General features: G+C 34.3%; 10 protein-coding genes and 2 pseudogenes across 13 annotated transcripts; 8 read left to right on the top strand and 4 right to left on the bottom strand.

The window, feature by feature from the left end:
- Positions 1 to 5,424: 5,424 nt before the first annotated feature.
- LOC132628962 (transcription termination factor MTERF5, chloroplastic-like) lies at positions 5,425 to 6,546 on the bottom strand. Its single transcript, XM_060344715.1, has one exon. It carries the CDS (start codon positions 6,544 to 6,546, stop codon positions 5,425 to 5,427), a length of 1,122 nt encoding a protein of 373 aa, XP_060200698.1.
- A 10,095-nt stretch (positions 6,547 to 16,641) lies between these two features.
- On the top strand, positions 16,642 to 20,866 carry LOC132627433 (transcription termination factor MTERF15, mitochondrial-like). 2 transcript variants are annotated; one of them, XM_060342778.1, is made up of 2 exons: positions 16,642 to 17,924; positions 20,249 to 20,866. In XM_060342778.1, the coding sequence occupies exon 1, from the start codon at positions 16,757 to 16,759 to the stop codon at positions 17,900 to 17,902; it is 1,146 nt and encodes a 381-aa protein (XP_060198761.1). In that variant the 5' UTR covers positions 16,642 to 16,756; the 3' UTR covers positions 17,903 to 17,924; positions 20,249 to 20,866. The 2 variants fall into 2 exon arrangements, with proteins under 2 accessions (XP_060198761.1, XP_060198760.1); XM_060342777.1 differs by having other exon boundaries at positions 16,643 to 17,919.
- A 1,910-nt stretch (positions 20,867 to 22,776) lies between these two features.
- LOC132627432 (transcription termination factor MTERF9, chloroplastic-like) lies at positions 22,777 to 24,244 on the top strand. Its single transcript, XM_060342776.1, has one exon. The coding sequence runs from the start codon at positions 22,898 to 22,900 to the stop codon at positions 24,011 to 24,013; it is 1,116 nt and encodes a 371-aa protein (XP_060198759.1). The 5' UTR covers positions 22,777 to 22,897; the 3' UTR covers positions 24,014 to 24,244.
- Positions 24,245 to 31,846: 7,602 nt separating this feature from the next.
- On the top strand, positions 31,847 to 33,282 carry LOC132627431 (transcription termination factor MTERF5, chloroplastic-like). The gene has a single exon (XM_060342775.1). The coding sequence runs from the start codon at positions 32,025 to 32,027 to the stop codon at positions 33,165 to 33,167; it is 1,143 nt and encodes a 380-aa protein (XP_060198758.1). The 5' UTR covers positions 31,847 to 32,024; the 3' UTR covers positions 33,168 to 33,282.
- Positions 33,283 to 38,259: 4,977 nt separating this feature from the next.
- On the top strand, positions 38,260 to 40,911 carry LOC132627430 (uncharacterized). 2 transcript variants are annotated; one of them, XM_060342774.1, is made up of 2 exons: positions 38,260 to 39,727; positions 40,367 to 40,911. In XM_060342774.1, exon 1 carries the CDS (start codon positions 38,639 to 38,641, stop codon positions 39,587 to 39,589), a length of 951 nt encoding a protein of 316 aa, XP_060198757.1. In that variant the 5' UTR covers positions 38,260 to 38,638; the 3' UTR covers positions 39,590 to 39,727; positions 40,367 to 40,911. The 2 variants fall into 2 exon arrangements, with proteins under 2 accessions (XP_060198757.1, XP_060198755.1); XM_060342772.1 differs by having other exon boundaries at positions 40,362 to 40,910.
- Positions 40,912 to 44,851: 3,940 nt separating this feature from the next.
- LOC132627428 (uncharacterized) lies at positions 44,852 to 46,358 on the top strand (annotated as a pseudogene).
- Positions 46,359 to 46,563: 205 nt separating this feature from the next.
- LOC132627429 (uncharacterized) lies at positions 46,564 to 49,461 on the top strand (annotated as a pseudogene).
- A 4,835-nt stretch (positions 49,462 to 54,296) lies between these two features.
- Positions 54,297 to 57,381, top strand: LOC132628961 (transcription termination factor MTERF6, chloroplastic/mitochondrial-like). Its single transcript, XM_060344714.1, has 4 exons — positions 54,297 to 54,429; positions 54,887 to 55,152; positions 56,390 to 56,699; positions 56,783 to 57,381. The coding sequence occupies exons 1-4, from the start codon at positions 54,297 to 54,299 to the stop codon at positions 57,187 to 57,189; spliced, it is 1,116 nt and encodes a 371-aa protein (XP_060200697.1). The 3' UTR covers positions 57,190 to 57,381.
- Positions 57,382 to 64,581: 7,200 nt separating this feature from the next.
- Positions 64,582 to 66,018, bottom strand: LOC132628960 (uncharacterized). Its single transcript, XM_060344713.1, has one exon. It carries the CDS (start codon positions 66,016 to 66,018, stop codon positions 64,582 to 64,584), a length of 1,437 nt encoding a protein of 478 aa, XP_060200696.1.
- A 24-nt stretch (positions 66,019 to 66,042) lies between these two features.
- On the bottom strand, positions 66,043 to 67,488 carry LOC132628959 (uncharacterized). Its single transcript, XM_060344712.1, has 2 exons — positions 67,477 to 67,488; positions 66,043 to 66,984 (listed from the first exon to the last, which is right to left on the bottom strand). Exons 1-2 carry the CDS (start codon positions 67,486 to 67,488, stop codon positions 66,043 to 66,045), a joined length of 954 nt encoding a protein of 317 aa, XP_060200695.1.
- Positions 67,489 to 68,531: 1,043 nt separating this feature from the next.
- On the top strand, positions 68,532 to 73,665 carry LOC132627426 (uncharacterized). 2 transcript variants are annotated; one of them, XM_060342770.1, is made up of 7 exons: positions 68,532 to 68,684; positions 68,850 to 68,953; positions 69,302 to 69,434; positions 69,579 to 69,682; positions 71,990 to 72,161; positions 72,268 to 72,408; positions 72,483 to 73,665. In XM_060342770.1, exons 2-7 carry the CDS (start codon positions 68,910 to 68,912, stop codon positions 73,467 to 73,469), a joined length of 1,581 nt encoding a protein of 526 aa, XP_060198753.1. In that variant the 5' UTR covers positions 68,532 to 68,684; positions 68,850 to 68,909; the 3' UTR covers positions 73,470 to 73,665. The 2 variants fall into 2 exon arrangements, with proteins under 2 accessions (XP_060198753.1, XP_060198754.1); XM_060342771.1 differs by having other exon boundaries at positions 68,548 to 68,684; positions 68,885 to 68,953.
- A 3,939-nt stretch (positions 73,666 to 77,604) lies between these two features.
- On the bottom strand, positions 77,605 to 86,158 carry LOC132627425 (somatic embryogenesis receptor kinase 1). The gene is made up of 11 exons (XM_060342769.1): positions 85,621 to 86,158; positions 85,064 to 85,196; positions 84,862 to 84,933; positions 82,342 to 82,485; positions 81,085 to 81,156; positions 80,286 to 80,357; positions 80,083 to 80,195; positions 79,227 to 79,358; positions 78,781 to 79,122; positions 78,300 to 78,694; positions 77,605 to 78,206 (listed from the first exon to the last, which is right to left on the bottom strand). The coding sequence occupies exons 1-11, from the start codon at positions 85,718 to 85,720 to the stop codon at positions 77,892 to 77,894; spliced, it is 1,890 nt and encodes a 629-aa protein (XP_060198752.1). The 5' UTR covers positions 85,721 to 86,158; the 3' UTR covers positions 77,605 to 77,891.
- Between the last annotated feature and the right edge of the window lie 16,160 nt (positions 86,159 to 102,318).

Raw genomic sequence — 102,318 nt, 5'->3', positions numbered from 1 at the left:
AAGGTAGCTTCCGGAACATCTCTGAGTATATCATCATCAGACCATCCAAAACTTGAACATTCCAAACTTCCTTTTCAGGTTAGACTTTTTGAACGAGGCTACCACATGAAATGCAGAAGAAAACATTTGGGAGTCACGTGGAACATGAAAATCCTTCTCCACCCTATGCAATGAATCTTTGACCCACCCAGACTTGCGTGTAAGACAACCAGGATATCTAACCACAAGTTCTTTTATTCTCACATCAGAAAAACCAGAGTCTCTGAACAACAATAGATTAGTCTCCATAGTATGATAACCACCAAAAGTAAGCAACTAAGGAGCTCTCTTTATCGCCTTAACTACATTATCATCACTACCCAAAATTCGCTGGTTGCCTCAGAATCTGGTGAGCATTTCGTTTAACTAATGCTTATTAACGTTGCAAGAGCAGCTAAAACCTTTTCGCTGGTTGAATAACACCTTGGTTTATGTCCTTGCGCTTAAAAGGAATCTCTCTCTCTCTGTCTTTTACTATTATTTTTATTGTTGAAGAGTTTTAACCATTTCCAAAATTTTAAGTAGGCGTTTGGCCATAAAAATCAAATATTTTTCACTTTATTTGGAATTTTGAAGTTAGAGTTGAAGATTGTGTTCGGTTATAGTTTCTGCGAAGAATATTTGGTTGTTTGAATGTATTAAAAATGAAAAAAAGTGAAAGTTTTTCAAATTCCAAATACAACTTTTGTATTTTGAATTTTCGTGCCCAAACGACGATTTTCAAATAAAGTAAAATAATTTTCAAAAAAAAAGTGAAAAATTCTGATGGCCAAATAGGTCCTAAGTCTTTTCGACAAAAAAAGAATGACAATTTGCAAGTTTGAAACGTAAACTCTTTTACACGTCAACTTTTTAATGTAATATGAATTGTTGGATTATTTAAATATTCTAGAGATATAATTTTACATGTAGATAAACTAATAGTACTACTATAAATCACTTTTGTATAGTTAAAATATTAAAATAATTTAGTAAATTATTTGATGAGAAATAGTAATATTTTTTTAAAAGAATGAATAGTATAAATGTAGCAAGAATGAAAAGAGTTGTCCAGATGTGGATTGAATTTCAAACTTGTAAAATGTAAATAAGAGTTGATTCGTCAATTATAGGAATGTAGGGTGTGTTCGTTATAAAGGAAAGTTTTTTCCATGAAAAATAATTTCTTGCAAAATGTTATCCAAGAAAATAAGTGATTTCTTACCTATTTTCACGAGTATATAAGTAAGCAAATAATATTATCCTAAAAGCGTTTGTATATAATCTAAACACATAGTATGATAGGTGAATGTGGGAGTGGGAGCTAAGGTGTGTGTGGTGGTGGTTGTCAAGGGGGGGGGGGGGGGGGATGAGGGTATGCTAGAGGGTGGGAAGAACACAAACAAATGTGAAATCATTTGTGGAATTTGTTTTCCCTACTACCACACTATGAAAGTCATTTTTCTCGATTTTAAGAAACTTGTTTTCCAAAAAAATTGTAAAACATTTTCTGGAAAATATTTTCCTCCATTCCGAACACACCCCAAATCAACATTACATTTTCTCACGCAAACTAACTTGCCATATCTAGTTCCCATTTTCCAGTTATGTGATTCTTCAATAGCAATGCCAATTATCACTCTTACATGACTTGGTTGAACAAATAAATGCTAATCCAAACAGAAACAAGAGAGATGAAGGTGGGTGATTTGGAGGGTGGGTTGTTCCGCAAAGCATAGGCCTACTTGCAGTGAAGTAACCAAATAAGATTTCCAATTTCAATAACAATTAGAAGAGACAATACACATGTTGGCTTCTGCCTAGGCCTTGTTAGGCAAAGTTCACTGGTACATCTGTTAATGGGAGGTAACGGGTATCCGGTAAAATAAATTGCATTGCATGCAAACTTAACAACCCATGAGTACCATACTGGCCGCACCATCGGGCCATTGGCATCTAAAATAGGAATAATAGTTGTAGCAGCTTAAAGCGCATTTCAGAAGTGGCCTCGCACCTTAATCGATAGGGAGCAGCAAAACAAGTGCACAAACTTCAACTATATAACAAATCAGTTAGGAACTGGGAAAGAACAATGGTGGTTCAAGTTGCTTTCAGTCATCCCATACCAAAATTTCATCTACTAACCATCTCAAAAGAAGTCTCTACGGAAATACAATATATAAGGGACCAAACCAGTCAACACAATCTGAACTAAGACCAACAGGAGGTAAGATAAAACAGTAACTCCCGCCAAGTGGCTACAGTGCATAGTAAAATTCAATTAAAGAGCTATCTTATGATCAAGTGAAGCTGATTAAATATTGTGAAAATAGAAAGGCTTCCCATTGACTTGATTAACGATGTCCAAAGAGTTACTCAAAGTCTTAAAACTATGTATAATATGGTAGGTAATCAATCCCAGAATATCAACAACAACACACCCAATGTATGGGCAAGTGAGATCTGGAGAGGGTAGAATGTACGCAGACCTTACCTCTACCTCGTGGAGATAGAGAGGCTATTTCCGGAAGATCCTTGACTCGAGTAACAAAATCCCAGAATATCCATAAATATAATGAATATAGACGTATGTGAACCTAGACACATATTCACTTGATATTCTAACAAGTATACTGCTCACGAATCCTGGTAAATTTGGTACGACTTTAAGTTATCATGAACTACAAGATATTGGAGAACTTGTAACGCAGTATACTTTTGAAAGAAATTTATAGTGATGGAATTTCATCAATAACCAAGAGAGAAAAGTGTAGCACCAGTAGGAATATTACCGAGACAGCTAATTAAAAAATTCTATTTACAATATGCAAGCTCTGATTAGTACCTTTAAATGTAACAAATGAACATAGATCAACTACTTAAGGGTTCTTCCAGCCTACCTCCTACCATTAGAGCCATTTCATCACAACACCCCCCCCCCCCTCTCCTCCTCTCCCCCCGGTCAGCACCCCCACATACCCAGAAAAAGGAAAAGAGTGTGACAGTTCCAGGAAGAACAAGCTAATTGACTATCATTTGCAGAAACATAATGCAAATGCTAAGCACCAACACTATGATGCAGATTAACTTGCCAAGCAGTCTTTTTTTCCACAATGGTAACATAACTTGCCAAGCATTTGACTATGACTAAAGTTTATTGCCACATAAGAAGTAATTTTAGGTACCCAATACTTACTACAGTACAAGCTATAGCCCACAATGTTATTGGTATAATGTGTTGAAAGCAATATATCCTCACGGTGTAAAAAAGAAATTTCTAGTGTAGATAATTCACTTGCTTTTCTACTTAATGGAAAATATAGAACCTGCTACTTTGTGGTTCATCATTTTCCAGAAAGCAAATAGACATAAAGTGAGACATTTATTAGCTAGCTAGATGTTTATCAAATACTAGAGATACTTCAATCGAATGCTTAGTGCCTTTTTCTGGAAAATTTAGGTCACTAGAAAGCAAATTAAGTTTGAAACTAAAAAAAGCACTCCGATGGCATTATTGCTTTATCAGGACAAGAAACAATTTTTGGCAACACCATACTATATTTTTCGAAATACCAACTGAAAAAAGAAATGCAAAAATATATCGGACTACAAATGATAATTTTAAAAGGTTGCAGCACCCTTAGTGCCAAGAGTAAATTAAAACTGTTAAGGAGCCACAGTTTTCTTATGTGATTCATACAGATCAGGTATCTGATCTTTGTAGGGCAGCACAAAATACTCTATGAAATTTGACTCTATTAAGCACAGAACAGTACAAAGACTTTTTTTTGATGAAGCAGAACAGTACAAAGACTTGCATCCGAGGTACCACCATTTTTTCCAAACTGTAGACCAAAACTGAAGGATGAGAAGCTAAGTGAGCAGGTTGATAACAAAGCTCTTGTTAGTAAATTCGAGGACGAGGAGCATTCTCAATTAATCATTTTCTCTTGAAGACAAGAGGAGGAAAGTATTCTTCAATACTTCTTTCAAATTGACTTACATAAAATGGTTATAAAGCCTATAAAACTTTTCTAGCATGTACCTAGTCTATTACAAGTATCTTAATTTAATCCTAAATTTTTTATCTTCCTTAATTCACGAACAAAATCATCCATGCATCCTCGTTAATTTCCTAATACATGAACTAAGAAAATTCATGTACTTGAGATAGAAGGTAGTTTATTTTCTCAACAGCTCCTTCATGTACAGATTCAATGCTTTCAGCAATACAAAATGGTATCTTCCTGCACTTCTCAAGTATATCGTTATCGGACCATCCAAAACTCTGGAATATTCCAATCTTCCTTTCCAACGTAGACTTCTTTTGAGAGGCTAACGTATGAAATCCATAAGGAAAAATAGGGGATCAAGCAGAACACGAAAATCCTTCACCACCCTCTGACTACAATTGCTAGAAGGTGCAAGTAGCATGCAATGAGGATAAACTTAAAAAAGGTCGCTTAAGATGGTTTGGTTATGACTTGTCGACCTACCGATGCCCCAGTCCGCAGGAGTAAAACTATGGTAAGTGAAGGTGTTAAAAAGAGACTGAATAGACCTAAAATCACATGGAAGTAAGTTATATCGAAAGAACTACAATTTCTTGGAACCAATCCAAACTTAGCTAACGATAAGGCACAATGGAAGAAAAAAACTCATATAAGTGATTTTTAATTATTTACTAGTTGGGAATAGGTTTTAGTCTTGTTACTTCATTGATTTTAACCTATTGCTTGTCTAGGAGTATTTTGACCTTATCATGCCAGTAAATAATAGAGAACTTTGCATATTGTTATTATTATTATTTATGTATATTTAACTTATTTTTCACCTTAATTTTATTTGGCAAGATGATGACATCAGTTGAGCTTAAATGGAGAAACATGGTCAATGAGGATTCATGTAGCCGATCTCAACTTGTTTGGGATTGAGGCATAGTGGTTGTTGTATAGTTTCTCATACACAAGCCCAACAAAACCAGGACAACATTTCACTTACTTTAAAGTCAATATTTTTCCATATAGCATCGTGACTACGGTCAAAAGAGAAGGTAAATTAGTAGCAACCAAAGCACATAAACAAGAAAGAGAACCACCAAAGCAGCATAGTGTATTCGCTCTTTGAGATGTCACTGGCAAATGCTTAAAGGCATCTATAACAGAAAAAGAGAAACAACTGCGTCATTTTTATTTGCGGAAAGCTCTATCTAAACTCAAATGTAGCAGTCTTATTTCTTTTTCTACTTACCACTGCACGAAATAGTGGATAACCAGCAATAGGTGAACTAACAGTAATGTAGATTAATTTGAAAGGTAATCTGATTAAATAATATTCACTTTGCCTTGCTGAAAACTAAGATTACTCTGCACGTCCATCAAAAGAATAAACAAAGTTAAGTAGTATCTATTTTCCTATCCTCTTGATGTACAAATCATACAAGTCAGGCAGTTCAGCTTTGACAGGCAGCACATACTTCTCCAAAAACTTTGACTCAGACCATGTCATAACTGTGTAAAACTCCTGCCTACTCTTTATCAGATATTTTTCATTGACGAGTTTCCATATTTCATACCTGGGTATTAGTCTCTTCTCCAAACTGTATGCTAAAAGTGAAGGGCGAGAAGCGATGTAAATGGACTCGTACCCGAGTTCCTTCATCAAAAATGTCAATGCAGTTCGGATTTTCGCCTCTGATAGGCCTACACAGCAAGGTAGTTTTTGCAACATGGTGAGAGTATCCGAATCAGACCACCCAAAACTCTTGAAGATTCCAAGCTTAGTTTCTACATTCTTTTGATTACAGCAAGTAAGCACAACAACGATGTGGAGAAACCTCGCCGAGTCAGGAGAAACACCGACTTCTTTTTCCACCCTATGCAGCATTTTCTCAAGCTTCTTGGTACTAATTTTAAGAAGGTGTGTATTTCTAATCACAGTATTCTTGATCTTATCATTTGAGCAACCAAACGACCGCAATAAATTCAGATTAGCTTCCATAGTTCCATGATTATTATGACTAATCAACCAAGAGGTTTTCTTTATAACCTTAACCACATTTTCATCACTACCCAATACATTTCTAAGACGATTTAAAAGGGGTTTTATATGAGAATGTAATCCTCTATTAACAAGTGTCCAATCTCTCAAAAGGAGTTTGACTAAATCAGGACCAGATAACCCAAGTTCAGAAAGACATTGTAATTTGGGTTTAAGGGTTCTTTCAACATCATAGAATAGCAAATCTGGAGACTTGGAAACCAAGATTTTGAGGTTGGTATCGTTAAAACCTGTTTGTTTCAAGAAATTGAGGGCTAAATCTGCATTCTTGAAAGAAATGTTGCGGGTTACCTTAGCAGATGAAGAGATTGCTTCTTCTTTGGAGAATCCCAGAGAGTTGATGAAGTACTTCACTAACAGATTTGAAGTACTTACCGCCGTTGCTGAGTAATGAAAGAGAAAGGCATTACCATCAAATTTGAATAATAAAGCAGCTGATAGAATAGCTCGAGCTTTGACAAGCATCATTTCCTTGTATGCCTATTAAGAAATTTTCTTAAGAGGGTTTCGACCAAAATACTCTTAATTACTTTCTGTTTCAAAATAATATTTGTCGTTTTTACTATTGTTTTATTTACTCAAAATAAAATTGTGTAACTTTTTCACATTTTACCCTTATACTCCGTTACTTGCATTGATGGGCTGATTTTGTGAGTTCATAATCAACATTTAAGAAGTTTCATCATTACCTATCTATTGAGGAGAGAAAAAGTGATGAAATATGGTGAGAGGGTAAAATAGTCAAATAGTTACCCTTATAAATGATTTCTTAATGGGCGTGTAATTGAAAAATGAGACAAATATTTTGAGATGGAGGGAGTAGTTTCTAGGTTATGTAAAACTCTTTTTTATTTAAATAAGGGTAAAATTGAAAAAACGTCATTTATGTCTTCTTGATTATGTGAAACATCACTTATTTTAAATCAAAATGAAAAGATAAAAACACCACTTATTGTGAAACGGAAGGAGTAGGGTTTTCTTTTCTTTTTAGATTGACATAATTGGGGATATCAAAATGTATCAAGGACAAATTTGAAAAAAAAAAAAAGGAATTAGATACTTTTGTTTGTGAAATATCAATTATTCTGAACTAATCTTTAAAAGCTAAAACCTCAATTATTTTGGTACGGAGAAAGTATTATACTACTCATCCCTAATGCTAATAAAATCTCTTGACCTCTTACAATTTGAATAGAAGAAAATGATTTTTTTAAATTTCTTATGTGTTTTTTTCGGATCTCTCATGTGTAAAAAAATAAATATCTATTGTAAAAAGGTCATAAAACTTTTAAAAATATATATAAAGGACCAAATAGCTATTTCTCCCCAATGAACGCAATTTTATGCGGAAGTGTTCGAGAAATTAATCAAAAATTCTTACGTATAAGTCAAATGTATGTAATGTACTCCTAATAAAATTATTATAAGAGTTGCATGTTCCATTTTCTCTCTTCTTATACTAGTCTAGTAAAGTCTGTGCTAAGCCTAGGCCCAAAATCAAGGTAATAATGCATTTCATAGGTTTTAACTGAAAAAATAATAATTTGTGTACGTTTTTTAGGCACAATTCTTTTAAGATGATAGCTTCTTAATCATGTATTATTCATTTTCAAGTTTTTAATCTCATAATTAGATAATTTACTGAAAGAATTATAATAGGAAAGCAAATTTGCCAGGGAATAAACAGATATCAAAGAGACAGAGATAACTTGATGTTTAATAATATAATTTAAAGTATGCAAAATGATTTCAAACTGACTATAATCATAAATTGAAAAGGACATTTTAATATTTTATGAATTTGTGAGCATATAGTTTCTAGTTAGAGGTAGAATAGCATATTTTGGTATTTATTGATTAATTACTCATAATTTCATGTGACAATGGTTTATACTAAAACAAATATGGTGATTAAAGTCTAGGTTTAGATGAAATTAAAAAAGAATTGAATTCATTAAAACAAATTTTAAGAATTAATTTAGTTTGTCATTAACTCATTGATGCTTTATTCTTAAAAGAAAATTCTCTTACTCAACCAATTAAGGATTACATGATTTCTGACAATTTGAATTGTTTGTAATAAAAGAAGGATGTCATTATCAATATATTGAGGAGTTGATCACTTAGGCCTCATTTGTTTGCACTTATTAGACGTCTGAATCTGAATGGTTCAGACCTTAAGCCATTAAGTGCATTTGTTTGCATTAAGATCTAAGCACTTATTGGGTATGAATAGGTCTTAATCATTAAGATCTTGAACCAAGTCTTAATATCATTAAGAGGTATTTTTGTATGGAACTTTTTTATCACCAGCTCCAACCCCAACCCCAACTCTCCACCTCCACCCCACCCCTCCCACTTTCTACTCCAACCCCACCCATCCACTTCAACCCCACCCCATTACCCACCCATCCTCCACTCTAACCCCCTACTCCCTACCACTCCCACCCCACCACCAACCCTAATCCCACGCCACACCACCCACCCTCACTCCCCACCACCAACCCATACCCCACACCACTCACCCCCACTCCCCACCACCTCCACCTCCCACCATCAACCCCACCTCCACTCACCACCAACCCCTACCCCATACCACCCACCCCCACTCCCCTCTGCCTCCACCAACCCCACCCTCACTCCCCACCCACCCACCACCAACCCCACCCCCACTACCTCCCACCCCTCATTCTAACCACCCACCACCAACCCCACCCCCACTACCTCCCACCCCTCATTCTAACCACCCACTCACCCCTCCACCCCCACTCACCACCCACCACAACTACAAAACATCTCCATCATTACTAGTGAACATAAATGTTTCATTTTTTTTTTATCAAAAAATATTTTATTTTATTAAATTTGTATTTATTTTCTACTAATTAGTTACTTTTTAATTTGAATTGTATATTTATTATGTTTAAATAAATACATTATGCGCATTCAGATATTGAAAAACAAACAGTCTTAATCATTCAGTGTTCAGACCCAGAGACAACATCTTAATCATTCAGATGTGCATTCAGATTCAGACGTCTTAATGTTAATGAAAACAAATGAGGCCTTAGTAAGCATCTTTTCCTCTTTTCTATCCCACTTAATTAAACAAATTGAATAAAATTTAAAGTTTTTTCTTTTATTTTCCAATTAATCTATTAATTGTTAAGAAGTTTTAAAATTTATTTTCTATTGTATAATTGTATTATATCATTAAATCTAACTTTATATTTTCAGAATAATTTCTTTTCACTAAAAATAAGATCAAGAGAAATTTAGTGGTGATTAAGAATTACTAAAGAAAATTTCATCAACCGAATACTCTTCCAATACCAAATGAGTTCTTTAACGTTATTATCATCACCATTTTAGATTATTTTTGTGCATAGTTATTTTTATCAGATGACATCATCACTTTTCACAACTTTTTAAGAATTTTTAAAGGGCTCAAAATTGATTATATTTACCAAATTGATTATGTCAACCTAAGTAAAAATAAAATAAAGCAGGGGCAAAAATAAGACATAGAAAAAATATATGTTACCAAAAAGGGTTTGAATCTAGATTTATTGGAAATATACTTGGGTACATGAAGTAATAAATAGTAAATTCAAGGGTAATTTGAAAGAGCAAATCATTTTGGTTGGGCCAACCAAATAGTTACAATGTAACTAAGTACTACAAAACTCATTACATTGTCCCTTATATATAGTAATAAAATGAATAACTTTTTGGATTAAATGGAGCTAGATGAGCAATAACACAATATCATTTCGATAAATTGAGAATGCTAAGTTTAAATTGTTTTTGAATAAAAAACATAATACTCCTTTTTAGATAAATTGAAAAGAACATGTGAATCAGATTTTTATAATAAATTTAGGGAAAATTTTAGAGACCTCCCCTCACGTTTTGCTTTGTTTCATTGACCTCCCCTCACGTTTGCAATATTCCGGCTATCTCCCCTGTTTTAGCTTTTTTGTAACAATTATTTTATTCTATTTATTACTAATGAAAAATAATATACATAGACTGATTTGCCCTCCCTAAGATCATGCTCTTTTGATTAATTATTATTTTATCAATATCATCTTTAAAACATGAGCTCCAAATACTCAGCCATCTCTTCAATCCAATTTCATTTATTTTACCGGCAAAACCATGCGTTTATTTATGATTTCACCATTAGCTAAGGCATGAATTATCCTAGCAGGGCGAGTACTGTAATCTTTGAAGATTTATGCTACAGTCCGAGGACTTGAAGAAATTGAAGCCATATCTTCCAAATAAAAGAAATAATTAAAAAAAAAAAGAGATCTTTAACAACGAATAGTAAAATAACTGTGACCTCTCAATTTACATAAAAGGATTGAAATAAAAAAATAAAGGAAACATAAATAAAATTGAATTGAAGAGAGGGCAAATTAGTCCAGGTATATTATTTTTCATTAGTAATAAATAGAATAAAATTGTTGTTACAAAAAAGCTAAAATTGGGGAGGTAGCCGGAATATTGCAAACGTGAGGTGAGGTAGTGAAACGAAGCAAAACGTGAGGGAAGGTCTCTGAAATTTTCCCATAAATTTATCACTATCTGTTGGTAAGCACTTAAAATACAATTAACATAATCTCCACAAACAACCACAATAATGATAATTAACAAATGTAAATTGAAGAAAAATAAACTCCTATAATACATTAATACAACATAATAATAAATTTAGATGGGCACCCTTCGAACTTGTATCATTTTTTCGCTAGTGTGGTTATTTAATGGGAAAATAACCCTCGATGACTATTTAGGAAAAATAATTACTCGAAATAGTCCACGTTTGTAAAATTATTCCAAATGGCCTAATTTGTACCCCTCACTTCAAAAGACTGTTGTATGTTAGTACCTTCACTATAATTGAAAAAATATTGTATATTGTTGTATACAATTGAATTTTATTGGATATAAACACCTCTTATACATTATTACACACTCTATGCATTATTATACACTCTTATACAAGGTTGATATATTATCTACTCCAGATGTATAAAATTATATATTGTTGTATAATATTGTATATTGTGAAAAAATGACTACGTGGGGTGTAATTTAAAAATATGACTATGCAAATATAATTTTGTATGCTAAATTGTAGATTATTGAAATTTCCTCTATTTTAATGGGATTCGACGTTGCATCAGAAACTTTATTGACAGAGATATCTTGTTTGAGTATTCGGGTATACTAAATTTTAGTGATTATTTCCCATGTTTGAATTTATGAAAGACAAATTTATCGTCCTTTATTGTCATTCAAAGGCAATTAGGACTATAATTCTTTGCTTTTCATTATTTTTTTTGCTAAAGAAGAGAATTACTCAGATTTAACACTTGATCAAAGTAAACAATATAATGGCTTAGTCTCGAGAAAAAGAAATTAGGTGTACAGGCTAAGAGCCCGTTTGGATTGGCTTACAGCTTAAAGCTGTTTGCAGCTTATAAGCTGAAAAAAATAAGTTGGGGTAGTCCAACTTATTTTTTTTGGCTTATAAGCTGTTTTCAGCTTATAAGGTGCTTTAGATAAACTAAGTCAAATGGGTCCAATTATTTTTTTGAGCTTATTTTAAGCATAAAATGACTTTAAGCTGGCCAGCCAAACACTCAAAAAAGCTGAAAACAGCTTATAAGCCAACTTATAAGCCAATCCAAACGGGCTCTAAAATGTTTTCTCTCCCATCAATCCATACACTTTGAAGTAGTGGTGATAAAGTTGATGGAGTTTTCCCCCTTCTAATTCTCTAAATGATTTTGCATTCAGGGTGAATTGATTAAATGACCCTCTACACAATATATCAGATCGCCTATATGTTATGTCAGAATCGTCCATGTATACAGAGAGTCATATGAGGCTCATATACCTCTATTCATTTTTGTAAAGATCCCTTTTAACTAATTTATTCGCTTACTATTACTTCACTATGGACATCATATATTTACACGAGAGAGAATTAGAAGGGGAAAAAAAAAAAAAGCGAGAACATGTCAAATTGAGATTTCTTGTTTTGACTGAGATTTCTTGTTTTGACTGAGAATTTTTCCTAGTAAAAGTATTACAAATTAAACAAAGCTTTAATTAGCTTTCCCAAGAACACAGCAAGAAACACCACATAAGCAACTATCATGTGAGAAACACTCTCCAAAAAGAGTGTGTTCATAAGTCTTTGCACAGTTGACCATGCATTCTCCTATTTGGCAATTCTCCATTTTTATTCCCACATAGCATACCATTTCAGTGCATTTCCTTTCCAAATTCCTCCCTTTTCAAAAAAAAAAAAAAAAAAAAAAAAGAAATTGAAATTCAACTAATTGAAAGGAAACAAGAAATAAGAAAAAATGTTGAATCTTGTTCTTTTCTTGCTCCGGATTTGCATCTTTGGCCAAGAGGCAATTAGAACTCGTTGATTCCAACTTTTTTGAAATTGAGGTACAATTGTTTGTAGAAAGTTATGCTTCATAAGAATCATCCCACAACTTCTAAGTAAATAAAGAAAAATTATACTTTATCCAAGCTAAGTAAATAAAGAAAAATTATACTTTATCCAAGCTAAGTAGGAAAATCTCAGAATTATTTTAGATTTGTAATCTAATGATTATAGTTCAAGTTTTCAATTACCTACACTACTTAATAATTAGAGTTAATGATAAAAACACAACTAAACTATCATCTTTTCGCGAGTTTCATACCTCGACTATCCATTATTCCATTTACCTACCTAAATTATCACTCCCTTTATATTAAAACACACCCCGATGCCGAGTTGGGCTCCAGACACCTGCTGTCTATTGATTTCAAATATTTGGCCAACTTAGCATCGAGGTGTTAGTTTAAGACAAAGGGAGTAATAATTTAGGTAGTAAAGAGAACAATAGATAGTTAAGATATGAAATTCGGAAAAAAAAAAAAGTGATAGTTTAGGCATATTTTTTACCATTCACTCCAATTATTAAGAATGCAGTTTGTATCTACTTAAGTGATTTTGGGATCAATGGTACATACCAGAGGATGCAGAACTGCAGAGAAGAAAGCATAGAAGAGCAAGGATGGGAATCAACTTCATTGTTTGTTGAGCTTGGATTGGATAAAATGATAAAGAATTTTGTTAGAATTTGGACGACCCTTATTGGTTTTTATATTGTGCATTTTAGACACTTAGAACCACTTTGAAAATTGCAAAAAGTTAGAGTACTTTCTCCTTCTCATATTATTTGTCCACTTTCTTTTTTACAGGCCTTTTGAAAAATTATAAATAAAAGATTATTGTTACTACATTATCCTTATCTCTCTTCAATAAGTTGCACTCTAATAAATATTGATTAATTTAAAAAATAATTAATGTTAAAGACAAATTAGGAAACATTTAATAAATTATATCTTAATTTTATAAATTGACAAGTATTTTAGGAAGACTATTTTTAATCATGTGGACAAATAATATGGGACAGAGGGAGTACTACAAATTTTGTTAGAAATATTTTTTAAAAAAATGCATTAGGACCATACAATTTAACTTAATTAAATCTGTATGAATATGGAGATACTTACATAATAAAGAAAAGGGAAAAGGGCCAAAAATACCCTTGAAAGGTTGACCTATCCGAAATAGGTCAAAATTACCCTTCGTCGTGTTTTTGGCTTAAAAATATCTTTGCCGTTATGTTTTTTACTCAAAAATGCCATCTAACTAGCCAAATAGCTATAAAAAAATAAAAATACATACCAAATTGTAGCCAAATAAAAGTTAGTACAATCCCTTGCCGAACGGAACCCCCATTTTAAGCCTAAATTCCGCAATAACAACTTAATGATCTGGTCTTAAGTTCCGTAAAAAACTTTGAAGTTAATTAATGCTTCACTAGCTGATTTAGAGGGAAAATGATCCCACGCCACCGTTAGACCACATTAATGTTCATATCCTATTGCGAAATCTCTTTTTTTTTTTTTTTTTTTTTTTTGGTTTTTCCCCCTTTTTTTTTTTTTTTTTTTTTGGTATATGGATACTTTATGCATAATGATATATATGGTTAAAGAATTATGTACCATATATATTCAAATAATATAATATGGCACACCAGTAGTTATTTAATACTTCATAATATACTTGTTCAAATTATTATATACTCCTATTATGTATATATTAGTTAAACAAGTAGTATGCTACTCCCTCCGCTCCAAAATAATTGAGGATTTAGTCTCTAAAGGTTGGTCCAAAATAATTAATTGTAGTCTATCAAGAAGATACTTTATTTTATTTTTCAAATTGACCCTTGACACATTCTTAATTAGATAAACAAATTTAATGCTTGTTATAGTTTCAAAATCCCTCTTAATTAAGGGCATTTTAGTGAATACATCTCTTAATTTTTAGGTGTAAGTGAATTTCTTAATTCATGTGCCAAAATCTGAAACCCCAATTATTTTATACCGGAGAGAATATATATGTATATGTTATTTATACAACATTAGTATACTAATTATGCTATATATGTTATTTATACACTATTTTTCAGTAGAACTTGGAAGCATTTAAATGATTAGAGCAAATGGGATTTGGGTGTTATTTCAACGGGCTAAAATTATCAAGTGATTCGGGTTGGGTCAATGGAGGGAATAGGTAATTTTAAGTGAAATTGGATATTTTAGCTTGATTTGGAGTTTTTCATTCAAATAGGGGTACATGTGTGAAGTTTGAAGACGATAGAAGTATAATTAGTAGAAATGTGAAATGGAGGGTAAAGTTAGCTAATATAATTGGCCTTTTCCCCTATTTTATGACAAAAATAAATATAGTAACCAAACAAGGTACATAAAATAACGCTAGAATATAAATGTCGTAAGCAAATGATATCTGCGTGAATTAGTAACGACATGATTAGGTTATTTAAAGATAAAAATAATAATTCATCTACTGGGACAGCGCACAGACATTCTTATTAAGCTATTTAGTTATTTGGTATAAAAATTCCTATTAGAGATTAACAAAATCGGGGGCTACTCAACGGAATTGGTGCATAAAGCGAATCTTAAGCAAAGGCCTTAAATTTAATAAATAAATTTATTTATGTTTATTTGATTTCTTTTCTTTTTGTTTATGATGGTGTACGAACTATCTTGACCATATTCGACCATCTGCTAGTTCTTATCATTGAAGATATCTAGTAACTTTATTTAGCAAGCTTTCGGCAATATTTTGTGAGAAGCATCACCATTTAGATAATATTTTTATAAGTTCTTTTCATCTAATAGTCTTACTACTAAGTAGATGTTGAAATAATTTCATACATTTGAAATAGTTGACGTCTATTTTGAATTGAAAAAAATTATATGATCCACTCCTTATATAAGAAATAATCAACTATAAAAATATTACCAAAGACTTTGTTTTTAAATATCAATATCGTCATCGAATTATTCTTTATACATATCGCTTGTTTATTATGAAATTTAAGTATTTATCTACATACCATCTATTTCTTTAAATAGTCTCTTATTATATTCCCAAAAACAAGCCTGAATCTAGTATCTTTCTAATAATAACAGTAATTATATACGATATAGTACTAAATAACTATAAAAATTAGGGGCCCTTAATTTGAGGTTGGGGTGGACCGCTTTGATGAGCCGGCCTTGAATAAAATTGAGTAACGATTCATTTATCGGAACAACAAAAACGTCATTAACTAATATATTCATTACATAAAATGCAAGGACTCTTAGTAGTTGAATTGGTTGATTACTTGAACTGAATTTTCACCTTTGAAAGTTCAATTCCCACCCTTGTAATCCTCTCTCCTATTACCCTTCCCCATTTTTTTTTTTTACATAAAACGCATACTCAATTATCACTAATAGAGAATTAATTTTTATTTTTATTAGTACAATCAAACCTCTCTATAACAACATCGTTGGGTCCGATTTTTTTAGCTATTATAGAGAATGACTGTTATACATCTATAACAACATTGACATTTAAATAATATTTCACTATTATAGGCAAAAAAGATGAATATAATCTAATTTTTCATTTTTAATTGTCAAATTCTAAGTTTAATCATACTTTGTATAACGAAATCAAATTTTTTATTAATGAAAATATATATTCATACCACATTCTTTGTCATAAATAGTGTATTAAAGGATTAACTATTTGGTCAAAATATCTACACTTACTATTGGTAATCATATATATTCTATTTTTATGAAAATTAGTTAATTATTATATTACCAAAAAAGAAGAGAGTTGTTATATGAGAGGTAAGTTTTGAAAGAGCTTACTATTATAAAGTTGGTTGTTCTTGTTATGAGTAAAATGCTGTTATAGAGAAGTAAGATATAACATTAAAAATCAATTCCGAAAGAATTTGGCTGTTATAGAGAGATCTGAATGTTGTTAGTACATTATTAATAACCAACATAATAATTATTTTATTTTTAATCTCAGCATAAACAACTCCTTTTTATATTTATAAATCTTGCATATTCACTATTTTAATCAAAAGATCCTTAAATCCTCACAGTAAATTGTGTATTCCAATTAGTGAGGCTAGAAAAGACACAGAAAATAACGTTTATTCTTTAGGCGACTTTGGTCCATTTGTTTTCATCAGATTGATGCAAACTGGAAACAATGGCGGCTCGTTTATTCAAACCGAACAACCATGGCACCTTAGGGCAACTTTTCTTCATCTACAACTCCAAATTCCTTTTTCAATATTCAACTAAAACTACCCCTGACCCGACCCGTTTCTTGGTCAACTATCTGGTCAAGTCTCTTGGATTTTCAAGAAAAGAAGCCATTTCAACAAACACTAAGGTATTTCGTTCAAAATCCACTGGAAATCCTCAAGTTGTGTTAAATTTCTTTGAACAAAATGGTTTAGACAAAACCCATATTGGAAAAATTGTTTCTTTAGTACCCAAGTTGCTTTTATGTGATGTTGACAAAACCTTAAAGCCCAAACTTGACATTCTTAAAGATCTTGGTTTATCTGGAACTGACTTAGTTAAGGTTGTTACAGGAAGTGTTTCTATTTTGGGAAGTCCTGAAATTTCTGATATGAGATTTTCTGTAAGTTATCTTAGAGAAGTATTGGGTAGTGATGAGTATGTAGTGAAAGCTATCAAGAAAAAACCATGTTTGTTGTTTGTTAAATCATGTGAAAGATTGAGGATCAATATGTTGTTTTTTAAGAGTCTTGGGTTTTCAGATGAGAATATCAAGAAGTTTTTAGTTCAGAATCCATATACTCTTTTGGCAAGTCCTGAGAGTGTTGAGGAAAAAGTGGAGAGACTTCGAAGTGAATTTAATATTTCTCGAGGGTCGGGAATGTTTATACATGGTGTTGATGTGTTTATTTCGATGAAAGAATCGACTATAGACACGAAACTTGGTGTCTTTAGGGATTATGGATGGTCTAAATGGGATATAACTAAATTGGTTCAGCTTTTGCCTTATTGTTTAAGGCTATCACAGAAGAGATTGCGAGCTTCGCTAAACTTTTATATGGAGGAACTTGGTTTGGAACCTGCTTACTTGGCTTCTCACCCGACACTGCTTATGTTCAGTATGAAAAAGAGGGTTTTGCCTCGGTTGGAACTCATGAAAAGTTTAGTCGAGAAGAAACTATATGATGAAGATTACAATCTGTATACTGTTCTGTTGCCATCAGAACAAAAGTTTCACCAGGTTTATGTGCTTCCTTATAAGGATAAGGTGCCTGATGTGTGCGAATTGTACAACAAAATTCAACAGCATGGAAAAGCCAAAAAGTAATATGCTGATCGGCAGAGGTTTGGTACTCCATTTCATTTTGCCTATCTAGTCCTTTTACAAGTAATATGCTGATCGTGATTGTTTGGGATGCCTATTTAGTTTTATCAGCCTATAGGCTATATATCTATCAATGTGCCTCAATTCCAATCTAGTTGGGCTTAGCTATATAATATTCATTCCATCTATTCAGGCCCATTTCATTATTCAACCCCTAGGTTACACACAGAGGATAAAATTTCAACAGTCTTGCACTTAACATAGAGCTTGATGGAGAATGTTCAGACGAATTCATTTTGAGTCCTTGTCAACGTAATGCTTCCTGGAAAATAATCGTCTGAAATATTGTTTCTCTCATTTTTCTGTCAGTTTGGCAACGATAAACTCTCCTCGCTGAGTTTAGTAAGATACCATTTATTGTTTTGTTTTCTGCCTTACCCTATCCCTCAAAAAAGGTGAAAAAAAGAAACTTCATTTCTTTGTGCCCTCTAGGTAACAACATAGTAGGCATCTATCAAGCTTTTAGTTGCCTGAAAAGAAAGGGGGGAGAAGAATCAGTTTCGGCTTTATACAGATCAAAGCAATAAGTTTGTGATTTCTCTGCTGTCCAACGAGTCTTTCTTTGATATCTCTTGGGTTTCACATTCAAAAAATTGTCTATAACTAGTTAAACCTGTATGGTGCCACTAATTTAACAAGTTGCATATTTTTGGTTAATAGAGTATGGGTAGAGATATTATTTTCTAACTATGAGCTCAATGTACTGCTAGCTGCAACGTTGCTTCTACTTTGAAAGTTTTCGGTTCAATCATTCCCCCTCCCTCCCCACCCCCACCCCCAATTTATTCATCTGATTTGCTTCTAAATATGAGCTCGATGTCACTTATTAGAAGTCAGAAGCTTGGAATCTTCCATCCGTTGCACAGTGAATTTTTGCTGTGATTGTCACCAGTGACTCAGGGCTGTTTTGTGAATTATCCATGCTTTGTTATGTGACTAATTTCTCTTTCTTCAGTGTATGTTTCTTGTAAGCGCCACTGATTCTAGCATCTCGTATTAACGACTAAGTTCCATCACAAAAAAGAAAATTACTTTGAAACAAAAGAATTTTAATGTTTGATTTACTCTTCCATACAAAGTGTCTTTAAAATTTTGTTAAGTATGAAGACCTTGTGTTGAAAGTTTCTTGTGGCTTTTCATTTGAACATAAACGGACTCTTGGAAATAAAATGTCTTATCACTTTTAGATGCTGGAGATCTTCTCTACTTTCCTAAGGTCCCACACTGAACTAATATTTAAACAAGAATCTAATTACCCTTTCTTTATTTGGGCAAGGAGTCACACAGAAGATGAATATTTTTATCAACTTTCAACACCCCCCCACACACACAACACACAAAACCCAACCTAAGCCCCTCTCTTTTCCTACATTTTTATGGATATTTTGGAGGGAAGGTGACATAGTTTCTTAATTGTATTGTGTTAATATTATACCTTTAATATGCATACAATACTGGACTAACTGTTTTTTTTTCACTCTTCTCTGTTTGGTCTACCGGAAAAAACCTCTCTACCTCCCAAGGTAGGGGTAAGGTCTGCGTACACTCTACCCTTCCCAGACCCACTTTGTGGGATTTCACTGGGTATGTTGTTGTAGTACTCTTCTCTGTTCATTATTTTTATTTTTTTATCAAGTAAATGTATTTCATCATGTTGTAGATAAAACACAGAGATATTGAGACTAACAACTAAATGACAAACATTGTAACCTAGATATATCTAAACCTAACGGGCGATATTAAATCTTATACAATTCAGGATGGAGAATATCAAGATTGGGTTTTCACTTTGCCACCAGAGTATGCCATATCCTTCAAGGATTGGTGGATAAGATGTGCTTTTTTGAAGTATTAGGTGATTTTTCCCTGTTTATCTAACCTCTGGAAGGAGGAGTTGTCCGGTGCATATAATGGTTTGTGGTAAAATATAGCAGGTACCTGTTGAATCAGTCGAGGTGTATTTAAATCACTAATTAGATACGGATAAGTTCAATTCTGACATCACTACTTAAAACACGGGTCTCTTGCTCCTTGCTGACGGAGCGGGTTCAGACACCGCCATTATTAGTAGTATTATTTTTGGGAAAAAGACGCAATCTTGTAATTTCATGGTCTATGTGGAAAATGTTAGTAAAGCTCACTTTAGGAACAACACCATATTGACAAATAGATTTGCTGATTTTGTTTGGATTGTTAGGAAGGGTCTGATTCCAAGAGTGTTTTCTTCGTGAATGGTTCCCCGAGCACTATGCCTATTACTAGTGCTTATTCTTTTGATTTCCTGTGCAGTATTTTGGCTCAATAGCAACTTTCCATATTGTGCTGGATGAGACACGGGAGAATGGCAAGGTGGCAGTGGCCTGGGTCAAAATGGAGGGTGGCACCGGAAACAGCTTTGCAGGATGAATATTTGCCGCGTGTTGGAAGCACTTGATCTGCAATTGGAAGTCCCCAAGCATGCATTCATACAGATTGTAGGTAGACAAACACGCTGCATTCTGTCAAAGAAACTGAAGCAGAGCCAGAGCCAGTGATGCATGATTTTATTCTTTACTTAATCAAGCTTATAAACTTTAGTGTCAATAGCTCTCAAGCTGGCAATTTTGTTTCTGAATCTGGAGCAATATTTAGCCTCGTAGTTAACTACGGGCTTTTGATTTTTTCTCAAATTCCAGTTAGGTAGCAGAAGCCTGCAAAAGAGGGGGGGAGTGTCACGACTTTCAAACGACGATACCAGAGGCATATTGTCACATTGGGCTGTTAGTTTTTTCATTAACATAGGAAAGATAGTTAATCATTTCTTTGCTCAGGATGCCAGTTGAAAATTACTCATGTCATTCGAAACTGAAAGCTTCCTTTTTCCGAGATTTCGTATTCAAAGATCAAGCGCAGCTTGTCCTTTTTTTATGTTGTTTTTCTATCTTCTGATTAAGTAAGTGAATTTTGTGAAGAGAAAATGGTTACGGTGGTTAGCGGTGAAAGTGGATGAAGTAGCTTAGAAACGACATTTTTGCAGGAAATTTTCAATGTATAGCAGCATGTAAATGATATTAAAATTTTGTTATAGGTCTTAATCAGTGAAATATATTAAGATTATCAAGTAGTTGTAGATTTAAAATTAAACACACATATAATTAAAGATTTAAATAATTTTTATTCAAACCTAAAAAATAAACATATTTAATAATTAAGATTCATATCTTCATCAAGTGGAAAAAAAAATAGGCCTAACTATAAGACTTTGAACAAGGTTTGACAACAAGAAAACTACCAACTAGCGTTAAGTGGTGTTTTCTTTGTTGGGCAAACTTAAACAATTATTTTCACTAAGGTTAATTTTTTTATTTAGAAACATTTTAAACTTAGCATCAGCAATAATATGAAATTTGTAGCTCCATTTAAATATAAAATTACTCATTTATAAGAAGAGAGAAAAATGTGCAATTCTTTTATTAATTTCTCGAAACTACACAAATTGTGCCGGAGTGAGTAGTTTATATAGTAGTGGGAATCAAAAGTTTTGTAATCCTCACATTGAGCTTTAATCCAACGAAGCTTTTAAATGTGGCTCTTGTGTCTTTTTCCTTATTGCATATTCTTACTTTTACAATTTTTTTTAAGACATTTCACTTGGGCCTTTGTAATTGGTTACTGTAATAGTAACTTTTTATAAATTTATTTTTGTGTTTTTTTTTTTCTTATTGCATATTCTTACTTTTACAATTATTCTTTTCTTTTTTATAACATTTCACTTGGGCCTTTGTCATTTTTTAATGTTATAGTAACTTTTTATGAATTTATTTTTTTGTCCTTATTAACTTATTTTTACTCCTTTATCTCAAAATAACCCTACTTGTGGGATTTTTGTTGTTGTGTTAGATGATTCTAGAGATGAAAACATGAGTTTTGTTAATACTTGTGAAAATAAAATACATTATTAAAATCTTAAATGAGTTCAAGATAAGCGCAAAATGAGTTTTGAAGCAGGGTGGAGCTAGAGTGTCAACAACTGTTTCGATCGAACCAATAGCTTTGGTCCACAAACTTTGTATTTAAACGATGAGTTATTAATTTAGTACTGAATAACTTAAAAAATAAGAATTCAGAACCCATAAATTTCATTTGTTGGCTCTACATCTGAATTGAAGTAAATAATTTCGTTAACATTGAAAGTTAAAATGGTTAAGAGTAAGTCTGGGCCTCATGAAACTAGTATATATAAAATAAACGGAAAATGTTCAAATATGCCATTGAACTATCGGAAATGACTCACTTATGCCATTCGTCAATAGTTTGGCTCATTTATGCCATCACCTCAATAGTTTGGCTCATTTATGCCATCGCCGTTACCAAAATGGCTCATCCATGCCCTTTTTCATCGGGTTTTAGTTTAATTTAGGATTTAATTTGTGCTAGCTTAATCAAATGATGTGGACCTCTAATTGGAGGCCACATGTCATATCTGGTATTGTAAAATCGGTGTTAATGAAAAATGACATCAATGAGCTATTTTGGTAATGACGATGACATAAATGAGTCAAACTATTGAGGTGATGGCATAAATGAACCAAACTATTGACGAGTGGTATAAATGAGCCATTTCGGATAGTTCGATGACAATATTGAGCCTTTTCCGTTTTAGCTATAAAATTAGGGCACGTGAACACATTATCTTTCTGTAAAATTAAATATTTTTTGTATATATTTTTTAAAATTAGTAAAATACTAAGTAGTATTTATTTTTTCCTTCTTCTTTTATTAGCGATAAATTCATATATTTGAAATGCTAGATTGGTCTGCAAATGCGGACACGTGACACCACTGGATGGGTAAAAAAAAAAAAAAGGGGAATCTAGGAAGTGGGAAATTGGAGTAGAAATGAGAGCATAAACCCTTAATAAGAGCAATAACCCAATTTTGGCTTTCAAATCAACAAGGATGCTAGTCAAAGCTCGAGCTTTATCATCTGCTTTAATATTCAAATTTAATGGTAATGGCTTTCTCTTTCAATACTCAACAACTGCCCCAACAAACCATTTCATAGTGAAGTACCTCATCAACTCTCTTGGATTCTCCAAAGAAGAAGCTATTTCTTCAACTGCTAAGGTAAGTTACCATATAAATACCGACAAGAATCTAGATTTATTCATCAATTTCTTGAAACAAACAGGTTTTAGCAACACCCAAATCAAAATCTTGGTTTCCAAGTCTCCAGATTTGCTATTCTATGATGTTGAGAGAATCCTTAAACCCAAATTACACTGTCTTAAAGAACTTGGGTTATCTGGTTCTGATATTGTCAAAATCATTTTAAGAGACTGGACATTTTTTAGTAGAGGATTAGATACTCATATAAGACCTGTTATAAATTGTCTCAGAATTTTATTGGGTAGTGATGAAAATGTGGTTAAGGTTATAAAGAAAACTTCTTGGTTGATTAGTTACAATGGTGGTACAACTATACAAGATTGTCTGAATTTATTGCAATCAGTTGGCTGCTCAAATGATAAGATCAAAAAATTTGTGCTAACACGGCCCGGAATTCTTAAACTTGGTGCCAAGAAGCTTGAGGAAACGCTGCATAGGGTGGAAAAAGAATTTGGCGTTTCTCCTGACTCGGCGATGTTTCTCCACATTGTTAGTGTGCTTGCTAGCCACAGTAGATCGAATGTGGACAAGAAAGTTGAAATCTTTAAGAGTTTTGGGTGGTCTGATTCGGATATCCTCACCATGTTGCAAAAGCTACCTTACTGTGTAGGCCTATCAGATGCAAAAGTTCGAACTGCATTGACATTTTTGATGAACGAACTCGGGCACGAATCTGCTTACATCGCTTCTCGCCCTTCGCTTTTAATGTGCAGTTTGGAAAAGAGGGTAAGGCCCAGGTATGAAATCTGGAAACTTGTCAATGAAAAGCAACTGACAAAGTGTAAGTGGGGTTTTTACACGGTCGTGTCATGTCCTGAATCAAGGTTTTTGGAGAAGTATGTGCTGCCTTTAAAAGCTGAACTGCCTGACTTGTATGATTTGTACATCAAGAACATTGGAAAATAGATACCATTTAACTTTGTTTATTCTTTTGATGGACACGCACATCTATCTTAGTTTTCAGCAAGGCAAAGTGAATTTTATCTAATCAGATTACCTTTTCTCATTGAGACATCATATCAACATTATTGTTTGCTGATTATCCACTATTTGGTGCAGTCGTAAGTTGAAAGAAAAAGGTTATCTTTTTAAGTTTAGATAGTGCTTTCAGCAAATGCAAATGAGGCAGTTATTTCTCTTTTTCTGTTACGTGCCTTTTAAGATTTTCCAATGACATTGCAAAGAGCGAATTAACTCTGCTGTTTTAGTAGTTCTCTTTCTTGTTTATGTGCTACACTTGCTGCGAGTTTCTTCTGCTCGTTTGACTGTTGCGAGGATGCTATATGGAAAAATATTAACTTTTAGAGCAAGTGGTCGTTTTTTTGGATTTGCTAAGCTTGTGTATGAAGAAACTGTATAGGGTAAATTTCGAAATGGCTGGTTCAAATAGCTCTGACTTTTAAAGTAAGAGATGCATGTTTTTAAGGCAACTGTTAAAGAGGTAGAAGTGTGTGGATTTGTAACTTTACAGATGAAAGGATAAGCATATGATCCTTTGAGGCTGCTTTAAGTGAGGGTCAATGTGTTATTGAAATAAAAAGAGCTTTCTTTGCTTGGCAAATAAGAAAAAATGGAGACCAAAAAAAAAAAAAAAGCGCATAGGGCCTCTGGTTGTGTCTTAACAGGGGATGGAATAAACTTTTAATTATTCTTAGTCAAATCCTTGGCAAATTAATTTGTATCACAGTGATGCTGTTTAGCATATGCATTATATTTCTGCAATGATAGCAAATTTAGCTTGTTCTTCCTTGAATGGGAGGAACAATCTTTGAGAACAATGAGAAGTTGGTCTATGTTTATTTGCTAAATTTAGTGCTATGAACCGAGCTTGTGTACAATAGATAGAGTTTTTTTAATCTTGTCCCTGTTAATATTCCTGGTGCGACACAGTTAATTTCTTCCTTGGTTATTGATGACATTTATCCATTACTATAAAATTCTCTCGAAGTACAAAGTCCGGTGCAAATTCTCCAATAGCTTGCAGTGACATAATAACTTAAACTCATACTAAACTTACCGGGGCTCATGAGCAATACATTTAGTTCTGCTTCAATTGAATTGATCATAATGACTTTTTTTTTTTTTTTTTTTTAAATTTACACCGGTACTGCTAGCTACTTGGCGGAGTTACTGTTTACTCACCTCTTGAGTTGGTCTTAGTTGAGCTTGTGTTAGAGTGGCTTGATCCCTTTTATATTCTGTATTTCTGTGGAAGCTTCATTGGAGCCTTGAATGTTAAAAGATTCTACTGATGACTTCTTTCCAGATGTTAGTTGATGGATTTTGCTATGTGCTGAATGAATGCCATTTCAATCAACCAATGTCGTTTCCTAATTCCTGTAACTAATTTGTTTTCAAAGTTGATGTTTGTCTATTTGTTTTGCTTAAATATCGATGATCAAGCTGCAGAAAAGATGCTTGTCATGTCCTAAGCTTCAAGCTGCTACCCTATTCTTATTATGTCTATTGACTAATTTTAGAGTTGATATTCTCATTTTTTGCCTTAACTTTCATTTCTTTGCCAACCCCGTACCCTGTTTCTCCTAGACGAAAATCTTCCACGTTCATCTCCCTCTTTCCTGTTTGGATTTTGGTGCTTTGTTATCTATACCTCCATGCGTGAGCTTGCTCACATTGTCAGTCCCAAGCCCGGATAAAGGAGCAGAGTAGTGGTGGGCATAAAACTAGTCAATCTTTGATAAATTCTCACAATACAAATCCCCAATTTGTTTTGGACTGAGGTGTCATCGTTATTGTTGCTGTTGTGAAAGATGTGCATTTGTTTTGAGGAAAAGAAAAGCATATTACAGCCATTTGCAGCAGGGGCATCTATTTCAAAGGTTCAAAGTTGAAACAGTATTTAGATATGAATTAGCTTTTCCCATTTCAATTTGAATGCTCTTATATAAACTAAAATATAAAATGTTCGAATCGTTTAGGTTATTAGTTCAATTGACTATGCTATTGTAGAGTCGCATAATTCAAAGTTTATCTCTTGAGGTTAATTTGTGTGAGTAAGTCTTAATTAGATTCCTATAACTGGACCATTATGTCTCTTCAAAGATTCTCATCTGCTTTGGTTGAAGTTGAATAGGAGCTCGTGAATCAATTCTTAATTCGGAACTCAAATATGTCATCGAATTATTGAAAATGACTCATTTATGTCATTCATCAATAGTTTTGGCTCATTTATGCCTTTGAACTATCGAAAATGATTCATTTATGCCACTCATCAATAGTTTTGGCTCATTTATGCCATTTTGTTACCAAAATGACTCACGCATGCCATTTTTCATTAACGCCGGTTTTATAATACTAGATATGACACGTGGCCTCCAATTAGAAGTCTACGTCGTTTAGTTAAACGAGTCCAATTTTAAATGCCAAATTAACAAAAAAATCCAACTCATACGCTCTACCCACCCACAATCATAATCTAGTTGGAGATCACGTGTCATATATGGTATTGTAAAATCGGCGTTAATGAAATATGGCATGGATGAGTCATTTTGGTAACAAGCGATGGCATAAATGAGTCAAACTGTTGATGAGTGACATAAATGAGCCATTTTCGATAGTTTGGTGGCATAAATGAGTCATTTCCGATAGTTCGATGACATATTTGAGTCTTTTCCGTAAATAATTTGCATTTAGATATGGGAAATTCAATTCACATTTGGCCAGATCTCCTAATTCTTCCTATACAATCTGTTCAATTTCCCTTGAAATGTTATTTCTCCAATTCAAAATATTGACACCATTGTAGGTTGAGTAAGTTTTTTTAAGAGTGAAATAGGTTGAACTCTAGTAAACTATAACCATTTTTCGAACTTTATACCTAAATTATTGGGTGATCTTGTTATCCTTGGATTATAACTCCTCTTAGATTTAAACCTACCAGTTGAATATGTGGTAAAATGTTTGGGATAATTCGCTGAAAGACGTGTGGGAGATGAAAAAAGTCGTAAAAATGAGTTCACTTGGCACAATTAATTCATGGTAATTCGGGGGTTTGGTGAACATCCAATAATTTATGTAAGAACCTAGCAAAATGGTGTTTTTTTTTTTTTTTTTTAAACTTACACTTCTTTTGTTTATAGGTGATATTCACATAATATATCATATACCTCTCTGGGAGGTATTTGAATTTTTTTTTTTTTTTTTTTGCGTTCAAATTTATGCTTTTATTACTGATTTTTCATCAATCAAGATACATTCTTTATGAAAATAATTGGCACCCCAATACTAATATATTATTGCTCCACTACTTCTTGCTCCTCTGCTCTATCTCTTGGCTCTTTCTTTCTTGATATCACCAAAAGCCCAAGCAACTAAACTACACAAAATCTTTTTTCTTTGATTCTGTTTGCCTCCTTGCTCCTTTCTTCGCATCCTTCCCTTATGTCTGTCCTTCATCTTCCTCTTGCCTTCTGAATCCTGAAGTTTGCCATTTGAGCCTTATCCATTCTCAATGCTCCTCTTGCTTGTCTTGGAATTTCTTGCATTGAAGAATATAGATCAGCAATCAAACTATACTGTGCATTGCTTCCAAATTTAGCTAAAGAATCAGCTGCTGTGTTTGCTTCCCTAAAACAGTGTTGGATTTTGATGTTTCTCTTATCGATGATCCTCTTCATAGCTAACACTTCTTTTGAAAGTTCCCAAGGGATATTATATGTGCCATCTAGCCACTTCACCACCAGCATTGAATCGACTTCTATGATGCTGTTGTTGATATCATTATGATCAATCCAGCTGATTCCAAAATTTGCAGCCTGGATTTCTGCACTGTTGTTGGAACAAAATTGTACAGATTTAGAGAAAGCCATGATGATATTTCCTCTAGAGTCTCTGGCAATTCCTCCTATTCCTGCTTTGTTGCTATGTGTCATGCTACTTCCATCAGTGTTAATCTTGATGACATTTTCTGTAGGTTTGCTCCAAATAATAGGCATGCTTGTTAAAACAGCTCTATGTGCTTCCATAGTATCACACAATCTGTCCCAACTATGACACAAGTCAACTTTGTACCCTTTCTTTTTAATGATACACATTACATGCTGAGCCACTTCATACTTGATTTTGGCCACAGAGTACTTCTTGTTTCCATATTTCCAAGAACTCCAAGCTTTCCATAATTCCCAACAAATAAAGATAGGAATGCATTGGTATGCCACTCTTAGCATAGAGTTCTTTGTATTGAAATTCCACCATGTTATAAATTTGGCATGGATGCTCTGATTTTGCGTAATGATTCCCAATGAATCACCAAAGAATTTTCAGATTTTTTTTTGCTATTTCCCCTTCAATAAAGACATGGTTGATGGTTTCCTCCTTAGTTTGAGTACAACAGATGCACCTAGGATCAGCATTTCTTGAGAAGTTCTTGATTCTATCATACATAGGCATCTTGTTCTTGATAATTCTCCAACTGATAAATGCCATTTTGAATGGGATTCCCTTATTCCATATGCACTTCCATATAGGAGCTTCAGGTAGTCTCTTCCTTAGAACTTGAAATGCACTGGCACAGGTGAAATTTCCAGAAGAATTAACAGTCCAAATGGCTTGGTCCTTCTTGTTTCTCTGCCCAATTTCTACCCTCTGAATGATGTAGCAAACTTCAGGTGGCAGCAACTTTGATATGTAGTCCATATCCCAATTGTTATCCCAATTGTTTCCTTCTAGACAGTCTGACACCATGAGAGTACCTGGGTTATTTTCAGATTGGTGATGCATAGCTAGAGGACCAATGCCTGTCCAATTATCCCACCAAAAGGATATTTTAGCTTCATTTATCCTCCATAATATATGAGGTTCTATATCAGCTTTGCTTCTTAATAATTCCTTCCAGACAAAAGATTGACAACCTTGAATTTTCCTGGCCACTACATGACTTCTTTGACAATACTTGGCCATCATAAACTGAGACCATAGATTATCTTCAGCTCTTATTCTCCACCATCTTTTGGCAGCAAACACTTTACATATGTCCTCAATGCTTTTGAAACCTGTACCCCCCTCATGTTGAGGGTAGCACATATTTGCCCAAGAACTCCAATGGTACCTCTTTTTGTTATCAGTCTGCCCCCAGAAGAAATCTGCAAAGTATCTTTCCATTTGTTTTATGATGGCCTTAGGAGGGGACATTGCTGCAAGAATATGCAGGGTTTGAGACTGAAGTACATGTTTAATGATGATTGCTCTGCCCCCAGAGGATAGCAAGTTGCCTTGCCATCCTTGAGCTTTGTTCATGACACTCTTTGCAATATCAGCAAAATAAGACAGTCTTTTCCTTCCAGGAAATATTGGACAGCCTAGATACTTCATAGGAAAGAATTGGTGCTTGTAGCCAGTAATTCTACTAATCATCCTTCTCCTATTTTCAGAAGAGTTAGTAGCAGTCAAAAAGAAACTTTTCTCAATGTTGATCTCTTGTCCAGACTCCTTTTCATATTGTTTCAACACCTTGATGATCATTTTAATAGTTCTCTTGTTTCCTGAGGAGAATATAACAATATCATCTGCATAACATAAATGATTGATTAGAGGACCCTTTTGCTGCATAGTGTAACCAATATATCTCTCATTGTTGTGCAGTTGGTTCATAGCCTTAGACAATGTTTCAGCAGCCAAAACAAATAAGCCTGGTGATAGAGGATCACCCTGCTTAAGACCTCTGGTAGAATGAAAGAAGCCATGCCTCATGCCATTGATCATAACTGAGTACCAAACATTAGCTATGAGCCTATGTATGAGATCAATAAATATCTCAGAGAAACCCATTTGCCTGATAACAGCTTTGAGAAATAACCAAGACACCTTGTCATATGCCTTGGCCATGTCCAACTTCATTACCATGTTCCCATATTTGTTGTTCTTTTTGATGTCCTGTACCAACTCTTGTGTGAGTAAAACATTCTCAGTAATCAACCTGCCTTTGATGAAGCCAGTTTGATTTTGAGAGATCATTCTAGGCAAGATGTTAGTAAGTCTGTTGGAGATGATCTTGGAGAGGATCTTGTTTGAGAAGTTGCTCAAACTGATTGGTCTCGTATGAGAGAAGTTGTTTGGATATTCCACCTTTGGAAGCAATATTAAACAAGTGTGAGTATAAAACTTGGTGAGCTTGGCCCCTCTGAAGAAGTCTATAACCATGTTGTATACATCATATTTGATGATCTCCCAAGTAGTTTGGTAGAATTTTCCACAGTACCCATCAGGCCCAGGAGCACTATCAGGGTCTAGGGACATAATAGCCTGATAAGTTTCCTCCATACTAGGGATTTTAGTAAGGATCTCATTATCTTCAGCTGTAACATTCTTCTCAATGTTCTCCACTATTCTGAATTCAGATTGCTGCTCAGGCTGAGAAAACAATTTGCTAAAATGTCTAGTGGCAGTATCAGTAATTTTATCATCCCCTTGAATCCATTGATCCTGCTCATTTTTTATCCTGTACAGTTGTGTTTTTTTCCTTTTTTGTCTAATGACACTGTGAAAGTATCTAGTGTTACTGTCTCCCTCCTCTTGCCATTTGATCCTAGCTTTTTGCCTCAGCATAGAAATCTCCTTATTAACCCAATAAATTTGCTCAGCATACTTAGAATGAAGAAGACTTCTGTTTAGATCAGTGTTGTAAGTAGTATACCGGGCTTCAGCCTTTTCCACTTGTTCTTCCAGCTCTTTCACTTTCTCAAACACATTACCAATGCTGTTTTTTGACCAGTGGCTTAGGCAGTTGCTCAGCCTTTTTAATTTTTGTTGTAGAATCCACATGGGATTACCCCTCACATCAGAATGCCAAGAATTTTTCACCATATCCATGAAATCATCTTGTTCAGTCCAGAAATTTAAGAATTTGAAATATTTAGTCCTTGGAGGTTCCTTACTGCCACATTTCATAAGAAGTACCTTGTGATCTGAACCTGTTCTTGGGAGATGCCTGATATTGACAATAGGGAATTTCTGAGACCAATGATCATTATACATGACTCTATCCAGCCTCATCAGGATCCTTCCTCTCAATCTTCTGGCATTAGTCCAAGTGAATTTATCCCCAGAATATCCAGCATCCATCATGTTGCAATCATCCATACAACCAACAAACTCCAAACTTCTGCTTAGTCTATGTTGTCTTCCCCCTTGCTTCTCCTCGGCTTCTATGATGTTATTGAAATCCCCCATTATAGACCATGCTTTGTTTATATGACTATTCAAGGTCCTCAAGTTTTCCCACAGTCTCTTCCTCTTCCTAGAGGAAGTTTTAGCATAGACTATTGTTACAACAAAACCTTCATTGTGACTACTATGCTGAATTTCCAGAGTGAGCTGTTGATTGTGATCACTGATCACCTTACATTTGAAATCATCATCCCATAAGCACCATATCTTGCCATTCTTGTTTGTGACAGCATTATTAAATCCCAGCTTTCTTTTGTATTTCTGTATTTTGTTCTTGTTGATGACAGCTTTGTGAACAAAAGGTTCTTGAAGTGCCACAAAAGTGGCCTTGTGAATCTGAGTGATTTTTTTGAGTCTATCAAAGGCTCCTCTAGAGCCTATCCCTCTTATATTCCATATGATTGTATTAATCATAGGAACTGTTCAAAGGTCATGATAGTTTATTAAGAGATTTTTAACATATTCACTCTTTTTCAATCAAGAATTTTCTTCTATTTTCAACAGTAAAAAACTATGCTTTATGCCTATCTTTAAAAATTAAATACTATATCAGTATCCAAAATCACATCAAAATTAGATGTATTTTAAATTTCGGCTTGAGTCGAAAACAATTAAAAAAAGTTCAAATTAATAGACAAACCCAGGCATTAATACTATACGGTGAACTTAACACTTCTCTACCAGTGTTTTTCTTACGTACTCTTTGCAAAATCCATAGCAATAGCCAAACAATATGCTAGTCCGATTCAAAGGCAAATTTCACTGTTTTACAGACCTCTTTTCCTTGTATAATTTCAAATCTCAATATCTCTACTCAACAACCACAACCCCCGACCCGACCCGGACCCGGACCCGGGCCCCTTTTATGGTGAAATACTTGGTTGATTCTCTAGGATTCTCCAAAGATGAAGCATTGTTAGCATCTTCCAAGGTAACTTCATGGAAATCAGTAAAGAATCCAGATTTAGTCCTCAATTTCTTGAAACAAACTGGTTTCGACAACACCCAGATTAAAAAACTTGTTTCTGTAGCCCCCAAACTGCTATTCCTTGATGTTTCCAAAACCCTAAAACCCAAATTCCAGTGCCTTATGGATCTCGGGTTATCCGGGTCGGACCTGGTGAATGTAATGGTTAAAGATGCAACAATTGTTGAAAGAGGTTTAGTCACTCATTTGAGACCTACCATTGATTGTCTTAGAAGAACTTTGGGTTGTGATGAAAATGTAGTTAAGGCTGTAAAGAGAGCTTCTTGGTTGCTTTCTTTTGGTGCTCGTCATATTATGGAGACTAATCTATTGTTGTTGAAAAACTCTGGTGTTCCTGATGTAAGAATAAAAAAACTTGTGCTTAGAAATCCCAGATGTATTACACAAAAGAATGATTGGGTTAAGGATTTGTTGCATAGGGTGGAGAAGGATTTTGGAATTCCGCTTGACTCTGCGATGTTTCCTTATGGATTTCATACGTTAGCCTCGCAAAAGAAGTCTAGGTGTGAAAAGAAAATTGGAGTTTTCAAGAGTTATGGATGGTCTGATGATGACGTTCTCACGATGTTCAGGAAGCTACCTTATTGTATTGCTTTCTCGGAGGTTAAAATTAAGAAAATATTGAATCTGTACATGAAGGAGCTTGGTTTAGAACCTGATTACTTGGCTTCTCATCCTTCAATTTTGATCTATAGTTTGGAGAAAAGGGTGTTACCTCGGATGCAAGTATTGAAATTTTTGGATGAAAAGAAGCTTGAGAGGAGAAAGTTGGCTCTTTATAGTGTGGTGAGCTTAGCAGAGTCAAAGTTCATAGAGTATTTTGTGCTGCCCTACAAGGATCAGATTCCTGATTTGTATGAACCACTCAAGAAAATTGTGGCTCCTTAACAGTTTTAGTTTACTTTTGGCACCATGGGTGCTGAAATCTTTCTCAATTTTCAGTTGTAGTATTCTGAAATAAAAATCATTTTTGTCCTGATAAAGCAAAAATATCATTGAAGTACTCTTTTTATTTCAAACTTATTTTTCTTTCTAGTGAACTAATTACCTGTTTTCAGGTGTTGGAAAAAAGTATTTCTCTCTTTATGTCTTATTGCTTTCAGTACACATTTGGATAACTCAATAGCATACCACAGATACCTGACGTCCTATATTCTCTATTAAGTAGAAAAGCAAGTCTACTGGAATTACTATTTTACCATGATTATATATGCAGGTTTTGGACTAGTGCGTAGAGTGGTGAATGATTTTGGCTATTTCTTGATTGTATCTCGGGCATGTTCTTGTATGGAGTTTATGTCTTTGCTTAGTTCAGTCAGCCGCTTTTAGAGAAGAAATTTGCAATTTTCAGGAGTTAACTAGGAAATCTCTCTCCATTTTGATAAATCTAATCTAAAGAGATCTTGATAATACTTCTTATTCTTTTGTGATCTTGATTTTTCATTTTAAGTGGGGCAAACTGGAGCGTCTGTAATGCATTGTCCTGGTTATCTTACCGAAATAAGAGGAAGCTAAACTAGGCTATATCTCCTCTCTTATAATGCTATCTTATTTTTGTTTTTCCTTGGGTTTATCTTGTTATTTACTATACTAAATATGTTATGAATATGTTTTTCTAATTGATTTGATTGCGAAAGAACTATATTGTCTCTAACAAATACAGGTTTTTCAAATGACCAAATTGAGAAGCTCATTCTCAAGGAGGAGGGGTACAATTGTGTAAAATTCAGGGCAGCTCCAAGAAAATGGTTCAGAGAGTGAAAAGGAGTCGATATTTCTTCCCAGTTGGAATAGTGGTCTATGGAATGGAACTGCTGCTTCATTTTTTCCCTTCTGATTTCTGATATGCTGTTCGATGAATTAAAAGTACCATATATACAACGGAAAAGGTCCGAAAATATGCCTGACGTATGGAAAATGACTTACAAATACCCAGAATACCCCTCAAACTAACACCTTAAACTTGACGGGTTATTTTCAATTTAAAAAAGCCACATGACTTATTATAATTGGCCACATATATTATTTAATTTAAGAAGTAAACACCCACTTTTAAACCCAATTGATTTTGTCAGACCTTAACACGATCGATCATGAGATTGTGGCCATTTCCAAAAGTGTAGAGAAACTAACAATTTAGTAAATTCCTAGTGGCACAAGTTTATGCTAAGGTGTCTCCATTTCCAATAAATTGCAATTTCTCCAGCATCTGTAAGGGTCACTGATGCTAGAATTAACAGGGGAAGTAGGCAGAAGGAACTAGCTGGTTAAGTGCCATTCTCAACTAGTTCTTTTTTCCCTGATTCTTAATGAGTTAGGTACAATGTGCTGTGTTGCACTTTATGCTTCAGAACTATTTGAATTTTTTTATACTAGATGCATGGCTCCTGTTAATTGTTGTTCTTAGTGTGTTCTTGTTCAATTTAATGGTCATTGCCCTAATTTGATATTAGTAGTTCGGAAAAGGTCCAAAAATACCCTTAAACTATTGAAAAAGGCTCATAAATACCCTCCTTCCATCTTTTGGTCTAAAAATACCCTTCCATCCACCTTTTAGGTCTAAATATACCCTTAAGGTTTGTTTTTGGCTCGAATATACCCTTTAAACTAACAGAATATGTTTTTTTGTTTTTTTTTATCGGAAAAGGTCCAAAAATACCCTTAATCTATTGAAAAAGGCTCATAAATACCCTCCTTCCACCTTTTGGTCTAAAAAAATATGAACGAAATAAGTTTTTTTTTTGGGTTTTTTTTGCATTTCATGAATAAAAAAACGAAATAGGAAATTATAATTTTTTTTTTGCATTTCGTGTATTAAAAAACAAAATAGGAAATTATATTTTTTTTTTTTGCATTTCGTGTATTAAAAAAAAATAGGATAAAAAAAAAATTCGTTCATATAAAAACGAAATTGGAAAATATATATATATATATATTTTTTTTATTTCGTTGGTATATATATTTTCCAAGTTCGTTTTTATATGAACGAAATTAATTTTTTTTATCCTATTCGTTTTTTAATACACGAAATGAAAAAAAAAATTATAATTTCCTATTTTGTTTTTTAATACACGAAATGTAAAAAAAAAAATTATAATTTCCTATTTCATTTTTTTATTCATGAAATGCAAAAAAAACCCAAAAAAACAAACATATTTCGTTCATATTTTTTTAGACCAAAAGGTGGAAGGAGGGTATTTATGAGCCTTTTTCAATAGATTAAGGGTATTTTTGGACCTTTTCCGAAAAAACAAAAACAAAAAAACATATTCTGTTAGTTTAAAGGGTATATTTGAGCCAAAAACAAGCCTTAAGGGTATTTTTAGACCTAAAAGGTGGATGGAAGGGTATTTTTAGACCAAAAGATGGAAGGAGGGTATTTATGAGCCTTTTTCAATAGTTTAAGGATATTTTTGGACCTTTTCCGTTAGTAGTTTAACGTACATGATGTTCTTGTGCAGATAAATTAATTCGTGTGAGGCATATAATGTAGGTTTAGATTAAAAAAACGGGTGAAGATTAAATGGGCCAGCAGGTGTAGATTTAAAAGGGCGGGTTAACTTTTTCATTTTTTTGCGCGGATTGCCCTTCGTTTGGGGTGGTCTTTAAATTTTGCCTCTCAAATTTGTGGTCTTTAAATTTTGCCCTTCATATTTGTGATCTTTAAATTTTGCCCTTTGCTTGGAAAGATGGGCGAATACATGAAGTTATGGGTTCGAACTCCCGCTCAGACGTAAAATAAAAAAATAATTTCGCAAGGCAAGACTGGGGGAATGTATGCCGGATCCAACATACAATCTTTAAGAAAAAGTTAAAGTTATGCCGGATCCGGCATAACTAAAAGTCTGCCCCTCAAGGCAAAGTCTGCCCCCTCCGGCAGACTTTTAGTTAAACATAACTAAAAGTCTGCCGGAGGGGGCATACAAAATTTAAACTTTGCCTTATAAGACAAACTTTTAATTATGCCATAAGGAAAACTTACGCCTTATGGGACATACTTTTAGTTATGTTTTATGGACACACTTTTAGTTAAGGCATTACTAAAGGTTTACCTTGAAAAGTTAAAAAAAAAATACATATATATGCTTCAAGGCAAAGTTTGCCCATAAGGCATAAGTATGCCCCCATCGGCATAAGTTTGGTAATTCCTTAACAAGTTTATGCCGATGGGGGCATACTTTTAATGGGCAAACTTTTATGCCGGATCCGGCATAAACTTGTGAAGGAATTATCAAAGTTATGCCGGAACCGGCATACTTATGCCAAGTCTGCCCATAAGGCATAAGTATACCGGGTCCGGCATAACTTTGCTAATTCCTTCACAAGTGTATGCCGATGGGGGCATAGCGAAATTTAAACTCTGCCTTGCGATTTTTTTTAAAAATTTTGACTGTGTGGGGGTTCGAACCTGAAACCCATGAGATTTAGCGAAGGGCAAAATTTAAAGATTTCAACTATGAGGGGCAAAATTTAAAGACCACCCCTAAAGAAGGGCGAATTGCCCTAACTTTTTAAACTAAATAATAAATGGGGCCTATCATATTTAGCCACGTGACTTTTTTTTTTTTTCATCAAGTTTAGGATGTTAGTTTAAGGGGTATTCTTGAATCAAAAGAATAGGTTAGGGTATTTTTAGATCAATAGGTGGATGAAGGGTATTTGTGAGCCATTTTTCATACGTTGAGGGTATTTTTGACCCTTTTCCGTATATACAATATGGATATTATCATATGATGATTCCATTTAGCCATGTGTTCTAGTTCTGTACAGTAAAGAGAATGAGAGGTACCTCCTGAGCATCTTTTACTATCATACTATTGCTTTACCTTTCTTAGATCCAACCTAAAAGAACAGTTTCTATAGGGTTCATTTGCCATGCATGACAGAAGAAAGTATAATTTCGTTCTTGTAACATTTTGCGTGAGTCGTTTGCTAATCTAATAATAAAACAGATTTTATTGCAGTTTTATTCTTATGTTCTATTGTTCATCACTGATAAACTTCAATGAAGTAATTTTACCTATAAGTTTCAGCCTTTATCTTATCTTTTATGTGAATTTGGAAGTCACGTAACTTTGGCAGAAATATCAACTAGAGTCATGGCGGGTCGATAACTACTCTTCCATTCTTAACTAGAGGTCTCATATTTGAGCCTTGCACATGAATACCTTTGTTATGGAACACACCCAGGCTCCTTAGCCTAGGATGGCCCGACATAAATTTAAATTTAATTGAGTTTCAATATGAATACACCGGGTGAAAAACAAAAACAATTGACAAAAACCCAAGGGAGATAATTTAACAACCCTGTTGTTCTACAAATTGACGAATTTGAACCTCAGACAGATTGCTTTGGAGACCCACGTTCTACGTGCTTTTTTAGACCCTTGTGGTCTGAATCTTCCGCGAATCCCACACATAGCGGGAGCTTAATGCATCGGACTGCTCTTTTCTTTAGGTTCCAACCTTCGCACTAATAAGTTTAATTTTATGAGTGTAACTTTTATATATAAAGAGTCTAAAAGAATCTTCATATTATCAAGTCAATTAAAAATAAATTGTCCATAAGGTAGGATTAATAATTTGAAAAATAAGATGTTTTACCTGCTACAAAATATTAAAATATAATAAATAAAAAAATTTACATTATCATCAATTATTTATTAAAACACATTTCGACTAGTAGATGACAGTGCGTGGTGTATGCACACTTTTTTTTGGTGTAAAAATGGTGTCAAATGGCACTCCACGAGGATATTAAAGGGATTAATTAGACAATAAAAAAAAATATTAAGAGATAATGACAAACACACATGAAATATAATTTGTTTTTGTGAATTTTCTACTTGAACTATCAGAAATTTGAGTTTGAACTATCATAAATTTGCGTTTCATAGTAAAATTATCACCAATTATTCATCAAAACACAGATCGAAGCTGACTAGAAAAATGATTAAACACAATCGCCAAAAAGAATGCATGACAACCTCACAAAATTTAGTCCGCATGGCAGCTGACTTAATAATTAGGAGGTTTATTTTGATATATAATTGGTGAGTGAATCAGGCAGAACATGCAAATCCCTAATAATTCAGGTAGAAAATTCACAAGTGAATGGATCAATTGAACAACTTTACATATCAAAATGGAATTTCAAACCGCTACAGAAGGGAATGACTTGATCGCAAACTGTAATCTTTGTTTGTTCACTCACCGATTCGAGTTGATTGGGCGGTGATACTTCAGGTTTTTGACCATTATCTCAACTTTTTTGTTTTCGAAATATAGTTGAGTTATACAATACATAGTCAATTTGAGGAAACTGTAAACCCGAATCCCCATCTCTTAAAACCCTTGTAATGCTCATCAGATTCAGAGTCAAAGCTGTTGCTATATGCACTAACACTATATTTCACTGCAATGGCTTTTACACTTTGAGGTCTCAGCATCTCTACTCATCAGCCTCTACCCCAACTCATTTCTTGGTGAAATACCTTGTTGATTCTTTGGGGTTCTCCAAACAAGAAGCAGCTTCTACAGCTTCCAAGGTAACTTCATCTAAAACCTCAAAGAATCCAGATTTGGTCCTTGATTTCTTGAAACAAACAGGTTTAGACAAGGCCCAAATGAAAGAAATAGTTTCTAGAGTGCCCAAATTGCTATTCTATGATGTTTCCAAAACTCTAAAACCCAAATTCCAGTGCCTTGTGGATCTCGGGTTATCCGGGTCGGACCTGGTGAATGTAATTGCTAAAGATACAACAATTGTTGACCGAGGTTTAGATACTCATTTGAGACCTACCATTGATTTGCTTAGGAGAACTTTGTGTAGTGATGAAAATATAGTTAAGGCTATAAAGAGATTTCCTTGGTTGCTTACTTTTGGTGCTCATCATGCTATGGAGACTAATCTATTGTTGTTCAGAGACACTGTTTTTTCTAATGTGAGAATAAAAAAACTTGTGCTTAGATATCCTAGATATCTTACACAAAAGTCTGGGTGGGTTAAGGATCTGTTGCAAAGGGTGGAGAACGATTTTCGAGTTCCACGTGATTCCCCTTGTTTTCTTCAAGGATTTGAAGTGTTATCCTCGCAAAAGAAGTCTACGTTGAAGAGGAAGTTTAGAATTTTCAATAGTTTTGGATGGTCTGATGATGATGTAGTCAAGATGTTCCGGAAGCTACCTTATTGTATTGCCCTCTCAGAAGTTAGAATTCAGAAAGCGCTGAATCTTTTCATGAAGGAGTGTGGTTTTGGAACTGCTTACTTGGTTTCTCATCCTGCAATTTTGGCCTATAGCCTGGATTAGAGGGTGATACCGCGGATGCAAGTCTTGAAAATTTTGGATGAAAAGAAGCTTGAGCGGAGGAAGTTGGCTCTTTATCCTGTTCTGATGTTAACAGAGTCAAAGTTCATAGATTATTTTGTGCTGCCTTACAAGGATCAGGTACCTGATCTTTATGAACCACTCAAGAAAATGGAGGCTCCGACACAATTTTAGTTTACTTTACGAACTATTGGTGCTAAGACTTTTTAAAAAATTTGTTTTCATTTTTGCCGTTTGTATTTTGAAATGTATTGTCAGTGTTGCCAAAATCATTTTTATCATGATAAAGCAAAGATTTCACTGGAGTATTGACATTGATTGTCATTTAAAACTTATTTTGAATTCTAGTGAGTACATGTTTTCCCGAGAAGGGCACCAATCATTCAACCAAGTATCTCTAGTAGCTATATCATAAATGTATGTCTTAGTGTCTTAAATACCTTACTTTATCAACAAAAAAGAATGTCTCACTTTATGTCTTGTTGGCTTTTAGTTCACTTTTGGATTACTCAATAGCATACCTACTTACCTAGTTCCTCAGTTCTGGAAAAAACGAGAAACCACGAAAATGGGAGGTTCTATATTTCCATTATTAAAAAAGCAAGTGAATTAAATATTTTAGGAATTAATACTATTTTACCATATGATGATATATGCCCGGTTTGGGACATAGTGCACATAGCGGTGAATGCATTTGACACAATGACGTTTATGTCTTTTTTTTTTTTTGATCAACGTTTATGTCTGTGCTTAGATCAGTGAGCCACTTTTAGCGAAGAAGTCTGCAATTTTCAGAAGTTAACCATGGGTCGGAACGTACCTTATTGTTCAACTCTCTCAGAGGCTACAATCTAGAGGAAGCTAGATTTTCTTATGAAGGAATTCAGATTAAAACCCGAGAGCTTGGCTTTTGCTTCCGTTATTTCTTATAGCACGGAGAAAGTGGTCCTTCCACGAATTGAAGTCTTGAAGATTTTGGATGAGAAGTTGGGTAATGAGAGAACATTATCTTTATCAAGTCCTCCGGTTAAGTGAATCAAAGTATGTAGAGCAATTTGTACTGCCTTACAGGGGTCAGATTCCCAATTTGTATCTCAAATAAGGAAATAGTGAAAAAAATAAGGAAATAGTGTAAAAAATATACTTCTGAGGAACACTTTTTTGCTATTACGTGCAGATATTTATATCTTAGTCTTTCATATTCACTTTGGTTATTGAATATTTTTGCTGCAATTCATATATATGTAGTCAAGAGATTAATGGAAGCACATCTTCACATGAAAGTAAATCATTTTCTTGAGTTTGACTGATCATTATACATATCATATAATCAAGAAAAAACTTGTGAAATACGAATTATCTGACTCGTTTATGTTGCTTGTAAGTTTCTGAATTTCATCATGGTTGTTCCAGACTTCCTATGGGTAATAATTTACATAGCGCCAGCTGTCATTTTAAGTATCAGCCTGTTGCTATATCACTATAATCACTATACTCTCTCATTTTCTTGAATAACTTGCTGCTATTGCCTTAATCCCTAAGGTCCATGTTTCAGTATCTAGTTCTATCAGACAATCTGGTGCGCTTATTCAAATTCACTTTATAAAGCTCTCCCATTGTGAAACCTGTCAAAGATAGTGGTTTTCCATGATGAAGACCTCAGGATTTTGTACTACTTTCTGGATAACAGTCTGGTGCCTGGACATGAGGTCATTAACATTTTGAATTAAAAAGTTGGCTGCCTAGATTAAGTTGGAGTCTTTGCAACGATATGCACTTTTGGATCCACTGTTATTATGGGAGAAACAGGAATCTTTTGGAGGACATCCCAACACAATCATCATGGATTTTGCAAAAGATTATGAAGGCTGGAAAGTATTTCACTGAGACAATGTCTGTGATTTGTCAAATGAGACACGTCCGTACCAAATAGTTTTACCTCAGGATCAAGGTGAATTTCCAAAAGTTGTGTGGAGAAAATTGGTAGCAACAACCTTGGTTTGCCTAAATGGATTTTTATTTTTAGACTGGTTGCTCATGGGAAGTTATTCAAAGGAGTAGAGTTGTTCACGGTTTTGGTTAAAACCAAACCGAAAATTTAACCAAACCAAATAAAAAAACCGACATTTGGTTTGGTTTGGTTTGATTTGGTTTTAAATTTTAAAAACCGAAAATATTTGATTTGGTTATGGTTCTATTAAAAAATAACCGAATAAATAACCGAACCAAACTGATAAATTACATACATAAATTTTATAATTATTTATATCTATAATATTGGTTTTTCATAAACAATTACAAATATTTTATACCTTTTAGTCATTAATTTGATTTTTTATCTTCTTATTTCACATGATTGTTTAAGGCCCATGTTTTTAAGAATATATTCAAAGCCCATGTCTTTAAATCTTTTAACTCTTTTAAGTGGGGCAATTCGCAGAATTGCCCTTTTTTGGGGTGGTATTTAAATTTTGCCCCTCATATTTGTGGTCTTTAAATTTTGCCCTTCGGTTAAAACCCATAGGTTCCAGGTTCGAACCACCGCTCGTCAAAAATTTTAAAAAAAATTGCAAAGCAGAGTTTAAATTTCGCTATGCCCCCTCCGGCAGACTTTTAGTCATGTTTAACTAAAAGTCTGCCGGAGGGGGCAGACTTTGCCTTGAAGCATATATATGTATTTTTTTTTTTAACTTTTCAAGGTAAACTTTTGGTGATGCCTTAACTAAAAGTGTGCACCATAAAACATAATTAAAAGTATGCCCCATAAGGCGTAAGTTTTCCTTAAGGCATAACTAAAAGTTTGCCTTATAAGGCAAAGTTTAAATTTTGCTATGCCCCCTCCGACAGACTTTTAGTTGTGTTTAACTAAAAGTCTGCCCCCTCCAGCAGACTTTGCCTTGAAGCATATATATATATATATATATATATAGATATATATTACTTTTTAAGGTAAACTTTTAGTTATGCCTTAACTAAAAAGTGTGCCCCAAAGACATAACTAAAAGTATGCCCATATGACGGAACTTTTCCTGAAGGCATAACTTAAACTTTGCCTTATAAGGCAAAGTCTATGCCTTAAGAAAAGTTCTTGCCTTATGGGGTATAATTGTCTTAACTAAAATTTTGCCCCATAAGGCATAACTAAACTATGCCTTAGGAAAAATTCTGCCTTATGGGCCAGACTTTTAGTTATACCGGATCCGACATAGCTTTAGCTTTTCCTTAAAGATTGTATGCTGGATCCGGCATACACCCCCCAGTCCTGCCTTGCGAAATTATTTTTTTATTTTATGCCTGAGCGGGGGTTCGAACCCAGAACTTCATGTATTCGTCCACCTTTCCAAGCAAAGGGCAAAACTTAAAGACCGCAAATATGAGGGGCAAAATTTAAAGACCACAAATTTGAAGGGCAAAATTTAAAGACCACCCCAAAAGAAGGGCAATCCACGCAAAAAAATGTTTTAAGTGTTCAGTGTAAACCTACTAACAAAAGCTCACGTTAGAGTCTAATATCTTTAACTTAAATTTTTAGCCTTTCTTTGTCAGTCATTTGATTTTAGGTTGTTTTTTTATTTTTTTTCGAATTTATATCTTTTTTTTTTTTTTTGTCTGAATGGGTCCTAAACTTCTAATATTTTTCATATGAAAAGGACAGAGGTTGTAGATTTGGAGGTTCCTATAGAAGATACTTCAGTAACATCAGCATTTGCTGCAACTCAAGCACATGGTAATGCCCTAATTCTTCTTCCGTGGGTAATCCTCCTAAAAAGCAGAAAGAACAACTCGTTGTAGTCGAGACCCTAGCCTTGGGGATAATGATAAAAAAACGTCTGAAATTTGAGATCATTACATAAAGTTTTTTTAATAAAATGGTAGAATTGAGGGCAAAATGCAAGTACTGCCCCAAAGTTTGGGATCGTTACACAAAGTTTTTTTATTTCATATATTTTCATTTTAATTTTAGGTAGTCTTTATGCTCAATTAACATGTATGTTTGTAACAACAACTAAAAACTCCTATACTCTACTTTATTTCTAGGTATGTGTATTAAGATGACAAAAATGGTGCAGCCACTACTTAGTTAGTTTTTAACTCTATATATAATAATTTAGCAACTTTGGGTAACTTGAGTACACATTATCACTAATAGTGAAAATATTTCTATGATGTATGTTCCACCTTAAACTATAAATAAAAGTTATCGTTTGAAAAAAAAAAACATGTCTTTTTCAACTTTTTAATTTTTACTGATAAGTCTCATGGCTGCTAGTCATAAATCGAAAAATCGAACCAAACTGAACCAAACCGGCAATAACCAAACCGGTGGTTATTATTTTATTTAGTTTGGTTATGGTTTTAGACATTTAAAAACCGACTAAATTGGTTTGGTTATGGTTTTAATCAATAACCGATCCAAACCGAATCATGAATGCCCCTACACAAGAGATAGGCTTAGTAATTGAGATGTTGCTAAAGGGAAGGATGCTACAGCTGAGGGTTGACAGGATGACTCTTGCTGCTGCTATTTATCACCTATGGAGGGAAAGAAACTTGAGTCTTTCAGAACAAGCAACAGCCAGTGGATTGCGGAGGTCCATTTCAGAGGATGCATGAAGCTGCAAGCAGCTAAATGGCTGAGAAATTTTAATTTGTATCCTACCTAGATGTTTACAGGAGGCTGTTTTGTTGGTTAGTCCATGCTGCCTGTTGGTTTTCTTTTGAACTCATGAGTTGTTGAGGTCTGGCTGAAGTTTTGGGGCATATGTCCATTACTCAGTCACAAAGTTTTGTTACTTTGGTAATTAGATCTTTTATTAACCAAACAAAAAAAGATATGCGCATCTTATGAGTTTAATTTATGATTGTAACATTTATATATTAACATTGTTAAAGAATCTTCATATTATCAAGTCAATTGAAAGATAAATTATCCATAAGGTGGGATTAATAACTTGAAAAATAAGATATATTATCTGCTACAAAATTTTAAAATATATTAATACGGTAAAAAAAAAAAAACACTATCAAATGTACTTAAGTTAAATCCCAATTTGACACTGTTCAACTTACATCTCCCTTCTGTATTCTTCCATATTTCTGGACTGAAGGCCAATTTAATATTCTTCAATTGCAATTTTATGTTTATTCATTGGTGTAAATAAATAAAAAGTTTCATCTTACGTGCAATTAGGAGTACTCATGTCCGTTGGACATATATATATATATAAATTTATTACATGGGATAGTGAAAATTGAAATGAAAAATGGGAAGGTGATTATAAGAGTCTAATAAACTTGACCAACAAAGTGAATGTTAGTGGATCAATCATTTGGGTTGGGCTACATAAGATTCCAGACATATGTAATATTCTTTTCTTTTTTTTCGAAATACAGTTGAGTTATACAATACATAGTCAATTTTCAGCTCAAATTTGAGGAGACTGTAAACCCGAATCCCCATCTCTTAAAACCCTTGTAATGCTCATCAGATTCAGAGTCAAAGCTGTTGCTATATGCACTAACGCTATATTTCACTGCAATGGCTTATACACTTTGAGGTCTCAGTATCTCTACTCATCAACCTCTACCCCGACCCATTTCTTGGTGAGATACCTTGCTGATTCTTTAGGTTTCTCCAAACAAGAAGCAGCTTCTACAGCTTCCAAGGTAACTTCGTGTAAAACCCCAAAGAATCCTGATTTAGTCATCGATTTCTTGAAACAAACTGGTTTGGACAAGACCCAGATGAAAAAAATGGTTTCTGCAGTACCCAAATTGCTATTCTCTGATGTTTCCAAAACCTTAAAACCCAAATTCCAGTGCCTTATGGATCTCGGGCTATCCGGGTCGGACCTGGTGAATGTGGTTGCTAAAGATTCACAAATTATTGAAAGAGGTTTAGATACACATATAAGACCTACCATTGATTTGCTTAGGAGAACTTTGGGTTGTGATGAAAATATAGTTAAGGCTATAAAGAGAGCTCCTTGGTTGCTTACTTTTCGTGCTCATCATATTATGGAGAGTAATGTATTGTTGTTGAGAAACTCTGGTGTTCCTGATGTGAGAATAAGAAAACTTGTGCTCAAAAGTCCTAGATATATTACACAAAAGACTGACTGGGTTAAGGATTTGTTGCATAGGGTGGAGAACGATTTTCGAGTTCCATGTGATTCCCCTATGTTTCCTTCTGGGTTTCGTACATTAGCCTCTCAAAAGAAGTCTATGCTGGAAAGGAAGATTGGAATTTTCAAGAGTTTTGGATGGTCTGATGATGATGTAGTCAAGATGTTCGGAAGCTACCTTATTGTATTGCCCTCTCAGAAGTTAGAATTCAGAAAGCGCTGAATCTTTTCATGAAAGAGTGTGGTTTTGGAACTGCTTACTTAGTTTCTCATCCTGCAATTTTGGGCTATAGTCTGGAAAAGAGGGTGGTACCTCGGATGCAAGTCTTGAAAATTTTGGATGAAAAGAAGCTTGAGCGGAGGAAGTGGGCTCTTTATCCTGTTCTGATGTTAACAGAGTCAAAGTTCATAGATTATTTTGTGCTGCCTTACAAGGATCAGATACCTGATCTTTATGAACCACTCAAGAAAATGGTGGCTCCTTCACAATTTTAGTTTACTTTACGAACTATAGGTGCTAAGACTTTTTAAAAAATTTGTTTTCACTTTTGCCGTTTGTATTTTGAAATGTATTGTCAGTGTTGCCAAAATCATTTTTATCACGATAAAGCAAAGATTTCACTGGAGTATTGACATTGTCCCGTGAGTACATGCTTTCACGGGAAAGGTACCAATCATTCAACCAAGTATCTCTAGTATTTTATAAACATCTAGCTAGATCATAAATGTCTCTTTTAGTGTCTTAAATACCAGACTTTATCAACAAAAAAGTATGTCTCTCTTTATGTCTTGTTGCTTTCAGTTCACATTTGGATTACCCAATAATATACCTTCATACCTAGTTCCTTAGTTCTGAAAAATAAATGAGAAACCACGAAAATGGGAGGTTCCATATTTCCATTATTAGAAAAGCAAGTGAATTAAATATTTTAGGAATTAGTACCATTTTACCATATGATGATATATTCCCGGTTTGGGACATAGTGCACATAGTGGTAAATGCTTTTGACATGTTCTTCTATGAAGGTTATGTCTTTGCTTAGATCAGTAAGCCACTTTTAGAGAAGAAGTCTGCAATTTTCAGAAGTTAACCATGGGTCGAAATGTACCTTATTGTTTAACTCTCTCAGAGGCTACAATTTAGAGGAAGTTAGATTATCTTACGAAGGGATTTGGCTTTTGCTTCCTTTTTATCATATAGCACGGAGAAAAGAGTCCTTCCACGAATTGAAGTCTTGAAAAATTTGTATGAGAAGTTGGGTAATGAGAGAACTTTATCATTATCAAGTCCTCCGGTTAAGTGAATCAAAGTATGTAGAGCAATTTGTGCTGCCTTACAGGGTTCAGATTCCCAATTTGTATCTCAAATAAGGAAATAGTGAAAATATATACTTCTGAGGAACACTTTTTTTCTATTACGTGCAGAAATTTATATCTTAGTCTTTCATATTCACTTTGGTTGTTGAATATTTTTGCTGCAATTCATATATATGTAGTCAAGAGATTAATGGAAGACATTTTCACATGAAAGTAAATCATTTTCTTGAGTTTGACTGATCATTATACATATCATATAATCAAGAAAAAACTTGTGAAATACGAATTATCTGACTCGTTTATGTTGCTTGTAAGTTTCTGAGTTTCTTCATGGCTGTTCCAGACTTCCCATGGCTAATAGTTTACATAGCGCCAGCAGTCATTTTAAGTATCAGCCTGTTGCTATATCACTATAATCACTATACTCACTCATTTTCTTGAATAACTTGCTGTTATTGCCATAATCCGTCCATGTTTCAGTATCTAGTTGCTTATTCAAATTCACTTTATAAAGCTCTCCCATTGTGAAACCTGTCAAAGATAGTAGTTTTCCATGATGAAGAAGACCTCATGATTTTGTACTACATTCTGGATAACAGTCTGGTGCCTGGACATGAAGTCATTAACATTTTGAATTAAAAAGTTGGCTGCCTAGATTAAGTTGGAGTCTTTGCAACGATATGCACTTTTGGATCCACAGTTATTATGGGAGAAACAGGAATCTTTTGGAGGACATCCCAATACAATCATCATGGATTTTGCAAAAGACTATGAAGGCTGGAAAGTATTTCACTGAAGCTGGCTACACAATGTCTGTGATTTATCAAATGAGAAACTTCCCTACCAAACAGTTTTACCTCAGGATCAAGGTGAATTTCCAAAAGTTGTGTGGAGAAAATTGGTAGCAACCACCTTGGTTTGCCTATACACATAGGTAGGATACAAATTAAAATTCCTAACACTTGCATAGTTCACTGCAATGCTCATCAGATTCAGAGGCAAAGCTGTTGCTATGTGCACTAACACTACATTTCACTGCAATGGCTTTTACACTTTGAGGTCTCAGCGTCTCTACTCAACAACCTCTACCCCGACCCATTTCTTGGTGAAATACCTTGTTGATTCTTTAGGTTTCTCCAAACAAGAAGCAGCTTCTACAGCTTCCAAGGTAACTTCATGTAAAACCTTCAAGAATCCCTATTTAGTCCTCCATTTCTTGAAACAAACCGGTTTGAACAACACCCAGATGAAAGAAATTGTTCCTACAGTACCCAAATTGCTATTATCTAATGTTTCCAAAACTCTAAAACCTAAATTCCAGTGCCTTATGAATCTGGGGCTATCCGGGTCGGACCTGGTGGATGTAATTGCTAAAGATACAACAATTGTTGACCGAGGTTTAAAAACTCATTTGAGACCTACCATTGATTTGCTTAGGAGAACTTTGGGTAGTAATGAAAATATAGTTAAGGCTATAAAGAGAGCTCCTTTGTTGCTTTCTTTTGGTGCTTATCATATTATGGAGAGTAATGTATTGTTGTTGAGAAACTCTGGTGTTCCTGATGCGAGAATAAAAAAACTCGTGCTTAAAAATCCTAGATATATTACACAAAAGACTGACTGGGTTAAGGATTTGTTGCATAGGGTGGAGAATGATTTTTGAGTTCCCCATGATTCCCCTATGTTTCCTTCTGGGTTTCGTACATTAACCTCTCAAAAGAAGTCTATGCTGGAAAGGAAGATTGGAATTTTCAAGAGTTTTGGATGGTATGATAATGATATACTCGAGATGTTCCGGAAGCTACCTTCTTGTGTTTCCCTATCAGAAGTTAGAATTCAAAAAGCTCTAAATCTTATCATGAAGGAGCTTGGTTTTGAACCTGCTTACTTGGTTTCTCATCCTGCAGTTTTGGGCTATAGTCTGGAAAAAAGGGTGGTAACTCGGTTGCAAGTCTTGAAAATTTTGGACGAAAAGAAGATTGAGAGGAGAAAGTTGGCTCTTTATAGTGTGTTGAGCATAGCAGAGTCAAAGTTCATAGAGTATTTTGTGCTGCCCTACAAGGATCAGATACCTGATTTGTATGAACCACTCAAAAAAATTGTGGCTCCTTAACAGTTTACCTGATTTGTGTGAACCACTCAAGGAAATTGTGGCTCCTTAACAGTTTTAGTTTACTTTTAGCACTATAGGTGCTAAGATCTTTCTAAATTTTCAGTTGTAGTATTCTGAAATAAAAATCGTTTTTGTCCTGATAAAGCAAAAATATCATTGAAGTACTCTTTTTATTTCAAACTTGTTTTGCTTTGTAGTGACCTAATTACATGTTTCAGGTGTTGGCAAATTTTTGTCTTGTTGCTTTCAGTAAACATTTGGATAACTCAATGGCATACCTCCATTTCTGAAAAACGAGAAACCACTTAGATGGGAAGTCCTATATTCTCTATTAAGTAGAAAAGCATGTGAATTAACTACTACAGGAATTACTATTTTACCATGATTATATATGCAGGGTTTGGACTAGTGCGTAGAGTGGTGAATGATTTTGGCATTTCTTGATTGTCTCTCGGGCATGTTCTTGTATGGAGTTTATGTCTTGGCTTAGATCAGTGAGCCACTTTTAGAGAAGAAGTTTAATATTTTCAGGAGTTAACTAGGAATTCTCTCTCTCTCTCCATTTTGGATAAATCTCATCTAAAGAAATTTGATAATTCTTCCTATTCTTTTGTGATCTTGAATTTTCATTTAACTAACTCAATTCTAGCTAATTGTCGTCTTTTAAGTGCCGGAAACTGGAGTGTCTGTAATGCATTTTCCTGGTTATCTTCTTTAAAATAAGACGAAGCTAAAATTGGCTATCTGCTCTCTTATCATGCTGTCATATTTTTGTGTTTTTCCTTGGGTTTATCTTGTTATTTAACATGTTATAAATATGTAGTTCTGACTGATTTGATTGCAAAGGAACTATATTGTCTCTGCAAAATACGGGTCTTTCAAATGACCAACTTGAGAAGCTCATTCTCAATGAGGAGGGCATAAATGTGTGAACTGCAGGGCAGCTCCAAGAAAATGGTTCAGAGAGTGAAAATGAGTTGATATTTCTCGGAGGTTGGAATAGTGGTTTATGAAATGGAACTGCTACTTCATTTTTTTCCTTTTTGATTATTTGTCTTGAACATATGGTGTTGTTCAAGCTGTTTGATGAATAAAACTACCATATATACAAATATGGATATTGTCATAGTTTGATTCCAGTTAGCATGTGTTAGCTCTGTACAGTAAATTGATTGACAGATACTTCCTGACCATCTTTAACCATCACATTATCTCTTTAGCTTTCTTAGATCGAACCTAAAAGAACAGTTTCTTCTTAGTTCATTTGCTCTCTGACGCATGACAGAAAAAGTATTCTTCTTCTATCTCATCTGGTTTTTATCATGTAACATTTTGCATGAGTTTTTTGCTAATATGATGTAATGAAACAGACTTTATTAGAGTTTTATTCGTAAGTTCTACCTCATCGATAAAACTTCTAAAGAAATTTTACTCTATTTTGCCTATAAGCTTACCTTTATCTTATCTTTGGTGTGAATTTGGAAGTCACATAACTAAGTTTTGAGAAATACCCACCATGATTGAGGCAGAGGTGTAAGTACTTCTTCATCCTGAATCAGAGATCCTGAGTTCAAGTCCAAATAAGCTGGGTGAGAAACCTCAGGTTCAAGTCCAAATAAGCCGGGTGAGAAACAAAAAAGATTGGCAGAAATAGAAACCCAAGGGACATAATTTAATACCCTTATTACAAATTGGCCGGTTAGGATTTGAACCTCAAGACGTATGGTTTTGGAGACTCATGTTTTGTGTACTTTTTAGTACAGAAGGTTCCAACCGCAAGGAATACTATTGCTTGTTGGACAAACAGTCAAACCTCTGTATAATGGAGCGTGTGTCTGAAAATTTCATAGCTGCTATAGTGAGGTGTTGTTATGTATGCATTGTCACGCCCCAAACCATGACCTGGGCATAACACAGCACTCGATGCCTGTCTGCATGTGACCGAGCAAACCAACTGGCTGGCTGGATCAACATGTGGTGTACTGATATCTAAGTATGATAAACACATGCTAATCGAGTGAGAATAACTAACTGAAATATATATCTGTGCGGAAGAAATACTAAAAGTCTGCAATACTGAATAAGTGGTAGCCAAAAGGGCTAACTCAACAATCCAACAAAATACTGAAATATCTGACTAACTAAAATCTATGAAGCCTCTACTTCAAAAGGAAATACTGACTGACTACCGGGACAAGGCCCCCGGCATACCTTAATACTGGAATACTGTCTGCTAACTGACTGAATATAAAGATAAAGGTAGGGCCTCGGAGAATTGAGGCTCACCACTGACTAGCTAAATCTGAAAGCCTCCTAGCGAGTTGCGTCTGCACCCTGTATATCGATATCTACATCATGAGATGTAGGCCCCGAGCAAATGAGACGTCAGTACACTGGAATTGTACTGGTATGTAAAACAACTGAATGAACTAATAAGCTAAACTGAAACTGAAACAGAGAAGTAAAGATATGAATACTCCCTGTCCTGAATAGTGAATAACCTGTTTACTGTCTGTGACCTTAGGTCCAATAATAATAATATGCATGCAAAGGCCTGGTGCCTAAGTATATGTATACATAATCTGTGACTTTGGGTCTATATCTGTGGGCCTGATGCCCTAATACAGGTATTCAATAACAAGCACTGAGACTGAGATATAACTGATTACTGATTTTGAAGATGAAACTGGTAACTGTTCATAATAATTCTAAGTATTCATACTGAGACTCATGAGATACAATTCACAAGTCTATATTGATTACGTACTGAGTTCATGATATTCAAATTAATCACTATGAACGAATTATGAAACTTTAAGCCTAGAAGATAACAGTTCTATAACTATTCAAGAAACTAGGGCTAAACTATATTCTGAGTCAATTTACTGATAAGTATGAAGAATAAGGCGTAGGGAGAATCATGAACATTCCCTAATGTAGATAGTTAGCCTCACATACCTGTAATCGCTCTAATCCAACGAACTAAACTGCTTTTCTGACGTAGAACACTAAAACTCTAGCTTTGAATCACTTGGGAAGGATTTACCTTGGAAATCCTATGTTTTGGTTGAAGAATCATGTTACTAATCATGAATAATTGTTGGAATTACTTAGGAATCATTAGAGTGATCTTACTTTAACGTGGGAGGAAGAGGAGAGGAGGAAAAATGGCTGCTCAGGGCTTTAGAACGAAGTTGTAATGTCTAATAACTGAAATTTCGAGTTAAGTGTTAAATTTATAGCATGGGGCATTTTGGACCCTAGGCTTGCCGAGCGCGGTCTATGGCTTGCCCCTGCCTCGCTTTGGGGCGAGCTCCCTTGTCCATTTTACACTTAGACAATTTTCTTGAATTTTTCCCACTTTTGGACCCCAACCTCGCTGAGCGCGGTTCAAGGTGAGCACTTGCCTCGCTCGAGCTCGCCCTCCCCTGTCAATTTTACACTCAGTTAATAACATTCAGTAAAATGGGCATAACTCCTAGCACAGAGCTCCCTTTGGGCTCCACAATATACCATTGGAAAGCTATTTCAAAGGGCTATAACTTCCATGTTTAAAGTTTTCTTAAATTCTTAACATATTTTCACTAAATCGGGCTGGAAGGAAGACCTAGCGAAAACTTAGTCGATTCTATCGAATATGAGCACCACTCTATTAGCCATTTTGAAATGATCATATCTCCTTGATCCGGACTCCGATTGGCCTGATCCTTATATGCCTGGAAAGGTATTTCTATTTACTACAACTTTTGTTAAGGAACATTTTTCAAATTCCCAACGAATCAAGGTGTTATGGTTACCCGAAGAAGGCCCATCAGCCACTTTTGCAAAACGTTCAAACCTTCAAATTTCCTTTGAAACTCTAACAATACGGGTCTAACCTTTATTTTAAGATCCGGGGTGTTACATGCATACTGACACTTGATGTTTAGATCTCATTTGGCTGTTATAAATAAGAGTACGCAAAAAAAATTTATACTTTTTATGCTATAAACGAAAACAAACTACTCATTAATTTTAAAATCTTAATTGATTTTCATATTTCATTAATTAAAATTTGAAAAGACTAATAAATTGTATTTCTCATAGTAATCTGACCTAGTCTTGCAAACTTTCAAAATCACATATTTCATATCTACCGTTTCTTTTATTTTATAAATTTGATACATATTTCCCTGATTTTGGTAGTTGTAATTAGTCTTTGAAATATTGTAAGACTAAATCAGATTACTATGAGAAATATAATATTTTTCTTTTTAGTTATTCATACTTGAAATTTACTATGTGCATGACATTAATAATGATTGTCATATTTTTATACATATATATTTCTTACAAAATATTTGAGCATGTCTATTATAGAGAATTAATTTTACAAAGAGTGTACTGCTTTAATTAAAGTGATTACTATTATAGATATAATTTTGTTATAGAGAAGTAAAATATGACATAAAAAATCGGCCCTGGAGAAAATTGGACCAATACAGTGAAATGTTGTTATAACGAATGATAATTATAGAAAGCTCTGATTGTTTAATTTTTTTTTTCTTTTTGGAAATGCTATTGAGTTATACAATATAGTCAATTTTCGCGAAAAGGCCTGAAATAGTACATTATCTTTGGGCTTGGACTCAAAATCACCTGTATTCTTTTACTTGGAGCACTAATAGTAGACAATGTTCACTAAAGTGGTACACTTTTAGTCACACTCCAAAATTTTCGTTAAATTATAACAGAGATGAAAATGGAGTCACGGGCTCATCATGTGAGATATTTTCCCAACAAATCCACGCTCATCTCCATAAAACACTGGTCACGAGTCCTAATTTACCAAAGAAAAAAAAAGAGAAAGAAGAGTTCTTGAGAGTAATTGATGATTAAACCTTTGTTGATAAGTTGAATTTGCAATACGGCTAAAAAGGTTTCAATTACTTGAAAGTCCAACACTAAAGAAAGGACTAGTTTTAAAACATAATGTCTGCTAGCTAAGGGAAACAAATATTTAGTTGGACTGGTTATTCTTTACAGTAGAAACAGACATGCGTGAGTATTGACTTGGAATCAACTAATTAGGGTACAAAAGAAGCCTTCTTTCGTGACTACGTCCCAAGAGCTCAACAACATGAAAGACTGAGGAATGAATACTACTAGTCCACTGCATCTGATGGGGAGCATGATTCAGTTAGCTGAAAATCTTGACAAAAATCTCAATCCATTATCTCAGGAAGAGATTTTATTATTGCTAATATTACAAGGAAGAGAATACACAGGTAATGTACGTGTTCTCAAGAAGAATGATTTTCATTCCTTTGCTGTTTAATTAGGTGATGTCTTTGTTAGTTAAAACTTAACGTAATGTTTGGAGTGTGACTAAAAGTGCTCAACTTTAGTATACATCATGTACTATTTTGGGCCCTTTCTCTCAATTTTCTGCTCAAATTTGATGAGACTGTAAACACTAATACCCATTTCTGGAGAGGTCTCCTAAAACCCTTGAAACGTTAATACACATTATTAGCATAAACCCTTGTAATGCTCATCAGGTTCAGAGTCAAAGCTGTTGTTTTATCTCTCTGCAATGGCTTTGGCTTGTACACTTTAAAATCTCAATATCTCTACTCATCAACCTCAACCCATTTCTTGGTGAAATACCTGGTTGATTCTCCGAAAAAGAAGCAACCTCTACTTCTTCTAAGGTAACTTTATGGAAATTCTTAAAGAATCCAGATTTAGTGCTCAATTTCTTGAAACAAACAGGTTTAGACAAGGCCCAGATGAAAGAAATAGTTTCTAGAGTACCCAAATTGCTATTCTATGATGTTTCAAAAACTCTAAAACCCAAATTCCAGTGCCTTATGGATCTTGGGTTATCTGGGTCAGACTTGGTGAATGTAATTGCTAAAGATACAACAATTGTTGACCGAGGTTTAGATACTCATTTGAAACCTACCATTGATTTGCTTAGGAGAACTTTGGGTAGTGATGAAAATATAGTTAAGGCTATAAAGAGAGCTCCTTGATTGCTTACTTTTGGTGCTCATCATACTATGGAGACTAATATATTGTTGTTGAGAGACTATGGTATTTCTGACGTGAGAATAAAAAAAACTTGTGCTTAGACGAATATATCCTCACTTTCTTTTATTTTTGGATTAGTTGCTACATTGCCCTTGACATTCTCATGTGAGATGTGTATGAAAAAAGAAAAAAAAGAAATCTCTTGTTGTTTCTATCTTCAAACCGAAGGAGAGTATCGGCTAGCAGTTAGGTACTGTCGAATTTCAAAGTGATTTTATCAATTTATTTTCCTTCTAACTCTTCTTGGTACGATGAAGTGCCAAAGTTATTAGCACATTTTCCTTTAAATTCTTCATTTTTCTTGTGGACTCCGTACATTACAATGTATGAATTCGAAAAGATATTGAATTTCGACAATACTTGGTTGGTTTTTCTATTAAGAAGGACAATTTAAAAAAGAAAGGAAATTTTTGTGTCCAGTTTCATCAACCACATTTTTCTTCTTTGTTTTCCTGAAATGATATATTTTTTCATCTCAATTTATGTGATACTTTTTTTTTATTATTATTTTAGTTTGTTCCAAAAAAATAACTTATACTAGTACTGTCTCCGACCCAACTTAAGTATCTTACATTTCTTTGTTTCAAAAAGAGTGTCTCTCTCTACACAATTCAAACATTATTAATGACATATTAAAAACCGCAACACACATCTTTAATTTATAATCGTAAGATTGAAAAGTCTCCCCGAAAACTAAAACACTTAAATTGAAACGCAAGGAGTAATAATTTAATTTTAAACTTCTCATTATTTTATTTCTAATGAGATAATTTATAATTATATAAATATCTACTATCATAAAACCTCATTTGCTAGAGTGACTATACAAATAAAAAAACCAAATCTTTTATACTTCAATTTCCATTTGTTCACTACTACATTGTTAACTAATGTTAGCTCGAATAACTGGGATTCATGCCAATGGAGTCAAGAATCCACACCATTTCAGATTTGTTCTTCATTACTCTACCAATGCTTCACCAACAACCAATTTCTTGTTGGACTTTCTTGTTAATTCTCTTATTTTTCAAGAGAAGAAGCAGTCACAACAAGCACCAAGGTAACCCGTTCGAAACCCACAATTTGTGGTTGATTTCTTTAAAAAAAATGGTTTTGATAATACCCAATCCAAGAACATTACTATTCTCCAAGGTAGACAAAACCCTCAAACCTAAACTGGATATTTTTCAAGAAATTGGCCTTTCTGGGACTGACTTATACAAGTTTATGACGGTGAAGCATAATATTTTGAGAAACGGTTTGGATACTTGTATTAGACCTTCACTTGATTATCTTAGAAATTTATTGGGTAGTGATGAAAATGTTGTTAAGGCTTTAAAAAAGAATTCTTGGTTGCTTAGATGTAATGCTCCCAAGACAATTGCAACTAATGTGTTGTTGCTTCAAGATACTGGGCTTTCAGATGAGAAAATTAGGAAGTTTATATTGCGTTACCCAGCATGTATAACGCGGAATCCTGGATGGTTTGAGGATGTTATTCATAGATTGGAAAGGGACCTTGGAATCCCCCGTGAATCGGGTAAGTTTCTCTATGGAATTGCTGCCATCATTTCGTTCCGTCAGTCAACTTTAACAAAGAAGATTATGGTTGGTCTGATGAAAATATAAGAACCATGATCAGAAAGCAACCTTCTTGTTTGAGATGCTTGGAGGCGACAATATGTAAACATTTAACTTTTCTCATGAATGAAGTTGGCTGCACGTCAGAGTATTTAGCATCTCGTCCTAATCTGTTAAAATATAGTTTGGAAAAGAGAATCATCCCAAGATATAAGGTCTTGAAAATTTTTATTGACAAGCTTCTCAAAAAAGGTGTGGGGATATACTCAGCTGCTAAAATGACACCATCAAAGTTTATGGAAGAATGTTTGCTGCCTTACAAGGATAAAATACCCATTGCATATGAGTCGTACATGAAAAGTGTTGGATGAATAGATATTATCAGGTTCCACTTTGTTGAGAGGTAAGCAATTTTTCTTATTCCGTTTTTGTTATTGCTGTAATTCGTTTCTTTTGGTTTCTTTTTTCAAATTAGGGACTATATATGTCACTGTTAGACTAGATGCTGTATTGCCATTATCTGATTGTGCAAATTGGAAACGAAATGAAGCCATTGGTAAGTACTCCCTCTGTCCCAATTTATGCGAATGTGTTTGACTGGGCACAAAGCTTAAGAATAAAAGGATTACTATTGAAACTTGTGGTCTAAAACAATCCATAGATGTTTGTATGATTATAAATCATCTCATTAAGGGTAAAGGGTAAAATGAGAAGTTTAAAGTTAAATTATTACTAAATATAGAAAGGTGTTATTTTTCTTGGGAATTGACTAAAAGGGAAAGTGTCACGTAAATTGGGATTGTGGGTAATCTACCCATATTGACATAAATCCTTTACTAGTAGAATGCATTGAGGTGTGATTCAATCTTGTTTTACTCAAAAGGAACTTGACTCTGTTCCTTTTATAGAGCCTCCTTTTCTTTTTTCTTTTCTTTTTTTTTCTTTTTTAATTATAGCCAAGAAATCCCTTATGACCAATAGCGCACCGATTGAAACTCAGTACATAATGGATATTGTCATGAGTTTTCCGTGCTCAAATCATGTATCAGGTCAAGAAATTTCCCTTTCGAAGTGAATATTCCTGTCTTGCAAGGAAATGCCTGATTGTATGAATGTCGTTACACTTTTCCAGTTGAGATATCCTATTGTTGCTTTTCAAAAAATTGTTCCAAACAGGCTCTTTCTTTTTTCGTCTTTAAATTTTTGTTTCGGTTTGGATTGCTGATTCCCTTGTTGATTCTGTATAGATATCAGCGGCATGTTGTAATCAAAAGCTAAGCATGTTTTATAGTACCATTCTTTCTGGTATGGTCAGATAAAAATAGAGAGAATGGAATACCGTAAGATTCATTTGTGATGAAAGATACTACATGGAAGAAATATTGTGAGGAAAGGATGTCAATTGTGCTATACAACAACGACGTACCCAGTGAGTCCCACAATGTGGGGTCTGGGGAGGGTAAATTGTACGCAAACCTTACCCCTACCGTAGGTAGGGAGGCTGTTTCCGGAAGAGCCTCGGCTCAAGAAAAAGCATAGGAAAGGTTAGATATGGGTAAATAATTCAAAGCAATTATGAAAATGAAAACGGCGAAAGTGAATAAGCCATGATAAACCATTCTGTGCAAATAGATACTCGCACAAATCAAGGGGCAAGAAACTAAAGATCAATGCAACTACTCGCAAGAAAGGATAAACGCGACTACCTACTAGCTTTCTACCCTAATCTGAGTCCTCCATACCCTCCTATCTAAGGTCATGTCCTCGGTAAGCTGAAGATGCGCCATGTCCTGTCTAATCACCTCTCCCCAATGCTTCTTCGGCCTACCTCTACCTCTTCTGAAGCCGTCCATAGCCAGCCTCTCGCACCTCCGCACTGGGGCATTTGTGTCTCTCCGCATCACATGCCCAAACCATCATATACGTGGCTGCAATATCGAAATCATTGTTTAAAAAACTGCAGGTTCTTGTATTACGTAGCAAATGCAAATGATGTTGGGATGCAAAAGCGAATATGATTCTTTTGTTTTCTACTAGCAGTAACAAAACATGTGTTGCTTCATTAGGTTATCCTATTTCATTACCTAAGCAAAGTATTGGCACGTTTCTGAGCCTAAAATGGGTTTCTCATTTCTTGTTCATTTAGTTTAGGAGGTATCAACTAATCATTATGTCATCTGTGTTCCGGCGCATTCACACCAAGGCTCATATTGAAGACCAAGGTCCTGACAGGGTCTGAAATTGGGACTCGCTGGACCAAATTTAAGCTTGATTGTGATTGCACAAATATGTTGATCGACCAGTCCTAAACAGTTTGGCCAGATATTTTGTGTTGCTCAATTTAAGGCACATTTCATGTATATACCTCACGGGCTTGCTTGTGTTAATTTCCCTAGACTATATATAGGGTGGTTTTGGCTTAGGAAAGAATTGATCTTATAGCTTGGGGATAAACAAAACCTTGTTGCTCTTGATTTTTTTATTTTTTATTTTTTCTTGTCAAAAAAACATGACCTTGTTGTTCTTGATGAACACCTATGGTTACCACTGAAGTAGAGCAAACTCCTTTTGGTAACCATTCTAGCCTGTTTTAGTTTTGATAAATCTAACAGCTTTCATCTTATGAATGGTTGATCTAGTTTGTTTCTTTGTTCTATTCTTAGTCCATTGCTTGGAAGCACACTTGTTGCGTCAACTTCTCCTTTCGCATGGAGAAAAAATATTGTTTACCATATTGGCGAATTTGTTTGATAAATACCTCAGAGATGTGGTATTTCTCTTCAACATCATTATCGATAACCTTGTATAAGGTTTCTTGTTTATCCAGCCTTATTCTCTTAAAGAAACCCCCACAAGCTGCTGCTCTTAACCATCCTTTCAGTTTCATTCAGACTCTGCTACCACTTTTACTGCAGGTAGATCAATTCTGTAACAAGAAAATAGCAACCAGATCTCATGTATAAAATTGGTCAATGCTACATTGGTATTTTACTTATCAGGATGCACGCAAGTTGGCTCGTAAACAAGAAAAATAATCGTCGTGATTTTGCATTTGAGCCTTAACACCTAACACCTTCCAAGAAAAAGAAACCAGATCTGGATGCACGCAAGTTGAAAAGACTTTCAAAATTGATTAGGTGTAATGTGGTGGAGCTAGAGCTTTGGGCATAATGTATAGTTCACACTACTATCACCAAAGGTGTGGCAATATGAGGCGAATCCCGGATTTCAAGAGGATGGGTTCACCATTAGCTGTGGGGTTTTTCTATTTCTTTTGCCTTTGGTTCATTGCAGCTTAGCGCCTATGGGGTTTTTTTTTTATTTCTTTTGCCTTTTGAGACTTGGGTAATTAGAAATATGTTTGGGCGGGGCGTACTAAACCCACTACGTACCACATCACCGGGTGGCTCGCCTGAATGCTGAGTCTTTCTCTGCCGTCAACTCGACGTCGTCGTCACCTGCAAGATAAGGCCAAAAACTAAGGAATCCGCCCGAGGAGGGGCTCGCGTCTGATTAGCTAGTTGGTGAGGCAATAGCTTACCAAGGCGATGATCAGTAGCTGATCCGAGAGGATGATCAGCCACACTGGGACTGAGATAAAGGGGAAAAAAGTCATTAGATGTAATATAAACAAAGAAATACGTTTTTAACTTTTGGGTAATTAAAATTATAGAAGAAAAAGGATTTAGAATAATATAAAAAGGAAAGTTAAAAGGCTGCTTTAGGGGGGAAAAAGCATAAAACTTGCAGGAGCTCGGGTCCCATCTCGGGACCTTGAGGAAATAAACACAACCCCTAACTAGTGCTCCACTAGGCCTAGTTTGACCATGTATTCCTTCAGTTAATATTAGATATATTTTCAAAATTATACACATAATATATCGAGTTTAGTTGAGTAATCATGTGTTCACGTGACCCAAAATTTATACCTAAATTCGCCTCTAGCAAGATGGTCTAAGCCCTTTCATGTTGGCTAGTGGTCTTGCTTTTGAGCTATGAGAATGAAGAACTCTCTAACATGAGTACCCTTTGGTGTCTATGGATGAGAATTCAAATTTAATCGGGTCAATATGATGGAATTAAATCGGAAAAAAGGAAAAGGATTTACCATGGCCTTTCTGAACTAAGCCAATAAAAATAATAAAGAAATCTCTTAGGTACTCCTTTTTCCACATTCAAGGACATACGATATATAAAATTGCAAAAATACTTGCCTCCTACACAAGTAACTTCAAAAATTGAATTACATATTTTGTGATGGACTCATGGACACTGTATCTGTTGGCTCGGGCTTACTATGTTTTTGCATCGTATAATGCCGTATCAGAGAACACACACATAAAATGTTGTAAGAGTCCCTCAAAATTTCAAAATTAGTGGAAAAATACAAATATCACAAGGGCAATACTAATGGGTGCTTTCTCTAGTCTAAACTCACCAACTAATAATAATATTATATCCAAAAAAATTTAGATGCTATTCGAAGAGGTAAACGGTTTTTTTTTCTTTTCCTCCTTTATCCACAACTGTTTCAAATATTTAAATACCTCAAACCAGGAGCGGAGCCAGAAAATTTGATAAGGGGTTCAAGAAAATTAAAAAATAAACAGTAACCTTAAGCAAGCATATCCCATTTCAAATGCCTACAGATGATCCTATATTATAAAAAACTCTACCAAATGTCTCAATAATCAAGAAAACAACTTAACCACAAATTCACAATCCAGCACACATAAAAGGGAATTGATTACTAAATAAAAATCTACACTTTGATTCTTTTATTAGCTGAAAATAAATATCTAGAAGACCAATTTTGCAAACAAACAACATTTAGAATTAAAACAATCAAGGCTTGGGGTTCATGGATGGAAAATGGGTCAGCTACCCATTTCACAAAATGGGTTGATTAACAACTAACAAGAAACAATAATGGGTTTGTTGTGATTTTGAGTATGGTAAAAAAAAAAAAAGAGAAAAAAAAAAAAAAACCTTGGAATTGGAAGCCATGGGCGAAGGCAGCAGCACAATTGAGTTGACAAAGAAGTGAAGGCGGAAGTGCGATGCCTTTGCTCCGGCGAAGTTGACTGATCGACAACTTTCCTAAATGTTGGAGTGGTGTGATGTTTGGTCGGCTCTTTTTGCTTTTGTTGATTATATTTGGACCACATCGTTTAGATGGGTCTTTGCTTTACTGTTATTTGTTGGACTTGCTATTTAATATTAATAATATCCCTCCACTAAGTATACCACTTTGCTTTACTGTTATACCACTAAGTTTTTGTTAATCTTTTTTTTTTTTAAAGGGACTGGATGAAAAATGTTAAAAAAGGTGTCATTGTCGAGAATCAAACCCGCGACCGCGGGCTCAATCACAGGCGCCTCATCCACTGATCTGAAATCTCCATTTGTTAAGGGGATGCAAAAATAATATTTGTACATGAATAGAAAAATTCACCATATATATAGTGCAATTTTCCGACGAAGGGGGTTCGATTGCCACCCTTTGCACCCCTGTAGCTCCGCCTCTGTGGCAGTCTGGTTGTTATCAGGAGGAAAGAGGGAAAGGGGAGGAAATAAATTAAATACATATTGGGTTTTGATCATTCACTAACTAGTAAAGGATGGAAGCTCATATAGTACGAGTTACACTTAAATTCCAAATTATCCTCTCTCTCTCATTACATGTATCACTTAATTAATAAGTATTCAACTACTTGAAATAGTAAGCGAAGCTTTTCAAAAAAGTACTAATATAAGTAATTAAACTTGTTTTCCTAAAACATTAAAGCAAATTCAATTTGCCAGAACAACTAATACTTGAACCAAAGATTGACGTTAACGAATGAGAAACAAAGAAAAGACATGTAAAACACTAAAAGAGATTGATTCCAGCATCGACAATCACGTTTTGCCTATTAATATACGAGGAAAGTAGAAAGCTTATCTATAATTTAGACTCTAGGAATTTGGCCTACGTGGTATGGCTGTATGGACATATAATAACTAATCCTTTCATCTTAATTTATGTGATATAGTTTAATTAGCCACGAAGTTTTGAGACTTGTAGTCTAAAACAAGTCATGAATATATGTGTGGCTCTAACTCATTTCATTAAGGGTAAAAAGGAAAATTTTAAGTTACATTATTTTTAATATAAAAATGTATCATTTTTTTTTTAACAGATTAAAAAGAAAAGTGTATTACATGAATGAGACAGAGTAGTAATTAGTAAAAGGACAAACTAAAGCAAGCTTCATATAGACAAACTTGACAACACCAACTCCACTGCCTATTTTTTCTTTCTACAAAACTCCAGTGCCTCCATTCAATCAGAAGAAAGCCCTTGTTTCACTTCGGTACTGTGTATTGTCACAGTTGATTCCGTGAAGGGACAGTGAGAGTACTTCTAATCTTTGTTTGTCTTAGCAAACCAAAGATAGTCCAACTACACAATCAACTTTCTCTTCCCGAGTATATGCACGTGAACTCCCAATAATTTTTCATGCATTTGTGGGTCCTCTTCGCGATAGGGGCGGAGTTACAATATTAGATGCGAGATAAAACGAATCCAGTATTTTTACTTAAATCATATATTTATATTAGGAAATTCATTAAATATGTATAAATATTTAATTATGAACCCAATAACTAGAACAAGCTATGAGTTCGATGATAAATTCAGAACTCATAAACTTTAAATTTTAATTCCACCTCGTTAATCGCCAGCCTCTCTTTTGTTCTCATGCCTGATTCCAACCCCTAAGAATCTCATCCACACTCCACTCTCTCCTCTTTTCTCATTCTTCCATTTTCTTTCCCCTGCATTCTCTTCATTCCTAAGTACCTTCAAATTCCAATCTTCATAAAAGTTGTGAGCTTTAATAAACAATGTCTCTTTGGACATATTCAATTTTTCTTCTTCTTTTCATTCTGCTCACTTCAACTTATGGGGCATTTGGCAATGCAGACAAGGAACAAATTCTTCCACTCAAAAGACTTCAAAGGACACAGCAGTACAACAACCCAAGTTGTCATTCTCAAAACTCAAGTGAGTCTTAGCAAAAACAAGATTGTAGAGCTAGCTAGTCATTGACAGTGGCGGAGGCAGGATTTCCATTCAGGGGGTTCAAAAAATAAAATAAGCACGCTTGTGTTGGCAAATGAGCTGGTCGGATCAGGAATAACTTAAATACATAAAGTATACTTAACGAAGCACATAGCAATGGAAAGTCAAAAAGCAACTAACTTGCATGAGAGAACCTTAATAGTCCAATAATATATAAAATTTGGAATATAAGTAATACATTGCAGACTTTTATCTAAATCACGCAGTAAGGCATACTTCCTCCGTAAATGGTTCGGAAGAGCTTCTATATCTGAGACAATGTCATCAATGTAGCAAATTGTTAGAAATCAAAGCAGAACTACACCTAGGAACTAATTCCTATATAATAAATCAAGCATCACTCTTGCACAGACAATACTAAAAATCATGCTCGAAGCTAGAATAGTGTTGTCAAAGGCCTGCTTGAGGCGTACATAAACCTCGAAGCTGGGTGAAGGCACCTCCGCTCATGATGAAGAAAAATATCACAATAAAATGCCACAATATAAGTAATAAACTAAGCAAAAGCTAATCAAGTAAGAAGTTTCCATTAATAAAGGCAACTTGAAGATGCCATATTACAAAAGTAAAAGCTTGGAGCTTTTGAAGCAAAAACAAAGAAACTAAGTTAGACTACACAAGCAAGAACCATGGAGTTCTACAATTGTACTCTACGAGGTTTCATATCTTGAAATGTCTTAATAATAGCATCATTAGAAACATTATCAAATACATCTTTTTCTAGATAAGGCACCAAACAACCGCTAAAAAAATCATCACTCATTTGACTCCGCAAGTCATTCTTGATAAACTTCATTGCTGAAAAAGTTCTTTCAACGGATGCAGTGGCAACCGGCAGAAGCAAAGAAAGTTTCACTAAGCGGAATACAAGAGGATAATTTGAATGCTTCTTTGTCTGAACTAATTTTTTCGAAAGATCACAAAGCCCTTTTAGATTGGAGAACCTTTCATCAACATCACGAACATCAATAATGTAACTTGCAAGTTGATTCTCAAGAGAACCCATATTGAATTCATTAAAGTCATCAGGATATAATTTAGCCTTTTTCATTATTTTCCTGATATCAAAACTTGAAAACAAGTCAATTGGATTCAAACAAGAAATTCCATGAAGCAAATCAGTCGTCGCTTCGCCAAAACGATCTTTAAGTTCTTGAAGTTGCCAATCAATAATATTGGAAAATACCTCAACACCATAATGATGAGAGACTTTATTGTCACCAAGTCTCCTTCGTGATCTTAAAGAGCTAACATATGGCTCCTCAAAGTTAGGTACCAAAATTTCATGCTTGATACAAAACAAAGACACCCTAGCAATAAGAGAATCCCATTCTTCATCCCTATATGCTTGCAACCTTATTTTTGCTACTTCAACAAGTAACATGGCATTTGCCAAATCTTGCTCCTTTTTTTGTAAGCATTTATTAAGCTCATTTGTGATTGCTAAAACATCACTCATCAAATGCAACATGAACGCAATGTCATATGTTCGACAAGCTTCAAGATATCCCATCGCCTTGGCTCTTTCATCCAATAATCGTGCATCAAGAACAAGTGATTCAAGAACATTAAGAATAGAGCCAAACATAAGAATAAAATTGTTGAAAGATTTAAAATGAGATCCCCAACGCGTATCACAAGCTCTTGAAAGACCAAGTTCTTGATTCAAGCCACTACCGGTTGTAAGCTCACCCAAATCTAATGCCTCTTGAATTCTTTCTTTTTGAGAATCTCGAAATTCATCCATACGCTTAAAAGAATATCCCAATACATTCAAATTATTTGAAACCAACACTACAAGTTTTCCCACTTCAATACATTTTTTCGAAACCGCAACAAGAGTTAGTTGAAGTTGATGAGCAAAACAATGAATGGAATGGGCTGATCTACTTTTTTGCCTAATCAACATTTTAAGGCCATTGATCTCACCTTGCATGTTGCTTGCCCCATCGTAACATTGTCCACGCACATATGATAGACTTAAGGAATGTTGAGCAAGTAAATTAACAATTGCCCTCTTTAGAGATAAAGCACTAGTATCTTGAACATGAACAATGTCAAGAAGCCGCTCCATCACAAATCCATTTCTATCAATATATCATAAGACAATAGCCATTTTCTCCTTGCGTGACACATCAAAAGACTCATCAACTAGTAAAGAAAAGTAGTCACCATTTAATTCCTCAAGAATAGCTTTAATTGTTTCTATCTTACAAGCACTCACAATATCTTTTTGAATCATTGGAGAAGTCATTTGATTATTTTGAGGAGCATGTTCCAGTACATAATCACGAATATTATCACACTTTTTCGCATACCATGAGATCATTTGAAGAAAATTACCCCTACTAAGTGATGATTTAGATTCATCATGACCTCGAAATGTCAATCCTTGAGTTATAAGAAGTCTTACTACATCAACGGAAGCACTTAAGCGGACCAAATACGCATGCTTAAATTGACTAAATTGCATCTCAAGTGCAAAATGAATAGATTGTTGTACCCGCAATAAATCTTGACATTTCTTTTTTGACTGGTTATGTGGGTTGTTCGGTAGACCAATATGTTTTCCAAGATTCTTCTTTTTCTGCCAACTCTTAAACCCAACAGTTGAAAATATTTCACCCCCACCTTGATTGGTGTTGTAGCCTTTAAATAGATAACAATACAAACAATAGACTGCATCTTTACTAACACTATACTCCAACCAATCATGATATACATCATCAAACCATTCAGAATTAAAACGGCGCATTGATCCAGAAATATTCGTTTGAGGATACTCATACTGAAGCAACAGAGGTTGACAAGGACCATTAATAAGGTATGCTCTTCTAATAACATCACGATGATTTGGATGATAGTCCAAGATTGGGGTTCTTTCACCCGAATCATAATTTAAAGTACTCAAATCAAATACTTGAGAAGAAGGTAATGATACTTCTGAATGGTTGGCATTTGCTTCCTGGTTAGATTGACTAGAAGAAGCTACACTTGATCTTGGTACTTTCGTAAAATAGTTCTTCACTGAACGTTGAGACTGAATCGTAAAAAATAAGAATTTTGTTAGAACTTAAAAGAAATAAACAGTTCTGTAGACAATTTTACTCATTTAGTTCCTTCTTCCTAGAATAAATTGTTCTTCCTAAAATAAGTAATTTAAACACAGCAAGAAATCTAATCTCTACACAGTACACTAATTAATTATACATGAAACTAAACTGAGTCATTATAATATTTCCCAAAATGATTAACTGATTAGTAGAATGACATTTTCAACTATCATATCTCCAAATACAAAAAATACTTCATGGGTATAATCTAAAAAGCAAGAGAGAAAATTTTGCAACTGACCAATTCTCAGTCACTCCGGGCAAATTTGAAGCAATCGAGCTAAACTTTGAAGCAAATATTCAAAATAACAACAACAACAACAACAACATACCCAGTATTTTATTCTCGCAATAAAGCAAATATATAGAATTTTAGAAAAGATAAAAAAAATGGAGAAAGGAGGAAACTAAGAACTTACCGAAGAAGCCATGAACGGAGACCAGAGAGACGACCGACGTTAAGGAGAGGACGAAGTCGACAACCAGCAATGGCTAAATCAGCAAACAAAACTGAGCAAAAAAAAAATAAAAGAAAGGTGACAGTGACGGAAGAGAAGAGAAAGAAAACCTTTGGTTTGTTTAATATTTGACTTATTTAGGGATTTGAATCCAATTAGACTTGTCCCCTACAAAACTAGGTCGTTTTGTCCATTTATTTTAAGTAAATATAACGTTACTAAACTACGTCGTTTTGTTTAATGAAACAGCTGAAATAAAATGTTCAGAAAAATATTGCAAGCGGGGCTGCTGGGATTCGAACCCACGTGCATCGTGCAACTCTGAACCCCCTGCGCCACTGAGCTGCGCCTTTCGTTTGTATTGAGGGGGTTCAATATTAAATATATACACATAAAATAAAAATTTGGCCTTATATAAACAGTGTAATTTTTCGACTGAGGGGGTTCGGATGAACACCCTGGGATATATATAGATCCGCCCCTGCCTCAAACTATAAAGAACTACTATAATTTATAACGCTAATATTTAGGTACATATAGTAATATTTAAACAATAATAACCTAATTTTAAAGATAACTTTAAAAATTAGTATATGTGACTGAAAAGAACAATCTTTTGTTCCAATTTATGTGATATTTTTTTTTGCTTTTGGAGAATTAATTTGACTAAACTTTGAAGTTAAATTGAATTAGTTTAACTCAATATTTTCTCATAAAATATATTTAAAACTACATAAAAAAAAAATACTATATGCTACAAGTTTTTCATATTAATTTGGCAAAAAAATATATTAATCAAATTTCATACAGTTTAAATTTCGAAAGAAAAAAAAATTTACATAAATTAAGACAAATGGGGTGATAATTTTATATACGGTATTAGGGACCCATTTGTTGGGAAATATCAGCAAGTGGACCAAAACCCAACCCAAATTCATCATCTCTTTTTTTTTTTTGGGGGGTAGTTTTTTAGTCAGTTCGAAAATTCATAATATATACCACCTAATCCCAAATATTGGAGTAAAATTAATTAAAAGTTGAAAGCCAATAATGCTTACAGCTTAAGGAAATTGCAGTTGTCGTCGACATTGAAATCTTGTCCGCGTCCCATTCGACTTTATATACAGCTTTTGTGTTTTTTCTATCAAACAAAACACATATTTTCTTTGGTACTTCCTCATCGTATTTGTCTTTCATCTCTTTTTATTTAAAAAAAAAAAAAAAAGAATCATATTTGCTTAATTCGATATACTACTACCAAGTTTGATTAGATAGATTTTTTTTTTCTTTAGTACTCAATGTTTTGCTCTCTTTTTTTCTTTTTGTGGTTTTAGGTAAGTGATAATTGAAAAGATTTTGTTGCAAACAGATATTGAAGATCTGAATCCAAGTGTATGATGGATTCTTTCTTCACCAAAGGTTTCAAAGCTGCCAAATGGTAACCCCTCAATTTCCCTCTTTGCCTATCTTATTTTTATGATTTGGGTAATTTTTAGTTAAGGGTCCCTTCTTATTATGCAGATTTAATTTAGGAGAACAATTCTAGTGGCAATTTTGTATGGGATGAGATCATGGGGTTCTTGAATTTCCAATTTTTTGAGATAAAAATGATGTCTTTCTTGTACTTTGATGGGTTGCTCAACTTTGTTTTGAGGAAAATTGGGAGAACAATGATGTCTTTCTTATATGAATGAAAGCTCTATGGTGAAATAGTATTTCATGGCTTTCTGGGTTGCTAAGCTTTGTTATTTTTAGTGATTTGCTGATGGTGTCTGACTATTTGCAGTAAAACCCTATTAAAATTGACGATTCCTCGTATCAAACTACTGAGGAATCGTAGGGAGATTCAGCTGAAGCAGATGAGAAAAGAAATAGCTAAGTTACTAGAGACTGGTCAGGAAGCTACTGCTCGAATTCGGGTATAAACTGAACCTTATTTTGCTTATATTCCTTAATCCATGCTTTGTGCAAGGCTGTATGTTCTTCGCGCGTAAATACTGCAAGGTCATAAGTATTTTGATAGATGGTTGTAATGAGCTTGATTATGATGTTTGCTTATTTAGGTAGAGCATATCATAAGAGAGGAGAAAATGATGGCAGCACAGGAGATAGTTGAGCTGTTTTGCGAGCTTATATCTGTTCGTCTTCCAATTATCGAAGCACAAAGGTAATGTATTATCTTTGTTGTGTTAATGTTTTTAAGATTCTATATTGTGTGAACAATTACAGTATCCTAGGATGGTTCTTCAGTTTATAGATGACCAATTGAATATGCTTTTAGTTGGATCTTAGGATAAAGAATATACGGGGCGAGTGACAAAGAATATAAAAGGGTTCCTAAATGATGCATCAGATGAGCACCTATGGTGCCTTGGCGAAGTGCACATAGAACAGTTGATTTTTGGTTTTCGTGGTTATATAATCTGTTTGACACCATTACCAGATGTTGGTTGACCTACCTGTAGTATTGCAGTTTAGCTTATTTTCTTCTCCCTCACTTTTTTTTTTTTTTGGGTAAACAGTTTCCTTCTATTCAACCAAAATGTTCTTTACAAACCAGGACTTGCTGACCAAATCCTACTCTACTATTGACAAAGCCTATACACAAACACAACTAGCATTTAGTAAACATAAAAATATTACATCAGAACTTAAACTGCACACTAAGGAAATGAGTTCAATGAAGCAAGATGCTGCTGCCAGCTGGGAATCTTGTTGCCTCTGATGTGTATATGGAGTGCAATCTCTCTACCAATTCTGTCTGCAGAAGTACTCCCACCCTGAAATCTGAGCTTGTTTCTGTCCCTCCATACCAAGTAGACAAACATACCAAAAACATAAGAAAGTATAGCCCAGTATCCAGATTTCCTCTTAGCACAGCTGGTCACCCACTGTACCTCATCTTACCAAGTAGTGACTGGCTTGGATTGACCCAGCCATGTCAACAGCCTGGACCAAATAGTTTTCACATATATGCAATCAAAGAACAGATGCCCAAACAATTCATCAGTTAGACCACAGAAAACACATGTTTGAGGGACTTGAATTCCAAATTTCTGAAGCCTATCCATGGTAGGCAATCTACCATGAGCTGCAAGCCAAAGATTGAATTTAAACCTGGGATGTAGACTTGGCTGCATGATCATACTCTTCCAAGGCACCCTTGGATATTGAAGCTGAAGCATTTGATACTAAATCTTCCATCAGCGGACTTTATCTGTGTCAATCTGCTTATGAGGTCATCTTGTATACACTGAAGTCCTAGAATGAGACTTCTGAGGCCTAAGATCTTCCTGATTACCCAGGCTGCATTCTTGGGTATAAGCATTGATGATTTGATTCTACAACCTGATTCCTGATATAAAAAGCATATAACCATTTAATCCACAGACAATCTTTCTTCATAGCACAACTGCTTTTCCTTTTTGACAAGTAACGTATATTGCTTTTTTGCTTACTTATGCTAGTCGTGTGTATCTTTATAGTTTGATTTGCTCTAAAAGAATAGATCCATTTAACTTAATTCAAGCTGCAATAAGTCAAAAAATTGGACACCTGATATAGACTAGGAGACTTAGCTGAATGAGGTTGAATAATAACAAAAATAGTATAGGATATCAAATGTTCTTCTCCATCTCTGCCTCTGGCCTTCTCTATCTACTGCCGATGCAACATTTAGTTCCATATGTCCTTCAGCACCAAACTTTTGGATCTGCTATACTCCACTTAGCTGATTTTTTTTTTATTTTTTTTTTGGGGAGAATTATCTGCACTGTATATGTAAACTTATTCATGGAGCAACTTTGGTCCAATTAAAGAATCACAGTCCTTTAATTTGCTAATCTTCATGTACTCTGAGGAAAAAGTTTTCTACTTTGGAATGTAGTCTAATTTGGTTGTCCTGGTTGTAGGTTCATTAAATGAAAGTATGTGCATGTATCCAGCAGGATCATGTTTGGTTCTTTTACATGAAGTCAATTTTAGCCAAACAAGGATTAACCTACGGAACTTCTTGCTTATATGACCGGGAAGTATCTGAGGCATAGATTTTTATTTTTATTATGAGGCATAGATTTTTATTTTTATTATAAGGCATAGAATGAACAAGCTATTCTTGCTTATTTTATGGGAGGTGAAACCTTAAAATAATTCGATCTACATGAGACCATAAATGTGGATCTCTAGTTCCTAGGTGGAGCCAGAGGGCTTCATCTTCGTGTTTTGTTTTAAGGCATGAAGTACAATAGTAATGTTTCTCTCTAGACCTGCTTTCATGCTATACTTGGAGAACTAGCCAGCAGTTCGTAAAAATGAAACCAATAAGTGATACTCTTGAACTTGAGCTGTCCTGCAATGTGGGGGTTTTCTTTCCAATTCTTAATATTCTAGACTTCTAGTTGAATTCTGTTGACAATTTTTCTTAACTTGAATATTTGGATAAGAGCTGAGCCCCCAAACTTCGTATAATTTCCAGGGAATGCCCGATAGATCTGAAAGAAGCTATTTCAAGTGTTTGTTTTGCTGCACCAAGATGTGCAGATCTTCCAGAACTGCTGCAGGTTCAGATGATGTTTGCCGGTAAATATGGGAAGGAATTCATTGCTGCTGCTACAGAGCTCATGCCAGAATGTGGTGTCAATCGCCAGGTTACCTTAGTTGTCCTTTATGCCATAGCTAAACCAGAAAGGGGAACTGCTTCTTGTTTCTAGGTTTCTGATTTTTCTCTCTTTTTTTTTGGTTGGTCTCTGACAGTTGATAGAGCTGCTGTCTATTCGAGCTCCTGCTCCTGATGTGAAAATGAAGCTGCTAAAGGAAATTGCGGAGGAGCATGAGCTAGATTGGGATCCAAGTGCTTCTGAAACTGAGCTGTTGAAGTCACATGAGGACTTACTGGTATATTTCAGTCTCTACTAGGCTTGATATTGTCCTGTTTTGAATCGTCATGATTTCTTCCCTTTGCTTTGCAGAATGGGCCTACACAATTTGTTAGTGGGGCTAAGGTGCCTCTTCCCAAAGAAAGGTTTGATGAGGTGCGGCACTCTTCATCAGATCAAGCCTATGATAAACAAACGGAATCTGAGGCTGATTTTGACTCATTCGATTTTCCAGAAGTCCCTAAGCAGCAGCCAGTACGACCTAGCACCGGTGGAGTTTCAGCCCCTGAAATGCTTCCTTTCCCTGCCTCTGCACTATCTGACTTCGATGATGACTACATAGCTAAGCCTTCTGAAGACGGTGAGTCCAAATCTCACAAACAAAATGTGGAGCGAGATGAAGTTTTGCAAGAGAAGGTAGTTTCAAAAGATGTTGGGTCAGGTGACACTTCATCCGCACCTGAAGAGGAGAAACAGTTTTTGCCATTCATGGTTCCCCCACCAAAATCATCTCCAGTCTCCTCAACAGAAAGTGCCACAACCCAAAGTACTCAACCTCCCTCTACTACAAAGACCAAAGATGAGATTGATGTAGATTTGCAAGATGTATTGGCTGCTGCCCAAGCTGCGGCTGAATCAGCTGAACGTGCAGCTGCTGCTGCTCGCTCAGCAGCCAGCCTTGCTCATGTTAGAATCAGTGAGCTTACCAGGAAAAGGAGCGAAGAGGTTCCTGTAAGCCCCAGTGAGAACCCATTTTATGCTGAGAAACGAGAACCTCACATCCAACATCAATTATCAAACTCTGATGGTATCCCGAGCCCACATGGTAGCCCATTGGAGCATCAGGTGTCGAATATTCCTTCGTACGATGATTCAACAGTAGGTTTGGAGTCTCCCATCTCATCCCATATTCATCATCCTGGTCAGGGGACCGGTCTTCACCAACCACAGAGATTGCCTTCCCTGGACGATGAAACATATTATTCATATCCTAACTTGTTTAATGCAACAAATGGCTCTAATCCCAGTTCTCGTTCACAGTCGTTCAAAGATAATATCAAGTCCAGCCATGATAAGTGAAGTGTATTTCTCTACCCTTTTGCAAGCTCTGGTTTGTTTGCTGGTTGTCAGTTTGAGATTCTCTTGTTTATTCTATACCCCTTTTGTCTGTAGTACATTCAAAGGATCCTTGTATGTTAAAGAGTATGCAGTTCAAGAATTTGCTTGTAAGAAATTTTCTTTGGAGTACAAAATAATAAGGGAAAAGATCAATGTATCACTGAGTAGATCTGGTACTCTGAAATCAAAGCATCGGTATTTATCTGAATAGTCAGAAAGAGCCCAAAACTTGGGCAAAGAGTGGTAAAATGAACTTTGCAAGTGGTCTATTATTGACATATTTGCCATTATCTTGCGACACATTCGTCCTTTCATCTAAACCTGTTAATCGGTTCGGGTTAACCGGTTTTAACCGGTAACCGGACCGGCTAAACCGGAACCGGTTAAACCAGTTCCGGTTAACCATGTAATAGTTTACCGGTCCAGTTTCGATATTTTAGAAACCGGAACCGGTAAAACTGGAACCGGACCGGTTTAACTGGTGAAAATTAAAAAAAAAAAAAAAAAAGGAAAGAGCTGTTGGGCCGCAGTGTCCGTAAATGGACCGTTGGCAACGGTACATTTGCAAAAATGGCCGTTGCCAAACGGTCAGTTTTTTAATTTTTGGCCCCCAATTTTTTTTTTTTACACTTTAACCCATCCCCACCCCTATATAAACCCTTCTTCATTTTCATTTTAATTCACATCAATTCACTCTTCTTCATCTTTCTCTCAATCTCTCAATTATAGTTACTTTGCAATAATTAGCCACAAAGTTTTATTATAGTTTCAACTTTCAATTATTAATTTTGCAATTATAATATTGTTGGTGGAGTTGGTGATTTTGCAACAATCCGAAGTAGCTTTGGTGGATTTGCAATTCTAGCCGCCTTCATTTTGTTGGAAATTAATCCGGCAATTTGGTACCTTCGTTCCAACTCTATCTTTATTTTTCGCAATTTAATTCTAGCAATTTATTTTTCGCAATTTAATTTACGCAATTTAATTCTAGCAATTTAATTTATTGTAATTTATTTTCTTGTGATTTATTTGATTGTGATTTAAATTAATTCTATTTAATAATGTCAAAGAGATTAAGACGTGGTGCCGGTAGTAGTAGTCGTATTGTTAGGGGGGCGCTTAATGAGGAAACATTTGTGGAAGAAACACCTAATTTAGGTATTGATGTTGGTGGAAATAATCCACTTTTAGGTCATGAGGCAATGCAACAACATTTTACCGACACTTTTGATGAAGACTTAGATGATGATGATGAAACACAACCCCCCGAAAATCCCATAGGAGATACATGTCCTGCACAATCACATACACAAGACAAACCGCTTAGAACTCGTAAGCCAACAGCTAAAGTTTGGAAATTTATGACTAAGAATAGGGAAAACCAATCAGCTACATGTAACATATGTAGACAAGTATTTAGTTTTAAGCAAGGAGCTGGTAAGGATGGTGGAACGGGTACACTAAATGCTCATATGAGAACCAAACATATGGATATTTGGGGAGAGCAAACAAGTTCAAATGTGGGGGGGATTCAAATGACGATAGACCCACGAACCGGTAGAAATTTTAAGTATGACAAGAAAAAAGAACGCGTAGAAATAGCTAAAATGGTAGCTTATGATTGTTTACCATTTTCCTTTCCCTCGGGTTTGGGGTTTGTTACTTACATTCAACGTTGTTATAATCCGTTATTTGAGGGTATTCCTAGAAGTACTTGTAGAGCCGATGTTATAGATTTGTTTAAAAAATATAGATTTTATTTCCGTCATGTATTTAATTCTTTAAATTGTAATGTTTGTCTTACCGCTGATTTGGGTCTTAATATTAACCATTTAGATTTTTTTGTTATTACATGTCATTGGGTTGATGACAACTGGGTTATGCAAAAAAGAATTATAGCTTTTTTATATGACGAAGGAAAAAGTCGTCACGATGGAAAAATTTTAGCCGATTCAATGTCTACTATTATGAGATTTTTTAACATTTATAGAAAAACACTTTGTATTGCTTTAGATAATGCTTCTAATAATACGAAGGCGATAGGTCTTATAAAAAGAGAACTAAACCCTCCGCTAAGAAATATTTTTCATGTAAGATGTAGTTGTCACATTTTAAATTTAATTGTTAAAGATGGTCTTGCGCATTTTGATGATTCTGTTCAAAAAGTTAGAGATGCGGTTGCGTTTCTTTTTTGTAATGCTAATAGGGGAAAAATTAGAGATTTTAAGAGTGCTTGTGTGGAAAATAACCTTAGACCTAAGAAAATTCAAGTAGAAATTGAGACTAGGTGGAACTACACTTACATTATGCTACAACAAGCATATGAGTATAGGATTCCCCTACAATAAGTTCACAACAAATATAATACTGATAGTGATGATTGGTTAAATTATGCGCATTGGGAAGATGTTAAAGAATGTGTTGACCTCTTAGAAATTTTTTATAATGCAACTCTTGCTTTTTCTAGACAATTCTATCCCACGGTAATCGGAATTTTAGCCTACTTAGCGAAAATAGCTAGAGTTTTACAAGAGTATAAATATAAACCCGATTATCAAGTGGCTATTTTTGAAATGACAATCAAATTTAAAAAGTATTTTTTTCCCATCCCAACTTTATTTATATTGGGTTCCCTTTTAAATCCTTGTTTAAAACTGTCTTTTACTAAAAATTTGGTTAGTCAAATTTATACATTTTTAGAAATTGAAGAGGGAGTTCAACCATCTTTAGTTGAAGCCGATCTCGCTATTGATGATGAGTTTAGAAGAGTTTTTACTCATTATTTTAGTTTGGAAGAACGTGCTACACCCGTTGCTCCACGCCCTACTACTTCTCAGAGTAGCAAAAAGGGCTTATCGGGTTTAAAAGTTTTACATTCACAACCAACTTCTTCTTCTACTGCAAACTTTGATGAATATAAATTTTATTTGATGCAGCCAAATGTGGATAACAACCAACAAGATGATTTGGACGTCTTAGCATGGTGGAAGAAGTACAAAGCAAGCTATCCGGTACTTTCAAGAATGGCTCGAGATATCCTTACGGCTCAAGTATCAACCGTGGCTTCGGAGAGCGTATTTAGCCAAGGAAGACAGCAAATTGGAGACCATAGACATTCATTATCCGGCTTTAGCTTGCAAGTACTAGTGTGCATTCGCGATTGGATTAGATCGGAGCGACGCAACCAAAACTTACAAGCGGAGGAAGGCGAAGAGGAAGAAATTGAAGATTTGATAGCTAGTGGACCGGACCAAATGGAAGACTTTGAAGATATTTCCATGACCGAATATGATGTGGGGGAAATTAACGAAATGGTTCAAAATTGGTGATTTTATTATTCTACTATTTTTGTACAAATCATGTATTATTTGCAAGTTAAAAAAAATACAACTTGCAAATAAATGTTATCCAAGAATGAATAAAATATATGGCTCATTGAGCTTTCTTCTATTTATTTGTGTTCATATTTTTACTTTTATTAAGTTAAGAATATACCTAAAATATACTAAGAATATATATATATATATATATATATATATATATATATATAAGTTATATAGTATACTTAAACATATATAAGTATATATAGTATATAAGTATATATAGTATATATATTAAGTATATATAGTATATAGTATATAAGTATATACTTATAGTATATATATTAAGTTATACATATATATAAGCATATTAAGTTATACATATATATGTATACGAAAAGCAATATTTTGTATTGCTGACTTGCTATTAGTCTGTTAGTCAGTAAATATTTAAACTTTAATTATAAAGTTGTATAACATATGTAAATATACCTACAATATACTAATAAATACTATAATATATATATATAATACAAAAAAAAAAAGATTTTAACTACTTAAAACCGGACCGGTTCTGGTTTGGAGTTTCAAACCGGTAAACCGAAACCGGCCGGTTCCCTAACCGGTTACCGGTCGGTTGGAACCGGTTGCCAGGCTTACTTTCATCTGCAACACAATTAGGTGCAGGTTCGACTCAGTCACATTTATTGCTTAGATAATACCCCCATCAACCATATAACCATGAAGCATTTATTCTTTGATTGTAAAATCCAAAATCCTGTAAATAGCCTGTCAAATTGATTGAATTTATGTCACTGAAAACAAGACTCTGCTTGACAGCATACTGGGTTGGACCATTTTAAAGCACTTAACAACTACGCCTATGTGCAACTTTCAGGGCAATAGATTAAGAACTCCTGTCAGTACAATTCGTATGCACAACGTAACAGATACACTTCATGGGGCTTACAAGTGGAGATTTTCATTAAATATAACAAGAAAAACTTTCACAAGGTCAACAAAAGTAAGAGTTTCCTAAAGATTTGCTTTTTTCTTTACTTGATCACCTTGGACCCGATAGTTCAACTGCGTGTAAATTCTCTGTTGAGTCAACAATCCAATCAGAACCAGGATGAGGTGCAAGTTCCACTTCCTGCCGTAGAACTTCTACCTTCTGCCACTCATCCCATCTTTCAGCCAAGCCATCACCTTCAAGCATTCTCACCACATCCGACATCTTGGGACGATCCATTGGGTTGCTTTGTGTACAAAGCAACGCCACCTGGATTAGTTGCTCCACCTCAGCCTCCACATATTTGTTCTGAAGATCAGGGTCAACCAGCATTTCCAATTTCTTCTCTTTAAGGAGTCCTTTCACCTGAAAACCAAGAGCCTCAATAAGATAAAGGCAAGTGCTGAAGGCAGAAACACTTATTAATCATGTTCATGTGAAGCAGGCATGACAACATACCCAGTCAAGCAACATGACATCGTCATCATTTGCAAGCCGAGCTAGATCAAAAGCACGTTGACCGGTAATTAGCTCCAGAAGCATAATCCCATACCCAAAAACGTCAGTCTTTTCTGAAGACTTCCCTGTGGACAGGTATTCCGGAGCTATATGCCCAATTGTACCACGCACAGCGGTAGTAACATGTGTATCCTTGTAGTCCATAAGTTTAGCCAAACCAAAGTCTCCAACAACAGCCTCAAATTCTTCATCTAGCAATATATTTGCAGCCTTCACATCACGGTGGATAATCTTAGGGTCACAATGATCATGCAAATACGATAATCCCCTGGCTGACCCCAAAGCAATGCGTTTCCGCGTTGGCCAATCAAGTGGCGGTTCATTTGGTGGTCGTTCTGAAAAATAAATTATTTTGTGAAGACAGTGAATAATAAATTATATTTCCTGCCTTTTAGCAATTTACAAAAAGTAAGGGCATTACCTCTCAGGCATGATGCAACACTTCCATTCGCCATGTAGGGGTACACAAGCAGCCTTTCAGTTGGTGTCATACAGAAGCCACGTAATCGTAGAAGATTCCGATGCACTGCCATGCTAATCATCTCAACTTCTGTTTGAAACTGCAACTCCCCTCCAGGAGTACGCTCCTCCTTTAGCCGTTTAACAGCCACCAATGATCCATCTGCCAAGCGTCCTTTGTATACCTTACCAAATCCACCTCGACCCAGAATGTTTTTATTGCTAAAACTGTCGGTTGCAACTTGTAGCTCTCGGAGGGAGAACCTTTTCAGTTGACCTAAGTGAACTTCAGGATCCTCTTCAGCTGCAATAAGTTTAAGCAAAGACAGTAATTATGTAGCCAAAAAATAAAACATATAAGAGAAAACAGACACACGAGGGAGTTTATGATTGGAAATCGAGAGTAACCTGGTACATCAAAGAAATATTCTTGTGGCTTTCTACGGCGCCACCAGGCAAATAAAATGGCAGGAGCAGCAAATAGTAGAGCGGCACCAGCAGCTACACCTCCAGCAATTGCTCCAGTTGCACCATTTCCTCCTGCAGGTACCATTCAAAATATTTTAAATATCACTTCAATAATTGCTATTATTCTCAACTGACGTAAATTTGATTAATTTCCTTCACATGATCCAGACTATTTTTAGCACACAATTTTGGCCCTTCCTCATCTAATTCACTACAAAAACACACAAAAATTTGGATCTGTCATTCAGATATAAGTTCCAGGACAGTATTTATACAGCAAAGAAAATCTTCAACGGTCTGGAATAAATGTGATTAATTTCGTTCAGACATTATCCATACTCTTTCAACAACAGTTTGTTGGCCCCATCGTTTTGAAGACAGAAGCACACAAAATTAGCATCCCTCACACAGATCGAAACTTTATCAGAGCGTGTTGTGCAGTAAGACCTTCAAATATTCAACGTCAAATACCACAGATAACAATTTACAACGGCACCAAAGAAAGAATGTCCCAAACGCCGATTTTAAATTCTACAAACACCAGAATGTTTAGAGACTTTAAATGTGGTCTCTTGCATCCCTGTTGCTCATAACAATTACTTAACCAAAATGCCTGATTAGCAAAGATGGCTTTTCCTCATCTGCCCCTTTTTGTCCGTACTTTTATAGCACAAATTCTTACTTGGATTATGAAAACTAAGAGAGGCAAGATGGATGGACCAACTGAAATCACCAGAGTCGAACAAGGAAAAAAAAAAAAGGAAAACAATTTATCCACACTAATTTAGAGAACCACCTGGAGCCGAAATTGGTGGTGGTGGAACAAATGGAGGAGGAGGAGAGAATGGAGGAGATCCCGGGCAAGGGTGTCCAGTTACAGGCCCGCAAAGATCTAAATTATTCGCAAAACTGTAAATTCAAGCAAAATATGTTAGCAAATAGACAGCATTCTAAAACAACCAGCCAGTTGGATGGCGAACCACCTTATATGAAATATACCTGATAGGTGTGAATAGAGAAAAGGAACCATTATCTGGAACAGCACCTGCGAGACGGTTGTTTGACAGATCCCTACACACAGATGAGACAAGAATTGAGCATGAGATAAGGCCATTTTCCTATTTCTATTTGAAAAGAATTTGATCAAGGCACGTTTTAAATTCTCCGTGTAAGTAATTACTGAAAAATTACAGCTTTAGTCCCCCTATTTTATATAAGATATTTTTCAGTATCCCAATACAGTATGACATTGAATATTACTATCCGAATTTAGCCTAGTATCAAGTGGCACGGCCAATTATTCTAACGTGTCTATCTTTATCTCAGGTGTTCACGTTTTGTTCATGTAAAAGAAATTGATCTTGTATAAGGTAATTACGAATAGATTTCTATGATAAGGATTAATTGGTACCTTATCAAGATGGTAATTATTTACTTACTATTATAGATTAAACATAATAAAAATGGGATTTTTTGTACTTTTTTTTTTTGGGGGGGATCAAGCAAGTGTATTTTCATTCATAAACATGGCCACAACGGCTGTGTACAAGAGATATACCAAAAACAGTAGAGATATTACAAAACGATATGATTCTCTACGAACTCCACCCAATTGTCTATACAACAAGGAACTTTCTGTGTGCACCAAAAGAAAATAAGGGAACAGAGACTACTCTAGGTGTCTAAAAATATCCGCTTTGGGGCCTCGACTGATCTGTATTGAAAGGAGATGAATGAAAAGAGGTGGAAGACAGAGAGAATGATCTAAGTAATGCCATAAAAGAACTAGTGTACTTACAACACTTGTAGAGATGAGATATTAGTCAGTGACAACGGTATGGAACCAGACAAGCTATTGTTGTTGAGCCGACTATCCTTGCAAAAAGATCACAAAGGTGTATAGAAATGAGCTTCATTTTTGCTTTAAGCAAAATAATTGTAGAATAAAATAGACATAAAGGATGATAACTGAATCATCTTAATATAATATTTATATGTGGATATAAAACATTATAGAACTTCAAGCCAGAACCGGTACTTGAGCTGGAAAGGAAGTTATCAGTTCAGAACCATAATAAAAGGCCACAAAAACATTTTCCCCTGACAAACAGAGACTTGAAACACCTTTTGGACTAAATCATTCTAGTCGTCATTGGCAGTACTTCAATAGTTCTATAGCCAGTCCCAAAATGCAGTTACTGAGGTTACATGCTGAGAGCCTGTTTGGATTGGCTTATTTTAGGTGCTTTTAAGGCCAAATAGTTTAAGCACTTTATAGTGTTTGGGTAAGATAAAAAGTGCTTTTACGCACTTATTCTTAAGCCAAAATAATCAAAATAAGCCAAAAGCCATAAGTTAGGATTCCTAACTATTGGCTTATGGCTTATAAGTCATAAGCAATAAGTTAGGCTTCCTAACTATTGACTTATGGCTTATAAGTCATAAGCCATAAGCCCGTCCAAACAGGCTCTGAGTCTGCATAATAAATCCAATTTGGAATACTTCTTAGGCAGTCCAGCCAAAAGAAAGAAGTTTGTGGAGCATTGAGCAAGAGAAACTTCAGCGATGAAAGATGCAAGATGAAGCATAGACTTCTAAACTTCTTTTCTTTTTTAGAAAATGATCACAAAAAGCGGGAGAAAATAAAACAACAATTACTAAAAGCTGCTTAATTTTATAATATCAGGCCCATATGAACCTCAAATATCAGATAAAGCATAGGCTTCTAGACTTTCTTTCCTTTAGATAAGAACTAGAACAAAGGTAGAATATAAAAAGACCTATACGTAAGATCTGTTCAATGAATGACCTCAGGCCCAAAAAGTCCTCAAATACCTTCTACCCACAAAACTTAGTGTGAAGAACCTAATACTAATGGAGGTCATCTTATGAGAAACCTAGAAAGAATTCTCCTTTTTTTTTTTTTTTTTTTTATTGGTATGAATTCTTCCTTTCCTTCCTCAACATGCCGGAGAGGCTGGATAGTTGATTCAATAATTAGACATTTGGCATCACAATATCCACAGAAATCCAATTATAGGATAAGAATACATACAGGAATCTCAATTTCGACAGCTTGCCCAAGGAATCTGGGATGGGACCAGTGAAGCCGTTCAAGTAGAGATCCAAGCTGACCAGATTAGTCAAATTTCCAAGATCACTCGGTATTACACCACTTATATTATTACTGTAAAGCTCCCTGTGACAAGCATACCAGAGAATGAGTCAATTCCACATATCATACCAATGACATCCTAGGTTAATGGGACAACAAGATACTGAAGAATCTTCAAATTCATCAAATTGGCATCAAGCCACAGTTAAAAGTCAACAAATGAGAAAGGCCCGGGAGATCCAAGCTAAAAATTATAACTGTCATGGAGGAAGCATATGATCAGTTCATCAAACATTTTATACAATATTTATACCTTATCAATAAAATTTAATGTTCATCATTATATTAACCTGAAACGTCATCTAAACAGTGTATGCCTAGCGGTCATTAAATGTCATTAAATACTATCAGCATTTGATGTGATTTCTTTTTTATTGTTACATTCTTGATGTGATTGTCACTTGCATAAACTTGGAAAATACTTAGTTACACGTACTCAGGGGTGAACACACGTAGGGTGTGACGGGTGCTCGAGCACCCACTAACCTCAGGTCGGACCGTGTATATCTACCTAGAAAACTTTGAGAAAATGATTATATGATAGCCCCCATTAAACAAAAGTGATTGGTGGGTGCTTTGGTTTGAGGGCAGAAGTTTTAAGGTTTTACGTGTGTGAGGTTCAGAGGTCGATACTTGCTTGAAGCACTTTTTTGAAAATTTTCTCATTCATCCTCTTAAGGTGTGTTATTCGCACCTCTTTTTTTCTCGCTGACTTTGGTTTTGTTCCCACTGCAGATTTGTTTTTATTATTACTAGCTAACTTTCATACACTTTTACCATTCATCACTTTATCAAAAAAAAAAAAAAAAAAAAAAAAATCTAATTCATTGTGACAAAAAAGGAGAAAAAGAGAGTAAAATGAATTGTTCAAATTTTGAGCCTCCCTTAACTTTCCTTAACCCAAATGCAAATATTCTCTGTTTTATCGATTTTTTTCAAACAACCATTGCCTATCGTCATCGGCAGTAAAGCACCCACAACTTTAAAATTCTGGATCCACCACTGCACGTACTGCACAAGCCTCACGCAAATCTAGGCTTCCAAAGGCAACATATGATTATGTGAGCAGAATGGAGCAATCACTAGTTATACGCATCATTAACTCATTGTCTGATGCATCGGTATACATCACATAATGCCCAGCTTCACCCAGTGCACATGCACTTACCGTCTCTACGAACTTCCATAGAGTTGCATCTTCAAAAGAGCACGGGTTACAATAGGAACTCTGAGAAACAGTTTGAGACATAGGGGTGTTTGGATTGGCTTTTTTAAGTGCTTTTTGGCCAAACTTTAAAAAGCGCTTTGTGGTGTTTGGGAAATTTAAAAAGTGCTTTTTAGCACTTACTTTTAAGCCCAAAAGGTACAAAAATAAGCTAAAAGTTGGGGCTTTTAGCTTATAAGCTACTTAAAAACACCCTCATAATATGACATTGGCACGTCGACAATTTAAGAATGCAAAAACTAATATGCCTTGAGCTCACAATGAACGTCCATATTATCAACCTTCAAACTAAGCTTAATACCTATAGAAAAATCTATGCTTAATCAAAACATTGATTCAAACTCTTGGTGAAAACGGTACTAGCATCTATTGTATGACCAGAAATCTTCAGCTCTTTCACTCCAAGAAATCAACCAACCCTCAACTCTCAAGCCGTTTTTCCTCTTTCTAAGTCTAGGTTTTGCTTTACTTTTCCAATGGGCTTGTTTTCTCTTGTTGGCCTTATCCTATTCCATCATCCTAAATCACGATTAGAAGCTACCTGGGAAAAGGAAAAGGGGAATAAAGGATTTGATATGAGTTGAAGTTTGTCATTCCAAATTAAGAGTGCTTAGCGTACTCGCATTAATAGTGATATTAAGACAGCAACTCCGTTTAAGAGTTGATAAAAAAATTAACGGCTTCTTATCTTTTGATAGGTGAGTGTATAACAGAATTTTAAGTTCAACTACAATATTTTCACAAGTAATTACAGACACCACTTTGCCACAAAAGTTAATTCATTGCTAGTCTCATTCAAGTATCCACGTTTCCCAATTCACTAGTATGTAATTGTGAAATATGCATATTGAAATCATTGTTTATGATGTACACATTTTAATCTTTGTATTTTATTTTTGTGCAATTAAAGGAAATTTTACTGACTACCAAGTGAGCAACATTACAGAACCAAGGGGGATAATCTTTGTTGTCAAGGGAACACATTAACAACTATGCCATCAACAACAACAACACATGACATTTAATGAACGTATTCCCATGCAGCAAATTCTAGACGCAACATGCAATATCTTCGACATCTGAAGAAACTGATACACCTAATGCCCATTTGCCACGTCTAAATTTATAAAAATAACATTAAAATAGCAAAACATAATTCATAAAGTAAGACTTACAAGTACTGCAAATTCTTCAAAAGACCAAGCTGTGGGACTAACTGACCAGATAAAGCTGCATTTCCTAAATCACTGGAAAGGTTGAATATATAACAAGTGTTATGGAACCACAAACTGCAATTTGATTTGCTCACCACCACAAGATAAGTGAAATTGCAAATCCATTAAAAACACGGAGGTAAAGCGGACGAGAGATTCTTACACTCTTATAACACTGTTGTCATTGTTGCAAGTAACATGAAACCATGTGCAAGGATTAACAAGGGTAGGATCCCAGCTCTGTAATACATTGTTAGGATCTTGTAAATTGGTCCGTAGATTGTGCAACGCATCACCTGTTCGTGTATCCATTTAGTCCAAACTAGAAAATATTTAATCCATCTATCGACTGAACAAAGCAGTTTATCAACATTTTGGCAACAAGCAAGTTAAATCACATGAAATTATTCAAGCTTGTACAGGAAATATATTGCAATAAGGTTGAATGGCAATGATAATTAAAAACTTTCACATGTAACTGACATTAAAACTGAACTGTGGGGAGCTCATTGCCCATCTTGCTTACCCTTTTGGGATAATTCAACAACTCACACATAAGTCAAATTAAAAATCCAATCTTGCATATTTTCATTTCACTTTCAAGCAAATATTGATTAATTCAACATTCGGAACTCATATCACAAAATAGAACAACAAAGATAGACCTAAAAATTAACTAAAAAAGGGATGATGGGGCCCCAGTCAAAAAGAAGCACAAACCTTCCATATTAGCACAAATGAGCTTAATAGGATGAACAACCAAGATCAACCACACCATCACTGACACCAAAGAATCCTTCTCCATCACTTTTTTCATCATATATTTATCTGTCTATATGTTATGTTTACAAATCAAACAGCCACCTCACTTAAAAAATCTCTTAGATCCAAGTAAAGCAAACTCAAATAAGCCAGCATTTACTCAAAAAATCAAGAAAACCCTACCCCTCATTACCATACAACAATACCATCATCAAACCACCAAGAAAAACACACCCACAAACCTCAAAACCCAAGAATCAATCTCACCAAAAAAAAGATCAAATTTTTACACCTTTTTTTTCAAGATTTTGTAACCACTGAACACCCTTTTTTTTGTGTTTCTCAGTTCAGTTTATAGTAGTTCTTCTATACTTGTTCTAATGAACCCCTTTTTTTATCTGTTTGCAAACTTTTCACATTTGTTGTACTGCATTTTTTATTTTTTTCCTCACTCTCTCTCTATACTGAGTTGTTGTATGTGCAGAGAGAGAAAAAAAGTGTGAGAGAGAAATCATTATCTTCTCTTTTTAGGCGTGTTACGTGTTTAAGTTAAGCTGCCCGAACGGTGCTTTGCCCGTCTGCCCGTATAACCTTAAAACTCCAAAACGGCTTCGCGCTATCTTTGACTCCTGTCAACCTTTTTGACACTTTATTGTTATGAAAAAAGATAACATAAAATCTAAAATGAAGATTTGTCCTTGCTTTTATACATGCCAAAGTAAGTTACCTGTTTTACTTGTTACTAAATTTTATTTAGATATTCAAGTTAGAGCGAATTCAGATTGAACATATGAACATATTATAAAGTAATTTTATTGAACAGTTTCGGCTCAAAATTTTTTAAAAAGTTTGGGCAAGTTACAGGATTGTCCTTCGTTGGGTGATCTTTAATTTTTACCCCTCAAAATGATGGTCTTTAAATTTTGTCTTTCAGGCAGAAATTCTGCCCTATGCCCATGCAACTCTGTCTTTTGCAATAAATTCTGTCTTGAGGCAAATTCTGCCTTGCAAAATACTGCCTCGCGATTTTTTGTTTTTTTGTTTTTTTACTAAGCTGGGGTTCGAACCCACAACCTCGGGGTATTAGATGAAGGGCAAAAGTTAAAGACCACCAATTTGAAGGGCAAAAATTAAAGATCACCCCAGGTGAAGGGCAATCCGCTCAATAAATAAATAAATTTGCAAGTGCTCTCAAATGTCAATTACGTAGATAAGTTAATCAATTAAACTATGGCTTCTTTAATTATACTCATAACCTCAATAAGCCGTAAGAATTTCATTCATGTTGCAATTAGTGTTGATGTATATACTAAAAGAAGGAGACATATTTTATGTGATTAATTTATTTAGATAATGGGTGCTTATGAACATTAGCATAAACTTTTCAAAAATATGAGCTAAAAAATGCTTAATAAGAACTCTTTATAATGTGTTCAGGTGCTCGCTTGAAACATGTCATATGTAGATAAAATTTAATGACAAATTTAAGAATTTATCAGTGTATTAAGCTTTTATACATTAACACCTTCTCGCATATGTTAATAGAGAATACATAAACTAGCAAAGCATTTAAATTAAGATTTATTTAATTGTGATATTTTCGTCTTTATAAGAACAAATTTATTTCCTTTAATTTATATGGTATATTTAATAAGGCACGAAATTTAGAAACAAAATTTGAAACTTTATAATATTAAACACAGGCATAAATTCGTGTAATCATATAAGACTTCTTTCTCTATAACTATAAATACATAACTTTTTTTTTTTAATATTCATATTGTTACATGTTGTATAAATATGTCATGATAAAGAAATTAGAATTTTCATCATGTTTGAATTAAAGCGTATCCATTGACAATCATTTTTCGAGACATATATTCATCATGTGATTAAGTCAAATATGGTGGATGCAGTAATATTGAGAAATCATTATCTTAAACAAATTGAAAATTAGATTATAATTTTGTTTTTATTCAAAAAGTATTTGAAATTATTTACTCATTAAATGAGCATTAGGGAGAAGTTTTCCTGTGACACCTTTATCTTTTAAATTTTTTCTATTTTTGCTTTGACGGCTTTATTCGTTCCTTGAAACAAACTTTCTCTTTAATGCATGTTATATCCTTAATGCACAATGCTTAAACAATTCCCTCTTTTGTTTTTATACAAAGTGGGTTGCTGAAAAAGTGCATACTGTGAATTTTTTTAAACACTAAAGTAAGACTAATTTTGACAAAAAAACGAAAATAAAATAAAGTTGCACGTGTGGTACTTAGTAGTCAATTCTAGTTGAAGACTAGTTAAGAATTAAATAGTTTTAAGTGGTCTATTTTGAGTTTTTTAAATACAACAAAGACGTCTTTAACAATTAAATTTCGTTTTGTACTTTAGCCTAAAAAAGATCAAGAATTTTCCCCAAATATATAATTGTTCTACTCCTACTACTTAGTTGGAAAGTGACCTTTTTTGGTTGAGAAAAAGAAAGATATTTGGTGTGTGGGGAATTTACATCAAATATCCAAAAATAAATCATGGGACAGTGACAGGACATTGTGAACTTGACCCTAACATTTGTAGGTCCACATTTTCTCTCTTTGTTTTGTTTTTTTGATTCAATTCAATTTGAGAGTCCAAATCTAGTCAATATTCCGTTTTGAGCACAATTACGGAACGGGACAATTTTGATTGTCAATTTTTCATTGCACAAATAGAAGACACATATTTATTTTTTATAGTCCCACATTCTTTTGTGTGTTTTCTAAGGACATTATTGTATTTGTGCTATTTGAATTTCTTTTTACTTCTTTTTTTTTTCCTTCGTTTTTGGCCTTTTGATTTGTCTTTTCGTCTTTTGGATAAATTTCTTGATTTTTGACTAGTGAACTAAACTAAAATCACATCATGGCTTTTCAACTTCCTCCTTTTGAAATTGGAGTTGGTTAATGTCAATGACCACAAGGCAAATGGGCCTCTTTTTTGCGATTTCTTCATCTTTGTTAAACTCATCCTTATTTTTTTATATGGTGCGCTAATAGTCCTTTAAGTTTGCAATATTAGAGCACTTTTGGTCCTCCTTCAAACTTTTGTCTCTCTTTTAACGTTGAAATAAGGGCAACAATACAAAATATTTGTTTCCCATTTCTAAAGAAAAATTCTTGCAACGTCATTTGTCCCCAATGAATTGATATAGAATTTTAAAAAAAATAGGAAATACATCATAAATCTATTTTCTTCATATGGGAAATAATAATAATTCGGTTGTAAAGTACTTGAATTAGCGTGACAACTTTGAATTTCTATTTTCTTTTCTCTTTTTCTTCCCTTCAATCCTCAAACTGATACCTTCTGCTTAAAACGAATTCTTAATCAAATGGGACAAAATAAATAGAAAAGTTACTTATTGGCTTTTCTTTATTAAACCAAACTAGCACCACCACCAGTTATATATTTACTTAAAACTACGGGCTATTAGGAGTTCGTTCAGTATGCTTCATTCCGAAGTGTTCGACTCAAATTTGTCTGTTTATGTCACCTGAGAAAATGTGAGAAGTTAAAAGTTTTGTTTAGTTCAAACATCACTTTTTAAACAAATAACTTGCTTTGAGTTTTGGACTCAAATTTGTCTGCTTACGTCACCATACATTCGTCGTGTATTGAGATTTGCAATTTGTTCTTTACCGTAAAAGCGTGAGTTTCACGTAGTATTTTCAAGCAATGCCTGTAATATGCAAAGAATAGTCCAAAACACAAGGCAAGTTATTCGTTTAAAACGTGATGTTTGCACAAAACAGAACTTTTAACTTCTCGCATTTCCTCACGTGGAGTATTTATTCTACTCAACAAAGAGATAGATAATTGAACAATACGTATACAAAATTGTGGCGGACACTAACGTTCAAAAATAGAAGAAAGTTTGAGGAAGACTAAAAGGAATAAAGTACAAATATGGAGGACTATTAACGCTTCGTGTGAAAGAACACGGATAAGTTTGAGTTTAGTTAAGCCAAAAATGAAGAACTATTTTGAGCCTTTTCTCACACATGGTACTTACGAAGTCATGTTTTTCAATTTTCAGCTTGCACCCTTATAAAGTTTTTTTTTTTTTTTTTTTTACAATAATGTTTATTTAAACTTATATGAAGGAAACAAAAATACCTAAAGACAATTTTTAGACACAAGAAAAAGATTCGGCAATGATTATATTGAAGAAATTTATCAAACAAGATAGAAGAGGGAAGGAGGTTTTGGTCAATAACTCATATGCCTATAAATTTCACTACATTTGAGCTATGTCTCAACCTAAAAATGTATGTAGCAACACCCCTGTATGATGGAGTAATACTAGATCAAATTTGACTAGGAACTAGAAAACCTAATATTTCTGTATGACTTTGACTGCAAAAACCTAACTATACATGAATTGAAGAAACTAGCAAGTACTAATTAATCCTAGACAATTTTAGATTATTAATCTTGATTTAATTTCAACATAGCCTCTCTTAAAATCAAGATCTTCAAATTTGAATATGTCATGAACAATATCATGTCTTGTAAAATTCAAATACCTTATATTCTCCACTAATTATCTAACTATGTTGCATCAACGAAATTGAGAGTGTCATCTTTAATCAACTTTAATTTCTCTTCAACAAAAGCCAAAATTATTTGGCATTCTCCGTGTTAAACCTCTTCAAAATACCATCATCATATTTTTTCTTCTACAAATATCGTTCAATTACTAGTCTTGCCTTAAATTCACGTGCTTCTCCCATTAATTTGTGCTTGTTCTTGTACACCTATTCAATTGGCCTTCTTGTATGTGGTTATTGATTATCAGTTTATCTGCTTCTCGTTGAATTGATCACAACTAACATTTTTGTTATGATCCATCGCTAAATAAGATTTGCCACAAATTTTGCTATTTAGCTACAAAATTTATCCGTCGCTATTTTTTTTTTCTTCAAAAAGTGAATACTTCATTATATATCTTTTTGGTTGTTCTTGCTACAACTCAAAACTGTGGATTACACAATGACGCCCTATGGATTAAGCTCCAGTGGTTACTTGCTAAAGCTAAGGGACGAACACAGCAAGCTCAGCTGTTCAAACTTGTCTACACAGAAACAGTGTACGCTCTATGGATTGAAAGAAATCAGAGGGTATTTGAAAAGAGAAGAAGAGATTGGCTCCAAATTGCTAAAGATATTGCTTATGTATGCTCAATTAGGGCCCCTTTGGGTATTAGGAGCTATGTGTACCAACTCAAATTTTAAATGCCTATGTCCAGCTACCTCTGTTTTGTAGGTAAAGAGTAAATTAGTTTTCTTTTTTGAGAGTAGCTGTATCGAGTTGATAAAGCTATAGGTCTGTAATGATGCACTTTGGTGATTAATACAAGCAGTTTAGTTACCAAAAAAAAAAAAAAACTGTGGATTATAATCGATACCTAAAATGCTTAAGTCTTTACGCAAATCCATTATATCACTTCATTACATATCTTTTTAGTAAATATTGTTCTTGTCGCAATTCAAAACTGTGGATTATAATCGGATTTTTACCAAAGTAAGCTATTATTTGAGCCAATTCTTCAAAATAATACGTTTTTTTGAAAGTTAACCGAACTAGCATAAACGTATTCCTGAGTAACGAATTAGGTATTATTTTATTCAAAAATTCCAACAGACAAAAAAGTCACCGGTTAACAGCGTTAAAATATAATTCGTTACTGCCAATAACGTATTATGGCTAATACGTTACTGACAGTAACGAATTTAGAAATTCTAGGTACAAACAATCTTTCTATGAAATCTGACATTGATTGATCCTAAAGTCGTAACCCGCAATTACGACTTCAGCATAAAACGTAACTGACAGTAACGTTTCTTCTGAAACTAGGCACGCGCAATCTCTTGCAGAGAATCCTCACTACAAGAAAGTAAAGATACGACGACATTTATTTAGTGACATTTGAAATAAATGTCGGGGAAAAAGGAATTTCTCGACATTTATGAAAAAATGTCATAAAAATAATGACATGTGATGTAAAATGTCGTAAATATAGTGACATTTGACGAAAAATGTCACTAAAATAATGACATTTGGCATAAAATATAGCTAAACAACTATTTTTGGCGTAAAATGTCGTTAAAATAACGACATTTGATACAAATGTCGAAAATATTATGACATTTATTTCAAATGTCATATTATTAGTCGCTAATTACTGACTTTTACACCTAATGTTGGAAATCTAAATCTTTTTAAATTATGTCATCACTCTTTATATTTAATTCTAGGGAAAGAATTAGTGGATGCATAAAGTAGTAATTATATATATATATATATATATAACGAATGAGTTTGGAACTAAAAATATGGCTAAATTACAACAACAATAACACATCCAGTGTAGTCCCACACGTGACTAAATTAATTGTGTAAATTAGTTAAAATTAAATTATACAATTATAACAATAGAGCTATTGAATATTTCTACCAATTAAAGAAAACTATCGCACATATGACTTTTTAAAAAGTATTTAACTAGTAGTATTAGAATAGGTGTCATTGCGGATAATATTTAAAGAATATTAATTATTTTCAGAATATGACTTGGCTTTTTTATCCATTATTGATCTTTTCATTATTGTTATGGCCAGATTCTATTATGAATTTTTACAACATTCTTCATAGGGCACTTTTATTTTTTTCTTGTTCGAACTCTTGTAATGGAGGAAAGAACCGAGAAAAAGGCATCGACGACAATCGATTTTACTACGGGACAATTCGTGTCATATTTATTTTATTTATATGCATTTGAACTTTATTTAAGCTCTTATTAAAGTAATTGATTTTGCAAGGAATACTATTTGCTACTACTAATAAAAAAAAGCTTATGAAATTATAGTAGTTATAGAAATAGGAGCAGTATTTTTTTTTATTTTGGTTCTATGTACTTTAATACTCTTTTTCATTTGGACCCAGACTTTCCCCCCCAAAAATTAAAAAATCCCCAAAGACTAAATCTTCCCCCCAATAATTTTAAACTTAATCAAATACTACTCCCACGAATAAAAGCTGGAACCCTAACCTTTTCCCTTCCCCCAATTCCCTTTACGTCATAGGCTGCACCGGCGGCCTAATTTCTCCATTTCTCTTCTCTCTCTCTCTGCTTGAATTTTATTTGTCATTTACTTTTCTTGATTTATTTTTTCTTTTGTAGGTTTTACGAAGTGGAGTCCCGAAAGAGATTAATTGTATAATATGATTGTTGCATTGGATCATATTTTTGTAGATGTGAAGGTAATCCTCTGTGGTGTGGGCTTTAGGATTGACACTGAATTTTGAGATCTGTATTTTACTTTTTTAACTGTACCGTGAATGTAGCAATACTCTTATTTCACGATCTTTTGTCTTCTATAAAAGTTGCCTGCTATTTTGTTTAAACCATATTTTTCTAACTTCTAATATTTGCCCTTATCTTTGGTTTGCTGTCAGAGATCTCTTTCTCATCTTCATCAGAAGTCGATATGCAAAAATTAGAGTCAAGAAGAGAAGTCTTTTGAAGAGGATGCATGTTGTCATAGAGATTCAAGATGCTGCTTTGTATGAAGGCTCAACAAGTGACAATCAATGAATTGGTGTTTTTGTGGTCACTAGTCAATATTAGATTTTATTTATAGCATTCTCAGCTTAGGAGAAAATTTTGTATTCTTCGGGAACCATATATTTAATGGTGTTCACGAGATTTTTCAAAAGTTTGTCGAAGTGACTCTTTTGTTTAATTCAAAGTTCTATTGTAGTGTATAACTTGTGTACTGGAATTATATGATTCATCGTGGCATTAAATTAGATTTTTTCAGTATATAAAAAAGAAAAATGATGCTATTGACTAGAGATGATTTTCCGACATTTCTATGTATGCGTAGTAAGGATGGTATGATTTGATGACATTTCGTTATATGTCGCAATTAAATTAATTTCAAAATCGGTGACATTTAATAAAAGTTGCAAATAAATGTCGCTAATTATTTTGCCGACATTAATCTAAATGTTGGAAATTTTGTTGTGACGTTTTTAAAAAGTTGTAAATAAATGTCGTAAATTATGTACCGACATTAATATAAATGTCGGAAAATTCCCGACCCTCAAATTTACGACATTTGTACTAAATGTAAAATAAATGTCGCTAAGTGATTTTGCGACACTTATGGCACTTAATATGACATTTATAAAATGTCGTCGTAAGCCTAATTTCTTGTAGTGCCTGTAAATTGGGAATCCTTCTGACTGATTTGACTATAAAACGTTATCTGTAGTTACGTTTTATTTGTAAAACGTGACACACAATAAGATTGTGCACTTACAATTCTTCTGACTGATTTGACTATAAAACGTTATCTGCAGTTACGTTTTATTTGTAAAACGTGACACACAATAAAATTGTACACTTACCTTTAATAGTTGTTATCTGTTATGTCAATGTCATTTCCATGCTGACAACATTTTCTTACACAATTTAGTGTGCAAGTTATGTGATTATTTTATTCACATAGAAAGAAAAAAAATTTGGATATTGTTACCCACGTGATTAGATGGCAGAGTCAGAGCCAAGAGTTCAACTTTATGTTTTTAGATTTTAGAACGACGATTTCAGATTTAATACTTATGTTCTAAACTTATTATTTATACATATTTAATAAATTTCTTAACACAAATATATTATTTGAGCAAAAATTATTGAGTTTGGCGAAACCCGTGTCCAGGCTTCTAGTTTCGCTCTTCCAACAAAAAAAAAAGTTACAAAACTACCTTTAGCGCAGTAAAATACTGCGTTATAGAAACAGTACCAAAAAGCAAAAAAAATTGGCCAAACTTTATTTTTTGCAACACTTAGTGTTTTTTTCCATACTTTGACCAACGATTAGTCGTGTGTCATGACTCCGAAACGTCAATATTTTATATAGAACCTAATATTTTTTTCTGCGTACAATAATGTAGGCCCAATACATCAAGGATACGTAGACGTTCAGATCGTCATTTTAGGGGCTGAAAAGGTGCCCGAAGTAAGTTTTGTTTGAAAAAACTTAGTGTTTTTTTCATACTTTGACCAACGATTAGCCGTGGGTCAAGACTCCGAAACGTCAATATTTTATGTAGAACCTGATATTTTTTTTGCGTACAATAATGTAGGCCCAATACATCAAGGATATGTAGACGTTCGGATCGTCATTTTAGGGGTTGAAAAGGTGCCCGAAGTAAGTTTTGTTTGAAAAAACTTAGTGTTTTTTCCATACTTTGACCAACGATTAGTCGTGGATCAAGACTCCGAAACGTCAATATTTTATATAGAACTTGATATTTTTTTCTGCGTACAATAATGTAGGTCCAATACATCAAGGATACGTAGACGTTCGGATCGTCATTTTAGGGGTTGAAAAGGTGCCCGAAGTAAGTTTTGTTTGAAAAAACTTAGTGTATTTAAGTATCACTATCTTTGTAAGGCCTCACAGGCTAAGCAACATGAGATAGCGGGATTCCTACCACTACTACAGGTATACCTAAAAATATTAATAAAAGTATTAACTGTATTTATAAAAAAAAACTTGTTCAATTCCGAGATGAGGCTGACTGGCCATAGCAAATCCATAATTTTGAGCCAACAAATTCATGTGATAACCATGCTGACCACTCATTTGAAATATATTATTTTGATTTGCTGGTTTGGTCTTTACATAAATCTCCAAAATATTTATATCGATCTTATCCGCAAATTTTTGCCGTATGGAGAAAAATTGTAGCAAGGACTGGTCATTCTCAATTTTAAACTCAATGAACCTTGTATTGTTACCTTGAAATGAGCATGGATATTTTCCAGAAATATCAATTTGAATATTTTCACTATTTGTCCCCATCTTCTCATGCAATAGTTCAACCAATTCAGCATAGTTCGTTGAAATAAACATGCTGACAATCATTTTGGCACCTTCAGTGTACCTGAATCCGTTCATTTCAGTAATTATTTCGCCACCCCAATACAAAGCAACCATCACATTATGTTCAAAATTGGTCATCTTTACTCCTACACACGAAAATAAGACACTTATTATTATTAATATAACAGAAAAATAAATTAAAACTATAGTATTATTTTAACATATTACGAAATATTTGACTTAATTAACTTATACCTGTTGAATTTTTTAATGTTGTTCCGACAATAGGCCACACAAGTAGAAGCTTTGATGAAAATTGTTCGAATGTGTTTGAACATTCGTTTCATACACTATATTTTATAATGATATGTGGTTTGTTCAAAAAGTATGAGGAAGAGGGACTTTAGCAGTGTGTCGTTATTGTGTGTCACGTTTTACAATTAAAACGTAACTATTAATCACGTTTTATAGTCAAATCAATCAGAAAGATTCCCAATTTGCAGGATTCTCGGCAAGATTTGCGCATGCCTAGTTTGAGTAGAAACGTAACTGTCAGTTACGTTTTATGCTAAAATCGTAACTCCTAGTTACGGCTTTAACATCAGTCAATGTCAGATTACATAAAAGGATTGTTCGTATTTGGATTCTCTAAAGTCGTTACTGACAGTAACGTATTAGGAATAATACGTTACTAACAGTCACGAATTAGCTTTTAACACCGTTAACCCGACCTAATTTTTTCCGTCAGAATTTTTGAATAAAATAATGCCTAATACGTTATTCAGGAATACGTTTATGCTAGTTCCGTAAAAAAAATAAAAAACGTATTACTTTGGTAAATTGATTTAAAAAATAGCTTATTTTGGTCAAAGGCTCTAGATTCTTATAATCGATACTTAAAATGCTTAAGCCGTTACGCAAATCCATTATTTGCAATAGTTTTTTTTATGAATGTATGGCAACTAATTCAATATTATTATTATTATTATTGAACAACAAATTAAATGGGATCTTAAAACAAAACATCTCATAACACAGAGAAACATCTACTATCCAATATCGTTTCAAGAAGTTCATGAAGCACTACTAGAATGATCTTAACATCACATAAAATGTCTCATCTAACTAAATGCTGCACATAACGAGGATGGGCACTCACTGAACCATTAGTCTTAATTACTGCACTTCTTAACGACTAACTGTAAGCCTCAAGAGCATTTCAACATCTATAATCCACTAACTTAACAAGTAATAACCATATCCATAATACTTTGAGGACATGTTAATCTTTATAAAATCATGCATTCTAAAACATGAAAATTTAAACATATTCAGTGTTGCAATATACTATAGATAAGCACAAATGTAATTTAAAAGTACCACTTCCATATAATCTGACTCGTGGTGGTATATAATGCTCAAAAGAATTAATCATGGCTCAAAAGCACATTTAAAAATCATGAGACAAATCTCAACTAGTCCCAATTTTCACTAAATGACTTTCGAATCATGTCTCAATTAGTTTTAAACACAATATTCTACTCCATAAACGTCTGAGATTTGTTTAGCACGCAGGACATTACATCTATTTTCCTAGGTTATGTTCCTACATGGAATTGTATCGCCAAGTTATTTGTTCCACATATGGTGCTTACAAAAGCAATATTTTGAGAAACGAAGCTAAGACTTGTTTTTGGATGAGACAAATTGTTAACAACTGAGGTAACCATATCGAACTTACGTCCAGTGGGATTAATGCCTCGATAGTGATTTTGCTATGTACACGCTTTATATGCCTCATGATGTTTGTCCATAAGCACTACGTGAATATCTTCTTTTTCACTTTTCATCAGGTATTTGACTAAAACATGAGAATTTGGTGATAGAGATACTATTGTTTATATGTATTGTTACATCTAGATTTTAAATTAATTTCGTATACGATGAGATTTTGATTTTTTTTTAAGTCCTTAATGTATTTTCCTGTGCCATTTCAAAAAATGAAATCCGAAGGGCAGAGGGGAAAAATGGAGGGTCATTTGCACTTCTGTTCCTATTTTGTATTGGTCTTTAATTTTTGCCCCAAATAACCAAAAAATAATAATTTGTGGGGCATAAATTTATATTTCCGTGCCCTATTAGGCATAAGTTCGATTGATAAAAAGTAAAAATTAAAGACCAGTCAATTTAAAGGGAAAAATTAAAGACCAACCCATTTGAAGAGCAACTTGTGCAATTTCATCAAAAAAGGAGGAGCAACTGCAATCAAGACTTGGAGGGGCCAAATGTTATAACCGCGTCACAAAGATTTTTTATACTACTAACTTTTATAAGTGAAAGCCAGACCAAAATTTCTCCTCAATTGGCTTTGAAAACTTTAATGGTAGCATGTGGAAAGAGAAGGCAAATGCAATAACAATCATTTATATTTCCCTATTTAAAGAGGAGAAATTGTTGACCATAGCAGTGTTCAGTTTTCAAACTTACTGATAAGACTTTTATTGTGACAAAAAGCATAAACAATAGTAGAAAATAAAATAAAATAAAAGCTTGATGATGCTAATTAATTGGTAGCCTTTCTTTTTGTTAAAAAAACAGTACTCTAGTATCATCCATATTCTTCAAAGATATGACTGAATGTGGAAAAATGATTATGGGAAGTTGACATATAATTTTATGGAATGAGGAATCTTATGTTTCTCTAGATTTTCAAAAGGGCCCAAGTGACTTTGATTATTACTACTAGTATTTTCTGTCATTATTATGACTAGGGCAACCTTACCACGCACCTTATATACAAATAACATCTGAGCTTTTCTTATGATTTTTCTTTTTCTATATGTTTTTTGTATATTTACTAAAATTCACAAATTATATCAAAAACTTCTACTTATTCTAGTGTGATGATAATAAATAATGTTCGCCTAGATAGGCTTTTAAAATAGAAAAACTCTTATCATTGAAATTAGGTGGTGCAACTAAATATGATCATTTTGTATTTAAAAATATCTAATTCTTAAACCTAGGCTTTTAAGATACTTTTTGCCTTTTACTAGTCCCTCGGACTCTGCACCTAGTAAGAGCTTAGTGCATCTAACTGTTTTTGTTTTCTTTAGAACTGGGAAAACTCTTAAGATTGAAATTATGTGGAGCAATTTAAAAAATGTTCATTTAGTATTTACAAAAAATATCTAATTGTTAAACCAAACAACAACAACCTCTCCTAAACCTTACCCCTTTGCTAGCTGTACGCAAGTTTCAGTGATGCACAACATCAAGTTTATATTGTTGGTTTTGACAACTCATAGTATATCATGATATATACTTATATGTTACTGGTTACATGCTAAGTGGCCTACATTTGTTTTATGCTAACAAATGGTCGATAAGAAAACAAACTTGATGGGCGGAAGTGCCGGAGCCAATTTTTTTTTAGGAATGGTATTAAAAAAAAGGTACAAAAATGCTATACATGATGTTTGAACCTATAGTTCTCTTGTGTTAAGGGTTTAAAAGAATTTTATATATGCATATATAAAAAAATATTCTTAACTTATTTGCCGCAATATAGTTTATTGAGGAAGTGAATCCTCTTCATTGCATGTGGCTCTTCGCCACCGGACATAGAAAAGGTTTCTGATCTAGTATATGTTTTGATATTTTGAAATTCTGAATCACGGTGGCTTTAAATTTAGGTTTGCCTACTTGTTACAAAGTGACCAACATATTCCATTTTATATCTTTTCTATGGCGGAATATCTATAAATAAATAGGAGCCATCATATTTTACTTAGATGATGTGGCGCGATCTTAGCTAGCCATTAAACATTACTTTACCAAATAGTACTGGACTGGATCCCAACCAGATGGACGAAGGTTTAGATAAACCTAAGAAGCAGGCACATTAGTAGCAAAGGCATCGGAACCGAGGAGACAGCCCAAGCAGACTTCATTGGGCCCATTGGAATTTGGGTTCCAGGAATTGACATATAAGTAATAAAGATCCATGTGATTGATAATTATATGTTACAAAACTATAACAAGAAGATATATACCTAATTAATATGCACAAGATAGAATTGATCTGCTGATCTCAACATGAGAGTAAATTTGCTTCATAGATCTTTTATTATGCATATTAAAGCATCTCGAACAAAGCTGTTATGCATAACAAAATATTAGTTAAGTTGCAAGTGCAGTGATGGATCCATACCAGACATAGTGGTTCAATAGAATTCATTGCGTCTAGCTCGAACTCTCCCCTCTCAATATAATGAGCAGAACTGATTGAATCTAAACTGAATTAGCCAATGTGCTAGTTATGATATTGAGTTTTGAGAACTAAATATTCCTCAAATGCACACTTTTCCCAACAAGTCTCTTCCATAGAAACTTATTGGTAAAATTATAGTGTCATAGTAAAGGCTAAATGCCTAAACAGCTAAACTTGATACAATGTTGGGAGGTTTTGGTTTTGGACCAGAACTAATACATTTACTTTTTGGGGATATACAGGGGAATTGATAAAAGGGCAATTTGCAGGATTATCCTTCGCTGGGGGTGGTCTTTAATTTTTGGCCTCTGCCTTTGTAAATTCTGGCTGCAAAAATTAAAGACCACCAATTTGAGGGGCAAAACTTAAAGACCACCAATTTGAAAGGTAAAAATTAAAGACCACCCCAAATGAAGGCCAATCCGCGCAAAAAGAAGTTGATAAAATGGTACAACTACACAACAATCCAACAAAGCCCATAGCAAGAAAATAATTTTCATTTTATTTTTCTTATAAATTTTACTCAGTATGCTGTATAGGCACAATATGTATAATCAGTGTGTGTATTGTATACACGTGTTATTTATTGAATATACACGATGACTACAAATTATTATGACTAAGCGGGTGAAAATTATTCAGCCGACGCCCGACTGGCTAAAAATGTTAAGGTTCCCACTCCCCACTATGTGCCATCCTTGTCCAACCTAGATAAAATTGAAGCTTAGCACAAAGATGAGCAAGAGGAACACCAACTTTATGGATAAGTGCTGTATTTAGCCAATTTCCAAGTCCTATGCTTTTCCATTCGGACATATATTGTTGGGTAATGTATTAATCAAGATACTCTTTGGACATGCCTAACCAAAACTAGTATGTAAGTCTGAGAAAACACCATTGAACATGAGCAGAGCGATGAGAATCGGTTAGAAAAAGACTCTGGACACAAAATACATATTGGAATCTCTATCTTGGAGGCTTGCAAAAATAATCTTGTATGGGACCAGTTAAATTGCTATTTAAATATATATTCAAGCTTATTTGATTAGCCAGTTATAACCAGTTAAATGGCACACTTTATGTAAAAGTAATTTGCATTGTGATGTGTCAAATATATACTTTAAAATCTTCCACATATAAGAACTCAAATCACTAGATTTTATGGCGAGGGCCAAGGTCTCTAAAACGAATTGCTTCTATAGTGTTATTCTTTATGGTAACACTGCTGGGGCTAATTCAGCCAGAAGTCTCCACATTATTGGACAAGTAACAAGGAAAACCTTTGCTCTTAGAACTATATAGTAACTCTGCAAATTCAATTTGCTAGCTAACACACACAATTAAGCAGCAGTATTATAATGCAGTAGAGTGAATTGTTATGGACGTGGAAACAGGTTTCTGACATTCTTACAATCCATTAGCATTATATATCATGGAGGATATAATTTACACTTCCATGATTGTTGTAGAATTTGCCCGATAGTCCTCATTTCAGGAACACCCAAGGCCAAAGTCATTGAATGGGTAGGTCGTCAATTCCTGAATTATGTAATGTACTTTAAACATTTTACTAGAGTAGAGGTATCTAATCTAGCCATGTAATGATTTTTGTTGAAGCATATATTTGAGGTGGGTGTAGGGGAAATGTTTTAAAGCAAACTCCCCATTCAATAGATAAAAAAGATAACGAAAATTTCACAATTTGCTGTCAAATTAATTTCAATTGCACGAGTTCGAATCGAATCGGTATTGACCCTACCTCTTTATTACCAACATCAGGGCATGTATAAGTAGATGTGAAGAAAAGCTAGATTCTCAAAAGAATATGTAGGATTTTATAAGTTTGTATGTAGGGAATGCAAGTTATCACTTATTTGTGCATGTAATTTCGAGACGTCAGACTATTTTTTGGTCAAAGAATAAAAAATAACGCATGCCATTACTATTACGAAGCAGTTATAATTAAAAGACTTAAAGTGCTACTACTATTACTTTTGAGGTGCATGATGTTATTTCATAGGATCGAACTTGATCATTTCAAATGTAACTACTCATCGCATCTGGGTTAAATGAATAACATTTGATCAAAGCTTAGATTCAAGTAATAACTAAAACTTTTTAGAGAATGTAACACTGTCTCTCATCAATTGTGTAAAAGGTTATAAAGGAAATTAAATGATTTTGGACTACTCCACCCATTATTTTTAAGATTTCGAATTGGATGCTCAAATTATTTTTCTTGATACTAGGAGCAAATTTTGATAAGTCCATTTACTTTTTTTTTTTTGGGACAATAAATAACTTTACTGTATTAATGCATAAGCAATCTCAAAGAGTTAAAAGATGCAACAATATCAGTTACAATCCAACTAGGGAAAACAGACTCCCATGTAACCTTACGTAGCAACGAAATAGAAAACTTGGCCAAATTATGCGCTAACATAT

Source organism: Lycium barbarum, chromosome 2, assembly GCF_019175385.1.
Source record: "Lycium barbarum isolate Lr01 chromosome 2, ASM1917538v2, whole genome shotgun sequence".
Classification (NCBI taxonomy): Eukaryota; Viridiplantae; Streptophyta; class Magnoliopsida; order Solanales; family Solanaceae; genus Lycium; species Lycium barbarum.
The sequence above is the reverse complement of the archived record's forward strand: the minus strand, read 5'-3'. Positions and strand labels throughout refer to the sequence as shown.

Coding starts and splice junctions, on each gene's coding strand:
- LOC132627425 (XM_060342769.1), bottom strand. CDS start 85,720: ATGATGAAAAAAGTGATGGAGAAGGATTCTTTGGTGTCAGTGATGGTG. Junction 85,197..85,620: donor CATTTGTGCTAATATGGAAG/GTTTGTGCTTCT, acceptor ATACACGAACAG/GTGATGCGTTGCACAATCTA. Junction 79,359..80,082: donor ACCACCAATTTCGGCTCCAG/GTGGTTCTCTAA, acceptor TGGTACCTGCAG/GAGGAAATGGTGCAACTGGA.
- LOC132627432 (XM_060342776.1), top strand. CDS start 22,898: ATGCTAGTCAAAGCTCGAGCTTTATCATCTGCTTTAATATTCAAATTT.
- LOC132628961 (XM_060344714.1), top strand. CDS start 54,297: ATGAATACTACTAGTCCACTGCATCTGATGGGGAGCATGATTCAGTTA. Junction 55,153..56,389: donor TGGGTAGTGATGAAAATATA/GTTAAGGCTATA, acceptor CTATTCTCCAAG/GTAGACAAAACCCTCAAACC. Junction 56,700..56,782: donor TATATTGCGTTACCCAGCAT/GTATAACGCGGA, acceptor GAATCGGGTAAG/TTTCTCTATGGAATTGCTGC.
- LOC132627430 (XM_060342774.1), top strand. CDS start 38,639: ATGCTCATCAGATTCAGAGTCAAAGCTGTTGCTATATGCACTAACACT.
- LOC132628962 (XM_060344715.1), bottom strand. CDS start 6,546: ATGATGCTTGTCAAAGCTCGAGCTATTCTATCAGCTGCTTTATTATTC.
- LOC132627426 (XM_060342770.1), top strand. CDS start 68,910: ATGATGGATTCTTTCTTCACCAAAGGTTTCAAAGCTGCCAAATG. Junction 69,435..69,578: donor AAGCTACTGCTCGAATTCGG/GTATAAACTGAA, acceptor TTGCTTATTTAG/GTAGAGCATATCATAAGAGA. Junction 72,162..72,267: donor AATGTGGTGTCAATCGCCAG/GTTACCTTAGTT, acceptor GGTCTCTGACAG/TTGATAGAGCTGCTGTCTAT.
- LOC132628960 (XM_060344713.1), bottom strand. CDS start 66,018: ATGGAGCGGCTTCTTGACATTGTTCATGTTCAAGATACTAGTGCTTTA.
- LOC132627433 (XM_060342778.1), top strand. CDS start 16,757: ATGGCGGCTCGTTTATTCAAACCGAACAACCATGGCACCTTAGGGCAA.
- LOC132627431 (XM_060342775.1), top strand. CDS start 32,025: ATGCTAGTCCGATTCAAAGGCAAATTTCACTGTTTTACAGACCTCTTT.